The following is a 144,179-nucleotide window of genomic DNA, read 5'->3' on the forward strand; positions in this document are numbered from 1 at the left end:
GGCTGGTGGGAGAATCTGGCTCACTCCATCAGCTCCATGAGGAACTTTTAAAAATGTAGTCTCTCATCTGCAATCTGAAGTGATGTAGCCCAACCTACCTCTTTGCACTCTGCCACGTCATTACCATTCTCATTCTGCTGCATTTCACTTATTTCATTTTAACTGAATTTATTGGACGGTTGAAATTACCTGTACCTATGGGCAAATTGGTCCTTCAACTTACCAGGAAAGGCTTGTGGGGTGCTAGCAGCCTGGAACCAGCCAGGGCAATAACTTGTGGCCAGTGGCAATGACAATGGCATAAGGCAGATTTCGGAAAATTCCTCTGTCTGACAGGCTTTGCCCTTGTGTCAACAATTGTATTGAAACGGTTGCTCATGTCTTATTTTATTGTAGTTTCTACACAGAATCTCGTAACAAATTTTTAAGCCCCCTGTTGGTTAATTGACTGAAAGTCTCAGATTCTTTTAGCGTTTCCTATTTATTGAACCATTGTTCGTCCCATATATTGGAGACGGTGGCAGTTTTTAAAGTTTGTTTTAAAAGCCCGCCAAACGGTTAATTAGATGGCAGTATCAACAAACAGCGCTATTTGATGTAACTGTCTTTTAACTGTTCCATAAAGGGCACTTTTTAAGATCTCCATTCCTTTTGTACCCTTTTTGTATTATGCTTTTATGCCAATAAAGGAATGATGATGATGATGATGACAATGGCATAAGTTCATTCATCTTCTCCTCCATTGCTACCAGCCAGGTTAGGACGAGTTCAGACCTGATTTTACCTTTGTCTATATTTGGAGCCCCAATAATGAACTGTGAGTAGTGACCTTCAAAAATTGTTTGGTAATAACTAAGTTCCAAATTAGTGATAGCCCTGTTAGTAAAATACATTTTCTTATATTATTTTTCTATCCTAGACTTCACATGCAACCTGCATTGACTGTTACAAAAATTATGTTATTGGTTAAATGTAGATATGTGTATATACTGTGTTGTGACCACTAAGAAGGCCCTATCTGCTGAAACAAGTATGGTCTTGGTGGTTTTAATAGTGCAACAAACTGAGTTGTCTTGTGTAATTCCGTATATGTATGTAATTTACCTTTTGAGGCTTAACTTTTTAAAGCGTGATTGCACTTAATAATAAATATATATTTATATTATTTTAATTGTTACAGTTGGTGTTATACATTTTGTTTTATCGTTTTAACAAGTATTTTTTTCCAGTTGTATCATCTATACTTGCATTATTAAATCACATCTTTCCATAATTTCCTAATATTAAATGGAAGATGAGTTGTTGTTGGATGGCAAAAGATATAAATAAATACTGAACATAAAAAGTGTCCACATACGCTTGATTTTTTGCTAATCTAATCTGATGTGTTAAGTTTTTCCAACAGTCCTATATTTCACAAATAATCACAGCATAAACCAATTGCAATTTTTATTGTAGATTTCCAGTGTTGAGATATAATGGATCTTGCTCCTAATAAAAAAGCTCCAGGGCTATTTTAACAGACCAATCTACCCTTGGTAAGACTGTTCTGATGTTCTGTGAGTGGGCATTATGGCCATTAGTGATCAGGACTGTTTTGTTTTGTTTTGTTTTAAGTGAAAAGCAGCCCCTTTTGCAACATCTAGCTTTTGTGACAGTAAGGTTTCTTTAAAAAAACAAAAACAAAAAAACCTCCTGAGTTCTGAAACTTGAAGGAGAATTTGCTCCAACAATTTTCCTTGATTAAAACCATGCATTCTTGTAAATGGAATAAAAGTTCAGAAATAATGGAGGGAAACTGACCTGAGGCTTATCTCCCTCTGGCCCTTGCAATGACAGACCTGGAAACTCAGTGTGTGTGTTGAGTGGAAATGAGCTGATTTAATTCCTAACTGGTAGAAAAGGAGGACTAGACATATTAAATAGTTAGGTTCTTTGGAACCATAGATACTGGGTAAAAGATAACAGTTCAAGTCCTCAAAGGCTCCATGCTACATCATTCCTCCAGCCACTGAAGATGGTCATGGGAACATCCTTTTAAAAAAATAAATAAATCCATTTTTAGTGTCCTGTGCTGATCACCAAAGTTTCATATTTATAGAATAGATTTTTTCTACTGCCTTTGGTTAGCTCAGCTGCACTTTTCCAGCACAGCCAATGTATATTTTATTAATTCTAATTTGAATGTTAAATGTCATATTTTGATGCACTATGCAGTGAATAGTGCTATAAAATGTTAAATATTATACACACCTACATCTAATACTATTCTATGAGGTTTTGGTGTCATAAATGTTTCTAATTTTATTAGGTAAGTTATATTCAAACTGTGCTTAATTGCCATTTTGGTGAGTAATACAAGTTTTGGTATTTGGGAATATCTGCTTAAGTTCTAAGGCTAAATGCAAGATTCAAGTTCTAAAGGGCATTTTGAGCAGCCAACAAACTAAAATAATAAGAACAGCATAATAATGTTTGTTTCTATAAACAGAATAATTTATCCAAATATGCACTGCAGGCAAATGACTTTTATTTGATCTTTAACAACCCAGCCACAAGTGTGTTTACTCAGGAGAAAATACCAATGAGTGCAGTAGAACAGATGTAAATATGGTTAGGATCTGGCTGTAAATCAATCTGATTTGATTATATATCCTTCATTAGATTTGACAGAACTTGCAATCATTTCATACTCTTTGTAACAACCAGATTACTTGGGTACTTTGACATACTTGTAACTTACGGTTTAGATCCTACCACGCAATAGCAGAAGTTCTGTTTAATACAGTTCTGTTTGAGCAAGACATTGTGCAACACCTACTGTAAGATCAAGCGTTGTTGTTTTTTATTTCCTAGCAGTGTTGCTGTGTACAAAAATCAAATGGCAAAAGGCTATTTAATGTAGTCATTATAGTCCAATTTGGAGTATCTATATGATTTGACCAAAGAAGGTCATTATCAGGGGAGGGGTTGCTGAGATATACACTGCACAAGTGGAAATGCAAAATGGTACACAGTCAAGCTCATGCAAGGGCTATTTGCGATGACCTTCTTATTTTTCAGTTTGTGCAAGAGATCCTGCACGATCAAATACTTTCCATGGGGATCCAACCCAAGACCGTAGTAATGAAGAAGCAGAAATATAAGCTGTGTGAGCCGATGTAAGTAATTGCAAAGGGATGCATGTTAGTTCAAAATATCCTAACTTTACGTATGCTTCACTGATGGCTGTGACCCCCAGCAGAGAGATCTCAGGAATAATAGTTGATAGGTCATGAAAACACCAGTGTGCAGCAGCAATGGAAAATGCAAATCCCATATACAATAGTAATCCACAACCTTCTTTAGTCTGTGGGCTTTTAAAATAAATTTTCATAAGAGTGAGTGTGCACCACCACAAAATGGCTGCCATTAAAGGGTGAAGCCAACAACATAATGGATACCATGGAGGCTGAGGTCAATGATCAAATGTTGGGAGGTTTGAAGCTAAGGGTTTTGTGAAAGAGATGTTTTAGGAAAGAAGGAAGTGGCCACCAGGAATCACAGTGCTGGGCACTATGATGTCCACAGGTGCCACACTGGAGAACACTGATATACAATGAGGTTGAAAATAAAAATGACATTATCATAATGCCATTATAAATTTGGTATGGTTATATTTGGAGTATTGTTCTGATTGCCTCGTTTCCCAACAGCTATCATACAGTCATAAAACATTCAGAAACCATAACTAAAATAATCAAGTGATTGGAGCATATTCTCTATGAGGAATAGCGACAGCACTTGGGGATTTGTAATTTATGAAAAATATGTCAGGGGGTGACATGATAGAACAGAAGTTTCCCTATTTTATTGAGCCTGTGGGCACTTCTGTAATTTTGAGAACTAGGTAGTGAGTGCCACAACAAAATGACTCCCATATGTGTTACGCCAATTAAAGAGGTCTCCCTTTATTGGGTGAAATTAGCAGGAGACTGGTAGAGCTTTGCAAGAGGTTGGCGTGGGGAATCTTTGAACCAAATTTTATGTGGATGAGCTCATCAGTGGAAGAGGTTCCCAATAAAGAGGCTTTTTATGAAGTTTAAGGGTTTTATTAAAAATAGTCAAATTCCTTTGCACATACACACACAATTCCCAATACCCACAGAACTCAGAAAGCAAAGGTAGAAGGGGGTGGACCCAAGAATTAAAGGTTCCCAGGGGAAATTATATTTACCTTCCGGGGAGCGAGGGTCCAGATAGAGGCAGGTGTGTGGAGACAAGAAACAACGAGAGCTACTCGCAAGGAAAGGAAAACGATACACACAAGTACCATGGCTGACATTTTGGATCAAGGAAAATGCTAGCAATTTGCCATGGCAAAAGGGGATATATTTATACCCAGGAGAGGAGCTGGAGGCTTGGCAACTGGCAATGTCTGGAGATGGCATGTCATTGCCAGTGGACAAAGGTTTGATTGCTCTAGATTGGATTAGGAGTTGAAAGGAAAATAGCCAGGAGATGAGGCAGATCAGAAGCAATACCCAGGTACTTTTTGCTAAGTACCTTAGAGCAGTGGCTATAGAATTGGAGATGAAGGTGAGGCTTGGAAAAGGTCTGGCAGGGTGAGTCAGAGGGATTGACTAGCAATTTGGTGAGATTATGTGTGTTCATCCTGATTCTCTGAATGGAGTTGTGTCCTGAGGAGATTTAGCTAGGTGTGTCTTATCTGCTTCAGGAGAGCTAAAGAAATGCTAAAGAGGTCTGGCCTTTTGTCTCTTGGTGTTTCCAGGAACGCCAGATGTTCTTCCCAAGGGTAAACATGGTAAACTGCCTGAACTTGCCCAGTCGGCTGCCATAGCATGGCACAAACAAGATGGATGCCAGGAGACCCCTTTTTGTCACTGGTCAGACAGCAGTGTTCCATCTTTGCACACTGTCTCCAATCCTGAACACCTTGCTGGTTGTACCATGGTAGCCTAGGGCTGTAAGCATACCACAACATCGATGGCTTCTGTTAGAAACAAGTGGCTGGACCAGAGAGACCCATTGGTCTGGTCCAGCCAGGCTCTTCCTATGCTCTTAGGTTCATGTAAGACAAAAAGCATGCTGCTTGATGAAATGCAAGCATTCCTTATTGAATGAGAAAGACGGGAGTTGTGTTTAGTTCTGGCTCAAACCTTGTCTCCAGTTGTCACAGCTGTTGATTGGACTTTCTATTAACTTTGACTCTCTGCAGTGCTATCCATTTTCCATATATGAGAATGCTGTAGAAAACCCAGGCACCCAGTCATTCATGCAACTAAAATGCTTGTACCTAAGAACATTTGACCTTAAATAATTTAGGACCAAACCATTACTATGTCTGAGAACTTTTCTTCATTATATCCCCCTCTTTCCTCAAATATCACAGACTAGCATAAATAGGGTTAGTCCACTTGATTATTTTAGCAATCCTTCGAGATTAGAGATAGTCACATGTCCAATGACATTTCCTGTGTGCTTCACCACTGATAAAGACTAGGGATGCATGAACACCTGCCCATTTGGCATACACCGTTTGGTGGTTGCGAACAGATACCTGATTTTTCGACAATCAGTTCTATACTTCAGCAATCTGTGGGTATTTGGCAGGTGTGTGTGTGTGTAAAGTGCCTTCAAGTTGCAGCTGACTTATGGCGACCCCTTTTTGGGGGTTTTCATGGCAAGAGACTAACAGAGGTGGTTTGCCAGTGCCTTCCTCTGCACAGCAACCCTGGACTTCCTTGGTGGTCTCCCATCCAAATACTAACCAGGGCTGACCCTGCTTAGCTTCTGAGATCTGACGAGATCAGGCTAGCCTGGGCCATCCTTACTACCCATGCAGTATAGTGCAATTTGGCTTTCCCCCCCATACACATTCTCACTTAGCCCAATTGAGTTCTGTCCCCACCCCCATCCACGCTGCGTAACTGCTTTGCTCAGCTGGCAGTTGTTTAAATAGAGAATTAGATCACACACTAATCCTAAAAGTTAGTAATCAATAAATGCTGTGTTTGAGTAAATTCCTATCTTTTGGTGTAGAAATTTGCACAATGCAGGAAATTCATAACTACCTCCCCCCCCACACACCCAGTGACCGCTACTCCATGCCCAGAAGATGGCCAAGATGTCCTCCCTCTCATAAACTGTCTAATGTCATAGAATCAGCATTGCTGACAGATGGCCATCTAGCCTCTGCTTAAAAACCTCCAGGGAAGGAGAGCTTACCACCTCCCGAGGAAGTCTGTTCCACTAAGGAACCACTCTAACTGTTAGAAAATTCTTCCTAATGTCTAGATGGAAACTCTTTTGATTTAATTTCAATCCGTTGGTTCTGGTCCAACCTTCTGGGGCAACAGAAAACAACTCGGCAGTCGGCACCATCCTCTATATGACAGCCCTTCAAGTACTTGAAGATGGTTATCATATCCCCTCTCAGTTTTACTTCCCCTCTTTTTATAGACAAAATTGGCTCTGTTACCTGTTTACTGAACTAATTAAGCTTCTGCACTGAATCATTTTAAACTATGTATAAGCTACATTGCCTCCCTAAATAGCTTCTTTCATTCCATTGAAGTATTTACGTGAATACATGAATGGACATTGTGGTGGAGGGGAGCAGCCTTTTAAATTCCTCTCTTGGAGTGTGTTACATTTTCTATAATGTTTACTGTACTACTTCAATGTTTTGATGCACCATTAAACTAGAATTTAATAGCCAAAGGTAAGTGGTAAAAAAATGGTAAACAAGAATTCAGTAGGCATCCCACCCCCATAAAAATACTGGCTGCAATCCATTACTAGATAATACACATCAGATGCATTGTCCAGCTGCCTTTTTGACTCTGGTTGTTTCACAATAAACATCTGAACCAATGGCCAATTTTTAAAATACTGACACTGATTTTAAAAACACTGTGGTAATTCAGTACTGGAAAGCTGGTAGCAAAACCCTGATTCCTCCATTATACATCTTTTGCTGAGTTGTAGAAAGATGAGGTCAGTCAATATGTGGTGGTGAAAAGTGCCCTCAAGTCACAACCAACCTATGGCAACCTTGTAGAGTTTTCAAGGCAAGAGACGTTCAGAGGTGGTTTGCCATTGCCTTTCTCTGCAGAGCAACTCCTTGGTGGTCTCACATCCAAATACTAACCAGGGCTGACCCTGCTTAGCTTCCGAGATCTGATGAGATCAGGCTAGCCTGGGCCATCCAAGTCACAGTTCCTTTTATAAGAGGACACACTGCCAAATACGAAAGCTTTGGAGTGATAATGATTTCCGCTGATTTCTCCCTCCCTCTTCAGTCTTTCACTTTCAACCCTATTCTGATCCTGAGGGCCCACTCACCATCCCCAGAACAAAATTTTGTGGAGCTTAGTGGGCTACAGCTAGGGTTGTTAGTTTTTAAACTAGTCCTTCTAGAGGATCCTGTAATATTAGCTTGATTTGCATACAATGATCAGATGATGTTATTTCATTTCATGCCATGCCAAGTTAAATCAATGTGTATTTCCACTGACTAAGCCTCTGTTAAAAAGACAGGACAACCCCCCTCTAGTTGGCAACTTTAACCACAGCAGGAAGGGAATGTGAGAAAAACCCACTCTATGAAATCTGCAAATGGTTGGCTACATGCTGGTCCCTGCAATCTGTCAAAGCTAAGCTGTGAGAAACAGCTTTCTTTCACAGAACTGGAAATAATTGCAGTGGAAATTTCAAAGAAATCTTTGCCTACATTATGACTATATTGACCGTAAGATCCCATTTGCCTTTTTTGCTGCCCCATCAAACTGCTGACTCATGTTCTGTGTTTGGTCTACTAAGACTCCAAGACCCTTTTCACACACACTACTGCTAAGACAAGTCTCCCCCATCCCATAATTATGCATTTGATTTGTCCTACCTAAGTGCAGAACTTCACATTTATCTCTGTTGAAATGCATTTTATTAGTTTTAGCCCAATTCTCCAGCCTGTCAAGATCATCCTGTATCCTGGCTCTGTCCTCTACCGTATTTGCTACCCCGCCCTCCCAATTTAGTATCATCTGCAAATTTAATAACTTCCCCTCTATTCCTTCATCCAAATCATTTATAAAGACGTTGAACAACACAGGGCCCAGGACAGATCCCTGAAGCACTCCACTAGTCATTACTCTCCAAGTGGATATGGAACCATTAACTAGCACTCTTTGGGTGTGATCTGTCAACCAGTTACAGATCCACCTAACAGTAACAGGATCTAGATCACATTTTCCCAATTTGTCAACAAGAATGTTATGGGGAACCTTATCAAGATCTTACTGAAATCAAGATGAACTATGTCTACTGCATTCCCCTGATCCAGCAAGGTAGTAACTTTCTCAAAAAAGGAGATAAGATTAGTCTGACATGACTTGTTCTTGAGAAATCCATGCTGGCTCTTAGTAATCAGATCCATCCTTTCTAAATGCTCAAGGACTGACTGATGATTTGTTCGAAAACTTTTCCTGGTAGACATCAAGCTGATGGGTCGGTAGTTACCCGGGTATTCCTTTTTCCCCTTCTTGAAGATGGGGACAACATTTGCCCACCTCCAGTCTTCTGGCACCTCACCTGTTCTCCAAGAATTCTCAAAAATTGAATTCTCAAGATGAGAGTGTGTGAATGGGATTTGAACCCAGGTCTCCTTGGTTCCTAGTCCAACACAGGAACTGTCACTCTGGCTCTACCTGACTAAAAACCTATCATGATCATGTGTTACAACTCAATCAACATAGAAGGATGGTAATGCTGCACCAAAATAACCCTCATGTTTCAATGGTAAATTAAAAGGTGATAAAACCAAGATTTGTAATTCAATCTCTTCTACAAAACTTCAGAGCAATTATCAGACCAAGACAGAGTAATCCTCAGAAGGTCTACTCAGAAGTAAGTCCTATGTTATGCAACAGGGCCTATTTCCAGGAAAGTGTACTTAAGGTTGCAACCCAAGGCTAGTATGCTGCGACTGTTTACCTGAGAGTAAGTTCCATTGAACAAAGTGAACTTACTTCTGAGAAAACATGCATAGGATTGCATTCTGAATAACCTTGTCTGGCAATATCAATCATTAAAGCTTTGGCAATCAGTTCTTAAGGGGGGAAATATGTGTTGGATATTTTCTAAATATTTGATTTTCCTCCACTGCGTATTTCACCACAGGGAAATTACTACAGACTTAAGTCTGTCAACAGACTGTCTGATTTGGACAGCTATCCACAATGTAAGTCATTTACACTGAAGCAATTAGATTATAAAGCCACATATAAAATTATATTTCATATTCCACAGGATAAACAGAGTGTTTGCAGGATTTGTTTACACTTGCTTTTATAAGCCACCTTGAGCCTCCATGGATAAATAAATCATACCTAAGACCCCAGTTACCTGTAATGGGAATATTCTCTGATTCTTTATCTGTCCTCTTCCTAACTGGTATTCTTTAAAGTTCTCTTTCTTTATGAACAGCACCATCTACTGTTATTTCAGTTGCACAAGGAACAGAACTTGATTTTTTTAGGATTTTTGCTAGCTTTGTTGCTATCATCAGTTCTGAACAGCAACTGAAACTTGGCTGACTGTCTACATTCTTGTAATCCTGCTACCATGGTTGGAGACACATTTCCACCTTGCTGCATTTTTTGGGAGTAGAATGCACACGGATGTGACTCTACAACTTTGTACTTGAAGGAAGAAGAAGGAGGAGGAGGAAAAAGAATTTTTATTAAAAACATAGCTTAATAAAAGAATAGAACTAGAGTGAGTTATTCAATATGCAATAGGGAAGGGTGAATCTATTCAGAAGATTCATTCCACTTCATCCGAATGTATGTTTTCAGGCTCTGGGTTGAACACATGAAGCTGCCTTCTACTGAATCAGACCCTTGGTCCATCAAAGTCAATATTGTCTACTCAGACTGGCAGCGGCTCTCCAGGGTCTCAGGCAGAGGTCTTTCACATCACCTACTTGCCTAGTCCCTACTGGAGATGCCTAGTCCCACATCACCTACTGGAGATGCTGGGGATTGAACCTAGGACCTTCTGCATGCCAAGCAGATGCTCTACCACTGAGCCACAGCCCCTTTTAGAGACTATGAAACACAAAGACTACCACTACCAAAAAAAAAAAAAAAAAAAAAAAACCTAACAAACACCGCCACACCTTTTTGTAGGATATCCTTAACCCCAAAATATACTGAAATTTGACGTGGGGTAAAAATATGCCCAATACAAACTGTGTTTTTTTTTGCAAACTTGGTGAAATACTGTTTGGGGGCAGGAATAGGAAAGGTATCTTCCGATTTGGAAAAGGATTTTTTTTTTAAATCTACAGCAGATATACAGACTACTGGATATGCAGTCCAGTTTTATGCATGTTTATTATGCACTGTGTTCAATGTGCATTCCATCTGGGATACTATACACAGGACTGCAGTGTCAGTCTGCAAAATCCAAGACTGCTTCCCACTCAGTCAAGCTACTTTGTTCACTTTTTTCTAAACTTCCTATTGTATATGGTTACAATGCATATTTTAAAAATATTATAATTTATGATAGATTAGAATATAACAGTGATCCCCAGGGTGGTACCTAGAGATGTGAGGGCCCAGGAAAAAATAGAAAAATTCAGGGGGGGGGACTTCCCCCCCAGATGTTTCTGAGGCCTTTTTTTGTTCAATTTATCAAATGGAAAAATTAGAAAATGTGGGGGAACACTGAAAATAAACTTCTATGAGATGTCTGCTATTTTAGAATGAGAAAAATGCTTCTCCAAGCAATTTTTTTGCAAACTCAAAATATAAACCATGAAAACATCTGAAGACTTTTTCAGTTTTTGCAATGGAAAAAAATGGGAAATGTTGAGAAGCGCTGAAAAAAAAAACCTCATGTGAAATATTTTCTTTATTTGGATGAGAAAGACCTTCCTGAACAAAGCATTTAACTTAATATAAACGCATAGCATGAAAAAGTCAGAGGATTTTTCTCAGCTTTTCCAGTGGAAATTTGGGAAATTTGGAGGAACAATGAAAAAACCGGTACTGTAGACATGTACAATATTTTCAACCTTTTTTGTTTAAATTTAGTAATTTTGGCAACAATTAATAAGCTATAATATGTTTAATGATAATAAATTATTTAAATGTTCAATGTTTTCACAAAATTAATATTCAAACATGCTGGCAGTTGTGACTCTATGAGACTTTCTGTCCAGATAATATAATCCCTTTGCATGTTATTACAAAATGACTACAACATTTGTTTTCTACCTTCAACTTTTATTTTTATTTTATTTTCTTACCTCTCAGGTGTTGACATGTAAGACTGCACATGGCAAGCAGATGTAACAGATGTAAAGGATCTAAGTGACAGCCAGGTGATTGGTGGTGTCACATGACAGCTCAATGACTGAGCAGAAAAACTGGCTTGTACTGGACTGAGCTAGATGGTCCTGGAGACAAGGCAGCCAACAGTTGATTGGCTGGGAGACTATGCCAGATATGTATATAGGTGTGTCATATATGTATTGGGTTGTGGGTTGTGAGAAGTAGATGCTTTGCGTAGCATTTTGTCACTGTATAATAAAATAGCACTTTTATACTACGTGCTGACTCTGCTGTATTTACTCGCTGCTGTGGTGTCTGATACTTCTTCAAAACACCAACAGGGCTATGGGCCCAGAATGACTGCGCTAGGTGCTGGAGGTTCTGAACAGAGGTTTATCTGTGGAACAAGTGCCGTGGACTGCAGTGGGAGCGAGTGAATGTCTGAGGTGAATTCAGACGGAGCAGAGGAAAAGGCAAGCCTATCTGCTGGCAGTGAATTGTCGGGAGCAGAGGAGGAGGCGAGCCTATCTGCTGGCAGTGAGTTGTCGGGGGCGAAGGAGGAGAGTGATACAGAGCTTGAGGTGCCGGGTGCTGACGACATGGCACAGGCGGCTACAGCGTTGCTTGTGGACAAGCTCACCTCCACCAACTATGAGGTCTGGGCATTGCGAATGCAGCACTATCTCAAGAGAGAGGCGTTGTGGAATTATGTAGCTGACCCCCCAGACCCAGAAACAGCTCAAGACGTAATTAAAGATGAGAAGGCACTAGCGACCATAGTGCTGAGCGTGGCAGACGACCAGCTTGTTTATATTACGGGAGCTTTGAAGGCGAAAACAGCTTGGAATTCCCTTAAACAAGTTTATGTACAAAAGACAGCTGGCTCTTTGATGGCTATCACCCGAAGGATGTATCGGACGGTTTTGAAAAGTGGAGAGCCAGTGAGATTGCACATGAACTCTTTAGCAGAGTGCTTCCAAATGCTGGAACAGAGGGGGAAAGCTGTGTTGGAGGAAGACAAGGTCTTCATACTATTAAGCTCTCTGTCAGAGGATTACAATATGTTAATCACTTCTTTGGAGTCTCTGGACACAGGCCAGCTGACGTGGGAGTACGCGGCTGGGCGTTTGTTGGAGTTTGAACGGAGATTGATTGCGTCGGCATCTGGGAAGCCTGCCCGGTCCGAGGGAGGAAAAGATAACAGAGAAAAGTTTGCAAAAAAAAAAGCACCTGTCGTTGGATTTACAACATGTGGCTTTAAATGTAAGAAGATGCTTTTTGTGTGGTCAGAAAGGGCATTTAAAACGCGACTGCCCTGACGTCAAGAAAAAGAGTTGAGGGGAGCAGTCATCAGCAGGCGCAGCCAGAAGCCAGACAGCATCATTAGTGAGGACAGAGACTAATGACTCTACTGGCATGTGGATCCTAGACTCTGGAGCTTCACAAACAATTTGCCAAAGTAAGGAGCTATTACAGGAAGCACACAGTTCAAGCCTGAAGCATGTAAGCTTGGCTGATGGAAGCAACGCAGATGTGGTGTGTGAGGGAAGTGTGAGGTTCCCTGCACTGGACTCTGTCTTTAAAAAGGTGCTTTGTGTGCCCACTATTGAAACAAACTTGCTAAGTGTCTGTGCATTAGATAATGCAGGGTTTACTGTGACTTTTGCTGAAAAATCATGCCAGATAGCAAAGAATGGAGAGGTGCTTCTGAGAGGAAAGCTATGCCATAATGTATATGTGGTGGAGAATGTTCATGTGAAGGCTAAGACAGTACTTAATCAAAGCTTGCATGACAGCTGCATTCATTTATTGCATAGACGTCTGGCTCATTCTGGATATGAGGCAATAAATAAAACACTATCTCTACTGGGTAAAGAGAAAGTGAAAAAGTGTGAAAGGTTTCTAGACTGTGAGGTCTGTAAGTGTGTCAAATCTAAAGCCTACCCAGTGGCTAGACACAGTGATAGAAGGTCTGAAAGAGCTCTAAAGTTATGTCACAGCGATGTCATAGGTCCTTTTAGAGAGAGCCATTCAGGGAACCGGTACGCATTAATTTTAACAGATGATCACAGCAGATTCACCTGGGTGTTTCCCATCAAAAAGAAATCAGATGTGTTTGAGACCTTCAAGTACTGGGCTAGAAGAGTACAGAAGCAGCTTGGTCAAGAGCTAAGTGCTTTACAGACAGACTTTGGGGGCGAGTACATGTCCAATGCATTTGCCAAGTGGTTGCAGCAACAAGGTGTGCAACACAGGGTGGCTAATGTTTCAACCCCTCAGGAAAATGGTATTGCAGAAAGGCATGGTGGGATGTTGCAAACAAAAATGTATGCCATGCTGCGAGATGCAGAACTGCCTATGACTTTCTGGGCTGAAGCTTTAAAGGCAGCTTGTTATATTTCTAATCGGATCTGGACCAGATCCATAGATGATATCCCATACAGGGCACTGTACAAAAAGGACCCGAGTCTGAACTATCTCAGAGTGTTTGGGGTGAAAGCCTGGGTAAATGTGCCTTTAAACCAGAGAAGGAAAGGAGGAGCTAGAGCCAAAAAGCTCACTTTCCTAGGGTATCAAACAGGCATGAAAGCCTACAGGTTTGCCAATGAACACAATTGTCTGAGTTACAGCAGATCAGCCAATTTCTGTGAAAATAGTAATTGGGATAAGATCCATGGGCAACAGGTGTCTCAGCAGATACTTCCTTTGTCTGACAGCTCTCATGATGAGAATGAGGTGGAACTGGAGGGATCTCCTAGTAGGGCCTCATCAGAGAGTGAACAAGGTGGAAGGTCTGTGCCTAGAGTGTCAAGCAGGAGCAACAAGGGAGTTCCTCCTGTAAGATATGGTTTTGAAACAAATGATGTTAACCATGTGTATGTGAAGGAGCCACAAAGTTACCAGGAGGTGTTGTCGCTAGAAGGGAAAGAAAAGGAGGGTTGGCTTGAAGCCATGAAGTCAGAGTATGACTCTCTCCAGGATAACAAGGTATTTTCCCTGACTCACCTGCCTGATCAAAGGAAAGCAATTGGGTGCAGGTGGCTATACAAAGTCAAATATCTGCCTAATGGGAAAATCCTTAGGAAGGCCAGGTTAGTGGCCAAGGGTTATTCTCAGAGGGAGGGACAGGATTTTGACGAGGTGTTTGCCCCAACTGTAAAATCAGAGTCTTTAAAAGCTGCACTGTGCAAGACTGCAAGGGACAGTATGCAGGTGCATCATTTTGATTTTACTACTGCCTACCTGAATGCAAATCTGAGTGAGGAATTATATATGGAACAAATTCCTGGGTTTGAAAGCAAAGATGAGCTGGGAGTGCTGAGACTGCATAAGGCCATCTATGGTTTAAAACAAAGTGCTCGGGCATGGTCACAATGTCTTAGCAAGGCCTTAATTAAACTAGGTTTCAAGCAAGGAGTGGCAGATCCTTGCATGTTCACTAAATGCGTGGGTGACACGGAATGTGTGCTGGTGGTTTATGTGGACGATATCTGCCTGATGTTCCACACAGAGGAACAATTGCAGTGGTTCAAACAGGCTGCTGGGAGTGTGTTCAAAATGAAGCATTTGGGGAATATTCAAAACTATCTGGGGGTTGAAATAACCAGAGACTCAGAGGGGTGTTTTGAATTAAACCAAACCAAGAAAATTGAACAGCTTCTAAAGAAATTTGGAATGGCAGAAGCCAAGTGCACTGATACCCCCATGACAACAGGGTATGCCCGGGAGGTGGATGACAAAGAGTTCCACAACAAGGTGCTATATCAGTCCCTGGTGGGGTCATTGCTATACTTGTCTTGTTGGACTAGACCTGATATTTGTATGGCTGTACATTTATTGTGTCAAAGGTGTGCTTGTCCTTATGAAAAAGACTGGATAGCAGCAAAGAGAGTGCTGCGGTATCTAAAGGGCACTTCTTCAGCTAAATTAAAACTCAAAGCTGATGAGGAGGAGCCAGTCACTGTTTACAGTGATGCTAGTTGGGGAGACAGGGAAGACGGGAAATCCACTACAGGGTATGCAGTGTATCTGCATGGGGCCCTCATCATGTGGAAGTCTTTGAAACAAACTCACGTCTCCACTAGTACGTGTGAAGCTGAATACTCAGCCATTAGTGACTGTGAGATACAGTTGGAGTGGCTACAACAACTGGTTAAAGATTTAAACCTGCAATGGAGTCTGCCTGTAAGGGTATTTTGTGATAATACAGCAGCGCAGCAGTTGGCAGGAGACCTGGGCATCAGAACTAGGAGTAAACATATAACAATAAGATACAACAATGTCAGGGAAGCGGTGAACAATGGGTTTATAAAACTGGAACATTGTGCTTCAAGTGACAACATTGCTGATGTTTTTACCAAATGTTTACCAGTGGAGAAATTTGTGAAATTTCGGGATTCATTGGGGCTTGCAATGTCAGTCTAGGAGGAGTGTTGACATGTAAGACTGCACATGGCAAGCAGATGTAACAGATGTAAAGGATCTAAGTGACAGCCAGGTGATTGGTGGTGTCACATGACAGCTCAATGACTGAGCAGAAAAACTGGCTTGTACTGGACTGAGCTAGATGGTCCTGGAGACAAGGCAGCCAACAGTTGATTGGCTGGGAGACTATGCCAGATATGTATATAGGTGTGTCATATATGTATTGGGTTGTGGGTTGTGAGAAGTAGATGCTTTGCGTAGCATTTTGTCACTGTATAATAAAATAGCACTTTTATACTACGTGCTGACTCTGCTGTATTTACTCGCTGCTGTGGTGTCTGATACTTCTTCAAAACACCAACATCAGGTAGCAAAAATTAAATATGCATATGCTACGGTATAGCATAGGGCGCAGAAATTTCCAACTTTTTCTCAAGTACTGGGTACATTTTCAGTTCTTCTTATTGAAAATAAAGATGTGTATACTTTTACATTCCACAAATAACACCTCATTCCTGAGCCTTGCGGTGGCCGGGGACAGCGTAGCCGAGGCAATGTCATGGCACCTTCAAAGAGGTTTTCCGGCTGCCGCAAGACTTAAAAAGCCTTTTTCAAAGTTTAAAAAAGAAAATGGAGCTTTCCCCCCATAGAAAACAGTGATGCTGCACCAGGAAAAACCTGGCACAGCAATGCCATTGGTCAACAGAACGTTCTTGGGCTGGAGGGGCTTTGGAAGCTGACTGTCATCAGCTCCACACTTGGGAACGCACACCACCCCCCATGCTGGCGCCACATTTCTCTTCCGGGATTTAGGTCCTGGAGAGACTGCGGTGTCAGAGGTGTGGCATGCAGCTCTGTGGCGTCCAGGCGCCAACGGAACTGACCCCGCCGCCAGCGTAAGTGCCTCTTATTCTGTGATAAGAGACCAATTAGACTGGCAGCGGGGTCACTCCGCCTCCAGACCACTTTCAGCCCCCCTCCTCAGGAATGGGCTGTAAGACAAGTAGTACAATTTTATATATTAAGTTATAAATGATGCATATGTTGTTCAATCAGTAAAAGTAGATTAGGATTGATAGGAAAGTAAGTATTGCATATTTCATATAGGAAAATGAGCATTGCATATATATTCTATTTTCTCCAACATTTCAATTTTTCCCAGGGGAAAAACGGTTTTTTTCTTGTGGCTTCAACAATTTCCAGAAATTCTACATTTCTGTTGGTTCCATGTGCCCACTTCCTTCTCCTTCTTTATGTATTCCATGTGCCCACTTCCTTCTCCCACAAAGCAAAGAGCCAATCCACTACACTGGAGCAGGGGGGTGCTTCAGAAGAAGCCAGGAAGCATCAACTTTATGTCTTCATAAGACACCCATTTGGAAACAGGTGCCTCTAACATAAGAAGGTGATTGGTTTGGAACCACTTAACGTTCTGATGAATAGTTTTGTCAGGACCCAGACCCTGTACCGACCATGGCAGCCATTTTGCTACGTTGCCCACTACCCGTTATCAAACTGCCAGATGTTCACACAGGTTCAACAAGAGGAGGGAAAAAGACTATCGTGTGAGGCGGATACAAGAGAAAGTGATGTGCCCCCCACGAGTCCATGAGGGCTCCCTACCATGCGAGTGGGCCTGACCCAGTGGATGGCACCACACAACTGGGGAAAGGTGAAGATAGAGGGGCAGATAAAGGTATGTTGGCTGTTCGGTTGGAAGAAGAGAAGGAAGCACAGAGAGGGGAGAGACTATGGGGCTTTCAGGAAAATGAAAGAAAAAAAGTGGGGGAGGAAAATGAGATGTCCTCTGCAAGTCCATGTGGGTTCCTGCTTATGTTTTATGTATCTGCCATAAGTTACCCCAGTTTGATTGTGGCAGACTCTCCAGATGACAAGGAGTCCCTCTGGCCCTGAGATCTCTGAGGTGCAGGCCCCTCTGATCATCCCATAGACAGACCCTGTGATCCTGCCACAGCAACCACTTGTGGACCTTCCCCCAGTAAGCCAACAGACCAGGAACCACCTGGAAAGTCCAGCACCCCGTTGGCACCTTCTGATGACCTGTAGCCACTGCAGCAGCCCTGCCAAAGTCCTGCATCCACAGAGGTCCCCCCAAAACATCAGGATCAGAAATGAAGGAGGACCAAGGCAGAGGCAGGGAACCGATGAAAGTACATACAATTTGCAACCTAGGGTCTGCCTCTTTTCATTCTCTTATAGGAAGGAAATAAGTTGCAGTAGTTCTAGACAGGAGCTTTAATCAGGCCATCAGAAAGGGAGGAGATCCTAGCTTCTTATATAAGACTGCAGATGCTTTGAAGCTTGGCTGGTTCAACAGCTCTTGTTAGATTTGCTGTTGTTACTTTGGCTTCTGCCTGTCTCCATACCCTGCCTTGTACCTGCCTTGATTCTCTCCTGTCTCCCTGCTCTCCTTGAATCCTGACAGCTGTCAGCTTGCCAGCTAGCCTCACAAAGACTGCAACCTGTTGGTTAAAAAACAGGACAATATACACACACTGCATTTTACTGTACAAGTCACAAAGGGAACCCAAGAGCACAGCTGTGAAACAGCAGTATCATTTACATTGTAATGGCTAATAAGGATACAATAACGATACTGCTGCCTGGAAGAGTCAGTATAGATTTTTTTGCTAATAATTATATCCTGCTTAGAAGTCTCATGAAAAAGACCTAGGAAAAGATTCATATTGATACAGCTGATTTCCTCAATAATTTTCAAGTAGCAACAGTAGATAGGCAATATAAAAGGAGAATGTTTCAGCAGATTCAGTTCCTATGCATGGGAAACCATCTGTAATACTACACATACTTGCCTTGAGAATAAGTATCACTGAACTCAGGACTTACTTCAGAGTCAACCTGCAAAGGCTCCAGCTGCACTATTGTGCTTCTAAGCACACTTATTTGGGATTATGTTTACTGAATTCAATGGGAATTACTTCAGGATAAATGTGCATGGGATTAAATATGACGCGCCATTATACCAACTAGGGGTCTACTTAGACAAGGAGCAGCTCTTCACAAAGAAAGATCTTTCTGAACACTTGCTATTTCAGGTTTTTCAAACATGAGATGCTAAGGATTGAAGTAAGAAACTTTTGTACATAAAGCATGTGCTCCAGTACTGACCCACATCCCTTCCCTTGAATTAGTCTGTAAATAGTGAACAAATATGAAGCAGAAAACTGAAAATAAAGTTGCAAACTAAAGGTTGCAGGAAGAGCAAGTGTAAAGAGAAATTTTAAACTGAATGCTTGTTTACAAAATTGCAGATAAAATGTTGGTTCTTAAGAAGTATAAGTGCAATGTTCTCAGATGCAGATCTTTCCCACTCCCTCCTTTCCCACAGCAACTGTTTGAGAACTCGGAAAAGCTGCTGGAGATCATATTACCCACAGGGACAAAGTGCAGTGTAACTGGGGATATGCAGTGAGGAATGGGAACCGAGCAAAACTGCCTCATCTTCCTCTTTACCCAGAGTTATTGCTTTTGGCCCCCAGAGAGTTAGTTGTTGCAAGACTGAGGTGAGGCCAATTTCACCATCCTCCTCCTCCTCACTTCACCCTCCTAGACTTCATGATATTTGTTGTCCATGTAGACCATATAAATTCCATAATCAGCTTTTGGGAGGTCTTAGGGAGTAGCTAGACGAAGAGGAAAGTCAAAAAGATCTGTGTCCATGAGTACTGCCTCCTCTAATTTCATAGGATTCAACCCAGGGTTTTTTCTTGCTATAGAAAGTATTTAAGGACAGTTGACAATGACTTCAGTTTTGTTCTAGCATTATCCCTGTATCTAATAGAAAAGTGGCTGGCCCCTTTGGGGATGACAAAAGCTGAAAAACCAACCACTCAGAGACAAGCTGGGGGTTTCTACTCAGGGGCCTCTCCAGGTGTGCTGAGAAAAAATATTACTTTGTAAAAACCAAACACTTTTTTTTTAAAGCCACCTTATGAGCACTGAGATATTCCAGAAGATATGAAATTGTTGAGAACAGCTGAGTATCAGTTAACAGGATAAAAGGGGAAGGGAAGAAATCAGCCACTCAAACCTTTGAGAGAATCCAGAGAGGAGAGGTTTTGAGGAATAACCCCCCAGCATGCTGCTTCTATTATGACATTTATCATTTCCCTGCCTAGGATCCAGGCCTTTATTTTACTCTCCTCCCTATGCAGTTTGTAACTATGAGTTGTTGTACAGAATAATCCTTAAATGACACTGCTTTGACATCTTAATGTAGCTGAGCCACAGTTTTCCACAGCTAGACAGGTTTACTGGTCTTGGGGTGGGGGTAATGACAACCATGATTTATTTTATAAAAAGCTGAGGTATTAAACTCATATGTTCATCTATACTCATGTCAGATTTAGCAATTGTGATCCACAATTCATTCATTGTGATACTATGGAAGGCCTAAAGATTTCTTGTCAAATCCAGTGTTTCAGTCAGGGACCATGGATAGTTCATATTCTTTGCCATTAAAGAACTGCTGTCATGCTGAGAAGAAGAGTAGCTGTTATCCTTTGATTGTATGGAAGCTCGGCTCGGTCTCAAATACCTGTGATAAGGATAACAGGAATGTTGTGTATGCATTTAGTAGGGTAGTAAGCAAGAGGAGGTTTAGGAGCTTGAGTTCCGCATGAAGGATCCTAAACCCTGCTCGCCCTATTGGCTAAGCAAACGGATCCTAAGCCAGCATGTCCCATTGGTCACCGAGAGGGTATTTCCCCCCCATCACGGATCAGGGGGGGAGTGGCTACAGGCGGCCAGGGGGGCATATAAGCAGGGCACGTTCAGTGTGTAAGTTAGTTCTGTGCTGAAATCAAATAAAGCTGTGTTGTTGAACTCTGTCTCTGATCTCGTGAATCCTTCCCACGTGGACTTAACAAGGAATAACTATGTTTTATAACTATGAAGCCTGCCTTGTTTATAATCTCAAGAATAACAACAAAAGTACAGCCGCAATAGAACCCTAAAGCCTCTATTATTTCAGAAGCAAACCAATAGTAACTAATAGTAAACTGCAAGTATCCCCCAAAACTTTTTTTTGTAACCAGTTATAAATACATGGAGAGCCACCTCCTCATAGTTTAATGGAAATCAGATTCCATTTCAAAAATAAGTTTTAAATAGGGTTTCCAGTCTCCAGGGGTGGCTGGAGATATCCCACTATTACAACTGATCGCCAGGTGACAGAGATCAGTTTCCCTGGAGAAAATGGCCACTTTGGCAATTGGACTCTATGGCATTGAAATTCCTCCCTTCTCCAAACCCTGTCCTCCTCAGGCTCTGCCCCCCAAATCTCCAGGTATTTCCTAACCTGGAGCTGGCAACACTAGTTTTAAAGGTATGCTGCATTTTTTATTTGTGGGTATGAGTATGCTTGCATTCACCTCCGGAGAGCATCTTATACTACTTTTGGGGGACAAAACAAAAACAGTATAACTATAATTCTTAATGGAAGCAGATTTCATATTCCTACTACGGTTATACTGGAAAAGATTGGTTTTTTTTTAGTTACATCAGAAAATGTTGGCATGAACTTAAATATCATGTGTTTTCATTATGTTATATTTAATCTTATTAAGAAGAAGAGGAGCTGGTTTTTTATATGCCAACTTTCTCTACCACTTCAGGCAGAATCAAACCAATTTACAATCACCTTCCCCTTCCCACAATAGTCACCCTGTGAGGTAGGTGAGGCTGAGAGTGTGACTAGCCCAAGGTCACTCAGCTGGCTTCATGTGGAAAAGTAGGGGAAACAAATTCAGTTCACCAGATTAGCCTCCGCCACTCATGTTATATATTTCTATATAATAGTTATCACCTTGGGGTAGGAAAGACTATGATCTATCAAAAAAACCCAAAAAAAACCCACCACACCGAATGAAGTCAAAACACCTTGAATAGTAGTCTTGCCAACCTCCAGGTGGGGCCTGGAGATCTCCCAGAATCACAACAGACAAAACAGGCCAGTTCCCCAGGAGAAAATGACTTCTTTTGAGGGTGGACTCTATGGAATTATATCCTGTGGCGGTCCCTCCTTTCCCCAAACCCCAACCTCTCCAGGTTCCACTTGTCAAATCTCCAGGAATTTCCCAGATGGGAGTTGGCAACCCTACATCAGACAGCAATGTATATTGTGTAATAAGCATTTTAGGAGAAGAGATGGTTTAAGTGTCTCCAAGCTTATGTAAAGAGCCAGCATGGTGTAGTGGTTAAGAGCGGTGGACTCTGATCTGGAGAACTGGATTCCCCACTCCTCCACATGAGTGGCGGAGGCTAATCTGGTGAACTGGATTGGTTTCCCCATTCCTACGCATGAAGCCAGCTGGGAGACCGTGGGCTAGTCACAGCTCTCTTAGAGCTCTCTCAGCCCCACCTACCTCACAGGGTGTCTGCTGAAGGGAAGGTGATTGTAAGCCGGTTAGATTCTGCTTTAAGTGGTAGAGAAAATCAGCAGCATATAAAAACCAACTTCTTCTAAATGCAAAGCAAAAAAAAAAAAAGCCAGTCTTAGAAAGCTTTGCTTGCAGACCTGATGAGATAATGAGTCTATACACATTCCCTCAAAAGTGAGTTCCATAACGTTCAATGAGCCTTACACCCAGGTGAGGTCACATGCGGGTGCATTTTAGGTTATTGTTCCATGCATACTTAGGCTACAACCCTGAAAACATATTCCTGTTGAATACAATGGGAGCAACTTCTGATGAGGATTGCCCCCTCGTTGGGAGTAAACCCCGTCGAAGAATGCGGATCTTACTTCCGTATATGCATACACGGATGAAGATTGCAAGACTCTTGCAGTTTTGCGCTACTTTCCACAAGTTCCTGGGAACATCCGAGGCAACACGAGCCGCTTGTTCAACCACGAGGGAGGCCGGGGGCGCCGTCTTCACAGGTGTCAACCAGGTCGTGTATTCCCGCCAAATCTTTACAGCGGCTCACGTTACGAGCAACGGACGGACGCGTTCAACCCCCGCGCATGCGCTTAGCTCGCTATCTTCCGGGTTGTGGAGTCGCCCTGAACCATAGAGAGCGAGAGGGAAAGAAGGGTACGGGTGAGCGAACGGCGCGCGCTGCGACGCCAACGGTCTTTCGCGTCGGTTAGGCAAGTTCGCCCATTGAACCGAGCTACTAAATCTTGCTTTTGCCAGTCTTTTCTGTACGATGTGGCTGATTTGGGCGCTTGCATAATATATATGTTTTGCAAAAACGGAACAAACCCCGCTTGGGAAGAGAAGCGATGCCTCTCGAAGTGCGAAAAGGGTCCCTGCGGGGTTTAAAAACTTCGCTGCCGAAGCATCTCCGGAAAGTCGATTTGAAGTATTTGCGGTTGGGGGGTGACTGTGCCAACAAGTATTTTCAGGTAAACTTCCTCTCATCGCTCTTTCTCTCTTTCACAAACGCCAGTGCCCATGTGTATTCCCCCCCTTCCTCTCCCTAAGCAAACAGTTGTAAATGCGAAACGGGCCAAGTGAGCACTAGTCCCAGTGCAGAAAAGTTGGTACCAAAAGTGGCCCTTTCTGTGCAGTCGGCTGCCTGATAGGATTGGCATTTGGTGGTGGGAACGAGCAAGTTTCCACGCTTCTGCACACTGAATGGAAGACTAACCTTTCTCTTCGTCACAAATTGACTTGCTGTTTTGTTATGCTTGCTGCAGGCAGTTTTGTGTAACTGGGAAGCTTGCAAACAACAACAGAAATGAGCAGCCTTTGGCCCACAACAAAATCGAAAACCCATGCCATCCCTTTTATTAAGACAAACCATGATAATACGTGCTCAGTGTGCCGTGTTGTCTTTTGGTTGGTTTTGAGGAAAGGTATTATGTTACATGGCTTTTGATTTCGGAAAACTTGCATACTTCTAGCCCAACAAGGGCTTGTTAGTAGTGTTTACTGCTTATTTGCCTAGTCAAAAAGGGCAAGAGTCCAGTAGCACCTAAAAGACTAACAAAAATATTTTCTGGTAGGGTACGAGCTTTCGTGAGCCACAGCTCACTTCTTCAGATACAGCTAGAATGTGAATCCATCGGTCTTTAAGTAGAGGAACAGTATGTAAATGTCAATAGCAGGCTTGATTGGATTAGGTGTGATATGCAGAAGAGTCTGTGATGTCCAGGGGAGAGATGGGTGTGGAGAAATCAGCATTGGTAATGGGCCATGAATGCAAGGTCTTTATTCAGCCCAGGTAAATGCATTGACTTTAGTTTGAATATCAACTGTAATTCAGCAGTTTCTCTTTCCAATCTCCCTTTAAAATTCCTTTGTAAGAGAACTGCTACTCTTAAATCTGCAACAGAATGTCCTGGAAGGTTGAAATGTTCACCCACTGGTTTTTGAATACTGTGGTTTCTGATGTCAGACTTATGTCCATTTAATCTTTGTCTAAGAGACTGACCTGTTTGTCCAATGTAGATTGTGGAAGGGCATTGCTGGCATGTGATGGCATAAATCACATTAGAAGATGAGCAGGAATATGAACCTGAGATAGTATGGCTGACATTGGTGGGTCCAGAGATGATGTTCCTAGAATCTATATGAGGGCAAAGTTGGCACCTTGGTTTGTTGCAGGCCTTGGTGCCAGAGTCCATGTTCTTGTTAAGTAGTTTATCATCATGGGTGAGAAGTTGTTTTAGGTTAGCCGGCTGTCTGTAAGCAAGAAAGGGACATCCCCCCAGTGCTTCAGCGAGGGAAGTGTCACAATCCAACATTGGTTGTAGGTCCTTAATAATACGTTGGACTGGTTTTAGTTGGGAGCTATAAGTGACAACCAGAGGTGTTCTGTTGTCATTCTCTCTGGGCTTATCTTGTAGTAAGTTGTGCTGGGTATCATTCTGGCCTTCTCAATCATCTTTTGCACCATATCTGCAGGATATTGTAGTTGCAAAAATGTTTGCTGTAGGTCTCTCAAGTGTGTATCTCTGTCTGAAGGATTGGAGCAGATGCGACTATAGCGTAGGGCTTGGCTATAGACAATGGATTGTCTGATATGGTTGGGATGGTGGCTGGACACATGTAGATACGATCTGTCGGTTTGCCGATCTGTCGGTTTCTGGTACAATGTGGTGCTTGTGTGTCCCCCATGGATCCGTACTGTGGTGTCTAGGAAGTTGATTTCTTGTTCGGAATAATTCATAGTTAGATTGATGGTGGGGTGGAAGTCGTTGAAAGCCTGGTGAAATCTTTCAAGGGCTTCTTTGCCGTGAGTCCAGACAAAGAAAATGTCATCAATGAACCTCAAGTAAAGGAGAGGTGCCAGTGGGTATGAGTTCAGAAAACGTTGTTCTAGATCTGCCATGAAAATGTTGGCATATTGTGGAGCCATGCGAGTGCCCATGGCAGTGCCATTGATTTGAAGGTATAAGTCCTTACCAAACCGGAAGTAGTGAGTGAGAACAAATCTGCAGAGTTGTGTAGCCAGATCTGCAGTGTTGTTGTCAGGGATGGTATTTCTAATGGCTTGTAGCCCGTCGTCATGGGGGATGTTGGTGTATAGAGACTCCACATCCATGGTGACTAGAATGCTGTTTTCTGGGAGACAGTTGATGGACTGCAGTTTCCTTAGGAAGTCTGTGGTGTCTCGGACATAGCTGGGGGTATTAATGACATATGGTCTCAGAAGGGAGTCCATATATCCTGATACTCCTACGGTGATGGTTCCAATGCTCGAAACAATGGGGCGTCCAGGGTTGCCAGATTTATGTATCTTAGGCAGGAGGTAGAAAGTGCCTGCTCGAGGTTCCTGAGGTGAATCTATATCAATTCGTTCCTGTATATGTTTTGGTAATTTCTTCATGCTTATTTGCCTGTTTACCTTAACCTTCCTCCAAGGATCTCATGGTGGTACACATGGTCCTGTTCTCCTCCATGGATGTCCTCACAACCGTCCCCTGTAAGGAAGGTTCAGCTGACAGTGAATGGCCCAGTGAGCTGCGTTGCAGAATGGGGATTTGAACCCAGGTCTCATAGATTCTAGTCTGACAGTCTGTTATACTACCTTGTCTTTCTGTTGTCCAAGGAGTGTGAAATTGTCTGATACCTATCAATTGCTGTTGTTTTTTAGTGGCAGCCCTATTTGAAGCCATTTAAACTGTTAAAAAACCCCTTTTCTTTAAAGTGAAGTTTGTGCTTTGGGGGATTTTAAACGCACTGTCTTGATACTCATTAAAATTTGTATAAGGTTAAGTTACTTGAATAAAAATGGTATTTTAAAGTTACTGTTCTCTTGGCGAGATGCTCCCCCCCCCCCACTTGCAGCTTGAATCTAAACATTCTTACTTGGAAGCAAATCTACCACAGTTCAGCCTCAATCAAAAATATGTGATGAAGTCAGATTTATCAGTCTTGTTTTATTTCTATGGGACTATATTTGAAGGATTTTTTAAAACATTATTTTTATTATTTACACCTGTAGAAGACAAGAAAGTTTTTTTAATGGACGGTGGTATTTTAATTAAGCATTAAGCTATAAGCATTAACAACATTGTGATAACCATTTCCAGTCTGATGATTTACAGCCCATTCCTAAAGAGGGCGGGCGAATGCCCATAGGAGCTAGCATGACCCCTACACCAGTGTCCATGCCACTTGCACTGTGCAACTTACCCCCCGCCCCGGACCACGGTGTTAGCATGGCTCTCAGACGCTGGTATGGCCTTCTGCCAGCATTTCCCTGGCTTATCTCCCCGTGCCAAAATCCTACAGGGCATTCCGGGGGCATGCCCGGGGCAAAGCTGCATTTAGGCAGCTTCCTAACCCCATTTGGGCTTAATATGCCGCCTCTGGCCGCCATGGAACCACCCCCACCCCCACTCAGGATTGCAGTTAATGGAATATTTAGAAAAATCAGTATTCTCTCTGATTTATGAATAAGCAGTTATTTTTTAGAACAGGAAGGATCACATCACAGTGTAGTTTTTGTCTTTTATTTCATCAACATAAAATTTGGTTTCCTTTCTACCAGTTTTCTGTTGTCTGCCACAGCAAGGAAAACATATGTTGCTGGAGTGTGATGAGGAAGAGTTGTATTCTCTGCTTGTTGTATAAACACAGTTCCTGTAATATGCTGGGCTGAGTGTGCAAACTTTTTCATATAAACTGCAACATGAGAGACCAATCTTCTCAGCATGTTTGCTTTTATTTGATGTCAATGAACTTAATTTTAAAGCCTTCTCATCAGCAGCACTTGGAGACATACGCTGAGAATTACATTGTTTTGTTTTCTGTAAAGACGTGCTCTGCAGGGAAAGCATGCAATTCATGGTATGCTTGCATACCATAAAACCAAAGATGATGTGGAAATAAATCTTGAATTAGAGTGGAGTCCTAACCCTGGCTTCAGTAATTGTTCTTGATGATTAGTGCACTCAGAGTCAGTGCCACAAAGGAAAAATGAGAATGAGGTGGATGCCAGAAACGTACTGAAGTGAAATAAGTTTTGATCCAATCTTACTGAAAACGCATACACCTTACTGGGTCCATTTTTAAATGTCAACTATAATAGATGTAATTTTATTACCCAGGTTTGAAGGGGTTTTTGCAGATCACAAATGCATTTTGCGTGCATTTATTTATATCCTGCTTTTCTCCCCAGCGGGGACCCAGAGGTACTCAGGACATCGTTCTCCTCTCCTCCTTTTTTTCACAACAACCCTGTGAGGTATTTTAGGTTGAGAACATATGTCTGGCCCAAGATCACTCAGGGAGCTTCCATGGTAGAAGTGAGGATTTGAACCTGGGTCTTCCAGGAGCCTTGACTGCCAATCTATCTGTTACTCCATGCAGGCTCTCAAATGGCACAATGAAGACAGCCATGGTTGAGGACAAGACTCACGTAAGCTAGAGAAGCACTCCTGAACACCCTTCAGTCTGAATTGTTGACATGGGGTATATTAAATGTTGAAAAGATCTGACAAAATCAGATGCCTTTCATTCACTCCCCTTCTTTTAGGATAGACTAGTGTATGAAGATTGTATTAGTAACCCATGAATGGCCAATAGACAGTATTCTGCAAAGTTGTGTGGCTTTATTTTCTCTATTTCCTCAGTTTGTGTATCTGAAACAGGCATATGTATGTTTTGTTTTCTCTGTTAGTCTAACGATAACTACCGTATTTTTCGCTCCATAAGACGCACTTTTTTCCTCCTCAAAAGTGAGTGGAAATGTCAGTGCGTCTTATGGAGCGAATGCAGCGGTAGCGGGGTGCCGAGCCGGGTCGCCGGGCCGGCTGGGATGCCGCCAGCCAGCTGGGGGGGTGGGAGGCCCCTCCCAGCCCCCCAGCGCAGCGGTAGCGGGGCGCCGAGCCGGGACGCCGGGGCCGGCTGGAATGCCGCCAGCCAGCTGGGGGTGGGTGGGAGGCCCCTCCCAGCCCCCCAGCGCAGCGGTAGAGGGGCACGGAGCCGGGACGCCCAGGGAACCGGCTTGAATGCCGCCAGCCAGCTCCAAGCCGCCCAGTGCAGCGGCAGCGGGGCACCAAGCAGGGCAGCCCCGGGAGCCGGCTCGGCTGCTGCCAGCCAGCTGGGGGGTGGGAGGCACCTCCCAGCCGCCCAGCGCAGCGGCAGTGGGGCGCGGAGTCGGGCAGCCCCGGGAGCCGGCTTGAACGGCGCCAGCCAGCTGGGGAGGTGGGAGGGGCCTCCCACCCCCCCCCCCAGCTGGCTGGCAGCACCCGAGCCGGCTCCCGGGGCTGCCCGGCTCTGCGCCCCACTGCCACTACGCTGGGTGGCTGGGAGCCCCGGGAGCTGGCTTGAATGCAGCCAGCCAGCTGGGGTGGGTGGGAAACCCCTCCCAGCCGCCCAGCGCAGCGGCAGCGGGGCGCGGAGTCGGGCAGCCCCGGGAGCCGGCTTAAATGGCGCCAGCCAGCTGGGGAGGTGGGAGGGCCTCCCGCCCCCCCAACTGGCTGGCAGCACCCAAGCCGGCTCCCGGGGCTGCCCGGCTCTGCGCCACGCTGCCACTACGCTGGGTGGCTGGGAGCCCCGGGAGCCGGCTTGAATGCAGCCAGCCAGCTGGGGTGGGTGGGAAGCCCCTCCCAGCCGCCTAGCGCAGCGGCAGAGGGGGGGCAAAGCAGGGCAGCCCCGGGAGCCGGCTTAAATGGCGCCAGCCAGCTGGGGAAATGGGAGGGCCTCCCACCCCCCCAGCTGGCTGGCAGCACCCGAGCCGGCTCCCGGGGCTGCCCGGCTCTGCGCCCCATTGCCACTATGCTGGGTGGCTGGGAGTCCCGGGAGCCGGCTTGAACGCAGCCAGCCAGCTGGGGTGGGTGGGAAACCCCTCCCAGCCGCCCAGCGCAGCGGCAGCGGGGCGCAGAATCAGGCAGCCCCGGGAGCCGGCTTGAACGGCGTCCCCAGCTTGCTGGCAGCAGCCGAGCCGGCTCCCGGGGCTGCCCGGCTCTGCGCCCCGCCAGCTGGGGAGATGGGAGGGGCCTCCCAGCCGCCCAGCGCAGCGGCAGCGGGGCGCAGAGCCGGGCAGCCCCAGGAGCCGGCTCGGCTGCTGCCAGCCAGCTGGGGACGCCGTTCAAGCCGGCTCCCGGGGCTGCCTGACTCCGCGCCCCGCTGCCGCTGCGCCTCACACCCACCCCAGCTGGCTGGCTGCGTTCAAGCTGGCTCCCAGGGCTGCCCAGCTCTGCGCCCCTCTGCCGCTGCGCTGGGCAGCTGGGAGGGGTTTCCCACCCACCCCAGCTGGCTGGCTGCATTCAAGCCGGCTCCCGGGACTCCCAGCCACCCAGCGTAGTGGCAGTGGGGCGCAGAGCCGGGCAGCCCCGGGAGCCGGCTCGGGTGCTGCCAGCCAGCTGGGGGGGTGGGAGGCCCTCCCATTTCCCCAGCTGGCTGGCGCCATTTAAGCCGGCTCCCGGGGCTGCCCTGCTTTGCCCCCCCTCTGCCGCTGCGCTAGGCGGCTGGGAGGGGCTTCCCACCCACCCCAGCTGGCTGGCTGCATTCAAGCCGGCTCCCGGGGCTCCCAGCCACCCAGCGTAGTGGCAGTGGGACGCAGAGCCGGGCAGCCCCGGGAGCCGGCTCGGGTGCTGCCAGCCAGCTGGGGGGGTGGGAGGCCCTCCCATTTCCCCAGCTGGCTGGCGCCATTTAAGCCGGCTCCCGGGGCTGCCCTGCTTTGCCCCTCTCTGCCGCTGCGCTAGGCGGCTGGGAGGGGCTTCCCACCCACCCCAGCTGGCTGGCTGCATTCAAGCCGGCTCCCGGGGCTCCCAGCCACCCAGCGTAGTGGCAGCGTGGCGCAGAGCCAGGCAGCCCCGGGAGCCGGCTTGGACACCTCTGTGCTGCCATCCCAGGCAGCGAGGAGTTTAAAGACCCCCCCGCCCGGCTTCCAGGGACTGGAAGCCGGGCAGGGGGATCTTTAAACTCCTCTGTGCTGCCTGGGATTGCAGCGCAGAAGAGTTTAAAGAAACCCCCTCCTGGCTTCCAGGGAGTCCCTGGAAACCCGGCGGGGGGGTCTTTAAACTCCTCTGAGCTGCCTGGGATGGCAGCGCAGAGCACTTTCAAGACCCCCCCGCCGGGCTTCCAGGGAGTCCCTGGAAGCAGGGCGGGGGGATCTTTAAACTCCTCTGTGCTGCCTGGGATGGCAGCGCAGAGGAGTTTAAAGACCCCCCGCCGGGCTTCCAGGGAGTCTCTAGAAGCCGGGCGGGGGTGGGGGAGGTCTTGGAAAGTGCTCTGCGCGGCCCTGCCCACCTCCCAGCTGGCCGTCGGCGCGGGGAACGCAAGCTCGCGCCATCCCGACGCACCCTCCATAAGACAAGTTTTAGAGGAGGAAAACAAGATTTTTTCTTGTTTTCCTCCTCTAAAAACTAGGTGCGTCTTATGGAGCGATGCGTCCTATGGAGCGAAAAATACGGTACATACCTAGCTCACAGTTAGAGTTCTTAGAAACAGGCAAAATACTTGTAGGAAGTATTTCAATAACGATGGCTGTATGTTTGTATTCCACTTCCCACCCCCACTGTCTGACTCATGTTTCCTTTAAGGATTTACCCTTCTGGTTTCTTGCACTGTTACTAAAACCATTTTGATACAGTAATCTAATCAGCCACTGAATCCTGCTATTAAAATAAATAATGGAGGCAGAGGGGAAGAAAAGTGGTTGAAGCTAGTAAGGATTACTGCCATAATCTGTTTGTATAAAAAAGAGTGTTCCATGTCTTACTGTGTCAGTGTAAAATATATGTTCAATATTCTATTTGATTGTAATGGATAATTTCCTTAGAGGAAACGTGCCTTATTGTGAGGAAAAAACTTTACACAGCTGAAACCTGCTGCCTGGAAGGAAAAAAATAACAGGTGACTGTAAAAACTGGCACAAAAAACATAGCTAACAAGGAAACTATCTCTTGCTAATTTGACCGAAGCATTTAGGGCATCTGCAAATGTGCCAGGAACTGTTCTGGAGGATCCACATCTGCCATTTTACCTGGAAACAGATTTGAAATACATTAAAATCACAGTGGTTGCGCTGCATGTTTACTGTTGTCCAAGGGAGGTTATTATATTGGCTAAGCTCAAAATAGGGAAATATGTCCTAGGAGTACTAGCAGAGATGCTGGAGGGGTTGTAACCTGAGGCAGTTTAATACACAGTGCTATTACTTACACCTGATTGGTCTCCTGCCATGCATAACGTGTACATTTTTCTGTGTATTTAAGCAGCTTCTCTGTCTTGGCATGAGAGAGGTAAAACATTATGCTAGTATAATACTAAGTCCAGAATAAAAAGAGAAATTATTTTCTTGGCATCAAATTGTGAATTTTAAATTTGGTATTTTGGCCAAGGATACAAGGTGTGTGTACCCTTTCCCACACATACGAGCATGCGTGTTATTTTTCTTATACATACATTTGCACACACGCTTAGCTGCATATGCACCTTTTTTGAAGTGCTTACATGTAAATTATTTTTCCTGTGCAAGTGTACAAGCAACCTGACAAGACCACATACACATTCACGTTTTGACTCACACTCCCCTTTTCCTCAGTTATAAGGAAGAACCTGCTGTTGGAAACAGAAGAGATGGACCACTTGTTTCTACTTTTGTTTCCCCTAGACTTGAGCGAAATTGGCTTAATGTTATATTATCTTCAGAAACAGATACGGTGTGCAATTTTAGGCTGTTACCACCAATGTGTATGTTTAGGACAATCTGCTACCAGATTGTCCTAAACACTAATGTGATGCTATTGTTACAGGCACATTGAAAGGCAATACAGATGGATGTGCTGGTAAATATGTCAAGCGCTATTTATAATGAATTTTATTATAGCGGTTTCTGACTCATTAATTAGATTTATTTTCCTTCATTTCCAGGGAGCAGTTGTTATTTCCTATCCATTAACTAGACTTGGAGATGGAAAAGCGTTCTTCAAAATTGTACTTCAAGGTATTTAAGTATATGGTTCTCAGTTTTGCTCATTATACTTGTCATTCATTGAAGGCATAAAAATGGGGGTGGAGAAGAGAATTAATAGGTAAAAGACAGGAAATAAGGAACTGCAGCAGAGTTCGAAGAACATTACTGCAGTTCTAATAATGGCAGAAAAGTTATATTTGAAGATGCTACATGACAATCTGAACTCAGATAAGTATGCAGGTCTTGTCAAATTTAACTTACTCATATTAAAAATCAGGAACTTGTATTGGCTAGACACAAATCTTGTCTTTTAGTTTTCTCCTGCAAGAGAGAGTTGGAAATGCAAACTACATTAATCAGCTGCAAGCTTTATTTATACCTTGTGTGTGTAAAGTGCTGTCATGTTGCAGCTGACTTATGGTGATCCCTGATGGGGTTTTTTAAGGCAAGAGACTAACAGAGGTGGTTTGCTAGTGCCTTCCTCCTCATAGCAACCCTGGTATTCCTTGGCGGTCTCCCATCCAAACACTAACCAGGGCTGACCCTGCTTAGCTTCTGAGATTCGATGAGATCAGGCTATACCATGCTGTCTTCCCTTATATATCTATATCTAATATATACAGAGATATATATAGATATATATAACCTATTCCCAAATCTATGACTCAGAATTAGTGTTCCCTTACACTCAGATAACTTTTACAGGATCACTGAATTGCTCTTGCTTTTCTTTCTAGAATCAGAAAACTCATGTAACAGGACTGACACCATCAATGTTTTACTGTTCGGGAAATTGGCAGAGGACTGTGAAAAAGTGGTACATCAAGGGGTAAATATTTTTATACCTCCCATTATTGAAAGGGTTTTATGGGGGTAAGGAAGTCTGTTCTACCAGTCTAATTAACCAATGTATACTGTTGCTTTTTGATTGAGGGGAGGCTCAATTACATGTGATATGGTTACTTTCCCTGAAGTATAAATTGGACTAGTTGTTGGGGCTGGGATGATAGGGAACTGGTGTAACACTTCCCCCTGGGTAAAATTGTTAAAATGTATTTAAAATCCCCTTCCTCCAGGATGCATTAAAGACAAGTAAGGGGGAAAAGATCTGCTCATATTCTGTCTGCTTTTTCCTTACTATGGGTGAAGCACTTTCAGTACAGGGAACAGCATGGGGAAGAGTTAAGCCCCTCTTTCCCCTAGTGCACATGACCCTGCCCATATCTGCTGCTATTTGCAAAAGAGATCAGAGAGCCCTCTGGGTCACATGTTGTTTAGTCTTTGGGTGGGATGCTGAGTCCTGTTTCTCTGCAGCAGACTACATGAGCACGTCTTCCCGTTTTTGTTTAAAGCTGTGTTACAGTGCTTCTTTCCCGTAATAAGATATTACTGTAGAATGGCTGCCAAGTTGTTTTTGAACAATAGCAGAACACTAGTTGTAAAATGTAAAGAAAAGTTAATTTAAAATAGCACTTTTCTTTTATTATGTAAATGAACCAGATGAACATCTCCTTTTTTTATTTTACATTTTCCGTTCTGGAGAATCCAGGAATCTCACGATGACTCTCAACAAACATAATAATAAAAAGCCCTAAAAATTAAATCAGAAACATGAAATCAACAGTAATTTATCAGTAATAATTAAGAATAGAAAAGCAAAAAAAATGAGTAATAAGTAAAACAAAAGCACCATAAGGTATCATAGCAACTTATATCGAAGTTGGGCAGGGAAGGACAGAAGACAACATGGCAGGGGGGGGGGTAGGTGGAGATGGGATGGGAGTAGTGGAGGAAAAGAGGTGGAAGGAGGGGGGAAAGGAGGAGGAAACGGGGAGCAGCCCTACCTCAGGGGGAATTTTTCATCCCGTACAAGTTGCTTGCAGTCATTCCCCTGCTTGTAGATACTAACCTTCATCAAAAGCATAGGAAAATGAAAATGTATTTGCTTAGTATTAGAGTATTCAAGAGAGTTGTTGCCAGCCAGTGTCTGAACATCTATCTTTAGAGATGGATCTAATAGGATCCTCTGGCTGCAAGTCTGCTTCTTCAGAGCGAAAGCCAGCTGTGTCATACAAGGCTGACTCCTTAATCTCTGTCTGCATTATCAATCAGTAGCACCCATCCTCAGTTTATTGGCTTTCATCCAGCCCATTACTGCCTTCCACACTTCTACTACCTCCCCTGATCTGCTGAAAGGGAAAAATAGGGTTATGCATCATAGGTGTACTGAAAGCACTGTAGTCCAAATATTTTACCTAACATTCCCAGCATTTTCATGGTGCTGTTAAGTGTCATGGAAGACAAGACAAAACTTTGTCTGGCCCATAGCAAAAATACCAAGAGATAGAGCAGTAGTCCCCCAGCACCACCTCCTGGTACCAGCCCACTAGATAGGGATGTAAACACACTAGTGCAGTGCCTCTGATATCCTTCTCAGTCTGTCATTCAAGAAGAATGTTCTCTTCAGTGACGTCAGAAGCTACTGTGAGGCGAACAGGGCTGCATTCCACCTGTTTGTAACAGCAAAAGTTTTCATGAAGGTGACCAAGGCAATTTTTGGTTCCAAAACCAGGTTGGGACGCAGACTGAAACAGATGTAGATAAATTGTCTCATCCAAGGGGAGTCTGGTTGCATGGATGTCACCTGTTTAAGCACCTTATCCAGCAGTGTAATATTGGCAACCAGTCAATAGCCGTTAACGTGATTGGGGTCCAGGGAAGGCTTCCCCAGGTGGGGCCTCACACTCTCTTGAAGGCATTTTGAACTGCTGCCTCCTTCATGGAAATATGAACTAATCCCTAGACTCAACCAGTCAATCCATTACAGCTAGATGTAATAAACCAGGATAGGCAAGAGTGAAATATAGAAGTAGTAGCAGGGACCTTTCCGAGTATGTTATAAACATTTTTTTCCTTCCATGGTGCTAGATTGCCAGTACAAACGATAATTGGAAGACATATGGATGGGACAGATCAATCATGATAAAACCAAAAGTAGACTGATTGAGAGTATGATAGGAGCAGGGGTCAACAAAAATGGTTGGTAGGTCACCAGTGGTGGCCATGAATTTAACTTTAGTAATTGAGTTTGGTTTAATGGTTAACATTTCGGACTAATACTGGATTCAAATCGCCACATTGCTATAAGCCTCCAAAGGGGGCCAATTACTGTTGCTGTGAGGGTTGATGGGTGTGAGGCAGTTGGCCCAAACTGTGCCCCAAGCCCTTGGAGAAAGGGTAGAATAAAAATGAAATAAATAACTGGACACTCAGTACAATATGAGGTCTCTTTCACTGTGTGCCAGCTGCAGAAGACCAACACTGTCTCACCCAGAAGAGCCTGGAGATAGATCACAATGGATAGCCATGCTGGTCTGTCTGTAGCAGTAGAAAAGAGCAAGAGTCCAGTAGCACCTTAAAGACTAACAAAATTTCTGGAAGAGTATGAGTTTCCTGACACACGAAAGCCCATACCCTGCCAGAAATTTGTTAGTCTTTAAGGTGCTCCTGGACTCTTGCTCTTTTCTACTGTTACAGAACAGCATGGATAATTGAAGACATTTCTATTCACATCATCTTTGTGCTTCTTTTAGCACAACTGTATTGTCATACCAATCCACTTGCTATGAATGTTTAGCAAGTGGCTGAGAATGAATTTTAACTACGTTTCGATTTGACATGGACATGAGATTCCATATCAGATTAATGTAAACCGTCAAACTAAATTTATTTTGAATGTGTTCGTAATTGTTTGGTTTCATATGGGTAACAATGCAATAAATGGAAATTCAACATACATTTTACTTCCTCTGTTGGCTTGGTGCTGATTTCATGGTCCAAAAGATATATGTGATCAGTTTGCCCTTGTCAGTGTGATGTATGTTGTTGTGTCAAATCAGTATGAAACCAAGAAGGCTAGATGTTGGCTGGATAGCTAATTTGTTGGATACCTATTTTAACTGAGACTGTAATATTTTAGGCAGATGAAAGCTATAAATGAGGTAAGAAATAGGGATGTTATTTTTAAATTTAAAGCTTTAAATGGAAAAATCTATATATGTCCTCATGCTAAACATTCAAGTTTTTCTTTTTTTAATAAATATTTTTATTGGTTTTTAATAGTAAATGGGATACAGAAGGAAAAAAGGGTAATGGGGTGAAAAAAAGAGAAAAATATATATATACATATTTAAATAAATACGGTACATAGATATTATACAGCGTTAATATATTTAGTAGTACTGCCCCTTTGTAAAGTGTCATAGTACCTTACATTATTAACTGATTAAGTTTGATCTCAAGTATGAATCTGCTAAGTCTCATAAGGTTATATTATTATTTTTGGTTTTTATGTATTCATAGAAGGATTTCCATTTGTCTCTATTTTGTTGTTGAGTATCTTTCTGTAATGTTTCAGTTAACTGTGCCATTGTTATGTACTCGTATGCTTTATCAATCCAAATCTCGATTTGTGGTATTCTATTTGTTTTCCATAGAGCTGCTAAAACTACTCTTGCAGCTGTAATTAAGTATTTTAGCATATCTTGTTGATCTTTGTCAATGTTATCCGGAGTTTTATTCAATAGATATAGTTTAGGATCATATATTATCTTTTGGTCGATAATGCCTTCTACGTTCTTATGTATTTTCTTCCAATATTTCTGGACCGATTTACATGTCCACCAACAATGATAGAAAGTGCCTCTGACTTTGTGGCATTTCCAACATAAGCCAGATGTCGAGCTGTTCATATTTTGAATATCATTCGGCGTCAGGTACCATCTATGTAGCATTTTCAACCAATTTTCATGAATCCCTTGGCATAAGGTGAATTTAAGGTTTCTACGAAATAGCTGTTCCCACTCATCGATTGTTATGACTTCATTCAGGTTTTCCATCCATTTAATTTGGCATGACTTTACTTGTTTGTCTTCATGTCATATGTCACCAAGAGCTTATAGATTTTACCTAGTAAGTGTTGGGGTGCTTTGCTTATCATCTGTTCAAATTCTGTCTTTGGCTTCAATGCTCCCCTAATTATGCAGTCTTCCTTGAATCTTGAAATTAGTTGGTGATAAGTTAACCATGGCATCTGCTGAAAGTCATCTTGTATTTCCGATAATGTTTTAATTGTGCCATCTATTTTCACCAGGTCTTGATATTGTATTGTCCCATATTTTTTTCTGTCCATTACCGTACCAAAAGCATTAAAGTGTGCTATCAATAATGATCTGTTAGAGCTTAATCTTGGTTTAAGTTTCTGCCAAGTAGTCACCATGTTTTCTACAGTTGGGTGACCCTTTACTTCTTCTAGATTTTTCTTCCAGTTTTTCCCCCATAGTAAGCGATGTGCTCCACAGTGCAATCCGGCAAGTTCCAATTTGATACTTCTTTTATTGGTCTGCATAATCCAATCCTTGATCCATACCAGGGTTGCCGCTCAGTGATAAATTGCCAAGTTTGGAAGTGCCATGCCTCCTCTTTTCTTGTCGTCCGTCATAATTTTGAATTTTATTCGGGGGCGTTTCTTGTCCCAAATAAATCTATTGATTTTTCGTTGCCAGAATGCTGGTACTTTATCCGAGATTTTAATAGGTATTGCTTGAAATAAAAAAATTAGTCTTGGGAGTACGTTCATTTTAACAATGGCTATTCTACCTAGCCAAGAGGCTTTTAGTCTCGCCCAGGTTTGGAGATCGCCTTCAATTTTGTTCCATACTATTTAGTAGTTGTGTGTAAATAGATCTTGATTATCTTTTGGGAATGTTATTCCTAGATACTTTATTGGTTTAGTTGATATTGTGCATCCTGAAAGGGCAATTATATTTGATTCTTCTTCTTTGGTTGTATGCTCCAGAAAGATTTTGGTTTTAACTTTATTCATTTTATAGTCTGTCAGCTCTCCGTATCTTTGAATATCGTTCATAAGTTCTTTAATACTTAATTCTGGTTTTGCAATTGTAAACAGCACATCATCTGCGTATGCTTTTATTTTCAATTCTTCTTCTTGTACTTGTAAACCAATTATTTTCTGATTTTTTCTGATTTTATTAGCTAATATTTCCAATGTTAGATTGAATAACAACGGTGATAGAGGACAGCCTTGTCTAGTTCCTTTCTCTATTTTTATCTCTTTTGTTAACAACCCATTTATTAATAATTTGGCCTGTTGATCCGTGTATATGCTAGAAATCCAATGAGATAGGTTGCCTTCGTTGCTTATACTATGAATTACTTGTCTTATAAATTTCCATGAGACGTTATCAAAGGCTTTTTCTGCATCTAACACATATAAATGCTAGTTTTTCTTTTCTATGTTTTACCACATTGTTCTTTTGCATTGATCAGGAACCTAATATTATCTACCATGTGTCGTTTAGGTATAAATCCTGTCTGATCCGAATTGATCAAAGTATCAATGTTGCTTAACAGTCTCTGTGCTATTATTGTAGTGAATATTTTATAATCTGTATTAAGAAGAGATATTGGCCTATATGAAGCAGGTAACATTGGGTCTGATCCTTCTTTTGGAATGAGTGTTATGTAAGCATCTTTCCACGTATCTGGGACCTTGTCTTTCTTGCATATGCCATTCATTACCTTTGCTAGTATTGGCGCGATTTCTTCTACGAATGATTTGTAATACATCACTGTAAGCCCATCAAGTCCAGGAGTCTTCCCGCTCTTTACCTTCCTAATTGCCTGTTGTACCTCTTCTACTGTAATATCTTGATTCAAGAGAGTTATATTATCCTCAGAAAGTTGGTTAAGGTGGTTCTGTTGAATATAATTTGTTATGTCCTCCGTCTGTTCGTTCTGTAATTTTTTCTTATAAAGTTCTTTGAAATATTCTAAGAAGCATTGTATTATTTCATCTTCTTTATGTGTTATCTTCCCGTTTATTTTTGTTGAGGTTATAGCTCTTTTCTGTTTTCTATTTTAATCATAGACGCCAGGTATTTACCTGGTTTGTTAGCATATGCAAAGTGTTTTTGCTTTACAAATTTTATTTTTTTTGCCATTTCTTCAGTGTAGAGTAGGTCAATTTCATGTCTGATCCTTTTAATCTCTTTCAGAACTTTCTTACTATTTGTTTGTTGATGAGTTTTTTCGAGCCGTGCAACATTATTCTGGAGCTCCGTCAAAGCTTTTTCTCGTTCTTTTTTACTTTTTAAATTTATAGATATAAAAATGCCCCTCATATAAGCTTTTGAACATTCCCAAATCGTAGTTAAACTCATACCTGGAGTTTTGTTTCTCTGTAGAAATTCCTTAAGTTCTGTACGACACGCATTTAGATCTGTCTTTTTGCTGAGGAGTGTATCACTTAGTCTCCACGTGAATGTTGTTGTCATCTTTTTTCGCCAAGTTTGTACTAACTTGTTTGAGGAAGGTTGTATTTCCTGCTACTTGCATGTTTCTGCTCAGAGTTCTTTAGCTGCTGCCAGTTGAAGTTTAACATTCCGAGTCTGATATATCATTAGGTTGACATAAGTTCTACTCGCTGTGCTTCTATAACATATGAGAGGGAAAAATACCGGGTTTTGACTGTCAGTACAAACATGGCATGGAAACTTGGGGAAATCATAGCTTCCTAAAATGTGTACGCGTGGTCAAAAGGTGTATATTTATTCCATGCACTATGTGATACACATAATATATCTGATGACTTTTTAGCATGTGATATGACCATCTGTGTAAGGTCACTGTATTTTCCATTCTTTTGAGATAAATGAAATGCAGGTGCTTTGGTTACAGACTTGAGGAGTACATGACATATTGACCATACCATATTGGTGATTCATCCCAAAATACTTAAAGAAATAGTAATGATGTGGTTTGCTGGAAAATCTCGAATCAGAAAATTTTGTGGAAACTTCCTGTAACCTAGATAGATTGGGATCTGATTTAGCATGCTTGTTTGACTTGTGGTTAGGAAAATGCCCCATGTTAATTTTACCTGCTGCAAAAAATCTATGAGGTTTTCCCAGTGGTCAGAAGTGGTTGATTTGAAGCAATCTGGGGATGATTAAAAATATGCTAGATGGGGTTTATGATTCAAGAATATGGGATGGGGGTGAGACAGAAGGAGATTGAATAGCCTGTGTGTGGAAAACTTTCCTGGGTGTGAATTTTTGTGAAGACCACTATTGCAGCATAATATTGGGCATGCACATTGAATTGAGGAAGTATAAGTCATCTGCCTCAATCAATACAGTGTGAAAATGCCTTTGTAATTTGTAAAATTTGTAAAATTAAAGAACTCTTTAATTCGACAGTTAAGACACTACAAATTTACTTGTGCTTTATAAAACTTGGAAACTGTTCATCAAGCCTGCCACTGTACTTTCTGTGCCAGTAAAGACATTTAATGCTCCCTAACAATTTAGATTCCATGGCATTTTTGTGGAAATTTAATCAGGGCACATTTATCTTTTGTAGATTAATTAACAGTTTGTACCCTTCCTGATAAATAGAAAAGTGGTGGAACAAAGCCTGAAGCCTCAATTAAGAGATCACAGAGATCAGGACTAAGGAGCTTGAACTGCAGTCTACAGCCCTTGAGCCAGCAAACTTCAAACAACCACTGTGAGCCCGTATCAAAGTGTTCATGCAACTCCTGTGACCTTGGCTTTTATTATACTTAGAGAGAGAGAGAGAGTGTGTGTGTGTGTGTGTGTGTGTGTATTATTAAAAATTTGTGATAAGATAGAGGGTGGCCAGTCATAGGTCTGAAAAAAGTATATTTTTTATTTGGCCATTTTAAAATGCAAAATAGTGGCCCATTGCCAATTAATTTTGAACAAACCGCACACACACACACAGTTAAATAGCAATTGGATATAAGGAAGCAAGGGTTTGCTAACTAGACAAACTATAAGACACAAAGAGCATATAGATACTTTTTATTATGGGAGTGATTTTTGCCATTCATAATGTAATGCCAAAATGATCATTGTTATGAATTTTGCTTAAATAATAAGGAAACAATAGTTCTAGGCATCTCCTTCAAGACACTAATATGACTATTGGACCTAGCATAGGAAACGTTAGCTTGTGAGTTCCGTGTTGCACGTCTCTTATGTTAGCCCTGCTCAGATATTTGTCTGTCGCCTTCTATCACTGCTTTCTGCCAGTGGCTGAAGACTTGTTTCTTCTGGCACTCCCTCAGTGACCCCTCCTTCCTGCCTTATATTTTAATTGCAGCTTTTGTGTTTTGTGTATGTATTTTTAGTTCTTTAGTTCATTGATTTTATGATATACTTTTTAAATGCTCTATTTTTAATTGTTAACTGCCTTGGTTACCATGATTGGTCAGAAAGGTAGGACATAAATTCTGTACAATAAATATGTCAATAAAGCAAACAGTGATGTAGCTACTGTCCACAGTAAAATTAAATTTATTAGTCTGCCCCTTTTAACTCCCTTCTGTCTGAACAAGACTGAAATTTCTTCCAAGTAAATTGGGAACATAAGAGAGCCCAGTCAGCTGTATGATTCCCTAACCCTTAGTCAGCAGCTGAGCTCCAGAATCATTTGTGCATCTAGTAATCTCATAAAGTGCTGAAACAGGAATAATATATCCTAGAGCAGAGCTCCTTTGGTTTCTGGCTTATTTCACATCCCCCCCCCCCCAGAAATGACATGAACTTGAGTCTGCAACAGTAGAAACCATATCACACAAAGAAAATTCATCCTAGTCTTTGCAGAACATCTCAGCTTGGGAAATTATGGCTGAGTTTGGTTCCAGTTTAGGAAACAGATGTAATACTGTCCATAGATACCTAAAGCCTGTATATTCTTGAGTTTCATATTAAAAAATACAACCAAGGTCCAGTTATTTTAGCATATTTTTTATTGAGAAAGAAGTATGATAGAACAGTGACATAAGTAACTACTCGGAGTATTTCCCTGCCTATTATAGGCGAAATATAATTTATCATCATGCCCTGGTAATTCTCTGCCTATTAAGTCTTGTTTTCATTTGTTTTTACACTTTTGGGGGGTAATAATTGGATCTGTCTGTATCACTTAAGTTTGCAGTCTTGTTTCTACAGAAAACATTAAGGTTGGGGATTTTAAATCAGTTAGAGAAGTATTGTCAGAGACTCCTGAAGTAGCAGGAAGGGCAATCATAGTGCAGTCTTTTGCTAAAAACTGTCGGCTTTAATCAGAAACCTCCTTTATTTGTTGTAATCAAATAAACACATGAACAAAAAGGCATACGGTAAAAGCTAATGGGAATGCTGTTGGTACAAGATTGAATGCAAAGGAGGAGGAGGCTTTGAGGGTAAAGTGCTTTTCAGTAAGAGCACACATCCATCTGAAGGTACTTGGAGGGCACAATCAAAACTGAGATGGTGCTTTAATATTCAGGCAATGCTGGGATTAACTTAAGTAAAGGAGCCTTTGACTTCCATTGCAATTCCCTGTGTGCAGTTTCATTTTCTCAGCGATCTTGCTTAGTTTCCCTGCCTGTCAGTAAGGTAGTCTATCAACGCCGTTATTTATTTTTTAAACACTCCTTACTTCCATGGGAGTTTCCAATCTAGCAAGGTGATGGATGCTAGAGAATTTGGCCAGTTTTTTTTTTTAATCCTTTATTTCTTTTTGACCTGTCTCTTACTGGTCAGTTGCTGACATCTGTGATGCTTGATGGCAAAGAATTGAATGCTTTTGCTAGATAATCTTCTGTGCTGCCTAAGATTGGAATGCTTGCTCTGGATTTAAGATACTCAAGTGTCTAGCACAGTGTTCAGCTCTGTGAGGGGCTGGGGCAGGGCTGGCATCGATATACCCTGAGGTGCTGCTGAGGACCAGGGCTCCTGACAGGGTACACTGACCCCCCCACCCAGACAGCCTTTCCATCTATCTGTGTGCCCTTCCATAACCATTCACTTACAATCACTACCACCCATGTTTCCAGCTCCCCAACATTGTTGGGAAGTGTATGGAAGTGGTACACCTGGTGTTCATAACAGCAGTGCTACCAAAAGCATGAATTCAGGACAAAGCAGTAAGAAAATTAAATTTGCTTATTGAAATCAGTGGGAATTATATGTTCCGGTAATTTCCAAAGGATTTGCATGTGGCTGTCATTGTCCAGATTGAATCTGTCTCCTTCAGCCTCAAAAGCACAATTTTAGAGTGATCACAGAAATCACTTCTCTTATGGAGCATGTGTGGTGTAGTGGTTAAGAGTGTTGGACTAACATCTGGAACTCCCAGGTTTAAATCCTCACTCATGCCAAGGAAGCTTGCTGGATTACCTTGGGCCATTTGTACTTCCTCAGCCTAATCTACTTTACAGGATTGTTGTGAGGATAAAATGAAAGAGAGGAGAATGATGTAAGCTGCTTTGGGTCCCCATTGGGAAGAAAGGGAGGGTATAAATGAGTTAAATAAATAAATTATGGGCTGTCATTTTTTCTTCAAAACTCACAAAATACAGGATTTCTTTTTCTTGTCTGGTTTCTTATTTCTTCTGTCAAGCTAGTAGTAAGCACATCAGAGTTTTGCACGTGGGACTATTACATGCAAGTATTATTCTATTATTGCCTCAAATTTGACATTTAGAAAGCTATTTAAATATCCTATAATGGAAAGTGCCATCACAAAAGTCATTCTCCATAAAATAACATATTTTGGTTTCATGCTACTTCTGGCTGTTGACCAAATACGCTATTTGTGAACGAACAAACAGGTTGCAGAATCTTTCTTGATTTATATATGTATGTTGAAGAAGGGACCTTTTAGATTTGCCTTTCCTAGCCATCTCAGATTTTCTTTATAACCATTATGTATAAATGACCAACCTTGTTCAGTAACCATTGTTTGCCAGTGTCAAGGTCTTTGAATTTTTCTTCTCACTAATTTTGTTTTGTTAGGAATAGCTGTTGGTTTGGGGTGGCTTTTGCCTAAATCTGCAGTAATAAAAATACTTTGCTCACCATATATTAGCTAAAAGTGTTTCTGTGTATTTTTGGATAGTAACTTTTACCTATGTGAAACTTCTGCTCTTTATCATAGGCTTTGTATTGGTTGCTGCGCACATAATCTTTAGCTACTGTTTGTTATGTAAAGATGGGCAAACTACAACCCACTCTGTCCTTTCCCTCCCCAATCAGCTGGAAAAATATGTTGTCGGTTGCTTCCCAGTGCAGGGCTGTAGTGGTTGCTCCTGGTCTCTGATCAGCACGCTATTTAATATGTACTGGTGGTTCAAAAGTATTAGTGTATTTTCTGGCGTATAAGACTACTTTTTAACCCAGGAAAATCTTCTCAAAAGTCTGGGGTCGTCTTATACACCGGGTGTCATCTTATACGCCGGATGCTGAATTCCGAGCCGGACTGGAGAATCTGCCTGGGGAGCCGCCTCCTCTCTGTCCATATCCGGCAGAGGAGGGAGGGGAGGCGAGCCCGGCGAGAGCGCTCACTGCCCAGCTCGGAGTCGGAGCCAGGCGCGCCGGGGTGCACGGAGGGAAGTGCTCGGCTGTGCTCCAGCAGCAGCGCAAGGCAGGCATGCGGCTGGCTGGCCGGCTGGCCAGGGCTGGGGTGGCCACTCTCTTCTCCCGGCACAGGGTGTTTTGGCTGCCGTCTAGCACACCCAACATGCCCCCTTTCCTCCCCGGCCTCCGCTTTAGCTTCTGTCTTTATGGGCTTCCCTCCCCTCCAAACCCTCCTTTAGCCCTGCCCTCCACGGGCCGTCGGCTCAGTCCTCCCCTCGCCTTTAGCCTCGCCTTTCTCGAGGGCCCTTACTCTCGCCCCCGTCCCCCTCTTCTTCCCCGCTCCCTTCCCCTTGCCGACTCCCCGAGAGCCACGTCCCGCCGCTCCGGGTCGGCACACACTCTTCCATGCCGGGAGGTCGGCCCCCAGCCTCCTCCTGTTCCTCCCGCCAGCCCCGCCTCCCGGCGCGCTGCCAGCTCGTCCAGCCGCCCCCGCCCCCTCTTTCTCCCGCCCCGGTAAGTGGTGTTGTTTCCCCGGGGGTTGAGCCGCCCCAGGAAGACTGGGGGTGGCCGCGGGGTTGGGGCGCAGTCCTGAGGGCCGGCCCCGGGCTGCGGACTCGGGACAATCCCAAACTCTATATTTTAACTGTAAAAATGGGGGGTCGTCTTATACGCCCAGTCGTCTTGTACGCCGGAAAATACGGTATGTTGAAATCTGTTTATCCTAAAATCTGAAACATCAGCAGTTGTTAATCATGTTAAAACTGCCAATTACAACCATTTTAAAGCAATGTTCTTGATTTCAGCTATTTATGGTTGAGAGTACTACAAGGCTTTGATCCGGCCAAAGCTTTGCACCCATTTATTTCAAGAATGATATATTTAGTAGATGAAAAGGGCAAGAGTCCAGTAGCACCTTAAAGACTAACAAAAATATTTTCTAGTAGGGTATGAGCTTTCTGAAGAAGTGAGCTGTGGCTCACGAAAGCTCATACCCTACCAGAAAATATTTTTGTTAGTCTTTAAGGTGCTGCTGGACTCTTGCCCTTTTCTACTACTGCAGACAGACTAACACAGCTACCCACTGTGAATTATCTTTAGTAGATGAGTTAAGCATGTAAGTACATCTTTGCTATTAAAATCAAAAGGACGTAACTTTGGTTGCTTCATGTTTCTATTTTTTTAGGAGCTTTGGGTGTTGAGCGAGGATTTGTCATTGTACCAAATGTTTCTTGACAAGTTTCCTCATGAAACATTTTTCCCCCCTGTCCATAGGAAAGATAAATTATTAGGAACTGTTAATACCGGGAAGTGGCATAACTGATAGCATGATAATTAATAATACATTTTTCTTTCTAATAGGACACCATGGTGGTAGCTGGATTCAACGTGGCAAAATCTGCCAGTGAAGATGACAGGCATTGCTGCCAGCTGGAAATGGCTGATGAGGCTGGGTCATCTATTTATGTATGTGATGGTTCCCCCACCCGTGCTAGAGATAGTAGTTGAAATACAAAACATAATCAAATGGTACATGAATGTGTTAGCAGTGATGTTTTCAGCCAGGATGCAGATGTATTAGCCGTTAGTCCTCATATGTGTTAGCAGTGATGTCTTCAGCCAGGATGCAGAGCATGCAGCTAGTTCTATATACCTGAGGGACACCTGGATTTGTTTTTCTTATTTTCAAACATGTCATATAGAAAACCATTTTTTAACTTGAGTGGATTAACAAAGCAGAATGGGTGAGGGGAGTCTAAAGTCCACTAGGCATATACATGTTTAATCCTGGCTTCACATACTGTTATGTGCTTTTTAGGTAGTTTAAAGTTATACAGCTAGTTCCTTTAACATAGAACATACAAAAGTCTATCCCTATAGATGGATTCATGAAGCCATTTCGGGAGCAGGTTCTTTTATTTGTTTAGGTAACCAGTGAATCATAAAATATACATAAGTGGAGAAAATTATTTCTTTTAGCTTTTTGTTATCATTGAAAATGTTCAAATGCCCCTTCTGCAAATTATGTAGCCAATAAAGAGCAACCGGAAGGATATGTACAAGCTGTTTGCTGTACAAATCTTACTTTTTTAATGGACGCAATCATGTTAAATAGTTGGGCATACTCTATAAACTTTTAGTAGTGTTGAGTGTCTAACTATGATCTGGGAGACCAAGGTTCAAATCCCCATTCTGCCATCAAAGCTTGCTGGATCACCTTGGGCTGGTTGTTGCAGGCCTAAGATAGGGAGCCTTACCTGTGGTTTCCCTATAAATCTCATGAGTAAAGCATAAAAGTAAAGTAAAGGTTTATAGAGGCTTATTTCTCTGAACAGAATTGTTGATATAGTAAATAAAGTAGAGTAAAGGTCATGATGTTATTGAGTTGCTGGCTAAGACTATTCTCAGTATTCTGAGATAAATAAGCTACAACCATGACCACTGGTCTGAGAGAATAAAAGCCAGAACCAAACAGGCAAAAGGGAGGGAGTAACTGGAGGACAGCTGAAGCTGTCTGGCCTTGCTCTCTCCATCTTGAAAGATGTAAAACCTAAGAAGATTGAAGGGAGACAACTCTGGTTGTCAGGCTTCACTCTCTTACCATCTCTTGCACACAGATTTACAGTCTTCTTGCCTAAAGCTAGAAATCCCTTTTGAAAGGGAATTCAGTTCAGCAATTCTGGTTCTCATAAAGGCTAGAATCTGAAGTGAAATGCTGGCAGGCTGCTCCATGACAAAGCTGGAGACCTTAGAACTCCTAGCACTCTACCTTAGAGATGGGAGTCTAAGTGTATTTGGTATATTGAGCCTCACCATAATTGGTATATTGAGCCTCAATTGATCCTAGCAAGGATTAATGGAACCTCAAAGAAGATCTGTCTGATCCTGTTCTGGCTTTCCAAATGCTGGCAAGCATGAGGATTGTAGATCCTATATAGATCCTATATAGATAATTCCCTAGATCTGTTCAGAAGTCTTTTTCTAAATAACAGGAGGGCTTCAGAACTTTCTCAGGCCAGAGATATTCCTGAAAAGAAAGGAAGATCTGTTTTCTGTGGTAATGCACAAGGCACATATAATTCAGTGCTTACATAAAACATATACAGAACCTATTAGGCTTATTTATGGAGACTCTTAACCAAGTAAACATATTCTCTGAAATTGGCAAAGCCAGAGAATAACTGAGTCTTCCATAGAACATTAATACAGCCTTAAGCTTACACATAATGAATTACCGTATTTTTCGCTCCATAAAACACACTTTTTTCCTCCTCAAAAGTGAGGGGAAATGTCTGTGCGTCTTATGGAGCAAATGTGTGTGAATCTGGCCCCGGGGAGAAGGGCAAAGCTGCCTAGGCAGCGCAGAGCAGTTTAACCTCCCCCCGCGCTTCCCGGTTCCGAGGTTCAGCTGTTAAGCGGGGCCCCCCCAACAGCTGAGCCTCGGGACCGGGAAGCGCGTGGGGGTGCGGAGGTTAAACTGCTCTGCGCTGCCTGCCCAGGCAGAGCAGTTTAACCTCCCCCTGCGCTTCCCGGTCCCGAGGTTCAGCTGTTGGGCTGTTGGGGACCGCCCAACAGCTGAGCCTCGGGACCGGGAACCGCGAGGGGGTGCGGAGGTTAAACTGCTCTGCGCTGCCTGGGCAGGCAGCGCAGAGCAGTTTAAACCCCCACCGCCCCCCTTCCCGGGACTCCCAACAGCTGAGCTTCGGACCGGGAAGCGCGGGGGGAGGGGGGAGGTTAAACTGCTCTTCGCTGCCTAGGCAGGCAGCGCAGAGCAGTTTAAATACCCCCCGCCCGGCTTCCAGGGAGTTCCTGGAAGCCAGGCGGGGGGGTCTTTAAAGTGCTCTGTGCTGCCTGGGATGGCGGAGCGGAGGAGTTTAAAGAGCCCCCCCCCCCCGCCGGGCTTCCAGGGAGTCCCTAGAAGCCGGGCGGGGGGGTCTTGAAAGTGCTCTGTGCTGCCTGGGATGGCAGCGTGGAGAACTTTCAAGACCCCCTGCCCGGCTTCCAGGGACTCTGCTTTAAAGCCTCCTCTAAAAACTTGTTTTCCTCCTCTAAAAACTAGGTGCATCTTATGGTCGGGTGCGTCTTATGGAGTGAAAAATACGGTATACATAACATATAAGCTCTGCATTGCTGACTGTAAAAATACACACATACTTTCAGCATGTATGTAGCATTCCTGATCTTAACAATCATCAGAAGTCCATAAACATAGAATAGATTAAATATGAAGCTTATGGAATTCTATCCTCTATACACAGCATTGGGTAAAGATAAAACATACTGAAACATATAAATATCCTGAACATAAATTCAGTTCCCATGAAGTTAAGATGATTTACAGATGACATGGCAAGATAAAAGCATGTCTTGTCCTGAAATATTGCTATGATACCTGGAATGATTTTAAGATGTTTTTACTAATCATATCTTCTTTCCCATTATATTAATCATGTTTTGATAGGGAGTCTATAATGATTATACAGTAACCATGTTTTTACAAGATTCTGTAACTGTAGTATACTAAATGAAATAGAGATACAAGTTGAAAGGTTTAAACTCTCATAGAAAGAAATATTATGAAACATAGAAATTGCTTATAAAGATTGTTTGAAACTGCTTGCATATATCATAATGTATTTTATGACGTTTTGAGAGTGAAATATTCACATGCATATATATATTATGTGAAATAAATGTTATTTAAAGGAAGTTCATTGTTTATAAATTTTCTGGCACACTTCAATAGAAAGCCTACAGTAGTAGGAATTATCATTGACTTCTGTCTGTGAGAGCTCGCTGAATAAGATAACTTCATTTCTTAGTAAATGATACATTCTAAGAGTGTAGACCCCTTAACGACATGAGCCGTGACATGGTCACTGTCTCTCACCCTATCCTGCCTCACAGCATTGGTGTGAGAATAAAATAGAGGGGGGAGGGAGGAAAGTACTTCTTAGAGGAAGGACAGAACAGAAATGTACTAAATACATAAATTCTAGTTTTGGGTCTATCCCTGTAAAAATACTGGCATAAGAAGTCTGAATCTGGCATACTGTATTTATGGTCCTCTGTTCTGCTTTTCTACCTAGATTTGTCCTAAGTCACCACGTACAGCAGCTGCTTCAGAAACAGCCATAGTAAGTTCACATTTGGGGGGGGGGGGCTTGAAAATATGCAGGATCTTACCAGGATCAAAGCCGGAAATATGTTTTGCAGCATTTTCAGAATAGGTAGAAGAGATAGATATTGTTCAGATTATGCTTTTTTTCTTAGAAGTAAAACCCAGTGACCTTACTCTCAGGTTCATAGTACTGAAGCCTGAATTCTCCATTGGATAGCCTCTGCAGGAGAACACCCATTCCAAAAGAAACAAGGAAGAAAACAGGCAACCTTAATTAATGAGCAAATTAAAACATGCAAGCTTGGGCCACACATAGAATTTTCATGGGTACAAGGAGCTGGGCAGTTTGGCCACTTCTCCCTTGGGAAAAAACATTCCAAAATGCTGTCCTTGGGGAATGGGAAACTACCAGAATAGCTTGGGGCAGGAAATCAGAAGTCTCCCCAAGAAAAGGAGGTATAGGCAAAAATCACCCATCATACTTGTGGAAATTCTAGGTGAGATCCAAGCTACAACATATTTCCTTACTTTTCAATAAAGACCCAGGAATTTTCTGTGACATTTTCTTGATATTTGTAAAGACGTTTTATGTCATATGTAAACAAATCCTCTTTAGGCAGTATCACCAAATCAAACAAAACTCAACTGTGGGGTCAGAAATGTTGGCAATTTATTGTTGGAGGTGTTCTTGGCTCCTGTTAGGCCAGCCAGCAGAACAAGGTAAAGCAAGAAATAATTACATTGCCTGTGGCACCTTCTGCTCATTGCTGGAGAGAGTACAAATGTTCATGTCCTGGCAGCCTTTCCAAACTTTTATTAAAATGAATCTGCTGTATCAGGAGAGGGGAACGATGCTAAATTTTTGACATGCATCAAGCATTTGGCAAGATTCTTTACTGACTAGGCCCAGATTGAAATTCCAGTATCTCAGAAATCAATTGGCATAGATTTTCTTTCACATTGTTTATATTGGAGAGGTGTGTTTTCTCTGCCTGTGCAAGCAGGTTATACTTTCTATTATAACCGTAGAATTTCCTGCAAATGGAGATGTTCCCAAAGCAAATAAAAGGCTGTCTGCCAAGTAATAGTTGCATCCAGTGGACAAAATGGCAATGCATTGTCACCCCTTGTTTGGAAAAAGTATAATATGACTCAGTGGCTAGTAGGAAAGAAAAGTATTTTGTGACACTACCAATGTATTACTCAAACAATATGTATTTGGTATTTCAGAAGGGGGTCAAGGTTGTTAAAAGTTGGAAAACTTTAGGCAAAGTGAATATTACAATCTGATGTTTCTATAAAAGTAGTTTTATCATGCAATCACTTTCTGTTGTGTCTTGCTAGTCTGTTGCCCCAAAGTACACATATACTCCTCTGAATCAGCTGAAAGGTGGTACTGTTGTCAACCTGTATGGTGTTGTGAAATTCTTCAAACCTCCATATGTGAGCAGAGGAACTGGTAGGTATTACTTTACATAGAAAATTAAAAGTAGTTGAATGAAAAGTGCTAGGATTCATTGAAACCGATATGGGCATAAATTAGGCTGCTATACACTGGTGATTTATGTAGCATCTGCTAGTTGCTGAGATTCTTTCAGAGGGTGCTAAACTAGACAGACCTGGAGGGAGAAGGTAGTTTGTAAGCATAAGTGCTTTACTTTCTATCTAAAAGAAGACAGTTGGAGTATGAAAGTAATGTGAAGTTTTCAAAAGATATTTATGCTTTTGACAGATTTTAGGGCCAGCACAGACCTAGTAATGATCAAATGTCTTTGCAGACATAACTGTGGTTAGTTCCCAAAATCAAAAGATTTCATACACAAAAGATGGTGGAGAAGAAAGAAGTTTGCAAGCTTTTAGTGGAGGATTCCGATCTCTATGGATAGGAAATTAGGCAGCCTAAGATGGTCCTTGGTAGGGAATTAGGCAGATTAAGGTGGTCCTTGGTGGAAAGATTTCCATAGTTGGGGTCAGCCATGGAAAACATCTTTGTGTGTGGTTGGTCTTTGATACTGTAGTGAGAAATCCAGCACTTCAGAACATTTGTAGTGATACAGTTTTTTGTGTGTTGCTGTTACAGTGAATAAGTATCTTGTATTTGTTATAAAATGTGTCTAGGTTAAAACATGATTATTCAAATCCAAGGTAAAGCAGTGTGTGTAGTAGTAGTTCTCAAAAAATAGGTTAGGACTCACAAATGGCTTGTGAGACCAGGAAGGAGGAAGAGGAGTTGGTTTGGATATCTAAGAGCTCAATCTTGAAGGACGGGGAGTAGAACCACAGTGGCCAGGAGCTTCGAAGCAACAATGCCTCCTCAGAGGCTTCCTGGCCGCTGTGGAGTCAAAAAAAGCATTTTTAAAATAAAGAAAAAAAGGGGAAATGCCCCATAGCACAAAGCAAGGTTGTACCACCCAAAAAGATGGCACAGCCCCACTGTCACTCAAAGGGGTGTTCCCAGGACAAAAGGCCTGTGGGAGCTGCCTAAAGGCAGCTCCATCCCGGGAATTCCCCCACATTCCAGCGCGGGATGCACTAGCGGCAGGGGCCAGCAGTGCCTGGATGCCAATGTGCTTGCACCCGTGCCAGTGTAGATGCCACCTTGGCACCTGCACCGGCACGGGGTCACACCGGCTCCTAAGCTTCACCCCCCCCTTTAGGAATGGGCTGCCCATTTTTTCTAGTAGTAGAGGCAGAAGAGCTATTGATTAATACAACTTGGTCTCCTGTTCTATGGAATTTCACCAATCTACATTTAATTTAAGCTACTGTTTACTTTGAATGAAATTGTCTCTTTTTGTTACATTCATGTGCAACTGCAATCAGCTAGGATCCTCTTAAGGGATCTGCAAGGATTGGAAACTGAAAAATCTAAAAAGAATAGCTTTGTCTTATGAGGACATGGCAGGTCTCACCTCCATATTCCTGCTATTCTCTTTCTAAAGGCACTTAACTCTAAAGTTTGTAGAATGTCAAACTTGGATGAACAAAGTTAAACAGCATAAATAAATGCATCTGAAACAGCATACAATTGTGACACATTACTTTAATACTGACTAATATTTTTTCATCCTTTCTGTACAGCTTTTATAACAATATATGGTATTGGATGTATTAGTTTCTTATGGTTTAGTGTCCTTTGATGCTGAGCTATATGCTCGGGCTATAGAATGGAGAAAAATGCATTCTGTGCTACATTTTTAAGCCCTTAATTTTAATAGGGATCTTTGTTCTCTTGGAAGAGCTGTACCAAGCTGAAAAGATTATCATTTTCCATCCTTCGATATATTGCTGTAGGTGTGTTACTGAAGGTTTAAAATTTTATTTCTTGTGAGGCAGATATCCTCCTCTTACTTGTTCCTCGTAGCTAAAAAAAAAGATGGCTAAAAGTAAAAGGGTGCAGCCAATGAATCGCGTGGAGAAAAGGTCCAGCAGACAGCCTGCTATTAAGATACAAGGTCTTCACAGTTGATGATGGAAAATGTAATCCATGAAATGGCAATTTGATCCAAGCTGGGCTCTTAGCACAGTAGTAGCTGTGGCTCCTGGTGTTCCTGTTTCTCCTTTACTATGTCTGCAGTGTTAAACCTGGCAGGCTGTTTCAACCCATGTGAAAGTATTCAGATATTCAAATAATTTTGTAATGGATTGCAACTTACTGCTTCTGCTATGCCTGGTCATGATTTTTGACATTCTGAAATATTATAGCGGCATGATTCGATTATTTCAGAATGTCATAGATTTGCAGCACTGTTTCATGATCAACTAAAGTACCTTACCCCAAGCCCTTTTATAGACCAGCAGGTACCTGTCTGTCTTCTCTATGAATTTTCCTGGTAAAGGGTAGTGCCCCGCTCTCATTAGGCAATGCATTTAATTTCTGTTACGTGCTGTTACTAACACAAGATGCCATTCATATTGTCCAATTTCTGTTTCTCCACATTGAGAAATGTGACTGGTAAAGAATCAAACTGTGAAACTGGGATAAAGTATAAATACTTCTCCACATCAACATGTGGCCCTCATTTTCTTTCAAAGTTCTTGTATGTCTGGTGTAGATCTCATTGCCGCTAGACAATCTTGAATGAGAATTGGGCAGCTGTTCATAGTTAAGGCTTGTCATTTCTCTTATCTGTCCTAAAAATGAACCAAATTTTCTTTTCTTTGTTCCCCAAAATTTTGTCTGGTGATACGACCACCAAATAGGATTTGTGAGCCATTGATTGTTGCTTTCTCCATTTGTCACATATCCTTTTGATTCTTCTTAACTCATTTTTCCCCCTAAGCTAGCAAGCCCCAACTGCTAAACTCAGACAGAATTCCCCCTCCATCATTTTAGTTCTCTTTTTCTTCTGCTTCTCCAGCTTTTGAGATGTGGCAACCAGAAACATATTTGTTGTAAATGTGGATGCACCATAAAACTTGTATTTGGTTCCTTCGTACATAATTCCTCAAATTTAATTTTGCCTTTTATTTCTATTGCTTTCATATACTGGCCTGATGTTTGTTGTTTTTGAATTTATTTAATTCATTTATACCCCATTTATGTCCCCAGTGGAGACTCAAAACGGATGACATTGTTCTACATTTTATTCTCACAACAGCCCTGTGCAGTAGTTTAGGCTGAGAGAGTGTGACTGGCCTGAGATCACAGCAGGCTTCTGTGGCAGAGAGGGATTTGAACTTGTTTCTCCCAAATCCTAGTCTGCCACACTCACCACTACTACACCATGCTGGCTGTCTTGTTAACTTTTCCAGTATTTTTATGTTCCCTGTTTCAGATGCCTTTGTGAATACTTTCCTCTAGGTTGGAGTGAATGCTATCTGTTCAGAAATCTTGATTTGGACGGTTTTTATTGCTGCCCTTTATGTTGCCTTGCCAACTTCTCTCTATCTCTCAGACCTAGAATTACTTAAGGCGACCAAGGGAGCTAATGGAAGAGGTAACATTTGAACCAGGCTTCCTGATCAATGTCTTACCCACTGTACTGCACACTTTAAAAAAAAGCAGCTTCTGAAGATCGACAATGCTACTCAACAACTAGGTTTTGTGGAGAACGACTTTAGAAATAGCTATGAATGGTGATAGGCCAGCGATCACTTGGCCGGCATCCTCTGCAAAATCACAAATTCAAATGCTCCTTATCTGTACTTTGTGAACTATTCAAAATAAGAGGGCATTAGCGAAATAATCAGGAAGCTATGACATAGAATAAATACAATTAGGGTTCCAGCCTTCTCCTGTAGTTTGGTAGAAACTCACATACATATAAAAAAACACAAATTTTGATTGGTATGTTCTTGGGATATAGGTTACAGTCTGTAGTGGTAAGGCTCACAAACTGAGAATCGAACACACATTTTGAAATTGGTGTAGCGGAACTAATAAAGTTATGTGATTGGTGTGGTTATCTGCAATGTGTAGCTGGAGCAACAGCCAGAAAAAAACTCACTTTATTTAATGAATACAATTCTTACATGAAATTCATGCCACAATATTAACATTGAATTGGCTGATAAAGTGAAAGATTTTCCTGCCTGGGGACAAATTATAGAAGAGACAATTATAGTGAATAGGAGAGACAGTTATAGTGAAAAGCTATTACTAGCAAAACGATTCCTTGCTACCTTAATCTTGCTTATTGTACAGGATGTCTAGCCGTTCATAGCCTTCTGATAGTTGAAATTAAAAATCAAAGAGTTCCTAAACAAGCAAAGGGTTAAATCTTGTTTTTCTTGTGATGCACAATTTACAAGCATTAAAGTATTAAACATCTGTCTAGCCAGATGCTAATGGTAGTTTCTTAATGTTTTTGATGCATTTTGAAGTGGCTTCAGGCTTGTCCCAAATTTCTGTTTGTAATTTCATAATTTCAGTTGTTAGCTTAATTTTCAGTATTTGCATGCGGTTCAACATCTTGGATAGTGGGACTAGGAATAGGTTCGACGTTACAGAAGTGTGTGTGTATACAGTGAGGGGGGGAAAGTATTTGATCCCCTGCTGAATTTGCCCGTTTGCCCTCTGATGAAGAAATGACCAGTCCATAATTTTAATGATAGGTTTATTGTAGCTGTGAGAGACAGAATAACAACAGGAAAAACCCAGAAACCCAGAAGACAGAAGTCAGAGCTTGATGTGCATTATAATGAGTGAAATAAGTATTTGATCCCTTTGCAGAAGATGACTTAGTACTTGGTGGCAAAACCCTTGGTGGCAATTACAGAGGTCAGATGTTTCTTGTGTGCAAACCTGGTGGCCACCTACATCTCAGGAGGCATTTTGTCCCACTCCTCTTTGCAGATCCTCTCCAAGTCAGTAAGATTTCGAGGCTGATGTGTAGCCACTCGAACCTTCAGCTCCTTGCACAGATTTTCGATGGGATTAAGGTCTGGAGACTGGCTAGGCCACTCCAGGACCTTAATGTGCTTCTTCATGAGCCACTCCTTTGTTGCCTTGGCCGTGTTTTTTGGGTCATTGTCATGCTGGAATACCCATCCTCGACACATTTTCAATGCCCTGGCTGAGGGAAGGAGGTGCTCAGCCAAGATTTGACTATACATGGTCCCGTCCATCGTCCCTTCGATGCGGTGAAGGTGTCCTGTCCCCTTAGCAGAAAAACACCCCCAAAGCATAATATGTCCCCCTCCATGTTTGACAGTGGGGATGGTGTTCTTGGGGTCGTAGGCAGCATTCCTCCTCCTCCAAACACGACGAGTTGAGTTCGATTTGCCAAAGAGCTCGATTTTGGTCTCATCTGACCACAACACTTTCACCCAGTTCTCCTCTGGGTCATTCAGATGTTCATTGGCAAACTGCAGACGGGCCTGTACATGTGCTGTCTTGAGCAAGGAGACCTTGCGGGCTCTGCAAGATCTCAGTCCTTCACGGCGTAGTGTGTTACCAACTGTTTTCATGGTGACTATGGTCCCAGCTGCCCTGAGATCATTGACAAGTTCCCCCCATGTAGTTCTGGGCTGCTTCATCACCGTTCTCATGATCATTGCAACTCCACGAGATGAGATCTTGCATGGAGCCCCAGACCGAGGGAGGTTGACAGTTAGGGTTAGGGCTGTCACCTTCTCACCAAGCTGCTTGGCAATAGTCTTGTAGCCCAGTCCAGCCTTGTGCAGGTCCCTGACATCCTTGGACAGCTCTTTGGTCTTGGTCATGGTGGCTAGTTTGGAATCTGATGGATTGATTGCTTCTGTCGACAGCAGAACCCTAACCCTAACCCTAATCTGGCTGGTTGATAGGGGATCAAATACTTATTTCACTGTCGAAGGCTTTCACGGTCAGAGTTCATTGGTTCTTGTAGGTTATTTTCTTTCCTGACGTTTCGCCAGCAGCTGTGGCAGGCATCTTCTCTGAGAAGATGCCTGCCACAGCTGCTGGCGAAACGTCAGGAAAGAAAATACCAAGACCACGGTCACACAGCTTGGATAACCTACAAGAACTTATTTCACTCATTATAATGCACATCAATCTCTGACTTTTGTCTTCTGGGTTTCTGGGGCTGCACCAGGAAAAACATGGCACAGCAACGCTGTTCCTGGAGGGGGAGTTCCCAGCCGGGAGGGGCTGTGGAAGCTGACTAATGTCAGCTCCACCCCCGGAATGCCCCCCCCATGCCTGCGCCGCCTGTCTCTTCCAGATTTATGTCCCGGAGACACTGCGCTGCCAGGGGAGCGGTGTGCAGCTCCGCAGCGCTCAAGCGCCGACAGAACTGCCTCCACCGCCAGCGTAAGTACCTCTTATCACGGAATAAGAGGCACTTACACTGGCGGTGGGGTCACGCTGCCTCCTAAGCCCAATCACCCCCAACCTCAGGAATGAACCCTTAACCATTCATCCCCTTTTACCAATTTTTTGTTCTCTTTCTAAACAACTCATATGTTAAGTGATTCCAAGAGCTTACAGATTCGTTCATTTTGATGCTTTCACCCACACATTTAATACCTAAAAACACTAGTGGAGAGTAATTGATTTGTAGTACCTGTATAGTGTTAAAACTTTCCTTCATTGATTCGAATTTTTGCATCTTGCCTGAAAATTTAGCCCATACAAAGATTAAAACATATGAATGCTTCTGCTCCCCACGCCACATCACAACATAACATTTAGGGAAGGTTGTACACACCTTTGAGTGGGCTTTTTTTAGATGGAACATTTGTGCAAATCACATTGATGTTTTAGATTTACAGTGAGATGCATGTGAGTTTATACTTCTTCATGACACTATGTAGGACTCAAACTGATGGGACCTACATACATATTTTGCCTTAGTTCGCAGTAATTTGGTGTATATTGGAATAATTATAAAATATGCATAGTGCTTTCTTCACTAGCTTTCTTCACTGCCACAATAAGTTAAATAGCAAGACCCTTTTGATCTAAGGAATGAGATGAATGTATTAAAATTGTAAGATAATATTCCTGTTATTCAAAATCTTGAGGCTGGTTCTGTAAAGCAGCAGTTGGGATTTCACAAAAATAGGAATTCATGGAACTTTTTATTTGCTTTCATGTTGCTTAGCAATAGAGACAATTGATTTTCAGTGTTGTGCCTCAACACCATAGGCTAAAATCTGAATGTTAGGAAGAGTTCCCAACCTGTGTGTTTAAAGGTATAATTCTGGAGATATGTGGTTGGATCCACACTAGTGTTTCTGCAGATGAGGCCCTTGCATTCCACAGGCGCAAGGACTTGGGCCAAGCCATTCACTACCCACATACTATAAAGAACAAGGTACCATAGATTGGTAGTACTGTTTGTATTTTTAAATACCAGGTTCTAAGTAATTCTTTGTTGAACTGATATTTTTTTTCCTTAAGCAGTGTCTGTGTGCAGTGGAAGTATTTTATACTGTCTGTATAGCTTGTTTGAACTGAGATAACTTTGTACTGATGCACAGCTGCAAATTTTAGCTACCACCTTTTTTGCCTAGTTTTGAAAAGTGATTGAATTTCAGTTTGCATTTTCTTAGATCCTGTATAACTTGCCAATGTGCAATTTCTTGACCTTATTTCATTAAAGGGAGCTTGACAATATATGAGCTTAAAACCAGCTGTCAGACGTTGATGCTATAATTTATTTTCCTATCTATTCCTTATACCTGCTCTCTGGCAAATTTCTGTACTTTGATGTTGTTTGCAGAAGATAGCTGATAATTTTCAAAGTCAAACTAATTTAGAGTATCATGATTATTAGGCTAATTTTCTCGGGACTGTTCCTGTGAGAACAATATATTTTAACCCACTATTTTTATCTTTAGAAAATAGCTTGTTTGCCATTCTGTTTTCAGGTTACAAATTCAGTTGAGCTTCTGATGTTAATACCAGTTGCTTTTTAATCATTTAGTTTTCTTCAAAATGCGGAAAGTACCATCAATAAAGGGTAACACACACACACAAGTCACCTATATAGCTGTTTTTCAACTGTGGCCCCCATCTGCAGGTAGCTAAATTTACAAATAGGGGGCATACTTACCCAAAATAAACACTGGGAGATTCTCCAGCCACAGAAGACTCTAGGAGACACTTTGGGCTTCAAGCAGCTTCCAGATGTGACTGCTGGGCTTAAAGGAAGGGGAAAATAAAAGGTGGGGAGAGAAAGATAGGGGTATTGTCTGAGGGAGGGGGAGAGAAAGAAAGAAGGGGATTGAAGGAGGGGGAGAGAAGGAAAGAAAGGGGATTTGTCTGAGGGAAGAGAAGGAGAGGTCCAAATTGAGAAGGGGTGGGGGGAAAGAGAAGTGGACATTGAGAAGGGCTGGGGGTAAGAGAGGGGCAGATTAACATACAAGGAGTGAAGGGAGAAAGGGAGGTAAGAGATTTGCTAGAAAAGGGGGCGGGGAGAAAAGCAAAACTGACATAAAAGGGGTAAGGGGAGATTGATAAGAGGTGGGAACAGAAGGAGAGATGGCAGAACTTTGACAGAGAAGGGGGTGAGGGAAAGAAGCAAAGTAGGGGAATGTCCCCTCCCTGCAGGTTTCTTGCAGGTCTCCACTATATATCTAATTCTAAGTCTGACCACTGCTTGCAGATACTTAAATCAACAGATAGGGGGGCAGACTGACTCCCTAACAGGTTTTTCTGCAGACATGGGGAACCCCCTAGGTTGGGAGCCTCGCTGGTCCTAGAATTGGTGGCAGCACTGATGGAGGGGGAGATGGGATTCCCCCCACCCACACAGGTTTCGATGGCCCCCACTTGGTTCTGTCAATAAAAGGCAGGGGGAGAGGCAATGCCCTTTCCAAGCGTATTTTAGCCTTTGAGGGAGGACTGAATGGGTCCACGCCTGGCTAGGGTTGCAAGCTCCAGGTTGGGAAATTCCTGCAGATTTTTGTGGTGGAGTCTGAGGAGGGCAGGGTTTGGTGAAGGGAGAAGCCTCAGCTGGATATGCCATAGAGTCCACCCTCCAAAGCAGCCATTTTCTCCAGGAGGACAGATTTCTGTCATCTGGAGATCAGTTGTAATTCTTGGAGCTCTACTGGTCCTACATGGAGATTGGCAAACCTAGTTCTGGTAGCAACCTTTGGTTGACTTGATATCACCTGACTTGTATGACTCAATTAAGTTGTTTGCTTGCTACTGTTGAACAGCAGCCACCCAATGAATGCCAGTGCTGTGTAGCAGTTAGAGCTTCAGAGTAGGATCTGGGAAACCCCGGTTCAGATCTCCATGTTGCTGTGGAAGCTCACTGGGTGATTTTGGACCAGTCACATACTTTCAGTCTAACCTACCTCTAAATGGAATATGTGACACTTGTCCAAAATCCATAGTGGATTTTACTTAGATAGACCTCTGCTGCTTATTTGTGAAATCCATAAATAAAGTTGTACTTCACATATTTGTTGCATTTGTAGTAAGTAGTTATGGCTGTTGTGCAGCTGCTGTTCCTCAGAATATACACAAGTCATGTGACTGATATTCTTGATGGATTAGTTAACTTTTCTTTATATCCAGATATGATTAATTTATGATGTGACTTCCTAACTGCTATGAGAAAAGGCAGTGAAAATACAGTCTGTGTTTTCATGTCAAACAATAGTGGGGAATTCCAACATCTAACAATTAGACATATAGGTACATATATGCCTTAGCCATAGCAAAGCTTGCACAGAAAGACCGGACAGAGACATATATGATAGCTTTGTTCTCAGAGGGACAAAGGGCATCTTCAAGATGGGTGTTTCCTTTTCCTCTTAGCTTGGGAGGCAGGAATTAATATTTAAATTTTTCCTTGGCTTCTGAGGGTAAACGCCCCCTATAGCCAGTTCTATTTCCTGCCTTGATCGGGAGAGCAGCCTTTCGCAGCTCTCAGCTACAAGGAATAAAAAATACAAGCCTTTCTTACTATTCTTATCTAAATATTCTTGTCTAACCTACTTATCTTTCTTACCTATTCTTATTCTTCTATTCTGTCCTATTAACATAGGGGAGATAGGAGATATATATTTTTTCTTTTAATACTAACAGGATCCTTCCCGCCAAAACAAAATGGCGGATCGGCAAGAGGACAATTATATTGCCTCAGCCGATTTGGATCCGAGCCTGCTAACGGCCATGCCTCATCCATCTGAGGCAATCGAACCCTCTACCAGTCAACAAGTTGACTCGAGGGTTAAAACATAAAGGGCACCACAAACGGCGGAGGCAAGCGCAAAAGGGCCGTCTCGGCCGGTAATAAACGCGCCAAACGCCTCATTGACGCCGCCCGATCTACAGCTGCGCCGTAATGAAGCGGACAAAAGTACGTTTGGCAGGCGGCTCGGAGACTTCAGCGGCACTAGTCGCTCCCTCCATGAAGCGTTCACGGGCAGAACGTCAAGGCTGGTGGCTCGCCATTAGCCTTTGCCGCTCTGACTAGAGGCGCAGAGGCTGCAGCGGCACTGCTCGCCCCCCGCCCCCCACTGACGCTCCGGGGACAGGAACAGGAGGCTCGCGGCTCGCTTTTGCCTCCTGATGCTTCGTCCATAGGCGACTCGTCTTTTCTTCATGGACAAGAAGCTACAGCGGAGACACCGGCCATCTGTAGGATCCCCCATTACAAGAGGGTGGGTTAGCCTTTCTGAGAACAGAAAGCCTTCTCCTCGCTCATCAGGGACGCCTTCACAGAAGGCTTACGAGCAGCTAAACCCCTTCCCATGCTATTTTACCCCCAGCCTTTTACAGCCCAGGGAACACAAATGACCCAGATCTATTCCAACATGGGAGCCCAGCTACACCAGGCTAATGTTGGCAATGAGGCTAGTACTTCTTATGGGGATGACAGATGGCCCACTAAAGTGGCCCTAAAAGGGCATGCACGACACATGCACAACACACCTGATAAAGTTGTGCCAGTACCAGAGTATTTCTTATCCCTCATGAAGTCAGAATGGGAGAAACCCATGGCTTCCAAACAATGGCCTATACTCTCAAAAAAGTTTTACAACCTAGATCAGAGCACCTCAGAAATCCTCAAAGCTCCCCTGGTGGAAGCACCGGTCACTGCACTACATACGTCAGATCTAGTTACTGAGGAAGGGCAGGCCATGATCAGGGATCCTGCTGACAAAGGCAGAGTTAGCCTGCAAAAAATCACACGAGGCTTCTGCACTGGCAATTAAAGCCTCAGTGACATCAGCACTGGTATCCAGAGTAGCAATCATCTGGGCCAGAAAATTAACACAGCTTATTCCCCAGGAGGAAAAGCAGGCCTGTGAAGTATCCAGACATTTACGAGCAGTATCCTTCCTGGCTGATTCAACATTAGACACCATGACATATGCAGCTAGAGCCATGGCCACCACAGCGACTGCTAGGAGAGCACTTTGGCTCCGACCATGGCAAGTGGAGCACCGATCTAAATCGGTCTTAATGGGTTACCCCTATCAAGGGATACGATTGTTCGGAGACAAATTGGACCTCACATTAGTCGAGACAAAGGACAAAAAGCCTTACCGAAGAGCCTACACAAAGAATCCAAGAATTTTTCAAATTCCACACCATTTCGATCCTACCATACACTTCAAAGGTATAGACCAGACCAACGTAGAAACAATTGGAATCAGAACCGTAACTCCTTTCGGAGAGGAGGAAGGTTCACCAGAGGTGCAAAATTTTCCACATTTCAGGGCGACAAAGGGAATAAACCCGGTCACTAAACAAAACAGTGACGCCACACTGCAGCCTGTGGGAGGAAGGCTCAATCTGTTTCAGCCACAATGGTCAACCTCCCAGCCGGACCAGTGGGTACTAAACATAATAACACAGGGATACAAAATAGAATTTTCCCGCATTCCACCAAACAGACTGGTGACATCATCAACATCCAAAAACAAGGACAAACTTCAGAGAACATCAGCAGCCATCCAACACCTGATGGAAATCAATGCAATAGAAACAGTGCCTCTATCGGAACATTCATTGGGAATCTATTCAGTATTCTTTACTGTTCCCAAGAAAGATGGAGGGCCATCCTAGACTTGAAGTTTCTGAACAGATTTATCCCACTGAGACATTTCAGAATGGAGACACTGAAGTCAGTTACAGAGGCATTACAACCAATGGATTTTCTAACGTTCATAGACCTCACCGAGGCATACTTACACATACTCATACGCCCACAACATCGGCGCTTCTTGAGATTCCTATACCAGTTCAGGGCCCTCCCCTTCGGGTTAACATCTGCCCCAAGGGTATTTACCAAAGTCTTAGTCACTCTGGTGGCGAACCTGCGCAGAAAGGGAATAAGAATACATCCTTATCTAGATGACATACTGGTGTGTGCAGACTCAGAACAGCAAAGCGTACAGCATACAAGTCTAGTAATTGAAACATTGACAACACACGGATTCATAATCAATTACAAAAAGAGCAAGTTGATTCCTTCCCAATGACTGACACACCTAGGGGTGGATATAGACACAAGACAAAACATGCTATTTCTCACAGGAGAAAAAGTCAAACTCAGATCCTCACTAGCAAGAAAAACCTACGCTGCACGGTCATCCAAACTCATGTCACTTGCAAAACTTCACGGTCATATGGTGACTTGCATTTCTACTATTCAATGGGTACGTCTCCATGCGAGGCCCCTACAATGGCTCCTCAGGCCTTACCAAAGGGACATTCAAAAGAAAGAGACCTAAACATTCTCCTCTCCAAGGAAGCCAAAAACAGCCTGCAATGGTGGTCAGACCAAAGCAACCTATTAAAAGGTCTCAGATTCATTTACCCTGTTCCGGAGCAGATCTGCACAGATGCTTGCACGACAGGGTGGGGGGGGGCAACATTCCAAGAACACATAGCCCAGGGCACCTGGACCCCCCAGGAACAAAAGTTACACATAAACGCTCTCGAAATCAGAGCGGTATGCAAAGCCCTTTAGAGCTTCAGACAACAAGTTCAAGGGAAAGACATTAATCAGGACAGACAATGTGGCCGTGAAGGCACATTTAAACAAGCAGGGGGGATCCAGTTCATCAATACTTCACAAGGAAGTAATGCCAATTTTACAGTGGGCGGAGTCCAGTCTAACATCACTTACGGCAGAACATATACAGGGAACCGCCAATGTGCAGGCAGATTGGCTCAGCAGGGAGACAATCAATGAAGCGGAATGGTCGCTGCATCCAGACATATTCCACTTAATCACACAGAAATTTGGAACGCCAATAGTGGACCTATTTGCCACCAACACAAACCACCAGCTACCGTGTTACTATTCAAGGTACACACAAGGGGGCGGAACAAACGGACGCACTAACAGCGAACTGGCCCAAGGGAATGTTATACGCCTTCCCACCCCTCCCACTCATCCCAAGAGTGCTGAGGAGGATAAGAACTTTGAAGGCACACATATTGTTCATAGCCCCGTATTGGCCCAGACGCCCATGGTTCCCTACATTAATACATATGTCAAACAACAACCTCTGGAGGCTCCCAGACAGGCCAGATCTACTGATACAGGGCCCAGTTTGCCATCCCAACCCAGGATGATACAAAATGACCGTATGGGTATTGAACGCAGAAGACTGCATAAATTAGGGTATACTGAAGACATAGTCAACACTATCCAGGCCGCACGCAGACCTTCCACACAGAGAATCTATAATTCAACCTGGAAAGCTTTCACTAGGTGGTGCAGACTCAAAAACATCAATCCACTCAAACCCCGCACACTGGGTATTCTGACCTTTCTTCAGGAGGGTCACAGACTCGGTTTGGCTACTTCAACGCTAAAAAGGCAGCTAGCTTCCATAGCCACTATAGTCCCACGAGTGGCAGGTTATAGATTAACCAGACATCCCCACATAAAATCCTTTCTTAGGGGTTTGGCTCTTACAGCTCCACCTGTTAAGAGCAGGTTTCCCACCTGGAGCCTACATACAGTGCTAACAGCTCTCACGAAACCCCCATTCGAACCGCTTACGAAGGTCTGTTTAAAATGGTTGAGAATGAAAGTCCTCTTTCTAACAGCTATAACATCAGCATGCAGAATCTCAGAGATAGGGGCACTATCAACTCACCCAGGTCTCATCATTTTCCACAAGGACAAAGTGGTTCTCAGACATGATCATTCCTTCATTCCTAAATGCAACACTAAATTTCATAGAGAACAGGACATCGTCCTACCGTCATTCTGTCCCAATCCAAGGTCACCTATAGAGAAGACATGGCACTCACTAGATATATGTAGAGCACTTCATGAATACATATCCAGAACTGAAAGTATCAGAACATCTGAGTCACTATTTATTAATATTTCCCAACCAAAGCAGGGAAAACCCATGTCGAAAGCGTCAATCAGCCGCACCATCTCCTCGTGTATAAGGAAAGCAAACTACCAGTACCAGGAGGCATAACTGCCCATTCGGTTAGAAGCATGGCCACCTCAACAGCCTTTGATAGTCAGGCCCCTTTAGAGGAAATTTGCAAGGCGGCCACATGGTCGTCTGTGTCTACCTTCGTAAGACACTAAAATTGAACCTTTACTCATCCGCAGACGTCGCATTCGGCGGACGAGTACTGCAAAACATTTTAAAGGATGTCTAACCCTCTTGGGGCGGGGATTGCTCTGGTATGTCCCATCTTGAAGATGCCCTTTGTCCCTCTGAGCCGAGAAAGAGCCTTGGCTACTTACCGTGAAGGCTTCTTCTGCTCAGAGTGACGAAGGGCATCTTGCCCTCTCAGACGTCCATCACATGTTGTATCTAGTTTATCAGTTGTTTACGGTCAAAATCGTCTACTTAAGAATTGCAGTTCATTAAAAGAATAGTTCTTTCTTCTACCTTTTACTACTTACAAAGACCAGAGGGATACTGGTTAAAGTTCAATGACATATATGCTGTTTGTTAACAATTTTTTCCACTAATCTTATAAGGCTTGTAAAGTTTTTAAACTGGCTATAGGGGGCGTTTACCCTCAGAAGCCAAGGAAAAATTTAAATATTAATTCCTGCCTCCCGAGCTAAGAGGAAAAGGAAACACCCATCTTGAAGATGCCCTTCGTCCCTCTGAGCAGAAGAAGCCTTCACGGTAAGTAGCCAAGGCTCTTTCTACCAATAAAAATTTCCCGGGTACTTGTACCCTGGATTTTTTTTGTTTGTTGATTTTTAAGGTGGTGTTGCACTTGAGTTTTGTCTACTCCTACAGACTAACAGAGATACCCACCTGAAATGTGTTGATCTTAGCATATTTTATCTTATTTGTGCACTCAGTGTTTCTTTATGCCTTTGTAGCTTCTTAAAGCCCATACTTCTGCTATCTTCACACACTAACTGCTGAAACTCTAAGGGCTGATTCTCTGATCCTCTCTGTCTTTAGAATGATTGTTCCCAAGGTGAGCAGTTGTTCAAATGTGTCCATGCCATTTGCTGAAAGCAGAATCTGTCAGTGATCAATATTGACATATAATTTGTGACATTGATTTGTTTGTGTGGGTTCTGCCCAGTGAAAGGGCCAGATATACCATTGGGTTGGAGGCTACCAGTTGTACTACACAGATTTTCTGATCAGTTGCATTTCTCAGGAACATTAGTGTTCTGCTGAGATTTGTATTTATTTTCCTCTGTTAGTATAAAGACTTCAGGGTAAAAGGACTTCAGGGAAAGCAAAATAAATATGTCAATCCATGCTTCCTGGAATAATTGTATGTTTTCACAACTTTTTTTGTCTTTTACAGATTATTGTTCAGTGGTAACAATTGTGGACCAGTCTGACACTAAGTTGGTTTGCATGCTTTTTAATGCAAACAGAGATGCTCTTCCAAAAATCTACAAAAATGGTGACATTGTTCGATTTCATAGAATAAAGGTAAGCTTAGTATAGTTATTGGTGCTTGTGGAGTGTGTGCTGAGCTGCAGTGTGGTGCAACCAACCAAGCAGGGCATTGACCACATTGAGTGATCCAGAGTTCCTCATGCATATAGGGCTCCCATTGTTATTTGTAAAAGAAGGTAGGTGAGTAGATGTTTTTCCATCTCATTGTCACTAGTGAAAAAAATCTCAGAACCCTTGTAGACCAGTTGATTTGGGTTGAATCCTCCTTAATAGCACTTCCAAATCCAGTACCTTTTAAAGTACACTGAAATGTTTGTCCAGGCTTGCTTAGGAATGGAAATGAAATGAAAGCACAAGCTGTATGCTTTCTGAGATCCGCATAGCTGAATTTAACTTTTAAACAAATATATATTCTTTAAAGCACAATTAATAAACAAGGAGTGTTGTGGCACCCTAAAGACAAAGAAAAAATTATTCCAGCATAAGCTTTTGTGGCCTAGAGCCTACTTCTTCAGGTGCAGATGTTTTATGTAGGAAAATCCACTCCTTGCATCTGAAGAGCTGAACTAGTCTGAAAGCTTATGTTGGAGTAAACTTTTTTTATTTAAGGTGCCACATGGCATACAAAGTAAGCTACCAAAAACCACAGTAGTCCGCAAGAGCCTAACTGAACTGGGGACCATGGGTGTCAGGCCTTTGCCTTTTAGCTGGAGTAAAGGCTCTTGACATGAGTTAGGCCAGGTTCTGGCTACACGTCAATTCCTTGGTTCTCATGCCTATGAACGTCTGTGTACAGTTTCGCTCATCCTGTTTTCTTCAGCTGTGGTAATGTTTAGTCTATTTTCCTGAGAACCGCTTATCTCGGGGTTGCCTACAATGTTTACCTTTTCAGTCCGTAGTGTCTTAAGCATGTAACCTGCCTGTGTTCACCATTACTAGCCTTATCTGCCTGTAGGCAGTCAGTCCTTTAATCTGTTTTATTGCTCCTAATAAAGTATTACTACTTCAGAGCTACCTGCCTGGATGAGTTTGCTTGTGGGATGCTAGGGACAGACGCCTGATCCTGACATTGGGGGCGTGGGCTGCACCATTTCCCCAAACCAAAATAGTCTGTAGGCAGAGTGGGTTCCTGCTGACTCTTAAAATGCTTTTCCCCCTTCAGCTGCTGTGTGGTTGCAGAAAAAGTGAGATGGGTCCCAGACTCAGCTGGCCAGAAATCATAATGTGTAATTTGGCCCTATTTACCAAAAGCTAGTTGAAACAAAAATGCTGTTATTTTTTCTTTACGATTTAGGGAAGAAGGCAAACTCATATGCTATGGAAGCTCTTTCACACAGCCCACATAATGCACTTTCAATCCACTTTCACTGCACCTTAACGATCATTTGCCAGTTCACACAGTAGTGGATTGAAAATGTATTATTTGGGCTGTGTGAAAGTGCTGCTACTAGAGTGGCAAATTAGGAGGCCCTGCTTCTTATAGATGTCAGTGGCATCTAGATAGGTTGCTGCTTGAAGCACGGACTCTCCAGAGATCATGTAGGAACAGAAATTCACTGAGAACCCAGACCTTATATTTAAATTCAAAATGAGAAACTTGCTGTAAAAATAGCAAAGTTGATTGAAACTACCATGATTTACATTCTTCTCATCCTGGTATAATCTGCAACTGGATTTGCTTCTGATACAAGTTGCTTTAGTCAGAATACATAGCAACTGCAGAAAGGCATTCTGTTAATACTACTTTATATTCAAAATATTATATTTGCCCACAATTATCTTGTGGAAGAAAATGGGAATGATTAATATTTTATGAGAAGATCAAATTGGCTTTGTTTCTTCATATTTTGGGGAAATTCATTTTGTAACTTAATGGTAAAGAATAAGAATATGTACTACAAAGTGACTGATCAGGGAGATACGTATGCTAATGGGTTGAATTTTTTTTTAAGAACTAGTTTAATGTATTTTCGTAATCAGGGAATGGAGTGTATTTTTGGTAATGTGTGATGAGGTAATAAAAAGAAATCCCCTTGCACACTAGCCCTGAACTGGAAATAACTGTGATGGGGGTGGATAAAGGAACAGCAGAAGGAAGCTGGGGGATGTTCTCCAGTCAAACAAAAATGTTTACAGTGTAGAAATATGACTTCATAAATATATTCTGTCTTCATTGTGCCCCCCTCAAGCAAAGAAAGAGGTGTAAGAGAAATTATTTAAATTCCAAAAATATTCAAATTCAGCATCCCTCACTACCACAATGTGGCTACTCAAACATGAGAGGCAGCATCAAAGTGGGGGAGGGTAACACATGGGAAACAAGATCCTTCAGTTGGTGCCATCATTACATGGTCTTTTAAATATTTTTTTACTTCATTTACATCCTGCCTTTCTCCCCAATGGAGACCCAAAGTAGTTTACATTGCTCTAATCTCCTCCATTTCATCTTCAAAGCAACCCTGTGGGGTAGGTTAGGCTGAGAGTGTGCGACTGGCCTGAAGTCAACCAGCATGACTCCATGGCTGAGTGATCTGACACTAATCACTACAACACCACACTGGGCACTTAATTCACTTGGTAGTGGGGAGTTTACAGCAGGCAAATTTTCTTTTGCTGTGTAAGTCAGCCCAAAAATGTAGGCACCAAATCCATTTTTCAGGCTGCAGTGTTTCGTATTTTAATTACCGAAATTTTAAGTTATCGCTACCACGGAAAGCTATTACTCAACACTTCAGTTTCTTGGAATTCTGTTCAAGCGATGACTATCATCACAATAAAATAATTGCTGAAAATGCTAGGTTCTGTAATGAAATTCCTAGGTGCCAGGGCTACTTGGCATCTGGGAATCGCCGAGCTTTCATGTACAGTATTTTGATGCTTAGCCATTCAGATGCAGAAAAAACGTTAGCATAGAAACCACAAGCAAGAAAATTAATTAGCTTATTAGGAAGTACCTTATTGCAATTAGTAGATAGCCACTCTACAACAACAGACAGAGGAATAGACTCATTTCAGTACTTCAGATGTAAATTGAAACTTCACACTCCCAAAGTCAGCAATGTAGGCAATTATTGGGCCAAATTAGACATAGCAGATGTGCCCCAATCACGTAGGAAGCAGGGGAATGGGGAAGATTATGGTTAACAGCAAAAGGGATGCTTTGGTGAGAAGCACCGAACCTTCTCCTTAGCTACAGCATACATTCCCACAGTTTGCCTTCCAGATCTTTTTTCCACAACCAACATTTGATCTTGGAAATGGGCTTGGTTTGGGGGGGGAGGAAGCTGGTAGAGGGTGCCTGGAGCACCCAGCCCAGCGTGAAGCCACAGAAACTGCTCCTTCGTGCTTGGGCTGCCTCAGCTCCAGTTGACCTGGACAGTCCAATGTTTTGACTGACTGGTTGGGAAAAAGTCTGAAAAAATACCAGACACTTAAACGTACTGGGGTTTCCCCCCCCCCCCCGGGTTTTTTTTTCCTGGACAGTCAGTGAAAATACCATGCTGTGTAATGAAGCAGCTGGGCATAGGGTGATAACACCTTGTTTCTGGGCCAGACCCAGCTGCCTGGGTAACATGGTAACCCTAAACATGTATAGAGTGTGGGTGGAAGAGAAAGGTGAAATGCAGAATGGCTCCACCTTTGGTTCCTGCCCTTTTTTATTACTCAGGCACGGATGCCACGATTTAATGATCTCTGCAGTCTGTGCCTATAATTTCCTCCATTGTCCAATACAACCTGTCCTTTCCCTCTCCCTCCTCCGCTAGGCACAAAGTGGTGCTCCTGCCAGAGGGCTGGGAACTGAGCTTATGAACAGCGCATTTAAGATTCTTATAGCTGAATCAGCAAATCATTTTGTTAAATCTTTGTAAAAAAATTAAATGTAATTTATGCAGGGCAACATGGTTTACCAAAGTGTTACATGTGTTAACATAATGGGTTGTTTGTAACAAAGCATCTAGAAGCAAAGTATTTGCCATATTAAGACAAATCCCCATATTCTTTGCAATGGTATTTATTTGTTTCACTGAGAGTGTGTGGTGAGAAGAGAAATATTAACCGACTCTCCACTGGGTTTCAAAAGTATGGATTTGTCTATTTCAGTGCACTTAAAGTCATGTAAGTACTGGCTCATAGTTTTTTACCTCAGGTCTATCTTAGAATCCAATTTAGCTGTGGTCAGGGTTCAACTGGCAGGCAAATTTAGAATAGTAAAAGTTAATTAAGCTACTTAAACATTATAGTTTTAAGCTGCCTAAGTAAATTATAATTTTCCTGCTTATCAGTGCGGAATATGCTTCCCATTGTTTCAATTAATTCATGTACTTCTCAGGCAAAATTCTTTGTCTAACAGAATAGCATCTTATCCTATTATCAGGCATTATATTGCCTAAAATTAATTATGATCATGAAGCAGTATTTGAAATATGTGGTTAGAGCTAAATATTAGACAAAAAAGTACATAAATTGAAGTTTTTATAAGTGGTGGTTTTAAAATGTGCTATTAAATCTCTCATCTAGTTCAAAAGTTATGTTAGATTCAGACACTTATTTTTCCATGAGTAATTCCCCCCCCCCTTTTTTCTCTTTTCTTTCTTTGGTCATACATTTTGTAACATTAAAAGTAATCTTTGCAAAAAATGTATTACCCCAATTTTACATTATACAGAACGTAGACAGTTTTATGGGTTTTGAACAATGGAATATGTAGTCAAATCAGGACCTTTTTATAGACCAGACTTGAGGGCAGAACTCATATTAGCATGTAATTAAGTAATTTGTATTTATTAATTTAGCAAAATGAAGCCACTTGGGGATGTGAATTGAAAGGAAAGAGTGGAATGGCAGTAGAGTTCTATTTAATCCTTTTCTTTCGGAGTACTTTCAGTGCTAAAAATTGTCAGTCAGTGTGCCCCCCACCTCCCATGTGCCTTTGGTCTTACTGTAGAAAACAAAATTCTCTCCAAAAGAGCCAAAAACAGCTGTTGTCAAGGGAGAGGACAGATTTTTGGTATGAGAACATCTTAAAGAGAAAGGTTTGTTCATCTGAATGGCTTCTATGCAGTCCCACATTGGGACTGTGCAGGCGCAGGCCAGCCACAGATAAAATTTGTTAGCTTCTAGCAAATTCTAAAGAGAGTGCTCCCCCTCCCCTTGGGGCATGCAATCTCCCCGCCCCTAGGTCACATGTCCCAAGGGGGAGGGGCACTCTTCCCTCCAGTTCTCTTTCTGCCGCCACAGAGAGAGAACGTGTTAGCTAGTGCTCTAGCCATGGAATCCAAGAAAATTCCTCTTTTCAAGAACTGAACCTCTTGTGGCTCTAAAATGGCAAAGAATGATACTCACGCTGAGTGTCTTCTTTGCCTTGGTGAGGGACATATTCCCTCATCTTGCAAGAGCTGTGCTAAGTTCACCCAGAACGCCTTGAGGATGAGGTCTACTCGTCTTCTATCTCATCTCTACAAGGAATCTCTTCAACCAAGAGGCCAATCGGCTGAACCGAGTACTTCAGCGGGTAAGACTCACTCGGGTCAAGGTCCCCCCTCAAAAAAATCTAAGCGGGGGGGTCCCTCTGGGTTAATCAGCCCAGCGAAGTTTATTGCCCCGTCGTCCAAAGATGGTCGCCAAGTCAAGCCGATTGCCCCGTCGTCCAAAGATGGCCACGGCAGGGGTTCTTCGCGCCAATCTTCCCGCCCAAAGTCTCCTCGGCATCAACCGTCGTCGAGATCTCCCGAGCCTTCTCGACGCCGATCATCATCGATGTCTCCTCATCGTCGATCAGTAGCGGCGTCTTCTCGACCCCGATCACCGTCGACCTCTCCGCGATGTCGACCTGCAGCGGCGAAACTCGCCAAAGTGGCTAACCAGCCCATTCTTTTAGAGGCTCCTCCTCATCGCTCCCTGGCTGCTGTGCCGGTGCGGCCGAGCAGTAGCCAGGATGACCCTGACGGGTTTAAGCAGTACTTTCTGAATCTGTACTCAGACGTCCCTCAGGTGCGTGCGAAGTCCCCACGGCCTGCCGAGGCAGAGCCTAGGGTAGACCTGTCCGCCCCGCAGCTCGATATCGAGCAACCAACGGACATGGAGGGCGTTCAGCAGCAACCCCAAGCTCCTGCAGAGCATTTGGAGACGCCTACACACCCTTCGCAGTTGGAGCCTGGCGAACGACCTCGACTCCGGTCGCTCTCTCGCCGTCGATCCCTATCCCTGGCTCGATTCAGAGGTGTCCGACACCATTCGGCTTCGCAGAGCAGGTCGTCCTCGGGGCGTCACACACGCCACAGTAGGTCGAACCATCGGAGTCGATCAGCTAGCCGGAGCCGTTCGAGCCGTGCAAGTCGACGCAGCCGTCGGACCCGTTCGAGCCATCGAAGCCCTGACACCCATCGTAGTCGTTCAAGCCGTCGGAGCCGAGACAGCCGTTGGAGTCGAGACGACCGTCGAACCCGTGACGACCGTCAAACCCGAGACAGGCGTCGAACCCGAGACAACCGTCGGAGCCGAGACAGCAGTCGCAGCCGTGATGTTCGTCGTCCTCCCTGTTCAAGGGCGCCACCTTTCTTCCAGGAGTCGATCTCCCTCTCGTCGGAGCCGGGAGGTATCTCGAAGCCATTACCCCACTCCGACATATTCTGCCTCGTCCACGGATCATCGCCGTAGACGGACCCGCTCCCGCTCATTATTAAGGAGCCCCCATCCACGTACACATGCAGCGTCTCAATCTCCCATTGCAACGGAAGTCATCAGTCATCCAAGGCAAGAACTTTCCCTGCAAACGAGAGACGATGATTCATATGAATATGACGAGTCATATTCTCCGGATGAGAACGGAGAATCCCGTACTTCGGCCCTTTCGCCAGGGGACGCTGTGGGGGACTCCAAACCGGGTTCCCCTGTGGGGGACACTCGCCTGTACGCGGAGCAGCTAATCTGCATGGCTAAAGCCCTTAAGATTGAGTGTAAACCCGAGGACTCAGATCCCATTGATGATATCATGGATATCCTTCACAATCCAGATCTGGGCCCCATAGCTTTTCCCATTATTAAGAGCATAGGGGAGATACTTCAATCTAACTGGGCTAGACCCGCTTCAGTCTCCTCCTCTTCCAAAAGAGTGGAGAATATGTACAAAATACGTAAAGACGGAGGAGAATTCCTTTTTCAACACCCTTCCCCAAACTCAGTTATAGTGGAAGCCCTGCCAGGGAAGTATAGGTCGGGGTCACATTCCTCTCCACAAGATAAAGAGGGTCGTAAGCTCGACATTCTCGCTAGGAAAATGTATTCCTCTAGTGCGGTGAACATTCGCATCTCTAATTTCCTCGCCATCATGGCACAATACCAATATTGCCTTTGGGGTCGTATGTCAACATCTATCCTATTGATACCTGAGGATCAGCGCCCCTCAGCGCTCGCTATACAATCCGAGGGTATGTCTTTAGCGAAACAACAGCTGACGGCAGCAAGACACGTAGCGGATGCTACTAGCAAAGTAATTGCGTCATCAGTAGTCCTCCGTAGACATGCGTGGCTACGGCAGTCCGCACTTCCACATGACACTAAAGTGCGGATTGAAGACCTTCCGTTTGAAGGTACTTCATTATTTAGCGACCAGACAGACACGTTTCTGGATCGTCTTAAAAAGAATAAGACCAATGCTAAATCACTTGGGATAGCCCCACAGGCACCAGACTTCAAAAGACGGTACTTTGGCCGACAATCTGCCCAAGCGCCCCGCCTGTACCGTTTCCAAGGCCAGTTTCCACGGCCCTCCTTCCGCCCTTCATTCCCCCGTTCCCAGAATGAGAGGAAATTTCAGGGCAGACCCAGGGTAAGGAAAGGCCCTAGGGGGTCCCCAGGGCAGTTTTCAAAGAACAAACAGGCATGATTAGACGTGCCTGTAGTTTTCAGAGATCAGTTGTCACAATTTTTCCATGCGTGGTATTCCATTACCTCTGATGCCTGGGTGTTGAAAATAATAAACGTCGGTTACTTTATCGAATTTAGTAATTTGCCTCCATATAGGCCTCTGGGTCATTCTACTTCGCAGACTCCTAACCTGCTGTTGCAGGAGGTTGAATGCCTTCTCTTTAAAGGGGCCATCTCAGAAGTCCCATCTAGTGAAGTTACAATGGGATTATATTCCCGTTTTTTTCTCATAGATAAGAAGGGAGGGGGCAAACGCCCCATTTTGGACCTTCAGGACCTTAATAAGTTTATTAAGACTAAGAAATTTCAAATGTTATCAATTCCAGAGGTCCTCCCACTCTTGGCTGGTCATATGTGGTTCGCGGTTTTAGACCTACGCGATGCCTACTTCCCCATTGCCATTCATGAAGAGTGTCGCCAGTTTTTGAGGTTTGAATGTGGAGGTAGATTCTACCAATATAATGTATTGCCCTTCGGGTTGTCCACAGCCCCCAGAACCTTTACGAAGTGTCTGGCGGTGGTAGTAGCTCATCTGGCGCTTAAGGGATGTTTAATTTTCCCTTACCTAGACGACTGGCTTCTGGTGGGTACCTCCCACTCCCAGTTGTCTGCTCAGGTTGATTTAACTCTCCGAGTTCTTCATAGTTCGGGTCTGGTAGTTAATTTCAAAAAATCTAGATTGGAACCAGCACAAACTCAGACCTTTATAGGAGCCCGCCTGAAAGCTGTCCAGGCTAAAGCGTTCCTCCCAGTCGACAGGGGCCGTGCCATCCAAAAGTTGGTTTCCACATTTGCAAGAAAGCGCCTCCAGACAGCGTACTGTATCCAGCAATTGTTAGGCCTTATGGCCTCCACTACGGCCGTAGTTGAGTTCGCAAGACTCCGTATGCGGCCAATGCAAAATTAGTTTCTGCGCGCATTTCGGCTAAATGTGGACTCCCAATTTAAACAACTCTCAATCCCCCGGTATGTAATCGCCTCCCTCCAGTGGTGGCTGGACAATACCAACATCTTCTCGGGAGTTCCGTTCCTTCGCCCTTCTCCTAACAAACACCTATTTACAGATGCCTCCCTCTCAGGGTGGGGGGCCCACTGTGATGATCTCACTTCAAGGGGAATATGGTCACCTCTAGAGTCCTGGTTACATATAAACCTTTTAGAGCTTCGTGCCATCCGTCTCGCTCTATTTTCATTTACAGGGCACCTGGACGGACAACGTATCCAGATCGCTACGGACAGCTCCACTGCCCAGTATTATGTGAACAAACAGGGCGGCACAGGGTCCGTTTCGCTCTCCAGGGAAGCCAGCAAAATCTGGGAATGGGCTATAGCTCACCGGGCTATATTAGTAGCGATTCATATCGCAGGGGTGACCAACACCCTAGCAGACACACTGAGCCGTCTCCCCAACCAGAATCACGAGCTCACCTTATCGGGGCCCTGCCTAGATCATATTTTCCAGTAATGGGGACATCCACAAGTGGATCTTTTTGCGACTCACCTCAACACGGTGTGCCGCAAGTTCTGTTCGAGGGCAGGAGTTGGACCAGGATCCATGGGGGATGCGTTCCAGTTGATTTGGAACAGAGCTCTTTTTTATCTCTTTCCCCATTCCCCCTCCTTCACAAGACCATAGCCAAATTGAGTGCAGACAACTCGGATGCTATTGTGATCGCTCCATTCTGGCCCAGGAGGTTGTGGTTCGCAGTGCTAATGTCGCTTGCGCAACAGAACTACGTCCTTCTACCGAAAGATCCCTCCCACTTCCCCCCAGACCTACAACTGGCGGCTTGGAGGGTACATCCCAGGGTCAGTGGTCTGACAGGGTAGCCAAGGTCTTGTTACACTCATTGAAAGGGTCCACTAGACGCTCATATGATGCAAAATGGGGCCGCTTTTCAGTCTGGGCTCAGACCAAAAATGTTTCTCCTGTTTCCTGCCCCCTGTCAGTAGTGTTTGAGTTTTTGCTGTCACTTAAGGATGATGGTTTATCAAACTCTTTCTATTAAAGTTTATTTAGCCGCAATTTCGGCTTTTCATCCTAATATTGACTCCTTCTCAGTTTTTTCCCATCCCCTTTCGAAAAAGTTTTTGAGAGGCCTCACTAATTTATATCTTCCGGTTGCTCACCCGATCCCTCAGTGGAGTCTCTCTCTGGTTCTAACACAACTTATGAAACTTCCCTTTGAACCAATGGCCACCTGCCATTTGTCACTGTTGTCCTTTAAAGCAGCCTTTTTAGTAGCAATTACGTCGGTAAAAAGAGTGGGTGACTTGTCAGCACTGTCTTGCTCACCTCCCTACACTAAATTGCATACGGATAGAGTAGTGCTTAGACCTCAAATCTCCTTTTTGCCTAAGGTCGTCTCAGCCTTCCACCTTGCCCAGGACATTGTCCTTCCTGTTTTCGTCCCCAAACCCTCTTCGGAGGCGGAGAGGGCCTTACACTTCCTAGATGTCAGAAGAGCCCTCCTTTTTTACATCAAGAGGTCCCAACCTTTCCGTAAAGATGACAAGCTGTTTGTTTGTTTTGGAGGGCATAGAGTAGGTCACCGGGCATCCCCGCAAATTCTTTCAAGGTGGATCACGGCTACCATCAAACTATCCTATGAGCTTGCTCGTCAGGAATGTCCTCCCATGATTAAAGCACATTCTACTAGGGCATATGCGACTTCCGTAGCCTTCGCATCGAGGATAGATCTCCGGGACATCTGCAGAGCTGCCACCTGGTCCACTCCCTCGACGTTCATGAGACACTATGCTGTGGATGTGGATGCAGCGAGAGAGGCAGCTGTGGGATGTGCTGTGTTGCACTTATTATTCCGGTGATTGTCCCACACCCACCATCCTGGTAAGCGAGCTCGTTACTCTCCCAATGTGGGACTGCATAGAAGCCATTCAGATGAAAAACAGAGTTTCACTTACCTGTAACTGTTGTTCATCTAATGGTACTTCTATGCAGTAACACATTCCCTCCCTCCTTCCCCGCTGTGGGACCGTTAGGCTAGTCCTGGTTATGGTTCCGTGGCGGCCGGATTGGAGAACTGGAGGGAAGAGTGCCCCCTCCCCCTTGGGACATGTGACCTAGGGGCGGGGAGATTGCATGCCCCAAGGGGAGGGGGAGCACTCTCTTTAGAATTTGCTAGAAGCTAACAAATCTTATCCGTGGCTGGCCTGCGCCTGCGCAGTCCCAATGTGTTACTGCATAGAAGTACCATCAGATGAACAACGGTTACAGGTAAGTGAAACTCTGTTTTTATCTGCCTTCCACATAGGGTTGCCAACTTCCACATCTCCTGCTATCACAACTGATTTCCAGCCGATAGAGATCAGTTCACCTGGAGAAAATGGCTGCTTTGGCAACTGGACTCTATGGCATTGAAGTCTCTCCCCTCCTCAAACCCCACCCTCCTCAGGCTCTGCCCCAAAAACCTCCCGCCGTTGGCTAAGTGGGACTTGGCAACCCTACTTCCACATGTTCTGGCCTCCTTTTCAAACCACAGCCCAGTGTGACTGCATTCTATAAAAAATGAAGTGTCACAAAAAAGAATAGCAGAACTATTTTGGAGTTTTGTGGTTCAGAATTAGTTATCAAAGCACAGAGTAAACCAGCTTTTCTATGTATCCTTGAACTTTTTATACTGGTATCTCCAGATATAAGATGTTGTAATGCTGTGGAGTTAGGTAATTAGAACACTTTTGGCTAGACAATGAGAAATGAAACATTTGTTGGAAAGAGAGGTTCGAAATTCCACCTTGAAAGTGGCAATATAAATGAAACCGTATTGTCACAAAAAATAGATAAAGCTAATGAAACAAGACTTTCCTTCTCCTTGTGTCATTTATACTGTTGAACTGTAATAGAATATATTGCTGAAGTCAGCTGAAGAACCAAAGGCTATCCATTTATCACAACTTGAAGTTATTTGTTAAAGATATTTGCTTACTGCATTAGGGACTGGTAGTTGCGAAGAGTTTGTTTACAAAGAAATTAATTTTAAATTGTTATGTACTCCAAAGTAATACTTTTAAAAAAAGAAAATGGTAACAAATTTAAATTTACCAATTAGGTCTTTCTTAGAACAATGCAAGGTGGACTACTGTGAGGAGTCAGAGGATAATTAAAGGCAGTTTTCCCAATAGTGCAAAGCTTCATTGAATGTATCCTCCCCTCCCCACCCCAATATTCTGATCCCTTTATGAGTTCAGTTGATGCATGAATGCCTTCAATGTTACACATTTGGCAAGCAGTGAGATTGTTCAGCCCTCATAAGACTGGTTTGGGATTTTTATTTATCTGTTTTAACCAATATTTTTGTCACGCCTAAAGTCTTCTTGAGTATGTGGAACCCTCTGCTTTGAGAAGACCCATCTCATACCTTCTTGATAGGCACAGGGTCATCATCTTCACAGTTGGAAAGAGTAATGGGAGGAACCAGACTTACTTTTCAGACTTCAGGGTTTCATGTATTCACGAACATATTTTATAAGTATTGCTACACAAAACCTGATCCTAACCTCTTTTCACAGTTTCTTGTAATTTTATTAATGCTTTAACAAAAGTGTGGTTATCAGGATAACCATGGTTGTCATCACAACAAAAAGCTAACCAATAACCCTACCCTAGCTTCTCCCCCACATTCTCATAATTCCATTGTTGCATACAAAGCTCCATTTAATTGAATTTTGGAGCCAGTGTAGGAAGCAACTGTTTAAGAAATCAATTAATCTGCCAGTATTGAATAGTATAAATGGAAGTTTACATATAAAAAAGACATGACAAGAGCTTTATGCATTTATTTTTGTCATTCAATAGAAAATATTCTGATGCCAGATTATGATATTTGCACATATATCAATGCACACTGAAAGCTGCAATGATAAAATCATTGTCCAAAATATTAAATGTTAATATAAAGTTTTCGTGTGCAATGGTGACCTGGTATCTGATATCTTTTAAGCCCTGGTTTATGGTCTGTTTAAACAGCCTTTAATGCTCAGGAGAGCATGAGCAGAAGGATTTTTCTTCCTCATAATTTTCCCCCATTTATGAATGGCATAGAATCGAGTTCAAGTGATAGTAATTTTGTTTGCTTTTTATTATTCATTTGTTTATACGTGACTTTCTCCCCACTTTCTCCCAACACAGCTTACATGGTTATTCTCCCCTCCTCAGCAGTGCTGCTGAGAGGTGTGTTAGGCTGAAGGAGAATGACTGGCTGAAGGTCACTCAGTTAGCTTCTGTGGCAGAGTGAAGATTCAATCCTGGGTCTCCCAAATTCTAGTCCAGCTCTTTAACTAGCATAGCATGCTGGTTCATTCATTTTGTCATTTATTATAATTTGTAATTCTTTATATGTTTGTCATGTTCTTGAACAGTGTTCATTGGCATTTGTAGATGAATACTAAAAACAATTAACCTATTTTTCCTTATAGTGTAACCATTTTCTTAATTTTGTCTAGGTCCGAGAGTTCAGTGGACAGATGCAAGGAATTACTAATAATGGCTTTGCAGCGCTTACTTTTGACAGCACAGTAGGAGCACCAGTGGTTCCCCGAACCACTACCACATTATTCACGTTTACTGATGAAGACAAGAAAACAGTGGAAGACTTGCGCATTTGGGTGGCAAGAAATTTTTCGAACTCTGCACCAGCAGCAAATTTATCTAGTATCCAGCCACAAATGTTTTTTGACCTCACTTGTCATCTAGTTGGGAAAGCAAAAGTAGATGGATCTTCCTATCTCCTTAAGGTTTGCTTATTTTTCATGAATATTTTAATTCAAGTATTCTGATGCATTGGTACTGAGGCATGATGTCCTTTTTAGTAGAAATCAGGATTCTCTGCTCACCTGCTTCTTCAGTCTTGCAGAGAAGAACACAAATCTTAATTCTGCTTTCTGAGCCTAGGGAATCTTGTATTGTTACTGTGAAAATTCATATTTTGTGATTCTGCAGATTCTGCATGTATGTAGTGCTTTTTGCATATTCCAAGCTCAGGTCTAGGAAGTAGGTTAGATTTTTTGGTAAGGAATACAGTGGCAAACAAGAATAATGTGAATGTAAAGATTGGATGTGTATGGTCAGTGGCAAATGGCTGAGACAAACATACTAAAAAGCTGTGTGGGATTGTAGTTACACTCTACTAGAAGCTTTTTTTAGCCCTGGCAAGTATTTAGATGGGAGACCTCCAAAGAATACCAGGGGTGTGATGCGGAGGCAGGCAAATGGGAAGCTACCCTGAACTTCTCTGCCATAAGTCAGCTGTGACTTGACAGAGAAAAAGAAAGTTGCTGATAGGCCTTAGTTATACTCTTCTGTTAGCTGTTTACATACATCTTTTGCATATGATTGTTTGCTTGTGGAATTCAAGTTCCCTAAATGTCTGTCTTTCTGAACGCTCAGCACAAGAGTGATCATATAGCTTTAAAAACATTATCTTCTGCAGTTGTGTCACAAATGTTGGTACAGGCTGCTTGTACACATATATCTTCCTGTCTTTTAAAGTAAACATTGGATCATCATTTTCCTGGAGAAGGCATCCTTTTTCTAGAATATTTTCTGTAGAAGAGTTTTCTTTGCTATTTCTTCAGCTTGCTCTTTGTTAATTATGGATAAATGTCCAGGGAGATCTACATTCCAGTAAACAAACAAAATGCAAAGTCTCCTGCTGTAGAGTAGCAGTTTCTGAAAAGTAATTCATAACATCAATTTGCTGAAAAGGAATGTCTTTTTCATGGATTAGTAATACATATGAGCATGTGTGTGTGCGTTTGTCTCCAGATGTTTCAGAGTCATCTCTAATGAGCACAGGTTCACTGTTTTAAAACTGTGATGAGCATTTAACTAATTTCCACCTCTGTATTTCTGCATGGCAGCAATTATCATTAGCCATACTTTAATAGACATGTAGCAAATGCTGCTTGATTACTTTATTGAAGCAGCAGTGATTATTCCTATTCAGGTTGTTATTTAATACTACATGAGAGGGAACTCTCTTTAAGCTACCTATTGAACCATTTTTTTGCAATGATCCTGCTGAAATGCAAATTATGAGTAAATAAATGGATGTACAACAAACAAAATCCTCACATGAAATAAGTGTGACTATAATATTAATACCTTTTCACTGTTTGCTGTCAAACAAGCCAGGATCTATTATTGTGTGGTCCTTGTATTAGTTTAAAGATGTTAGGAGGATGCTGACAAATAATTTTGTTTCATCTGCAGTACTAACTTTTCTTTGATTTTCTATTAAGTTTTACTAGATAGGCAGGAGTATATATGATGCTGAACATCATTCAGCTGCAAGCAGATTCAATAAAGGAAAAGAATAATACTGAACTGGCTTCTTATTAACAGCAGTGTCAGACATTACTTTTTCTACACTAGCAACCTAAATATTTGATGAGGAAAGGGGACCTGACACTCTTGCAGATAGCTGTTCTGATTCATGTCGCATATACAACTTTCACTTGTTTTTAGAGATTCCCTCTTAGCAACTGTTGACAGAGAAGCCTAAACGAGTTCTTAAGCTTCTAAAATGTAAAAAAAGCAGACGAGGGGTATGTTACAAGTGTGATTAAAAGTGAGATGAGAGCCAGTGCATGGATAATATTCCCTGAGTGTCCCTTAAAACATCATGCTGAGTCAAGCTACTAGCCCATCCATCTCACTACTGTCGATACCAACTGACAGTGTCTCTCCCAGGATCTTAGTGCCAGGTCTTTCCCCAGCCCTACTAAAATCTGCTGTGCCTTATTCCAAGAGCACCTTTTAAACTATTTTTTTAGAAACAATTTGTTGGGTCTGCAAGGTAATTGCTAAGAGGCATTCTCAATTTCCAATATAAACATAGATGCTTCTTTATGGATTCATTCTGTTCTGGAAGATTGGCAAGATGCATCATAGCAAACTTGTTTTTCATTCTGTGTGAGGCATTTTTGTCAGTGATGATCTTTTCACACATGTGTGTTTTCATCATCATTGGCTGCACCTTCAAATTATAACTAGTGTATAAACAGCATTCAGTGGTTTCATACGTGAGCATATGAGGCTGTTTGAACCTATCTATATCTGTATTGTCTGTCCTGACTTGGCAGAAACTCTCCAGCATTTCAGGCAGACAAAGGTCTTTCCTGCTGTCTAATGTGCAAGGGACTGACTTGAAGAACTTCTGCTTGCAAAGCATGTCATTCTACCACCTAGTGACAGCCCCTCCTAATCTTTCCTATACCACATTCCTGTTTCTCATGTATCAAAGTCAATTGAGAAGGCTTTCAGTGGAGGCACTGCAAAGTATTTGCCAGGCATTCTACACAATCAGAAATATCACAAAGTATATCCCACCCAAGGACTGGACTACCTCAGTGAGGAGACATTCACATGTTCCCCACATATAAAATGTCTGTGAATGGAAAAATAACATGTTAACCCAAAGCTGTGCTAGAATGTTTCTTATCTGCTGGTTTTTCAGTGAGTAGAGACTCTTTAATCTGGAAGTGCTTGGAGTAATGTAGTTCTATAGTACTGTAGTCAAGCTGTGCTATGTGTTGTGTGGCTTACAGTGAGGGGAAAAAGTATTTGATTCCCTGCTGAATTTGCCTGTTTGCCCTCTGACGAACAAATGACCAGTCCATAATTTTAATGGTAGGTCTATTGTAGCTGTGAGAGACAGAATAACAACAGGAAAAACCCCAGAAACCCAGAAGACAAAAGTCAGAGATTGATGTGCATTATAATGAGTGAAATAAGTATTTGATCTCTTTGCAAAAGATGACTTAGTACTTGGTGGCAAAACCCTTGTTGGCAATTACAGAGGTCAGACGTTTCTTGTAGGTGGCCACCAGGTTTGCACACATCTCAGGAGGTATTTTGTCCCACTCCTCTTTGCAGATCCTCTCCAAGTCAGTAAGATTTCGAGGCTGATGTGTAGCTACTCGAACCTTCAGCTCTCCACAGATTTTTGATGGGATTAAGGTCTGGAGACTGGCTAGGCCACTCCAGGACCTTAATGTGCTTTTTCTTGAGCCACTGTTGCCTTGGCCGTGTTTTTTGGGTCATTGTCATGCTGGAATACCCATCCTCAACCCATTTTCAATGCCCTGGCTGAGGGAAGGAGGTGCTCAGCCAAGATTTGACGATACATGGTCCCGTCCATCATCCCTTCGATGCAGTGAAGGTGTCCTGTCCCCTTAGCAGAAAAACACCCCCAAAGCATAATATGTCCCCCTCCATGTTTGATGGTGGGGATGGTGTTCTTGGGGTCGTAGGCAGCATTCCTCCTCCTCCAAACACGGCGAGTTGAGTTGATGCCAAAGAGCTCGATTTTGGTCTCATCTGACCACAACACTTTCACCCAGTTATCCTCTGGGTCATTCAGATGTGCATTGGCAAACTGCAGACGGGCCTGTACATGTGCTGACTTGAGCAAGGGGACCTTGCAGGCTCTGCAAGATCTCAGTCCTTCACGGCGTAGTGTGTTACCAACTGTTTTCATGGTGACTATGGTCCCAGCTGCCCTGAGATCATTGACAAGTTCCCCCCGTGTAGTTCTGGGCTGCTTCATCACCGTTCTCATGATCATTGCAACTCCACGAGATGAGATCTTGCATGGAGCCCCAGACCGAGGGAGGTTGACAGTTAGGGTTAGGGTTGTCACCTTCTCACCAAGCTGCTTGGCAATAGACTTGTAGCCCAGTCCAGCCTTGTGCAGGTCTGCAATCTTGTCCCTGACATCCTTGGACAGCTCTTTGGTCTTGGTCATGGTGGCTAGTTTGGAATCTGATGGATTGATTGCTTCTGTCGACAGCAGAACCCTAATCCTAATCTGGCTGGTTGATAGGGGATCAAATACTTATTTCACTCATTATAATGCACATCAATCTCTGACTTTTGTCTTCTGGGTTTCTGGGGTTTTTCCTATTATTCTGTCTCACAGCTACAGTAAACCTACCATTAAAATTATGGACTGGTCATTTCTTCGTCAGAGGGCAAACGAGCAAATTTAGCAGGTGATCAAATACTTTTTCCCCTCACTGTAGCTAGCTGTGATGAATAATCAAGTAGTGAATTATCTGGTGGTATCCATACGAATGGGAAGTGTCCCTCCAAGAAGAAACAGGAAAACAGTCATGGCTACTGTCAACCTCTTTTCTGCACATTACCTTGAAACAGAAGAGAGGCATGCAAGAGCTGGCTTTGTACAACACTCAATTCGTTTGTGAGTTGCACAGAAACCATTAGAGAGATTGTGCCTTTTTCGTTCTGCTTAAAGTAGGAAAGACCTAAAGAAATATTAGGTACTAAACCAGATTGCAGATGCAGGGGGAAATGGAAATTTTATTTAACAACTTTTTCAGATAATGTGCCCATTAGAAGGAACTGAGGGGATAAAACTTCTATAGGCAATATTAACTGTAAGCACCAAATATTTTGGTGCATGTTACATCAGATGCTCATAACGCAGAGACTGTTGGCAATCGCAGTGGGATGCAGAGAATCCTGCATACATTTGATCCATGTATGAAGTTTTGGCATTAGACTATTGAATGTTATCGTCATGTTACTGGCCATTTTCAGTGGCATCTTTTTCTGTATTTTGGGACATTTATTAGATATGTGCATGGTTATCCACCTTCCCGTGTGTTTGTTTAGTCTCCTCATCTTGGGCGTTCACTGTAATTTTTACATTTGCCAATTTCAGTAAAGCGTGAATATGAGTTACATCATCCTGCTCTTAAAACCAAAAGAATAAAACATGCAAAACAGAAAATCCCACTAATTACTATATTGGTAATGGTCTATTAAGTTACTGTCATGTTTTATACTATTTGTATTTAGCAGGTGTTTTCTGTTCAAGTGTACATAAATGACCATTAGCGGGTTTATATAAAAATAGGAGAGCAAGCAAGCAGCTGGCAGGTGTTCAGTAACTGTTACCATTAAATAAAAAAAAAAAAAGGCCATTAACGCATGGGCAAGATGTCACCGGTTAATCTCTCTCTTATATCTCACACTATTTTAATCTGGGATCATAAAAGTAAACACACGTCCATCTCCCATCCCACACTATGTGCACCGCACAATGCTCCAAGCGTTTGGGACATGGGATAACGTGGGATATTCGGCGAGTGCTCCATCGCTACCGACGTCATTACATCACAGTCACTTGATTGTGCGTGCTTGGCGTCTTCCTTTTTTTTCTTCTCCCCCCTAGAATGATATGCCGGTATACCAACGCAACTCACTTCAGGACGTTAGTTTTTCTCCTGCCCTCCTGCTCTGCAGCAAAAAGCAGAGCTCTCCGGCCTGCAGCTCCACCATCTCAGTTTTTGAGGCGGCAGGAGGCTCGGGGCAGCCGCGGCTAGAGCAGGGAACACTGAGTCCGCCGGCCAGCTGAACGGCGGCTCGGCGGGAGCCGCGAGAGACTAGCAGACACTTGGGCCGTCTCGTCAGGCTTAGCTGCATCACCCCCTCGCTTTCCTGGCCAGGGGAGGGGTGGTTTTGAGCCCCTGAGGGGAGTGAGCCTGTGAGGGAGAGGCGCGGCCTCGGCACAGGGCGTACACGGGGCCTGATGTCAGCGGGTGGCTGATCTACCGGAGGAGCCCCCCTCCTCTCTTTGGCGGGGAATTTCATACACCCCTCTTTAGGGCGGCCAGGCGCTAATAAAAAAAAAATCACTCCCGGTTGTGTTTGGCCGGGTGATTATCACACACACGCACACGCTGGCACGCACGCACACACGCAGTCTTGGGCGGCAAGGACTAATGGAATATCTACCCGGAAGCGCACGCATGACGAAACAACCGGATTTATCTCAATTGTGATCTGTATTTCGCGATAAGATGGGTCTTGGAAAACACGCAAGTAAATCACGCTTGTGGTAGATTTGATCCGCAGAGCGGGGACAGCGTGCGTGTGACCACTGGAAAACCGCTACATTGGGGGGGAGAAGCAGTCCAAATTGGTCATGCGTTAACGGCCAAAAAATTAAATCTATGGGAACCAACAGCAATAAATACTATGTGTATCAGAGGCAATGGGGGGGGGCGAGCACAAAGCTTAATCTATTAATTTTCAGTTCACAAACAAGCTGAACGCAATCTGATTAAAACCTTATTTTCCATGGCCCAGTTATGTTACAGTGTTAGATATTCCTATCATATTTTGTTTGAACCAGTAAATTGAAATTTTGTATAGCTCAGGTACGAAGGGGTTTTTTTAAACTTTGAAACACAACTTATTTAAAACAGGCCTTATCAATGGTGAACCAGGAGATAAATGTTTTAGAAGTATTTAAAAAGATTCTCCATGGTCTAATTACCACTGTATTGAATTTCATACAGGGTGGGATCTGAAGGGGCATGCATTTGCTTCCATTCCGTATTGGGATGCTCCAGAGCTCCACAAAGCCCGTAAAGAAAACTCCCTAGAGTAGCTCAAGGGTCTGTGGTTGGAACTGAAAATATAAAATATTTTAAAAATACACACACATCTAAGCCCTTTAGATCTGTAGGTTGTATCCTACCAGCTGCCAGCCCAGAGCCCTGTACTGCCCTTTCACCAGTGGGCCCTTTAGACCCCTGATGCTAAAGGTCACAGGATTCTATGTAGAAAACGGCCCACACTGTTGAGTGGACTGAAACATTATTTGTAACAGTCTTACACCAGCATTCTGGGAGACAGGGGAGGGGGCATGGCTTAGTGGGAGAGCATCTGCTTGGCATGCAGAAAGTCCCAAATTCAGTACCTGGCATAAAAAGGCCAGGTAGGAGATGACATGAAAGACCTCCACCTGAGACCCCAGTAAGCCGCTGCCAGTCTAACAGCCCATTCCTGACCTGGGAGGGTGAAAGGCCTTAGGAGGTGAGGAAGGGCCCATGCTGGCACCTGCACTGCTTGCACGAGTGCCCAGGTCACTTGTGCTGCTGCGCCTGGCACGGATGCCGGTGTTGGGGCGTGGATGCCGGCCTCCCAGTGCTGCCGCGGCAACACAGCCCCAGGACGCCAGCACGGCCTCCTGCCGGAATCAGTGCGTCATTGTTCCAGGGGGTGTCCTGGGGACGGAACCTCCCCTTCAGGCCAGGAATGCCTCCTTTGCCCTTATTTGCATTTATGCCACCTTTTTAGGTGGCATAGCCCCATGGAACAATATAGAGCAGTTCCATGGGGCTTGCAAGTAAGGGCAGCTCCCCGGCTTCAGTGGGGGGGGGGGCTGAATCCTCCTTTGGAGGCAACACTGCTGCCCTGCCTCTAACCACCAGTGCTGCCCCTCCCCTCAGGAATGGGCTGTTTGTAGATAATACTGAGCCTTATGGACCAATGACCTGATTGAGGATGAGGTAGCTTCACATGTTCAATTGGTCAAATTAAATAGCAGTAGTGCTCTGATTTCTACTTCTAACCTGACATGGTTTAATAAACAATTACTGGCATTCTCAGAAAAGTAGTAGAACAAAAGTACCGGGGGGGGGGGGGGGGAGAAAGCCCAATTCGTATTAGCAGGCTTTTGTATGCTTTCTAGCAGTACATTGGGCTAAAAGTTATTTAGAAATAGAGAAATATCATTAAAGAATATTTGTCTTAAAGTTATTTTTTGTTAAATGTATCTCATGCCATAATCCTAAGCACATTTATTTGCAAATAAGACCCATTAACTTCAGTCAAATCTGCTTCAAAGTAAACATGCCTGTATCTAGAACAAGGGTCCCCAATGTGGTTCCCACCAACACCTTTTCAGGCACCTGCCAAGTGTTTTTAGGAATGGGGGGCTAGGTGTGGCTTATGGCTGGTAAGGCTTCTGATTAATCATTGGAGATTTGATTGGCTGTGCAGATTTAAAAAAAAATGTTTTGGAAGCAGCTGCCACTGCAGTACAAGGATCTCCACTGTATTACTAAAGTTAAGCTGTGGCAATCATTTTGTGGCTGGCTTCACCTCCTGCGGCAGCCATTTTTGTGACTGTGCCCACCATGCCATTCCAAATGGTGCCACAAACTCAAAAGGATTGGGGTCCCTTGATCTAGAATATTAAAATTGTACTATTTTTATATTGCCACTTTGGAGAAATATAATTAACTTTGTTTCCTGGTAGGTGTGGGATGGTACCAAATGTCCTTTCCCATCTTTGAAAGTGCTCGTCAAAGAAGATGATCTCGAAGGAGATAGAGTTCTCATCAATCAACTGAAAAATCTGACTGTGGATGTTATCGTATATGATAACCATGTACAGTTAGCAAAATCACTGAAGGTAATGGAAAACCTGAGCAATTTGTTTTTTTTGTTTCTTTTTTTGCTTTTCTATTTGTGGGCTCTCAAACACTAGCTCATGTCTACATTTATTGAAATCATATGCTTCCCCATGATTAGCCTACTCAAACCTCGCAGCGAGCCATACATCCCACAAAACAAATGAAAAAGACTAATTGCATTAATTTTCTATGTATAAGTTGCCCACCTAATTAAGCAGCTTCGTTCTCAATTTTGTGGTGCTGTGTACTTGTAAACATACGCAAAACCAAAAGATGTCTTCTGTGATTGTAAATGATTTCTTGTAAATGGGATAAACTCTAGTTTAATTTGTAATCTCCATTAGAAGCAATAATTCTATGTTCTGCAGAAGGCCATCTCCTTTGAAAGCTGCTATTAGTGACTGCCGCATTGTGGAAGCCGTACCCTTTCTTTCTACAACATTGGTAATTCTTATAGGACAAGAGAGCACAGTATAACAAAATGTTTTATCCTGACCATATAGTGCCATCTTGCTTCCAGATAAAGTATATAAAAAGATAACTAGGAAAGATTTTTGACCAAGAAAGGGACCAGTAGCTCTTAAATGGGTATATACTAAGCCATATTAAAGCTAAAGTTCACTGTAAAGTTGGATTACATTGGTGGATCAAAAGATAGCACTCTGAGGTTCATAAATTTTAATGATACGTAATAGACAACTACACACACTAAGTCTGTTCTTCCCCAATAGAATAAGTTAATTAGTGGGTTAAACTGTGTTTTACTATAGTGAGATTGCCTTGGGTTGCTCTGGAGCTTCTCATATAATTTTGAAATAAATATATATTATATGCCAGTGGTTGCCACTCTGTGGCTCACAGAGAGCAACATTCATAATTACCATCAACCAAAAGAACCACAAGACAGCTATATGCCCTGTGCACCACCCTACCAAGCACAAACATACATAAATTCCCCTACCCACCCCCCATGGAGGAGAGAACTATTAATATCAATATATTTAATTCTGAATGTGGCAAAATCTTTGGATAATTAAACCCAGAGACTGGAATCTTCCTATAAACCTGAGAAAAGCCCCAAGTTTGCAGAAAAATCTGAAATCTTAAAAAAAGAAGAAGAAAAAAGCAACGGGGGGGGGGGGGGTTAAGCCCCCCAAATAATAGAAGCATCACCTGCAGCTTTAAAAAAAGCAAATTCCCTCAAGGCCATTGCTAGCTGACCACAGTAGTGTTGCCAGCTTTCCAGCCTTGATTTTTGTCAGTACATCACAGGGGAGGGGGCTGGGGGGGGGGCTCATCAGGGCCATGCCCAGTGGTAACCACCATGGCTTACATGACTGACTCAGGCCTGGCTGCTAGTTAGTATCCAACAGCAGCCACCACACGAAAGGTATAGTGGTTACAGTTTTAGACTAGGATCTGGAGGACTACGGGTCAGATCCCCACTCTGCTGTGGAAGTTCACTGGATGACTTTGGACCAGTTACACATTCTCTGCCTAACGTTGCTCACAGAATGATTGTGAGGGTAAAATGGAGGAAAGGAGAATGGTGGAAATTGCTTTGGGGTCCCCATTGTGGAGAAAAGTGGGGTACAGATGAAGTAAATAAATAATAAATATACCTGTAAATGGGGGGGGGGGGCAGATAAAAGGTTGGTAGGTTAGTATGTGGGAAGGAAAAAAAGAAGCAAGGAAAGATGGGGATATGGGGATTGCCAGGAGGAGGAAAAGAGAAAACCCTGTGGGTAGTAGGGATACAGGTAAATGATATCCCACCTGCAAGTTGTTGCATATTCCTTACTACACAACTGGGCCTGGCCCATCAGCCAACACAGAGTTTTGTTAAGGAGAGGCTGCTGGGGGGGGGGGCGGGAGGGAAAGGAAGGAAGGAAAGATGAAGACAAGGGGAAGATAAAAGTAGGTAAGTTGGTGGATGGTAGGAAGGAGACAAGGAAGCAGAAAAAGGGGGAGCAGCTGTGGGGGCTTTTAGGGAAGAGAAAGAAGAAATAGTTGGGGGTGAGATGTCCCTCGCAAGTCCTTGTTAGGGCCTCAGCTTGTTAAATGTGTACTTTATAAATTACCAGAGAACCTCTGAGCTTGTAGGATAGTTTCTCCCTGCCATTGTTAGCCTACCCTTATATGTCTGGAGTTAGGGAAAAGGCTTGCAAGTCAGTCTTATGACATAGAATAGTGTGCAAGCTTTTTAGTTCTTCAGAACTCTTTGTTAGGCTGAATGTTAACAAAAAATGCATGCTTTCCTCTATTAAACCATCTGGGTGCTGTGGTGAGAACACAGTAGCTTCAGAGAAGGTTGGGGGTTGTTGGAGAGGACAGGCCTTTTATTTCCATCCCTGATATGAGGCTCATAGCTTACCAGTCATTTAGACCTTCCAGCAGTGCAAACCACCTGCCATTCACAAGGCCCACCTAGCAAAAGCCTTGCTCACTTTTGTGAAACATACAGCAAGGTGCCACATTGGAACAATGCTCAGAAGAGCCACAGGTGGCATTTCAAAGAGCTACATGTGGCTTCCAAGCCACTGATTATTACTGCTGTATGCAAAGAGCTTTACAGACCTACCATCAAATTAGCAAGTTGTTAAAACTGTCAAGTTTGACCTTACCATGATCAGTTTTGACCTATTTCAAAGTATTCTGAATTGCTGCCGGTTGGAGTCCCTCCTTTCTTCTGGTATATTGCATAATGTTTATCTATTTTAAAGATTGAGGCTGCTTTCCATCATTCCTTGAGGCAGTTTTACAATAGATCAAAACAATGTGTCCTCCCTGACATGTCTGCTGTCCCAGAGCAAGTTGGAAGTTGAACCAGAGATCCTTTTGATAGGGAAGGTGCAAGATTGCAGCAGCTGCTCATTCTCTGGGCAATGACTGAGGCTAAATTAATTTCCCCCTACTGTGGTGCTCTTCCTGGGTGGGAAGGGATGCAGCGTCCTAGTGACCTTCAATAGCCTGGCTACTGATAAGCATTGGAACCACAAGGCAACTGACAGTTGAAACAGAAGGGTAGGAGATAAAGTCTACCTGTATCTTCTCATTTTTAGCCAATGTCTGCCGCCAGACTGATCTTTTATCCATAGTTTTCTTCCTGAGAAGAAGGGTAATCAGCCACTAGCCCTTGGATATCTGGTTGGTTGTAGAGGCCTTGGTGACCTTCTGCTTGCATCTGCTAACCTAAGGCAATTTCTGTCTTATATTATTCAACGTAAATGCTTTCTGTGTACAGATTTTCCTTATGAATATGTAAGATGTTTGTTCCTTTTAAGGGATCACTTTGACCCTGGCTATATGTCACACTGACCACATGAGAGCTCTACCTATGTGTTAGGAATTTCAAATTGTCCACTAGCAGAGAGTTGAAAAGCATGGAAATCCTATGCAGTAGAAGAAAAGCTGGCTGCCTTTCTCCAGCTATTATTTATTTCCTCTTAATGTCTCTTCTTAGCTCATTTTCCTTGGGGTGGGGGGGGATAAACAGTCAGTCAGCGGCTTCCCAGGCTGCAAAAGCATACCTTAGCTTTTTAGCACTGAATGTTTTTTTAGCATTGAAGGTTGCAAAGAATTTCTTAACTTCAGTACACTTTTTTTTCTTGAACAAGGGCCATTGCTGAAGGGGGTGATTTTAGTGATAAGCGTGTAGACGCAATCAAGTACTCCATTTTTCACATAAATCTCTTCTCTGCCTTTGAAACTGCTTCAGGATTGTGTTGTCATGTAAATTGCTGATCAAATGCTAGGATATCCTTTTCTGTATCATCATGTTCCATTTTACAGTAATAGGTAGGGTTTGAAATCGATGGCTTAATGTACAAATATACTTTTCGTGCTATCTTGATACCAAGAAATTGGTTTCAAACTCTGTAGGTAAACTGAATGTTTAATTTTACATTTAAAATGATATTTATTTGAAAATACAACAGTGAACAAGAAAGCATAAAGTAGCAAAAGATTATGGGGGATGTTGGGTGATGGTGGGATGTGATTATCTGTTGTTGTTTTTAGTATCAAATTGTATTGCAGGATTTAGGCCACAAACAATTTGTCTTGTGTACTGTAATGAATGTAATGCAAAACTTTAATTTTACTGAATTACTTGTTACTGATATTATCACCACCAATGCGTATAAAGTAAATTATGTCAACCTTTTATTCTCTGCTGATAAATGAGGCTATTTACTTTGTGGTGTTGTATGTAGCTTTACACCCTAACTTGCTGTATGGCTTGTTTCTATAGCTATGATATTTTTATGCTGTTTTTATGACTTTACCGGATTTTATTTTGGGAGCTGCCTCAAGGCAGGGTTCTGGAGAGATGGCATATGAGTTTTCTGAATAAATAAAAATAGTGTTCTTAACATTAAATAATGGAAACTTCAGCTTCTATTTTTAAAAAAATATATAACCTCACTTCATCACATTTCTGTGACCAAATTATACTCCTGCCCAAATAAATTCTTCATGTCAAATTTCATTGTGATTGGACAAATGATTCTGGTTCTGTAGTAAGTAGAAAGTTAGGGCTTTATAATAACAGAACACTGAAAAAACCAGAATCCCTTAAACTGCAGAGCTGCCTTCATGGTTCCATAATGTATTCTACAATAGTGTTAAGAGATGTGGGAGATAAGGAGCATTCATGTGGCAATTGTGCAGTCTTTTAGAGATCGTTTATGTAGCCGTACTTCTAAAAATATTTGCTTCACTGAACGCAAGCTACTGTAATTTACGTTTTATGAAAAGCACCATGATTTTTAATACCATACTTACTGGTTACTAAAAACTAACTGTCAAGACATACCACAGAAATAAAGCAACTGGAGCTATAACTAAAGCCTGTAAAGCTAATCTAAAATGTAAGTTGAAGTGTATTGGTTATATATACTTTCAAGACATGATTGGAATGTATTGGATTATATTTTTAACATGGTTCTACTGTAAGTAAAATCTGTGATATGTATCTATGGATGATGATGGGATGTAATACATGCATACCAATAATGTGTATTTTACAAGTTTGGGGGGCATGAGGAATCAGGAAAGCAAGAACATGAACATCCTATCCCACTCTCCCTTCAGGATTATCTCAACTCTTGGGGGCTGAAACAGATTACGTTTCTCTGCCTTCTTTTTTCTTAACTTTTCCCCAACTACTTTCAGCATTTCCCAGAACAAAATATCAACTAAACTGACCAAGGCAGTTTCAGTACCAAACCTAGGCTGGAAGCCCGACTGATAAAATCCCATTTCACCCAGAAAGTCATAACCAGTTGCATATTACCTGCAATTGGTTGGTTATTGAGTGAAGCTGCCTCCTCATGGGCACTTTTCCATTCTTCATGATCAACCAGGCTGGGTCCTTTTCCAGCGAATGTGAGCTCACTTGGTGGTTCCCTTGGTATGTTCATTTAGGAATTCACTGATCAGTTAGGGGGTATGCTAACATGGAGACAATACCCATCAAACACAGCAAGTTGTAATTGAGCTTTCTTTCCAGTTAGTGTTTGTTTTGCTGCCATGTGCACTGGTTTTGCTTCTGACCTTCCAAAGAACAATATGAATATTTGGCTAGAACTAGTGGGGTGCAGTGGTTGAAGTTCACCAGCAAAGAGGGGTTTACTTCCTGTTGCCTGTCTCAATGCATGGTGGGAACTCACTTGATTTGGAAGGTCTGAGATAATAGGAGTTATCTTTTCCGTATAGTAACAGTATAATTTTTGCAGGAGTAAAGGAGTATTGTCAGTCCATAGGCTTGGATCCTAAGGCTTCTGATTACTCAGCATCCTTTTCAGTTGTAGGGGTGGTCCTCTATTGCAGAGCATGTTTCTTCAACGCTAAGAACTGCTACTCATGCAACACCAGTATCCCTGAATAAGCAAGAAGGCACCTCACGCCAGAGGAAAATGTTCTACAATAAGGACCGCCTCCTCAGCAGGTGATGAGGGGGCACTGATATGGTAGGATCTGAGCCATAGTTTTCCCTGTGTAGCATGGGATAAGATGAATTCTGACCACAGGTATTTGAGTATACTACACTCTTTGAAGTACTCTGATGGGATAGGGGAAGATAGGTGGAAGATGATCAGAGATCTGTTCTTAAGATAGTAGCATGGTGCTGAAGCAGACCACCACTTCAGTTTGCATGTGGGGGATGTAATTTTTTAGTATACTCCCATGTAAGGGGGGGAAAATAAAGGGCAAAGGTTCTAGCCCAGACCATGGCCAACTGTACTAGTTTTCTACTTCCCCAGTGTCTTATCAGTAGAAGGATGTTAAAAATGTAATAATCCACCTGTACCCTGAAGTGACACGGGCCATTATACCAATTTATTCTGCTGTATGTGTAGACCAAGCCATTCTTAGAAGCATAATCTCTTCTGCCTCTTCCCAACCTGAGTGCCTCTATCTTGCTTACTTGTGTGAGATGCCTTGCAGCTTCATTTGAAGGACTGGAGTTGAGGTTCATTTGTATGTGTGTTTATCTGAGACACTATCTGAGAGTGTTTCCTAAATGTATGAGTCACAGGACATGATTACCGTGTATATAAATATGTTCCTTATTCCCCATACTATCTCTAGCATTTGCTGGAGGTTCTCCCCCTCCCCAAAGATTGCTGTATTATTACTGGTGTAAGATACCAGAAAGACATGTGCTTTAATTCTAGAAATTATCTTCCGCATGTCTCCCAGTCTCAGAGTGATTGGTGTGTACGTTATGCTAGAGTTTTGCAAAAGAAAAGGGAAACAAAATCAGAATATGTTCTGTTTGAGCACAGCATTCAAGAATGACAAATACCCCTACAGAATTCAACGTGTAAAAACAGCTTGCCTGCAAGCATTTCCACAAGCATTGGTGGAAGAGGTGTAGGATATATTTTTTCATTCTGTTCTTTGGATCCAACCTACAATTTTTATGGATTTTTAAGTATCACTGAATATATATACAGACATTTAAATTTTCAGTGCACAATTCTGCACAGTAACAATGTACAATGCTGCCATCCCAAGGAAAATATTGATACTGCACTGCTAACTTAATTTACATTGTGATATTATTGTTGTTGGAAGGGGTTTTTTTATTGTATCGCATCTGCTTTTATCCACTTAGAGATAAATGAGTCGTGGCAAAACTACTTGTGCAACTTGGGCTACAGAGAGGGAAATGTAAGTTTTCCCCATGTAGCAATAATATTTTTCTGCTAATCTCCTTTAATTCTCCTATAACTTATGCTTATTTAGTCAGAAGTTAGTCCCACCAGTTCAGTGACACTTGCTTGGGTAGGATTGCAGCCTTGATTTTATGAAACCTCATTTTTAAGATTACTGATTCCCTACATTTAGTAGGGTTTTTAAAACTTTTAATGTGCTATAAAGGCATCCGGGCCAACAATAAATCTATTTAGATTTCTTGTTCCCTGCCTTTTTACTAAATCAATAGTGTTCAAAGCACCTGTCTGAAGTGAGTGGGATCTTTCTAGTTTTTTTAAAAAATAATATTTTAATACTTTCTAGTATTAAAAAACAATTTGACCTCTTGTTAATTGTATGTTCTGATTTTTTTAAAGGTTGGAAACTTCATCAGAATGTACAGTTTGCATGCAAAAACCCAAAACCCTGAAGGCAAGCCTGAAGTTTCATATGTACAGTTCCATCTTCATGGGGGCACCGGCTATGGCCGCGGAATTACCATCCTGCCAGAAAACCACACAGATGTCAAAGAACTAAAGGCGTCAGTAAATAATTGAGACAGCTGTCATTGGATAATACAGATTGTGTGTTTGTGTGTAGTACTAATTTTACTCCCTAATGGAATGGCTGTAGTTGTCTTAAGAGTTCTCAGAGCATGAAATCTTGTGATTTTGAGGCACATTTCCCACATATTTCTCCACTCTCCAAAACAAAACAAAAAAAGAGTTAAGTATGAAGTTTACCAAGGAGCCCCATGGTGCAGAGTGGTAAGCTGCAGTACCTCAGTCCAAGCTGTGCTCACGACCTGAATTCGATCCCAGTGGAAGTTGGCTTCAGGTAGCCGGCTCAAGGTTGACTCAGCCTTCCATCCTTCTGAGGTCAGTAAAATGAGTACCCAGCTTACTGGGGGTAAAGGGAAGATGACTGGGGAAGGCACTGGCAAACCACCCCATAAACAAAGTCTGCCTAGTAAACGTCGGGATGTGACGTCACCCCATGGGTCAGGAATGACCTGGTGCTTGCACAGGGGAACTTTACCTTTTACCTTTATGAAGTGACAGTGGCTAAAGTTAGAGCTGGTGCATCATAGCAACTGAAAGACTAAACTGCGATTTAAGAAGCCTTTGGTAGGAATCATGCCTTCTGCTATAACAAGCTGATCCCAGGTTTCCTCTGCCTCTTTGTAGTAAGAAGTACTCCAAAAGAGTCCAGGAAACATTGCCTTTGCATTGGCGGAGAACACCCATTCAGAACCAGCTGCCTCTTATCATAGGAGGACATGTGGTTTAAAATCTTCCATCATTTTGTGATTGGCCTGCAGCTATTTTGCAGCCAAAGTGGCAGCCATTTGGTGGTGATGCCCACAGCCCCTTCTCAGGATTCCAAAATGCAACATTGATGCAAAGTGAGCCATTAACATCCATTGCAGAAATCCAGAATATAGTGCCTCATCTTGCCAGAAATCTCCTATGTTAAGACAATATGGCTTATTCTAGGACATCTCCCAACATCCCCTTGTTTCAAACTCCCCAGCTCCTTAGCGGTCACTGGGCATTTCAGTTCCAAAGTCTGATAAGCTTTGAATTATGACAGTTTAGAATTTGGGGGTAAGGTTGGCACTGCAGCTTGACCAGAGTTTGTTTCTAATAAAGGTTGTTCCATCCATCACACAGATGCACAAATTGGAATGAATTAATCTGTTCCTATAATAGTCTGAAAGGACACAAGCCTGAGCTTTCTTGTTTCTTCCTGTTTCTTTGTTAATTTCATTTCAAACCGTTATTTTCCCCATCTCTCAGATTCCTGGACACTGTGGATTTGAGAGAACATGCAGGTTCAGAAAGCCCTTCATCTCAGGAAACTGAAGACTCATATCTTACATGTAAGAATAAAAACCAATATTTATATCAAAACAGTGATAAGCAGAAAAGCCATCTGTAATTAATGTTCATGGATGTCACTTTTCAAGCATAGGATTTCTTTCAGGTTTTGTTCTAGTTTGTTTCAGTTTATCATTTTAAGTCAAAATATTTAAAATTCAGAATGTTACATTTGTACCTTTTTGTTTCATGAATTTCTGCTCATACAAAAATGTTATCAAAGAGATGGAAATTAATTTCCTTTTCTCTTCTTCCAAGTAGGATCCTGCGTAGAGGGATACCAACAGTTATCGGTTACAGGTAAGATTCTCAGATGTGTTGCTAATTTGCATAGATAAACATGCATTAAATCATTTCTATCTGAAGGCCTGTCTCCTCACATACTGCCCAGCCCACCCAACATATGTGGTGATCTTTCCTTCCCACTTTGCTTACTTTGTTTACAGTGTACAAATCGTTCATTGGTATTTTATTGTTTTCCAGTGCTAACTGATCACCAGCATTTGGATGTGACAACAGTGAATACTATTTTGAATAGCAGAGTTCCTCAACAATATCGCGTCAGAGCGAAGCTGAAAAGATTTGAACCCAACAAGCTCCATCAGTCTGTGAAACTTCTTTGTCCTCAGTGTAATTCATTGTAAGTTCTAGGATACATCTCATTATAAGCTGTTCATTCTATTTTGGAGGCATTGTGGATAGACCCTGTTTGAAGCTCCATTGGAGTTTTGTATCACTTGCAGCTTTGGATATATGATAAATAACTGTTCATTTTAGGTCTTCCGTGCAGGCACACGTTGGGGCTGTGCATCTGCAGGTCTGTTACTGGGGTTTTTTTCTTCAGCAGCACCAGGGGGCTCAGCATGTTGGTGCCATTACGTCCATTCCCACCAAAACGGTTACATGTGCTGCTGCTGCTGCACTCCTTCCTCTAAGTTCCTTCTTCACTGTTATCGGAGCAGGTTGTCTCAGAAGCTACCTCTTAGTTCTTTGTAGCTTTTTCTCAGGAAAGTGTTCTCCGTTTGTCTTTTTTCAGTCACGTTGGCGTCCACTTCCCCATCCATCCCCTTAAGTGCAGTGGTGCTGGGACACAAAGCAAAGGCTCAGAAAAGCCTGTTTAAAAAATGCACCGGGTGTAGTGCTAAACTCCTGCAAACTGATGAACACACTCTGTGCCTGCTCTGTCTTGGAGAGGGGCTAGTGTTTTGACATGCAAAGCCTGTCAAAAGTTTACACCCATTGTGAGAAGTGATAGGGCTTTCAAGCTCAAGACTGCTCTTTGAGAAAAGGTGCTCCAAGCACCCAACCCGTAGTCGGATCTGGCACCAGGTCCAAACACTGCCAAAGCCATCCTCAGGATCCAAGCAATTGCCCTATGGCTCGGAACAGAGAAAACATAGACCCAAATCCTCTTCTCCACTGCCCCACTGTTCATCAGAACTGTTGTCGAAGTGTTCCCGGCCTAAAGAAAAACGCAGAGAAACATAGATAGGACTTGGTCATAGCAACCTTCAGAACTGATTCAAATTTCATCTCGGAAGCAAGCAGAGGAGGTCCTGCCACCTCCTAGAACACTTTCTCCTCATCTCACCTCGCCCTGCCACTCTTTTTTGGAGGTGGAGATAGTCTTCAAAGGAGAAAGAGCAACAAGTCGGTACAGGCTCCATCGATACACGCTCACCAACCAAGGCAGTGGCCACCATATCCCCCACCATTTTACCTGTCACCAGCCTACTTGGCAGAATGGGTGGGGGGATTATTATGATCAGACCTCACAGTGGGCATTACTGCTATTCTTCTCTATCAACAATTTCTAACAGACCCCCCCTCCTCTTCCCACATTGGAGGGAGAAGAGATAGAGGAGCTACCCTCTGGAACTGATATCGGATCTGACATTGCCTCAGATCTGAGCCCGGATGACAGAGTCAGCACTGCATCAACCATATCCCCAACAGAAGACCTAAAGATGTACTGGAAACAGTCTCTCGCTCTCCCTCTCTCTCTCTCCCTCTCTCTCTCTCCATTGTTCTTGTCCGTACACACATTCCTCATCACTGATGAGCTCCCTGCCAGGAGTTGGCAGATCTACCATTCTGTACTGGTTGACAAAGAGGGTCGGAAATTGGACACCCTCCTACCATGCTGGCAGCTCTCCTCATACCTCCGACAGCTCAGGAGGAACTGTGGGGAAGAGGCACAGCAGCAGTGGTACATGTGACCATTTTTGCAATCACAGATGTCACAGCACCGATGCGCTGCACTCCCCTAATGGTACAGCTGAAGAAAAAACCTCCGGTAACAGGCTTGCACATGCATGGTCCCAAACGTCCTCCGAAACATCCTGTCATTAACAAGCCTTGTTCAGGTCTGAGGGCCATGACTTCCTTTATAGAGTCAATCCATCTCATGTTGGGTCTTCCTCTTTTCTTGCTGCCTTCGGCTTTTCCTAGCAGTTGTATTAAGAACATTAAATCCTAGCAAAGAGGATTGATTTTTTACAGTATTTTTTTACCACATATACTTGCTCAAAAGTGACTCTGGGGTGATCACTGTGTGCTCAGTGGAGCTCAGTCTAATCTATAATTAAATTGTTTGGGTTTAATATGGCCCATATGTACTGGTATTTTATACTATGAAGGCCTTTAATTGCTGCAGCATGCATTTGGCAGTTACCTTAGGTATGTATGTATTTGTAAACTTCTGTATCTGGAATAATTTGTAATCTCCTTTATAAAGGTGCTGCATTTCAGCTCATTGTATGCTTTTGAACAGGCCAGTAATCTTTATGCTGTAATTGTTTTCAGGCAAGAAGTTCCAGATGTGACTGAGTTTGATGCACTTTTACAAGCTTCAGCTACACGTCCAAATCCGGATTTACAAAATATACCCTTCTGTGAATCTGTTGTGTGGGATTTAGAAAACCAGGGATGTCGATATGTAGCAGTTCACTTTGTAACTCGGTATGAACTACTTCAAGAGCCAGAAGACAGTTTGATTATGATTGAAGGTTAGCTAATTAAACTATACATAATGTATGTATTAGTCCAAGAGTCATTGTTGGCTAGTAACCTATCTTCAGCTGATTCCAGTAAGCCAGCTTCACAAGAGAGAATGTCCTATATAAGTGTCCTATATTGAAACCCTTGTGCTCTGGTCGAGGTGTTTCAGTGTGCAGCCACTGTATGCTTGCACTTTGCAAACAAAGGCCACTATTTGTTTTTGTTTTTTGTTTTAGATGAAACACACCTCAAATACAGTGGAATAGCAAGAAAGTAGGAAGCCACTGTACACATGCTGTTCCATGTTTGCACTAAAGCTTTCAAGAGGCTTTGAATTATGCCCAATATTTCTCTGGGTATTTTTTGTTGTTGTTGTTATTATAGAATCTAGTAATAAGCATGCATATGCAAGGCAATGGGCTTTGCAGAGTCTGCTGCAAAATAATTAGTGGGCGTATATGGGGCAATACAAAAGGAAAGATTTAGGAAATGCCTTGCTCAGGCTTGGATATTCTTTGATTATTTAAAGGTTGGGGGAATCTGAGGAGAAGTGTGGTAAATGCAAATGTACTGAATCTTATATCAGAAATGTTATTTTTTAGCTGTGTCTGTGTACAATCTAGTTTTGATTGTATTTTTATTTGGAGTCCATATTATACTCTCTGTATTGTTCTGGCTGGGGAAAAATACAGCACTAGAATGTCTCTGCTACTGGCAAGACACTTTTAACTTTGTCATCCTCTGGATGTCAGTGTTTTCACATATGTAAAAATATCTCTTCGAGAAAGTGGTAGACGAGGCATTCACTGTTGAGCAATAATAGTAACATAGCTAACTTTGAAGCACTTCCTTCCCCCCACCCATCACTAGTGATTAATCCATTGTACATTTTGCCAGCTGCAGATAGAATCATTTGATTTGGTGCCACATATCATGTCTCATTTGGGCACAAGCCTCATTAAAATGAAGGGCCGTTTCCCAAGGATATGTGTTGTGAAGCTCCCATTTATTTGATGAACTTTGTAGGAAGGGGAGCTTCATAGTAGACCATGCCCATTGTCTGTTTACTTCTGGTTTGGTTAGGTTTTTAATAGTTAATCCCATATGTCATTTCTGTACAAATGTACATTCTGGGGTATAGTTAACAGGGCATATGCTACAGCAGCTTTGCTGAAGATAAGCCTGGCTGGAGTGTAATCAGTGCTTGTGTGAGAGACTGCTTGAAAAGACCACATGTATATATTGCATTGGGACCAGTGAAACAGCAGTGCCATACATAATTTTTGTAACATATTTCATTTTGCTTGGGGGAAAAAGCTTTCCCAAGTTCTGTATATCCCACAAGCTTTAAGCTGCAGATCCCTGAAAGTTTACGCAATTTATGCTAGTTCAAAGAAAAAATGCTGTACTGGGCTAACACCAGTATCAGCTGTTGGATGATGCCTAAACAGTGGCCTAAAAGAACTTGTGTTTACTAAAATGGTATGTTAGAAGTTAAATGTATCTTGTACATAATAAACAAATGTGAAAAACTCATCCTTTGCCATGCTGCAGTTCCCTAGTTTCTGCACCAATGTGCCTGGAACATCTGAGATAATAGGTTCAAATGCTTCTTTTAGCCATGAAGATCCTTAGGTGGCCTTGAACAAATCAATGGCAGCAATCCATAAGCAATTTTAGGTCTGTTCTGTGAGGCAGTAGATTCCCACCAACCATTTTTTTTAATGGAAACCACAAACATCAGTTTGCAAGGCCTAAGTAAGGCTGCCAGTGATAGGATGTTTTGGAGGCCATTAATTCATAGGATCTCCATAAGTTGGAAGCAGTTTGACAGCACGTAATACACATTTTTGCCTGCCCCTTCCTTTGTTATGTGGGAACAACAAATGCTACAACAAATGAGAGGTTCCTCATATCCTTGTCTAGCCCAAACATCCTCTGGTTCTTCCAGGCATATCAGCAACAGAGAGGAGGTGAGAAGGACATGGGAGGTTTGCACAGACCTGTCGTTTCTCAAATGGGCCTAACATGATGCTTATACATGGGAAGGGAAAGGAGGATAAAGAGGATGGTGCTCTGCTATGCCCAAAAGGAGATCATTCCACATGCCAGCAAGGATTAAGTCAGTTGTCTTCAACATTAATAGTAATACTGGGATGGATCCAACCATCCTCCAAGGTGCCTTCCTCCAACTTAAGTGGCTCTTAGAACCAGAGCCTCTTGGTTCCTCCTTAGGCTGGAGATAGGCTTCAAACTTTGAAGAGTGGAGCTATAGGGTCTGCCCCAATATTTCATGGGTCAGAAACCTTGTCCTTTTAGGTAAATAACAGCAGATACAAAAACTGAGCTCCTGTTACATTGGCAACTTACTAGTCTTGGAAATAGTCCATAAAGCATGTTTAACATTCTGGCTGGTTTAGGAAGCATAGTGAGTCACTTAAGTTTTGTATATCTGTCCCCATATTCTAATGCATGGTGGATGCCCACTTCCATGTAATACATATGCAATTGTGCAAAGAGCTAAAATGAGTAAGAATGATAAGTGAAGAGGTAAAGTATTAAAAGCACTTATAACATTTTTTTCTTTTTTTCTTTTTCTTTTCAATAGGAGGGACCTTAACAGAAATCTTAAGGCTTTCCAAAAAATTCAAAGGGATTATACCTGTGAGATCGTTAGAAGAGAACCTTGTGTTACTGGACCTTTCGGCACCATTTTTTTGGCAAGGGAATATTCAATACTATGGGTAATTTAAAAAAAAACTTAAAGTATATTAATGTTACTATATACATGTAAAGCAACCTTGTTTCAATTGCTCAGATTCCAAAGTTGAAGCCTTTGATCAACAGTTAGATCTTTGAGAAGAACATTCCCTGTAGCAGGTACTGAAATTATATGAGTCAGGAAGATAAGACTATAGTCCGAATATGAATCAAATTGAATCCACTTCTAGCTGTACAGGACCTAAAAGAAATATTGTGTTTCTCCATTTCACTTTATTTTTTATCTTTATATTGTTATTTCTATAACAATACTTTTATCTTTATATTGTTATCTCTAAAGTGCCATTAAGTAACAGTCAGCTGTTACTTAATGGCACTTTACACACACACAATCAGTAAAGGCACTAAAATGGTATTGTTTCCTGTATTGAACGAAATGTCTCTGTATATATTTTTTAATGCAGCAGGGAAAGGTTTCACTTCTTTTCCTCTGACAACGCTCATTTTATGTTGTTTTGTTCCAAATCTCAGGTGTCAGCGCTGTTCAAACCCAAAGGCAGTGCCAAGTCTGTATGCCCTTGCTCAACAGCAAAATGCAACATGGGAGCCCGCTACAATAGCAAAAGGTCAGATGATCCTATTCTTCCCTGCAATAACTAATAAATAATAGTAATAATAAAATAATAGAGCCAGTGTGGTGTAGTGGTTAGAGTGTCAGAGTAAGTTCTGGAAGAACCAGGTTCAAATCCCCATTCTGCCACGGAAGTTTGCTGGGGGACCTTGGGCCAGTCACAGACTTTCTCAGCTTAATCTTCCTAGTAGGGTGGTTAGGATAAAATAGAGGAGGAGAATTATGTAAGCCACCTTGGGTCACCATTGGAAAGAAAGATGAAGTATAAATTACGTAATAACATTGCACTTTTATTCCTATGTCTCAAGTGGTAAATTAACAAGCTAAATAATTATGCTGGAATGTAGTAGTAGTATGTACACATACGAACAAAGTCTGCTGTAGCTGAGGCTTCTCAAAACGTCGTCCTGGAGTGCAGTGTTAGCTCTTTTCAGGCCGCCAGCCCTGGGCCTGTGCCTGTTAACTGCTTTTTTGTTCTGCGCAGAGCATATTGAACAACTATTCTGACAGCTATAGAATAAAATTGGAGTTTGGCACACACAAAATGTGCTCATTCCAGTACAGTGGCATGTCCAAAGCACTGTGTCTGCAGAGACTTCCTGTCTGTACAGAGATGCATAACATATATGGCATATTGACCACAGTTTCCAGTTTGAGCACACAGAGCATGTACTTCTTCGAAGAAGGGAACAGGAAGGTTTCTGTGTATTTAAATCTAAACAACATGAAATTCGTATAAATTAAGTGCCCAGGCTAGTCTGATCTCGTCAGATATTGGAAGCTAAGCAGTGTCAGCCCTGGTTAGTACTTGGATGGGAGACCTCCAAGGAATACCAGTGTTGTTATGCAGAGACAGGCAATGGCAAACCACCTCTGTTAGTCTCTTGCCTTGAAAACCTTACTGGATTGCCATAAGTCAGCTGCGACTTGACAGCAAAAAAAAAGAGTATAAATTTGTATAATAAACTTCTGGGTCATGAGACATTTAGGAAATATTATTATGTAACAATTAGATTTTATAGAAGTACAGGATTATCCCCCCACCCTCAAAAACTTGTCACTTTTTGAATGGGGATGATAGTTGTGTGTGAAGTATAAAGTAGTATGCGTGTGTATAGGTAAGCAAACTTTCCAGAAAGAATGAAGCATATCTCTGCACTCGCTTGCTTTTGTGTTATAAGTGTACTTCTTAACTTCTGGAAGTGAAGTACGGTCTAATCTATTTGGTCATGTACAATTAAGCAAGAGAATTGATTTTGGTGGTCAATTTATGAAATTATTCAGAACGTTATTACAAATTCTAATTACAGTTGTTTGTCTTTAAGAGAACAGAATTTGAGAGGAAAGAAAAGCCCTGTTTGACTTCAAGCACAGGATTTGTTCATCTTCATGGCTTCTGTGCAGGCAAACATGGGACTGCCAATCATGGGGTAAAGAGCTTAAAAGCTTTACTTCTAGCACTTTCTACAGTGCTGGGAGCAGACCCTCCCCCCTCAGCTTGAGTTGGCTCTTCATGCCTAAACCAACACATGACTAGTGGTAGGGAGCACTCCTTCCCCCAATCCTTCCTTCACTGCCATGGATGTAGGACGTGCTGAAGCTTCTGTCATCTCCTCTGAGGCAGATTTCTGCCTCTGATAAGAGTTTTTTTTCTTCACGGAGAATGTTTGGTCTTCTAGCCTATTCATTGGTCTTACTTATGGGTCTTTTTTTCCCAATACTATGTCCAAGCAGTTTCACAAAATATTGTCCATTCTCCACCCTCCTGTGTCTCCCTTGATCCCACTGTGTTCATCCTTGGTTCTGCCTTCGTTAATGCATAAACCATTTGAACCCATGGCCATGTGTGAATTGTCATTCCTTTAGTTTAAGATAACCTTTCTTGTAGCCATAACCTTGACCCACAGAGTTGGAGAGCTAAGGGCCCTAAGGTCGGATCCCCCTTTCATTAAATTTCATGAAGATAAGGTGGTGCTTAAGCCAAGCCTAGTGTTCCTCCCTAAAGTGATGTCTGCTTTTCACTTTCTGCAGGATGTTACCCTACCAATATTTTTCCCTTCCCCCTCTTCAGAGGCAGAACATGCTCTCCCTTCGCTAGATGTCAGGCAGGCTTTACTTTTTTATTTACAAAGAACAAAGGACTTCTGTCAATATCTGCATTTATGTATCTGCTCCTCTGGCTTCAATAAGGGTCAAGTTCCTTAATCACAAACACTATCCCATTGGGTAGTATTGACCATCAAGCATGCATATGGCAGGACTGAGAGTCTGTGCCCCTTCACAGTGAAGGCACGTCTCCCCAGGGTGCAGACATCATCAGCTGCAGTTCTGGACAAGGGCTCTGCTACTGAAGTTTGCAAGGTAGTGACTTGTACCATGCCATCCTCTTTCATGAAGCACTGCTCGATAGATGTTGATGACAAGAGTGAGGCAACTGTGGGGCAAGCAATGTTGCAGGCATTATTCTGCTAACCAGCCCACACCCTTCTCTGAGAAATCAGGTGAGCTAGCTATTCTCCCATGTGGGACTGCACAGAAATCATGAAGTTGAAAACAGGGTTGCACTTACCTGTAATTGTTGTTCATAGAGTGATCTTCTGTGCTGGCACACATCCCTTTCTCCTTTCCCCTCTGTGAGGCTTTTCCCACAGACCTCTCACTGGGCTCCGTGGCAGCGAAGGGTGGACTGAGGGAAGGAGCACTCCCCACCCTTGTCAGGTGTTGGTTTAGACAGGAAGAGCCAACTTGAGCCAAGGAGCAGGGGAGCACTGTAGAAAGCACTAGAAGGAAAGCTTTTAAGCTCTTTGCCTCTGCAGCTGGCCTTCATGTATACACAGTCCCATTTGTACCTGCACAGAAGACCACTTGATGAACAATGGTTACAGGTAAGTGCAAGTCTGTATATGATTTCCCTGTTATACTATGATGGATATGGTGTTTGCATACGTGTTGAGGAAGACATACCTGCACATTGGAATCCATCCCTTATACCTGTAGGAAATTGCTGGGTTTAAGGTGCTTTTCTTGGTAATACCTCAAGACTCTGGGATGTGTAACTTGTTTTTAGAAGCTTTGTTGCTCTCATATACTGAGTAGTCTATAAACACACAGTCTATTTTCTTCCAATCTAGTTTTAGGCATTGTCCTCCTTCAGTATGTTTTCGTGATGAAGTTTACGCTGGATGATGGAACAGGAGCACTAGATGCATACCTCGTTGATAATGTAAGAGATTAAGCTATTATACTACTACACTGTGCAGCCTTAGTATCAATGTAGATATCTGCAGCGATATTGTTTCAGGCAAAGAGGACAAGACTGTATTGATGCAGAAATTATCAGTGCTACGTGTCACTGAAAAATGCGCTGATTAACTGCTTGTAAAACTGGATAAAAATGCATATTGTGTTGAACCTTGAATTGGAATTAAGATTTCAGTAGAATGGTTGCATTCATACCAAATCCCTAGTATCAGTCAGTTCCTCCAAGACTGATGTTTATATGCTTTGGCTCATAACCAGACTGCACTGTATTTGTCTCAGAAGCACATGGGTATCCTCAGTCGCTGTTCATGCTCCTGTCTGTGCTCAGATCTAGCTTCCTCCTTGTTTTTGCTATTTGGATGCAATACTACTGAAGGTTCAAGGTTGTTAACTTGAAACTTTAAGGAGTATTAATTTAAACTTTGTGAAAATATGCCATGAGGAAGGTAGATCTGAACTGGATACCCTGAAACTTTGTAGGGGAGACCAATGTACAGTGCATTACAGTAGTCTAGTTGTATTAAGGTAAGGGGCCATTTTTAGAGCTAGGCTGAGTTGGAGGAAAGCCTTTTTCAACTGCATTCACTTGCTTCTCCAGTAATAATGTTTGGTCCTAATAGCCCAGACTAGCCTGATCTTGCCAGAGCTTGGAAGTTAAGCAGGGTTGGTACTTGGATGGGAGATTACCAAGGAAGACTGGGGTTGCTATGCAGAGGAAGGCAATGGCAAACTACCCCTGCTCATCTCTTGCCTTGAAACCCCAATGAGGTGGAATTTCATGGAGCTGTCATGAGTCAGTTGTGACTTGAGGCTCCAACTGAGCCAGCAAGGGTCAGCTGAACCCCACTGGAAGTGGGGAGCATAAAGCTATTCAAGCTCTGCCTTCCCAACCAGCATTGCTTCTGTCTTTCCACCATTTGGTTTCAATTTGTTCACTTTTAGCCATTCTACCACAGCCTCCAGGCAGTGGTTTAGGACCTTTACTGCAGTACCAGGAGATTTGGATAAGGATATATATTAAAGTTATCTTTGCATATAGAAATGTCGCAGAGGATGCACTAATACCAAATACCGAAAATATTTAAATAAATAACGCTAACTGGTGTCAAAAATGTCTTATATTTTAATTCTGAGGTGATCATTTTATGAGTGGTCTATAGTGCAGCCATGAGATAACATATAAACCTCAGGGTGTGCATTAGAACTTGATCTAGATTTTGTCTACACAAAGATTGGGTATTTCACACAACCTTTATTGGCATAAACATCAAGAAAACAATTACAAAAACGTCAGGAGTCAAGAGAAAATCTCCTCCTAGTAACATAGTAGAGAATTTCGCTACCGATTCAATGATATTCCTGTTCTTTGTTACAACAAGTTTACAAATTTTACAATGATCAGATAGCCCTCAAGAGATTGCAGACTAGACTTTAAGTGAATGGTACGAAGATCCTTATAAAACTTGCCGTAAAGTAGGACATGTTCGTTATCCTCAAACTTGTTCATCCCACAAGGACACAATCTCTCTGTGTATGGGATTTTCTGAAATCTCCCATATAACACCATAGAAGGATGAACATTAAAACGAAACAACATAAATGCCCTACGAAGGGACGGTTCAATCAAACAGGAAAAGTATTCCGGAAAGGAGGGACCATAAGGAATACCCCAGAGCACGGGAGAGCAACGGCCAGAAGCAAGGCTTTTCAGTTCTTGTAACTCCACATCGATAAGTCTTTGTTTGATCAACGCAAAGGCACTATTTTCAGAGAGCAGGACCAAATTATTAATATTAAGACAAATGACTGAAATTTTCTTATCAATGAGGGCCAGCCAATCAGAAATATGGTACTCAGCGAGCATAAGGTAAATAAGGCTATGAGGGTCACAACTAAAATGAAGACGTAGCCAAAATTTAATCGTTATCATCCAGGCCTTAGTTACTAGACGTCTCTGGTTCAACTCCAAGCATATGGCCGCATAAGATACGCAGGCTAAAAGCCCGAAATTTTTTCTCAAGAACTTTTCTTGAACCCGTTCAAGCAGTGCATTGAAAGCAGAGATCCAGATTGGCTCACCATATAGTAATCTAGCGCAGATTTTTAAATTAAACACTTTAAGTACAGCAGGAATAAATTGGGTTTCCTTTGGTAAAAAAGAAACGAGAAATTGCAAGAGCTGTACCATTTATAGCTTTTTCCGTTTCCCTAACATGAGTGGCCCAACTAAAATTATGCTGAAAATGGATGCCAAGATATTTAAAGCATTTAACTTGTTCAATGGATTTACCTTGGAAGGTCCATTTAGTGGGCTTCCAATTTTTCCTAAAAACCATAATTTTAGATTTTTCAAAATTTAGGGAGATTGGGTATTTGTATCTAAACAATGAATGTTAGTAAACTTACACTGGTGTGGGTTTTTTTCAGCTCTACCAGATTAAATTTACACTGTGTTCTCTAAAAGTGGAGATAGTTTTTAAAATGTACGGACGTTGCTAAATGTGTAATTATCTGCCTTGGAATTTGAATTAGTGTGGCTTGTAATGCTTGTATTACAAATCAACTGTCATTTCTCTGAGATGGTTCTTCCAAAAGCCTCAGTTAATTTGCTCTAACACTGAAACTTGTGGGAGGCATGGTTTATTTCTCAGTTTCATCATTTTAAGTTCCGTTTAAAAATGAAAATTTTTAGAAAATGCCTGTTGGGTAGTTAAAAAATCTGAATTACTTTTCCTTTCTTCTTTAGAAAACTTTTTTCCAGATTCCAGCTTCTGAAATCCTGACCAGTAATGTTTATCAAAGGAATATGGAAAGGATTATGAACAAACTTCACCCCACAGGAAGAAATCAAGGTGAGGCATTTATTTGGGACAGTGGTTTAGAAACAGATACGTAAATGTCATTAGTTTAGATAGCTATACTCTATGCTTACTGTTTTACTACTATAAGACAACCTAGGCCTAAAGGATGGCAAAGGGCAACAAATGTTCATGTATTCCAGCTATACCACTCAATCTACACTGACTTCTGTTTTAAAAAGCATCATATTGTGCAGCAATAGTTTGAGAGAACTTGGTACAAAGGGTAGTATATCTTTAGACCAAATTTTTACACCAACTAATTTCAGCCCATGAGAAAATTGGCCACTAGTAGATATTTTCTGGCCATTAACAGCCTATTTCTGTATCTGTGTGTACAACAGAATGACTTTGTAGAATACCAAGTTGGTACAATTGATTTATTCTGCTTTAGCCTACAGGTGGAAATACAACTTTAGAATATTCTTCCATCTTCTATCTACCTATATAAATAAAAATGTAAATGTTCGTTTGTTCAAAATCTTAAATCTCCAAAAGTTCTTCCCCGATTGCTTTGAAATTTTGACACAACGTTGCATTTGAATACGCGCATGTTTTTATATACCTGTGACAGGTAAAAACCTGCTTATTTTACCTGTGATAGGTAAAAACATGCTTTTTTTGAAAAACAGCGCCATCTGTTGGCCGTTAAAGCAACACACGCTATACTAAATAGCCTCCCCTTTTGGTGTACTCATCTTCCTTTACCATAACATTCCTGGCTACAGGCCTGCATCTCCATAATATAATTAAATAGCAGAAATATATTGGAAGAATTCAATGTTGTTTCATCCATCATACACAGGATCAAGGCTGGAGATGGGCAAACTCCCTGTCTCTCCTTGGATTCAAGTCAACCTCATGCAGATCATGAATCTAAGAGCCAAATTATGAATGTCCTTTCCTCCCAGTTCAATGGTGCTCACTCTCTCAAGTACATTCACTGGTTTTGCACTTTCACTTACTTTCATATTTAGGAGAAGCTAAGGCAGATCAAGGAAAGGGAAACATTTGGGTTTCCTATCAAAGTCAAGCCTTGATTATCTTTTCCTCCATATTCCTCCCTTTCCCATATTCCAGCAGGATCTCTCTAATATTCATGCATTAAAGGGCAAGCAAAGGAAAGGGTGGCTATCAGATTTCTTGCCAGAAAGAAAAGCTCCCATCTCCTGTGCATAATGTGCACACATGAAAAGGACTGCTTTAGAGTTATTTATCAGAAGAGCTCTTAAGTAAGTGTTAGCTGTCCTTGTAATACTCGAGTGTGGCACAGCTGAGTTTCAAGCTAGAATGTCATATGATCAGTGGCATCTCTATTTGTTGGACCTACATATAAAATTAGCTGCCATGAACCTGTATTTAATTATTTGATTCTAATACACTCCATCTCACCATGAGCTTTCATGGACTTCACAAAAACAGTTTGCAGAATCACAGAGTTGGAAGGTACCACCAGGGTCATCGTCCAACCCCCTGCACAATGCAGGAAATTCACAACTACCTCCCCGCCCCCACATCCCCAGTGACCGTTGTGTACAAAGGTCTTGCCATCTTGTTGCGGGGGCTAATGTGGTTGGGATGCTCTCAGACTAGACCAAAAATCCACAAACATTATGCTTGACGTCAAGTCCTAGCTAGCTAGCTAGATTTTATTCCTCGGTTTACTTGCATGAGACCAGAGAAGTGGCAAACTGCAACTAGGAAATCTTGACAGGACCTTTCAAAGGTGAAGATGTCCTTATTCCTCGCATTCCTATGATTCCAACGGATATGCCATTTCAGTTTAAGAGATTGCAATTCCCAATTCGATTGGTGTTTGCAATCACCATCAACAAAGCTCAGAGCCAATCTTAGAATTGTGCGGTTTAGATCTAGACACGGATTGCTTCTCACATGGACAATTATATGTTGCGTGTTCTAGAGTCGGCAAACCAGACAATCTCTATATCTGCATAGACAATGGAACCCCAAAAAATATTGTATATTCACAAGCATTGTGAAATTAAACATATTAGAAACGTGCACTTTCTCTTTTCTTTCTTTTCCATTTCACCAGACTGGGCCACAGCAACTCGTGGCCGGGTACCGCTAGTTTAAAATAAAAAGCATTGCCAGCAGAAAGTTAGCACATTAAGGAGAAAAGATCTAGCCCAGCCCTCTGTTAACTGTGCTTATTTTGTGTTTGTAGAAAGCATTAAAAATGTCACCTTCATTCCAAAGTCAGCCATCCACTTTAGCAGCTCAGTACTGTCTCTTCATTTTGCTACATGTGTAGATCAGGCCTGAGAGGGTGACAGTCATACATGATCTCTTAAGTCAAGGTTTCAAGTGTCTTCCAGAATTGGTGAAGAGAGAAGTGGTTGGTAGGCTGACGTACAGATTATAGGTGACAGCTATCTGGCATAATATAGGGGGGCAGATACTGACCAGTTGCTTATGTTTTGTCCAAAAACCCAAGAGCTTTTCAGAGGCATATCAGAGTTGCCCATCCTTCCCGCCTTTCCCCAACATTCAACAGTTTCATTCCTGTATTATGACTATAGGAGAACTGGAAGCCCCAGGATCAATTGGCCCTTCCAATTGAAACAGTGAAACAGTGTTGAAGTTATGGGGTTAACCATATCTGTTTTGAGGGATGCCTTAAAGGGGGCACAGAGCTTCTGTGCAGCCTCCTTATTGTACCTGATCTGATTATTAAAGCAAATCTTGGAAGGCTGAGGCCCATGAAGGAGGGTGCAGTCTACCATTTGCACATACTAATAACCGTACTGGTAGATTCATCAGTATTGTTTAGATACTTTTAATTACTTTTATCAAGGACATGGCAGTGAGCTGCTTTGTACAGTGAGCGAGGCTTTAGCTAAGAACCTGGCATTTTAGCAACTCTAAAAGATTGTCCTCAAACAAAGTCACAGATGGTATGACTTGCTGTCCTTTCTGATTTCTTAGAAATGCTAACCTTTCTGTAACCTCACGAAAAGATTTATAAAGCCTGAATACGTTTGTGCTTCCCCCATTAGCGGTTGGTCTAGTTTGCTGCCAAAGTACTTGGAAGGTGTTTTTGTCTGTACAGAAGTGTGACTGTCTATTTTTCCCCTTGAATTAAAGCTCTTGGAGGTTTGCTGGCAAAAGCTAACTTCTGTGTTCCTTCATGGTGCTGTTGAGCCAGATTCACTGTGGAAAAAATGAGGTGGGAAGGTTAATAGTAATAGTAAATGATTTATTAGTCACTGCTCTAAGTAACATCTGAAGCAAGTTTACAGTAAAATAACAAAATCAAGATGAAGATCCACACTTGACAAATCATTAGTAGTAAAGGTCAGCCTTTTTAAAACAGCAGTTTAAAGTAACAGAGGCAGCCTAAAATAAATGAACTTGCCCATCATACAATAAAAGCAGCAATAATAACAGAGAGCAGGGCTTGCGATAATGGCTCCTAATTGCCAGGCAAGGTGGTATGGGAGAAGGTGGTCCCCTGGCCCCAGACCATTTAGGTAAGAACTAGCACTCTGAAATAGGCCCAGCAACTGAATTGGGCAGGCACTGTTTTGTTTTGTTTTTAATTACTGGTGGAAGATGATCTCTGTAACAAGTACTAGTTAGTAACCTGGTTGCAATATTTTGCACTAATTGCAGTTTCCAGATTGTTTTCAAAGACAACTTGATGTAGAGAACATTTCAGTAATGTCAAGATACTATCGGGGCATATTGCCTAAAGCCAAATCATAGCTCTCAATAAAAAAAAACCCACAGCCAGCTCATCAACCATTGGTGGTAAAAGGCACTACACACTGCAGAAGAGACCAGAACCTCCAACTCTTAATGCAGATCCGAGAATAGGCCAAGCTGTGAACCCACTCCTTAACAGGGAGTGCAGTACTATTCAGAACAGGCTGTCTCCGCAGTCATTGTCCATCATTGACCAAGAGGATCCTGCAGTCTTGTCTGTACAGAATCTGTGTTTTGGTCCTCATTCAGGCCATTAACTGTCACCAAGTACCCATTTGTGATGTCCATTTATCAGCCTGATTCTGTTGTTTAGGAAAAATAGAGATAGGTTTCATCAATATACTGATGGCACTTCATTCCATATTTCCACTGTCTTCTAGTGGTTTCACTTAGGTGTTATACTGCATGGAGCGGGGGGGGGGGGACATTGTGGAATCCCATAATAAGATGCCATGGGGTAGAGCTGCTGTCCGCCAGGACCGATCGGGATGCTTTGTTGGGATCACACCTCCATCATAGAACTGCAAGAAGCAGATCTAATAGAATCTGACAAATATTAGGATTAATGGCTTCTGTGGCTAATTTGAAAAAAAATCTTTTCTAGTAAACTGGAACATTGATTATATTCTTCATAGTTTCTGTGTGACTCTGATTAGCATTGTGCATGTTCAGAGTTTTGATTTGGAAAATTCTAGTACTAGAAATTCTTTTCCGTCTTCCCAAAGTGTGAGACCCGCTGTCTTGAAACCACAGCAGGAGTCTGTATCCACTCACAAACACGTGACCCTGTTGGCCTGGAGGATAATTCCAGAGCATCACCCTGGTAGCAGTATTTTGATTATATCACAAGTTTTCTTGCTGATCATACATGTTTTTCTGTAGTTGTGAGCTCATACCAGATTCACCTGTTGGTCAGCTCTGATTGCATAAGGGTTTTCTTTTATCTTTGACAGTTAATTAAAACAGTTACTGGAGCATTAGATTTATTACCTTTTAATAGAGATCAAAAGTTTGGCCTTCTAATTTTGCTAGAAAAGATGAGCACATTATCAGATGTAATTTTAGATGTTCCCATTTGATTATTTCATCAATAGTTAGGAATCAATCATTTATCTAGATGATGATCACATGTTTAAGTTAGAAAAGAGTGAGCATAGGATTTGCTACTTTTCTGTATAAATGCATTGATGTGATAAACCAGATTTTTTCTGGATGGAACTCTCTGAAAGGATTCGGTGAGATTTCTGTTTGTGTGTGCGACTTGGATTTATAGAAAAATGCTTAAAAGCGGTTTAAGACAATAATCTGAAATCTGCTTTTCTGTAAATTTTCCTTACTCTGATATGGTTGAGAAATGTTAGGAGATTGATCATTTGGGCCCTTGTTCTTGCAATAGCTATAGGAGTAATTTTACATGCTTGTATTTTCTGAAGTCTAATAAAGAGAATGATTTCTTTTTTTCAGTAAAAGAGAGAAACTCTAAAGGTTTTCTGCCTAGTTTGCTGGTAATAGTTAAAAAAAAGAACTCACAGTTAATTCATTCCCACTGTCAAAAAATAAAGGATGCAAACAACTTTTAATCTGATAGATCCTCAAGATATCTTGGGTTAATAGTTTAAAATTAGAGAGTTAATTAGTCCAGACTCTCTGGATGCAAGAGCATATTATTTTGTTACACTCCTAAATGCTAGAATACTGTCTACCAGATGGACCTATCAGAACAAGGGGAAGTGCTTTCACCATTTCAGTGCAAGAAGGAGACCCAATTTATCTAACATAAGAACATAAGCAAAGCCATGCTGGATCAGACCAAGACCCATCAAGTCACACAGTGGCCATCCAGGTGCCTCTAGGAAGGCCAGAAACAAGGCGACTGCAGCAGCACCTAATATAATAGGCATGCTCCTATGATCCTGGAGAGAATAGGTATGCATCATGACTATTCATTTTGACTAGTAGCCATGGATAGCCCTATCCTCCATGAACATGTCCACTCCCTTCTTAAAGCCTTCCAAGTTGGCAGCCATCACCACATCCTGGGGCAGGGAGTTGACTTCCACCTGCCATTTATAACCCTAGAAGTAAAAGAGGGGTCTGTTGACTTCCATCTGTTGACTTCCACCTGCCCAATTATAACCCCAGAGGTAAAAGAGGGGTCTGGTTAAACAGGATAGAGTTTGACATCAGGCATATCAGGATAGGGCCTTTGGTCTACCTACTCTCACTTCCTTCTCATTGATCTTCAAACAAATCTCGTTGCTGACTAGCTTTCTACAATATGTGCACCTTTACTCTAACTTTCTTTTTGATGTTAAAAATTACTTTGAGCTGTAATTTCTTTTTGTTATTAGGATGTTGTGCCATGAGTCTATCCCTTCTAGGGCCATTTGTGCCCTTGCGTGCTTCAGATGTGTGTTATATATCACTGCATCTGTGTCTTTCCTCATCATACCAGTTGGATCATTTGAATTTGAGCTTAACGTTTGCAGTTCTCTGTGATGCTTTGATTGTGCTTACCATTTTCAGCTACAGAATATGGAAACACACGTTAAAATTGATAAACTTTGATTTATAGATGACTTGCCGTGGTTGGAATGCTTCATCAAATCGTATTATGTCAGGGATGAAACAGAAGAACAACTTTCTTATCAGATTTTTGACACCATGATTGCTGAAGATGTGTGATACATCGAGCTGCTTCAAACATTGAAGGCCTGTGTGCTTATTACTCTCCTTTAAATTTGTGAGCAATGTGGACCACTGAATGCCATGTGTGCTTTTATATGAGATGTATAAATGGAACGTTGCTTGTGTCACCATGTTAATATGGTATGTACAGTTTGTCCCTAACAGATTCTTATGTATTCATTTAAAATTTTGTAATTTGATAGTGTACAGTCAGTTATAGTTTTTGTAACCAAATAACTTACTAGCTCACTAGTAAATGTAGTATATGCTGGTGTTGATGTTCAAAGCTGAACAGAAAAGCTTCAGAGATGTTATTTTGGGGCTTTTTTATATTAACAGAGCAAACAATGCAAGTACTTGGATAATTTTGCAGTTTATAAGCTGAATCCATTGAGAACCTGGTTGATACTCTGCCATACAAGGAGTTTTTTTTGATGCTGGAAGAGCTGGGGCTCCTCAGATGTACCATACATCTGTGACTAAGGACTGCCAAAGTGAGCCCTGCCCCCAAAACCTGGTGCAGTGGGTAGAATTTTATACTGCTGTCTTTCCGTTTCCCCTATAAGTTAACCATACAATGTTCCCCCTGTATAATGGAACAGAACATTGTTCCAGCTGTTGCAATGCATAAGCTGTATATGCTGATAGCCACAGGCTTATTATACAAGAGCACAGTTACTTTTCCTTGGCTTCTTTTGTTTTATCTTTACCTAATGGTGAGTTGCTGTCTCTCTTCTTTTATACAAATAGGAAAAATGTCCGAAGCGATGCTTGCAACCCCCTGTTTATGAGACTAATCTTCATCATATGTATAGCTGCACACACTGGAACAATGGTATTTCAGTCAGATGGACTTGTATGATCTAAACATTCAGGCTCTAAAATTAGGGGTGACTAAATAATAATACTGGTTCCAAATATCTTTCAGATAAGCACTCTATCTGATTGTACTTTTAACAACATGTTTGCTTATCGTACCATGTTACTCCTGATTCAGGAAGGTAAATTTGGGGTTGAATTATGTTCCTGCTGATCTTCTTTTCTCTTTGGTATAATCTGATTTGGTGGCCAGGCCAGTAAGTTGCTATACTAATTGACTCCCAGAGTGAAACACTGAGGCTTTTTTACTGGTAGTATTTTTGTTGGGTTCCATGCTAGACTTGAGTTCAAAACTTTTTCACCCAATAAGGAAGACTCTTTTGATGAAATCCATTTCATACTTACAATTGCAACAATAAAACCTGGCCAAAATATTCAACATTGTGCTTGTCTTTATATTTATTTTAATGCAGATTATATTGATTCTTGGATGTAGGAGTAAATTCTTCCTCCAGTCTGTGGTAGTCTAACAGTTACACTGAGCTATGGAACCTTTCCCTTGCAGTGCTTTATCAGTCTTTCTGAGGGCAAAATAGCAGCAGATAGCTTAACTGCTAAAAGAGAATGGCTTTCTCTAATTTAGTGGGTGTTGTTGCTTCCCAGAAGAACATATGACTCTGGCAATAATTTGGAAGGCAGCCTGTTGCGTTATACTGATAAGTGCAAAATTAAAAATTTAAATTGTTGTGCCTGTAGTCCGTCCCTATTGCAAATTAATGCCATTTATTTCAACACTTAATACTGAGGGGGGGCACAATTCACTGCCCCACAGTGTGTCCTTTTAACACCATTGAACCCTACCAGTGCAGAGAGCTCCATTTTCTCTGAGCTAAAGTAACATCAAAGAAAATGGGGCATACCTTGTTTGCATGGAGCATTATCTGTTGCATATGCAATGGGATCACTAGAGTTCTAGTGCACTGTAAATAGTGATTTGTGCAGATTTTTTGAAAGGTTCATTTCCAGACATTTGTAGTATACATGGTATCATGTTTGTAGTATGCATGGTAACACAGCAGTCACACCTTTTCAAGAAAGTGCTGGTTGCACTGTAAATGTATGTGCATATGACTTTTAAGTAATCTTGGAAATCAAGAGTAAATAACCTTAAAGCAATCATGCTCTACGTTTTACTCACCAGACTCAGTTCAATGAACTCAATTCAGTTTTGTAAGGCATTGATTTTCATAAGCAAGATCTGTCAGTATGATGGTGCATGTCAGGCTTGGATAGAGTATTTAATGTTGTAAAGATATAAATTCAATAAATACTTTTCATTTTTACTCTTGGGATTTAATTTCCATCTTTTCCATGTGCTTGCTGATGTTTATCCCAGGTTTGCAATATCCTGATTGCTCATGATGAGTAAGGGCCAAAGCCAAACTAGATGTGGCAGCATCCATGACTCGGATGCTGCAGCCATTTTAAAGCAATTTTAAAATGCTGCGATACCCCAATCCTGATCAGGCCTGCAGCCTGATCAGGCCTGAGGTGCTCTTGTGGAAACCCCATGGGTCTTTTAAAGTGCCAAAACAGCTCTGTGTGTGTGTATGTGGCCCCTTTGGCACCTGACAAGGCATGAGTGTGTGTGTAGGGGGGCAAGAGCACCTCCGCCTGCCACTCTGCAGACCCAATCAGGGCTGGACCCATGGACACCGTCACATCTGGTTTGGCCTTAAGAGCTACCTCAGGATGAGGTTGGGAGGGGAAAGGGGTAGATGTGAAATGGAAGAAAGTTCATTCTTTTTCTCTCAAGCCATTGACCAGCAATTGATTGCCAAGACAGGTATGTTTCCAAACTTACTGATAAGACCTCTCTTCCATTAATCCCCATATCATTGTGGGAAACAGTTGGCCAACCCCTCTCCCAGTAGTACATTAAACTTTTATACCCACAGTATATTTTTCCTGGATTAAAATAGGTATTTGTATGACAACACACATGACCTGCGGCATGCTTTTCCTGACATATTTATGAATACCTATTTTAGTGAAATAACATGTAAAGCATCTCCAGTTCTCTTTAAAATATTACTTCTACTGGTTACATGAGAGATAAATGTGTTAGTTAAGCTTGGAACAAAAAAGATATTTCTGCTGCACTAATAAGGCTTGAAGTTCTCAGTTTCACACAGAGGACATCACTGACAGTATTCCACTTTCTGGGACCAGATGCTTTGGCCTCTTAGAGAATCTTATATTGAAGAGAACTTCTTCAATATACTTCTAAGTACCTTTTCTAAAGACCCTGGATAATATGGCTGGAGGCTCATCCAAGTTTTTCAAGTAGAGAGAGAGAGGTCACCACTTGATTCAATGAGACTTGGCCAGTTTTCAGAAGTGTCATCTGGGCATTAATCTTAAGTAAAAGGAGAGCACGTCAGCTAACTTTATGACACTAACCAGAGCAAAGTATTACAATCAAAGAAATGACAAAACAGAAGGATCAGATTGACTTAATCACCTTATCAGCCACTTCTGTGCTGTCATGATCATATGGAGCTGCCATTGATCCAGCTAGCTCAGCATTGTCAGCTGTGACTGGCTGTGGCTATCCAGGGTTATCAGGCAAAAAAGCGTCTTTCTCCACACCTGCTACCCAAGGTCCTTTAGCTGAAAATGCTGCATGAAAACGATACGTTCTACCATTGAGCCAGTCAGCCTGCAAGATTACCCTGTCGAGGAACTGAGGATGTTTTCCCTCCCCATAAAACCTAGTAATGTCCAACTCTACCTCTTGGCAGTTGCCAAAATGCAATGATCAAATTTGTGAATGAGGGAAGCTAAGAAGTGTGTGTATTTATTTTAAAGATATATAGAAGGAGAAACAAATGAGCCTCATTTATTTTGTTTTTTACAAAAGCAATGCATGGGAATGAATAAGAAAGCACATTTGTATTTGTTTTTGTATTGCTTTACCAATGCAGTAGGACTATTTTACATTGGATTCATCGGTCAAAGCAACTCAGAAAGGCTACAAGGGAGAAGAAGAAGAAGAGTTGGTTTTTATACCCTGCTTTTTTCTATCGAAAGGAGTCTCAAAGCAGCTTACAATCACCTTCCCTCCTCCCCTCCCCCCACAACAGGCACCTTGTGAGGTAGATGAGGCTGAGAGAGTTCTGAGAGAACTGTGACTAGCCCAGGGTCACCCAGCAGGCTGCATGTGGAGTAGTGGGGAGTTGAACCCGGTTCTCCAGATTAGAGTCTGCCACTCTTAACCACTACATCACCACAGAGGGCACATCAGTATATCTCCCAGGATCAGCACAGAATAGGCAAGACACAATCGCATGTACAAAATGACTCTTACACACTAAAGCTTACCACAAAAGAGCTTCGTAATAAGGAAACAAGTATTTCTCAATCTTTTGAGCTACCAATGCCAGAATGCTCTTCTGGCAGCAATTAACTTATCCTCAAAGCAAAGAAGATAAGCAAATCTTGTTTTGCGTGTAAACTCATTAGACGGATCTGTGGTATAGCTTTCCCTTGGATTCTATATATCAGTGGAAGATCTCGACTGCTGCCAGTACACCAGCACAAGGGTTGAGGCTCCGTGTACACTTGGAGTCAAAACCCAGTTTTAGTACATTGTGTAAAACAGCCACAGTGCAACAAAATGAACATTAGTTGGCTGGAAGTTTCTGAAGCAAAACACCGACATCAAAAAATATGTAGACAATTTACAGCATGCTGATAAAATGTTACATTTTGTTGTTCAAGGAGCTACATCCCTCTGTGCCAGTAAAAGTGCCAGCAAGTTTCAAGATGCCCAGTTATCTGTCAGAATAACATTAGATGAGTCAAATTAATAAAAATTATTATTTTTATTTATTTACATCTCGCCTTCCCCCGGCAATGCCGGGCGCAGGGTGGCTCACATCATGATTAAGATGCATACAATAAAATACTTCATACAATATGATAAGAATACAGTTAATTATAGCAACACTGAAATTTTACTCAATAGCCAATTCAAGGTGCCAAAAATTGCAGCACGCTGAACAGCAGGAGTGAGAGAACAATTCTTAAAATGTAAGCGGGATAACAATGTTGATTCAAAGGCTGAGCTATCATGAGAGAGCCTTTGAGCATCAGAAGCAGATTTAAAGGAGGTTATGAGAAGTCCAGCAGAACTGCAAGGCATTTTATTTTTGATGGGCTTTCAGATGCCTAAAAATGCATTATGGAAATGCTTAAAGGGCACATTCTTTCTTTTAATAGTGGCACATAATTTCACCTAGTGGTAGTTGGCTTTAATGGGATTTAGAAGTTTTCATCAACAGGAGAATTTACCATTTAGGTCTAATCCCATAAATAATCCACCTTTCTTACAGGTGCAAGAAAAAACTTCAAATACTAAATCAAGCCTCCAGAAACTAGGAGGGGGAAAATCCCTATTGACGATCTGGCCCTAATGTGTTTGTGAGACACAAAGTAAAGCAAATACCCATAGCCTTGTTCCATGATGCTTTGCCTTAATTTCACAGCAGTGGTGAAACACTGTTGAGGATATATTGCAAGGAGATGCTTATTTATAGGCACAGACACTGGCAAATATAATTTGTGTGTTTATTGATGATCCCCCCCCCAAGAGACCATCATGTAAAAACAAAAACAAAAAAAAAGGAAGGATTATCTCTGGTCTTCATTCTCTAGAAGTCCTTGTCCTATTATCCTCATAATTTTGACTCTGGCAGGATGCGAAGCTTTTTAACTTTCAAAAAGGATTTCACTACATTCATAACATTATACTGGTTTGTTCTAGGTACTTGTTTTTAAAGTTAAATTGGCATGTTCATGTCAATTGTCATGCAAACAGCTAGCAGGGCTGCCTCAACACAACCACAAAAGCTAACTAGGCAACTCAAGTCAAGAGGTACTTACTCCCATTGCAGCAGTTCCCACTAGGTCTGCTTGCTCTTTGGTCAGGTGAAGTAGAGGAAACCTAATGACCTGCAACCATGGAGGCAAATACAGGTGGACTGCTAGAAAGTACAGTCCTGAACTTCTTTCTGTAAATTGTCAAACAAACATAACTTAGCCCTGGTAACTTGCATTTGTCCAACAGCTTTCACTTGTGTGCCACAGATAGGATTGATACCTGTCGCAGAGAAGGACCATCCAGAGGTGTCTTGCATGGGTTATCACAAATCATTTTAGAAAGTTAACTAAAGTTGGCATTTGTCTGGTTTCCTTAGCTAGTGAAATGACACCTCATTTGTTCTTTCTATATTTCTGATTATGTATCAATACAAAATACAATGGTTAGGTTCAGGTCTCTGATGCTGACTGATGAGGTGAACATGTATCTTTGCACAGACAGATGTGTCAAAATAGCATGAATACCCAAGGTAGTCTTGGTTAAGTATTTTTTTCTGGCAGCATGTGTTTCTTTCTTGTTACTGAGGGTTTTTTGCTGAGTTAAGAAATGAAGGAAAGATGAAAAGCCACTGAGGAAACAAATCATTTAGGCAAATGATTGATTTTTTATTTATTTTTAGAACTGGTCACACTTTTGAATTCTTGTTTGTTTCTCACAAGCTTTTTGGCTGGAAGGGACATTTGTTGTTAAGTGCTTGGCTAGATTAACAACAAACTGGACTGCATTAATGGTTTTCTACACCCATTAGTGGAATATACAGCGGTGGCTGAGGTTAAGTGACTGTTGAAATACCATCAATTACAAACTGCTTCTGATTATTTAACATCCCTCTTTAATCTGAATAGTGCTTGGAAGATTTTTAAAGTACATATTGCCAATTCTGATGCACCAAATTTCTTCTTTTCCCCCCAATAAAAACCTGGTTTGAGATCCCTGAAATGGTAACTAGTGGTTTGTTTGTCTGGTAGGGTCTTGTCACTTCTGATGTCCCCATAGGCCAGGACATTTGTCTCTTCTGATGTCCTAAAGACCCAGCACTTTAACTGGCCAAATTAAGACTTGAATAAGGCCTTCGGTAGTCTTGCTACACTCAGCACAACTCAACTATCTTTAGGGCCATGAAGCAAATATCCCTAATGGGCAATGACAATTCTGTAGCATGCGTGATGTTAACTCTAATAAACCTGTAGGCACATCAGAGTTCCTCATTCAATTTCTTTGGAGTTTTGTTGGCCTAAGAAAGGTACAACCCAATCAGACAACTGGGATTATAGAAGTAAGAATATATTCTGCCCTTCATGTTGATGTTAACATATTTATATCTCAATCCCTACCCATGCTCAAAGTGACAAAACAGGTAGCATTATAAAAACAATACAATGGAAGTTCTCAATGATAAGAACAAAAAACAGCAAGAAATAACATTTGTCTAGACTTCTGCTGAAGTGATCTGCTACTGAGGAAGGAAGCAGGTAAATGCCAAAAGAAGCCATTTTGCCTGTACTTTCTCTTTTTGACAGTCTTCTTGGTCATATCCTCCAAGGCAATAATGATACTGTTGCTGCTGAATTCAAAATTGGATTTCTGAGGATAATGTAAAGGTTCTTGCTTGATATATTGGATGACTTTGAGCACAATACTGAAGGGAGGGAATCAGCATAGGAGCCGTCGTGACCCCGCGCTGGCGTACGTGCCCATTTATCAGGGGATAAGGAACATTTATGCTGGCACAGGGCATTCACGCCGGCCCCTGGATTCCATGCTGCTGCACAGGGCTCCGTTGCTGGTGCTGCCTCCTGGCAGCGTTCCAGCAGCACAAATCCCTGCGCTGGCATCCCAGGAGGAATTCCCGGGGCGGGGCTGCCTTTAGGCAGCATCTTAACCCCTTTTGCTCTGGGAATGCCCCCTCAAGTTGCAGCGTTGCTACACTACCTTTTTTGGTTGCAGAGCCTCAGTGTTTTCTATAGGGACCTTTTCCCTATTTTTCATTTTAAAATGCTTTTATTTTCTCCACAGCGGCCGGGAAGCCTCTGGAGGAATGGGCTGTTTATGGGGAAGGTCAATATTTTGTAAGGTTGAAGGGTGCACATCCCTAAATTGCAAACACATTCTCATGAAACAGAGGAATCTGGTGAAGGGGTAGGAAATCAAAGACCCTGTTGAGAGTGGAATTCTGGTGGGCTTTGTGGCAGCCCAAGTCACTGAAGTCTTCATCAGTCAAAATCAGCACCTTTTGATTGATGCAAAGGCAGGAAGAACCACTGTAGATGCTGCTGTATAATATATGCTGTGCATCCTGCCATCCATCAGTATTGGAAATAAATGTCATTAGGTATTTAGCAAAAGCAGCTGTCCATGTTCAAAGAAAGGAGCCAGATGCTGTAAATAAATAGGTGGGGCAATTGTCTTCATGATCTGTTTTGCAGCTTCCTTGAAGCAGTCATGAAAACCTTCCCACAATTCCAATAGAATCTAATTTTCATATTTTTTTTAATTACATGATAAAATCTGTACATTTTGTTCATAAAGATCATGCATGCGAATCAGTAAAACGAACCAGCTTCATTGGATTTTAATGAGGCCTAATTTAGAACAATTACGATGAACATCTTGAAGGGCTTTCAGATAATTTCCATTTCTGAAATGAATTGTCCATTGAAGAATTCATTAGCAAGGCACAGATGTCCGTCTCATAGCAAATGCAAAGGAGAGCTGTGGATTGTTGGGGGGTTCAATTTAGTGATTTTGAATGACAGAGAGAGCTTTCAAACAAATGCGTAAAATTGTGCACTGTTTTCCATAACTCGAAGATGTAAGTGATTACACCTCAGATCACATAAATACAATGATACTAATATATCCAAAATCCCATCTAGAGGCCTGTGTGCACTCAAGCACACATTAAGAGCTGTTGTGCAAACAGGGGAAGATGGGCTGTCCTGTGCATGTTGGTGGGAGGTATCCAGTCCATGTACACAGCCTTTCTGCACAAGGTCCCTCTGTTGGAATTACATGTGAAGTGCACTGTGGTGGAGATAAATGGAATCGTCCTGTGTATACTACATTGCAAATCTTGGAGGCCGCACTGCAAACAAACATGTGGTGTATGTTTCTACATGTAACATTTTAAACAAATTAAAATCAGAAATTCAGCATGCTAACATTAATAATGAATTTCTGCTAAGGATTTTGTTTTAAAGCTTGACCTTGGGGTTTTATGTATTTAATATAGATTGGTAAAAGTCCGACATTTGTACTTGTGCTTGTTTCCCCTAAGATCAATTGCATTTTATTGCTGGACACAACTGTGTGTTGTACTATTAGTAAAAACAGTGCAAGGCATGAAAAACCACTGGCAATATATTTATGGTCAAGTTTTGGAGACAATATTAGGATGGGGGAGGAGGAGATGAAGAAAGGCAGGCTGTCCAGTCTGTGGGTATGTATTGAGTGCTTTTCCTGCATTTCCAGCTTTATTCAATTATGACAATTCATTCTTCTTGTTGGTTTTATCCCCAAATATTACAAATTGGCATAGTGCTCTGAAAGTATGACATATTCAGTTTTGTGAACTATTGTTAACTGCCCTAAAGTCTGCTTCCTCTGTGAATGGAGAACATATTCCAGCAGCTCAAAACCAAACTCTGTTAAATTTTTACAGGTTATAATCCATAAATCTTCCGTATAAGTGGCTTGAGAGTCCCTTCTTGCCAACATTTCTGAGTTGTTTCACACCAAAGCTGTATTTCATTGCCTTACTGAAAATCACTGATGCCTTCAGAATTACTATGTTCAAATATTAGCACAGAATGATAAAAACCTCTTTGGTGTGACTGAGCATCTCGTCTGCTTTGGAAAATATACAGTTTGAGCAACTGTTAATAGAGGAATATGTTAATCTCAAACAGCTAAAAGAACTCAAGAGACTTCTAATTATTAACATTGATTCTTCATTTTTAATGCCATCCCAAATGGTTGATTGTAGAGATTTTAGCCTTCAAAAAAAAAAAACTTTCCATGTGCATAACCCCAAATGCATCCAGCCGCTGAATCTACAGAGAGGTGTCCATAAGCACAGCATTTATTAATGCCTACTGCTCTCACCCAGGCAGTTAATATATGTGCAGAAACACTTTTCCTTACACGTCTTACCCCTCGCTGGATAGGAATGAAGTATTTCAAGGTTATTCATTCAGTTGTGTGTTTTTTTCTTGAATTCACTTCTTGTGGCCAGGATGCTGCTGCTTTCAATCATATTTTATTTTTAATATATTTTTCATGTTTGAAAAATAACTGACATCAATAAATGGCACCCATGGGTGCATGAAACCATTTTAATTTAAAAGGTGTTGTATTTGTGCTGAGAGAGCCAGTGTGGTGTAGTGGTTAAGGTGTCAGACTAGGACCTGAGAAAACCAGGTTCAAAGCCCCACTCACGCCATGGAAGCTTGCTGGGTGACCTTGGGCCAGTCACACATTTTCAGCCCCAACCCTGGCTAGAATTTGGATAGGAGAAATCCAAGTAATACCAGGGTCATGACATGGGGGCAGGCAATGGCAAACCACCTCCAAATGTCTCTTGCTTTGAAAACCCCATGGGGTCACCATAAGTCAGCTATGACTTGATGGCAAAAAACACACACAAAACGTGATGAAGAGAATACTAAAAACAAGCACTTGAGAGATGGTAATGGGAGATCAGTTGTAATAGCAGGACATCTCCAACTAGTACCTGGAGGTTGGCAACCCTATTCAAACCTCACTCCCTGTGTGCTACAGTCCTGGTCTGAATTGTCCACTGTGAGCATGAGAATTGAACCACAAGCACAGAATTCTCTGGTGTGCTGCAAGGGGCGGAGCAAATGCAAGGAAAGCATTAATTAAACCCTGAGGTACCACTACATGGAATTGAAATGTTCCATTCTCGTCGAACTAGGCCTCCCTTGACTTGTCTAAAGTTTGTGATAAACTTGTATAATTTGTGACTTTCTCCCTTCTGATCTGCATGCTACAATCTAATTTGCATGCTACAATCATATTCCTGTGTTTCAGGAAACAGTCCATTTTTGTTCGTTTGTTTTGAGGGTTTTTTTGCGGGGGGGTCCCATTTTCTAAGCGCACACAACCAATGTGTTGCAATAAATCAGAATAATCAGATAGAGAAGAACATATTTTTTCAAGGGAACTATTCGCTATTTTTTAAATTTCATTTATACCCTGCCCTTCTCTCTAGTGGGACCTGAAACAGCTTACAACATTCTCCTCTCCTCCATTTTATCCTCACAACAACCCTGTGAGGTAAGTAAGGCTGAAAAGGTTTGACTGGCCCAAGGTTGCCCAGAAAGCTTCCATGGCAGTGTGGGGAAATCAAACCTGGATCTCCTGGATCCTAGTCTGCATGGCTTGTATGTTCCTGTAGTCCAGTGGTGGTTATGGGAAACAGGATCAATGACACTCACTCTGACAGGTAGGGTTGCCAGGTCCCTCTTTGCCACCGGCGGGAGGTTTTTGGGGCGGAGCCTGAGGAGGGTGCGATTTGGTGAGGGGAGGGACTTCAATGCCATAGAGTCCAATTGCCAAAGCGGCCATTTTCTCCAGGGGAACTGATCTCTATCAGCTGGAGTTCAGTTGTAATAGCAGGATATCTCCAGCTAGTACCTGGAGGTTGGCAACTCTACTGACAGGCAACTATTCAATATAAGATACTTGCCTTCTGTTGCCCCTTGTATAAACGGATGTAAACAAATATTTTATTTCTCGGCAACTTATTCTTCCTGCTATGATGTCAGAGCACCTGTCTAAACTGTTTGTAAAACCCTCTTTGAAGCTCAATTACCTTTTCCGTTCAGCATCTTGAGCATTGAAGAAAAACATCAGAAATTGTTAGCACTAAAAGGATTTTCAAGCTGGAGGCAAGCCTCTTTTTCTTTCTACTTTTCCCTAGGCACCCAAAAAAAAAAATCCAATTTATTATCTACATACAAATAACTTTTATATAGCTTTACAATTTAAAGCCTTTACTGACTGATAAAAATGTGTTATGGCCTTCTGGAACAGATTCATGTTTAGTATTTTCAACTGTAAAATAATATTTATGTACAATTCATGACATGGTGTTTTTCTGCAAGTGTTGCTGCAGTTCTTTAGACTTTATGACAAATGTTTTGTAACAATTTTTATTATTATTATTCACTTGTTGTAATGCTTCTTCACCAAGCATTTTTTTAAAGCGTGTCTACAAACCAATATATTTTGCCCTTCCATGGAGAAATGGTCTGAAATGCTTACTGGTAATACTGTTGCTTTTACAGTCATCCCAAATATGCTAACAAACTTGTTTGTCTGAGACAATTTGTAGGATAAAATAGCGTAGTGGTTTTACTGAAATTGTTAGTCACTGGTATGATAACAAGATGATGTATCTCACACATGAAGCTGCAACTGGAAACGATGGTCAGGAACTGGAGTTAGGGAAAGTAATGCTGTATATTCCCAGCATAATACTTCTGTGAGCCAGCGTGGTATAGTGTTCAAAGAGCAGCGGTCTCTAATCCCCACTCCTTCACATGAAGCCTGCTGGGTGACCTTGGGCTAGTCACAGTTCTCTCCGAACTCTCTCAGCTCCACCTACCTCACTGAGCCACAGCCCCTCCCCCCTCCTCTTTCTCCTTCTTTGCTTAACTGGGAGCTGCTGCTATACTGCCCAAGGCCAGAGGTGGGCAGCTATCAGGACTCAGGGCTCCTGGCAGGACCCACTGCTGCTGACTCCACACCCCACTCACTTGCTAGCGCTTCACCACCCATGCTTCCAGCTGCATGCACAGCCAGTACCATCAGAGAAAGGGCTGCAGGCAGCTGTGAGCAGGAAGGTGGGATGGATCACAAGCAGGCAGAGGAAGGTCACACAGGCAGGTAGGAGGAATGCAAGTGGATGGGACAGAAGAAGGGCACAAGCAGTAGGGTTGCCAGCTCCAGGTTGGGAAATACCTGGAGATTTTTGGGGCGGAGCATGAAGAAGGCAGGGTTTGGGAAGGGGCTTAAATGCCATAGAGTCCAATGGCCAGAGTGGCCATTTTCTCCAGGTGAATTGATCTCTATTGGCTGGAGAGCAGTTGTAATAGCAGGAGATCTCTAGCTAGTACCTGGAGGTTGGCAACCCTAACAAGCAGCGGGACAAGTTATGGGCAGAGGAGGGGAAGTCCTGTGAACTGTCTCTACCCATGGGCCCCCCAAACCAGGAACCAGCCCTGATTCTGCCCACGTTAGAACTGTTCAATCAACCCTGAATTCTCATATATGGGTCTTTTACTGAATTTCTTGTTCTTCATATATGGATAGCAGTTAGAAAACTGACAGTTGAGAACTGACAGTTGAAGGAGTAGGGTTAACAGACAGAGATGGAGTCAGCAGAGTGAGCTGCAAGCTGTCTGTAGAGGATTCTCCTCTGGAGTGAGAAGAATACGCTTTGATTTAGGATCAAGCAGGATCCATAAACAGTTATTAAGGGAAATAGCTCTAAGGGTGAGAGGGTGAAGCCTAAGCATTTAACATAAAATAGAGTGATCCTAGGCCACAAAAAGGAGAAAACTGGGAAATTCTGTGTATATTCCCTAACTTCTTCAATTTAAGAACTACTGTTTGAAGATGCTTATGGAGCAGTTTTGGGGTACCATCAGCATAGGATTTATTTAGTTTTAATTTTTGTATTATATTGTGTATGTTTACATGATGTTAGCCACCCAAAAATGGCGTCTAGTCATTCTGACTAAAGAAAACCTCCACATTCAGAGGTGGCAAATCTCTGAATACCAGTATCAAGGGGCAACATCAAGGGAAGGCGTTGGCCTCTATGCCCTGTTTGTTAGCTCTCCAGGGCAGCTAGCTGGGCATTGTGTGAATCAGGATTTTGGATTCAATGGACCAACTGGATATGAGCTATCAAGGCATTTTTTATGTTCTTTTCCCCATTATACAATAGTTGTGAACATATGCAATTCGAGGGTTTAGTATGAGTATTCCCAATGGATAATCTGGAAACCCTGATATTACCTGATTCTGTCTCACTAAGGGAAAATCCATGCATTCCTGTCTCAGGTTAAAAAAAAATCCTCACATAGTGACTTTACCATTTCATTTTCCATGGGGCAGGCATAATTTGCCACCCATATAAGGAATCACTGAAGTTACCATACAAAAGAGCACCTATCAAAACTAACATTTTGTTTGCCAATTTTAGATGGGATTCAAATAATATCACTCCCCCAATGGGAAAATAAAGTGTTAAAGGCTAAAACTAATTGTACCTCAGATACTAATGTGCAAATCATTGGTGAGTTTCATTGTCTAAAACAGTCGGTTTGGTTTACTTGGAATTCTTCCTTTCTCCCTCTCTTTAAAAGTGTGAGAAAATGTGATTCACTGGTCTTACTGTGGCATAAAGCATGTGCTATCTACAGCTGAGACCTTTTTTATTCATTCTCTGCTCTGCATTAAAAAGAGATTTATCTGAGTGAGACTGAGTTAATATTGATGGCTGGTTTGTATCGCTAGGCTCTGCATGCACTGGAGAATTATTGAAAATTCAGTATATCCCAAATACCACCAATAAACATTCCACCCATGTTAGGTAGCAAATAGTCTTGAAAAGCTATATTAAATTAATAATTCCACTGGTGTGGCTTATCCTGTCACAACAGTTATATGCTGGGTAAAAATTGCTTGGTGAAAGGTACAAAAGGATATGCAAAAGGGGATTGGGGAATATCAAGGGATGGCAGTTCTGCTGCATATTCAGACACCACCTCTGAGCTCTTAGTAACCAAGTCTGGGTCATAACCAGGCAATCCCACTTGTGTACCTTACCACTTATTGCAGCTTCTTGTGTTGCTAGGTCATTCTTTATCTTCTTTCAGCTAGTGACATTTTTGTTCCTTCCTAGTCAGCAAGTACAGCAACTGTAAGCATAGGAATGAGGTGGAAAATCCCATCTCCTAAAACAGAAATCATACCAAGACCAAAATAGATATGATGTTTGCAGAAGATTGTGGATCTGCTCAGTTTGAAAAGTAATTTGCTCAATTCAGATCAGGACAGTACAGGAAAGGAAAAGGGGATCTAACCTTTCAAACCCCAAAATTGACATCAGCACATCAGGATGCTGGCAATTCTCCCCACCCCACCCCCACCCCTCAATTTCCCTCCTGTTTTTCTCCTACCGCCCAGCTGAGCTGGGAACTTGGCAACCCTAAAGAGGGAATGTCATCGTATTTCCACGATGGGAGACCATCATGTTCAAGTATCCTATCAGAGCTTGGAGAAGGTGATCCCCTCCTAGCTGAGGGAAAGGTTACATGGGTACATGATGAAAAAATAGTTTTAATTTAGAAACAGTGAGAGAAGGAGCCAGACATATCACTGTGAGTGGGCTGAAGCACCTCAGGAGCACAGGATCTCTCAAGGAATCTGATTTTTAAATGATACTTTGTTTATATTATATTGATATGAATTTTTCAAATCCTCCCTAAGTCTCTGAGAAAGGTGAATTATAAATTAATAGTGAATACCATAAAAACTATACAGAAAATGTCTAAAAACTAAAAGCAGAGCAATATTTTTATTTATTTAAATCATTTCTATGCTGCATTTCCATTCTAATTCAGGGACTCCGATAGCAAATATTCCCTTTATAATAATGCTGTGATGTGGGGTAGTAAATCTTTTGCCCTGTATGGAGTGCCTCTTTTTCCATCTGTGCTCTACAGTAAATAAAGCAGATAATAGAAAAAATTATCATACGTTGCTGAGTTCTCTTGCTTCCAAACATAACCATCCCAGGAAGTACAGCTTCTAGAACTTCAATCCACTTGGACAAGTGGGGAGTATGTAACGGTTTATTGCAACCATCTTCCATATATTTTGTACTTGTTTCACATCCAAATAAGCAAAACTTCGGTTTTCTGGACTTGAGCAAACTAGCTAGCAACCACTGACAGCTGTAAATGCACAGCATGCCTTCCTTTGTCAGCATCCTTCTTGAAGAAGAGTTGGTTTTTATATGCTGACTTTCGCTACCACTTAAGAATCAAACCGGTTTACAATCTCCTTCCCTTCCCCTCCCCACAACAGACACCCTGTGAGGTAGGTGGGGCTGAGAGAGCTGTGACTAGCCCAAGGTCACCCAGCTGGCTTCGTGTGTAGGAGTGGGGAAACAAATCCAGTTCACCAGATTAGCCTCAGCCGCTTATGTGGAGGAGTGGGGAATCAAACCCAGATCTCCAGATCAGAGCCCACCACTCCAAACCACCTCTCTTAACCACTATACCATGCTGGCTCTTTAGTAAGAAGGGAAGGGAAACCATGGGAGAAGGATGGTCGAATGTGACTTAAAGTTCTGTATTCACTTCCAACAGATTGATCAGTCTGTCTGATAATTCACTGTCCTGTGCTTCTCTGAGAAGGAAATAAACATTATTTCTTAATTTCTGTTCATTATGTTCTTTCTCCTCCCTTCCTTCAGGCTCAGCTATTTATGTAAGCCACCTGCTGTGTCTTGTCTGAAAATGTTGCATATGAAAGATGGGACTATTTCTTAATCGCAAGAATTTGTTTTCAGCGCATTAAAAGTCCAGACCTGCTTGAAGGCTGTTTTCTTACTACTGTGTAGAAAGTAAGGAGAACCTCTGAAACTTCTCCTTTTCTGAGATTCCCATTGCTCTTCACTAAGCTTGCCACTTGGCCACTAGCAGCAAGAAATCCCCTTTTCCTTCAGCCCTTGATAATAAGAAATGGGAGAAATAACAGGGAAATGGTATTGATTGTGATGCTCTAGGAGTTTCCCAAAGTTTCTATAGAGATCAGGGAAAATTCCTAGAATGTGATCCAGAAGTGATATCACTTCATCCTGAAGCTAAACCCTCCTTAGGCAAAATCTCCCAGAATTTGCTGGCAAACTGCTAGCAGCCTTACTTTTTACCTATACCCTCTTGTTCCTCCATTCCAAGCCTTCTGCATTTCTTCAGTGTACCTGGCCATTCCAGTCATCTTCAGAGCTCCTCCTTTGGGTCCCCCTGCCATCTGAGGCTAGTTGTATAGCAACCTGAGAAGGGACTTCTTAGTTGTGGCATCACAACTTTGGATTCCCTCTCCAGGTAGATGTGTCTGTTTCCCACTATTATTGCCTTCTGTCAATGTGTGAAGACTTTTTTGTTTGGTTTGCTGTTCCCTCACAAACTCTTATTAGCCCTCCTCCATGTTGTGGTGTGTGTGTATACACACACTATTCTAACATTTGAAATGTTTGCTGGGTTGGGTGGAAAGAAGGCAGTACCCATCCCTACTCCATACAGGTAAACAAGGGAGAGGGATTCTGCCTATCAAACTCTGACTAGGGCTTTACATTAAGCTAAAGCCAGGCTGAAAAACCCCTGAAAAATACCTTTTGGGTATTTTTCGGGGGTGGGGAGTTACCTGCAAAAAAAAAAAAAAACCCTGATTGCTGGGCTTGGCTGAGCTCAGTGTTCATCTCTGAGCTGCATATTTTTCATGTTCTGGTTTATTAAACCCAAAAATTTTGATTGTTCAAAAAAGCTGAATCCTTATATTCGGCTTTTGGGGATTTTTCAAAAAGTTCCAGGTTTATTAAACCCGAACCTGATAAATAGCGGGGGGAAATGGTGCCAGCCCTAACTCTGACTGCTGCAAATGTCACAGACAACATGTACCCACAGTGTACTGGTTCCACCAACCTTTTCCAGCTCTTCCTAGCAATGTCTGTCACATAGGAGGAGCAGGGTAAAACATACACAATGCAGAAAAGGGGACCTGTCTTTCAGATATTGTAATAGAACATCACTATGACGTTGATGTGATGTCATGCCAATATAATCCTATGTGCAAGCACAGAAAACAGGAAGTACAACCAGATTTCTGAATGACTGCCAGCCACTTCAAGCAGTGCTACTGCTAGCCAAACCTTCACGATGTCTTCTGCCTTGCTGGATCATAGCTCCATAGAGCAGCCACAATAGAAAAAGTCAGTCAGAGTTCCAATGCAATTCCCTACAAGGGATGGATAAGACTTTGTTCAGTACACTGTCCTCCAACAGGGGAATCCTGAAGTGTGGGAATGCTCAAGTAGGGGGCGGCAGCTGGAAGAATACCGAGCTCCCACCATCTGCAAAGTAGGGATGTTGAACATCCACCAGTTTGACTCATCCAGTTTGCCAGTTGCACACGGAGAGGATATTTCAGTGGACTATTTGTCAGCCCATTTATGGCTGTTATACTGGTTGCTTCATTCGGTTGCTTCTTAACTGCAGTATCTGGCGATTTGGTGTTTTGCATATGCACTTTTCTCCACAGTCCAGTTGAGTTCTGCTCCCACACATCTTTGCTGTGCAGCTGCTCCATTCATCAGTCAATTGTTTAAATAGGCAGATAGATTAGTCACAAATCATAAAATCCGTCATAAACAAATGCTGTGCAATAAAAAAAACACCCTAGCAGTCGGTGTTTCCCTAAATAGTCTTTAATGATGCTGATCTGTTTGGATGAGCAGCATTTCTATTGTTTTACAAAACCCTGATGCAAACCTGTTTGATGGGCATTTGAATTCTTTGGTATAGAACCAAATAGACCCAGTGATTGGCTCACATCAGATCATCACAGCTAAACGTGATAAGTTTGACTGTCAAACAAGTTGGTTGCCAAATTCATGGTGCCCCTCATGCAAACTGCTTGAGACCACTTGCTGTCTGTTGCTCTGTGGAACATTCTTTCTGTACTAGCCATGTGTCACTTTTGGCTCTTTCTGGGCATCCCTCCAACAAGGGAGAGGCGGAGATGGACCTCATCCACAGAAGAGTTACAACCACCTACTAAGCTTAAAACATGAGTGATGGCTGCAATGGCCAGTGTGCATCTAATGGCTTTATTTATTTATTTGAAGAAGAGGAGTTGGTTTTTATATGCTGACTTTCTGTACCACTTAAGGAAGAATCAAACTGGCTTACAATCACCTTCTCGTCACCTCCCTACAACAGACACCCTGTGAGGTAGATCGGGCTGACAGAGTGTGACTAGCCCAAGGTCACCCAGCTTCATGTGTAGGAGCACGGAAACAAATCCAGTTCACCAGACTAGCATCAGCCGCTCATATGGAGAAGTAGGGAATCAAACCCAATTCTCCAGATCAGAGCCCACTGCTCCAAACCAAATTAGATTTTTACCCTATGTATTTATTAGATTTTTAGCCTTTGCTGAATGATGCCAATTGTCTTATTCTAGTCTGGCTGCTGCAGTGTTGCAAGCTGTTAAGCACAGCTGTTTGACCAGGACAGGTGTCATTTATCATGGGCATGCAGTGATAGAACAGCCCTCCTATGTTTCTGTGGTCTGTCAATGCAGCCTTCAACGACACAAGGGCCTTGCTAGACCAAGAGAACTGGCACCCCCATTTATCTAACTGGCATTCAGAACTCTTGTTCCTGATGCTGGTCAGTAAATGTTGGGATTGTTTCACAGCTGTTTTATCTGTTTAATACCGCTGTATTATCTGTTTCAGTGGGATTTAGTAGATAAGAATCTATGCCTGCCACCTGCTTGCTCATTACTAACGTCAGCTATATTCAGCATGGGGCTCAACCACCTCCCAGGTTGAGGGAATTCTCCACTGTTTGCACAATCGTATTCTAGCTAGGGGGAGGGGCAGACTCCTCCAGATTCATAATCCCTCTGATCACTGCTGGGATGATCAGTTATGTAGGCTACACAACACAAAGGGCAAGAGCAATCACTAGGAGGAATAGCAGAAGGGGCGGATAATGAACCTAATGGATGTGGCAAAGGGATGGTCATACAGGAAGGTTCTAAGCAAAATGATTGCTTAGGCAGCCAGTCAGCATGGGTAGCTTGACCATCCCCAGTGACTGGGCCTGATGGTTCAGAATTCAGCTGTGTGGCCACGTGGGAAAATGCTAACCTAAATTATTGGTGTCTGGGGCAGCCAATCAGAATGAGCAACTGTACCAAATGATTGCGTCTGATAGTGCAAAATATCATCTGCATACAGGATTCCTTCTAGTCTGCCTGATAATGGACCATTTGCAGGGTCTGAACCAGAAACATTTATACATGTTAGCTCTAAACAGAGAGGTTTTTTCTCTGTGTTCTTGATAGCTAATCTATCAAAAAACTAATGTTCTCCATCTGACTATATTAGAGAGAGCTTGTACTGAACACCTTGGTTGGGATGTGCAAAATGCGTGGATCTACTCCACACCCTGGGCAGGATGTGAGAAACATGATAGGAAGGGATTAGAAATGCAGAATGTTGTTTGGCTTCTGATTTTCCAACGTAAACTAGGAAGACAGTAGAGACTTGGCTTGAATGGAGAAAAAAATTATTCCATTGGCCAAAGCAAATCCTATGCCCTTTCACATTTTTATATCAAAACATATTATAGAAGATGAAGCATAGGATAAGCATAGGATGTCACCTACTCAGCAGGATGGTCCCTCACATGTCTTTACTGAAAATGTAAAGGAGCCATATGCCATGAGTTTGTTATGTGCAGTCCAGCATTTTGTTGATGGTACAAAAATGTTAAGCAATAATATTCAAAAAGGTATAGTAGGAAGGGGAGAAGTGTCAAGTGACAGTAGAGGAATAGTATCTGAGATGATTGAGGGAAAGGGTTTGCTGGAGTGATGGGGCTATTATGTTTTTTGCTGTTAACAATGAAATATCCAAGGTTACAAATTATCAACCCATTCAGCCATTGACATGAGAATAGCAGGGTGTGCCTGTCTCCATGGAAACAGATGTTTCCCGCCAGGTTTCTAGCCAGGAACCAAAACAGAAAGACCTTGAAGAGAGTGTATAATACACCCTGGAAAGATAATAAACAAGATGACCGAGTGGACTCTAAAGTTTTAGAACATATGCAGCAGGGTGTCACTTGCACACAGTTAAGTGTGGTAGAAGTGGGCATGGGTAAGATTAATTGTACAAAAGGATTTGGTGAAAAGAGGCTTTACATATATTAAGCAGACATGATTCCTACTATCAGCTGACATGATAAATCGGCTGCAAGTGGGAAATCAAGCTTTATTAAGATCAGTAAGAGCTTTGATAAGAGTCTGCCTTGGGATGAGATTTACAGAATGTGACAGAAAATGTTAGGCAAATGGAGGGGAAACAGGGCAGAAAAGATGTTATCTGCTACAACAGGGGAGGGGAAACATTGGGGAAATGTCCGCCAGCTAATAAGACCCCCCCCCACACACACACCGACACTGGCTTTCCATTCCAGGAAAGCCCTGCCAGCATGGCTGTGCTGGCAGCGGGGGGTGGCGGCGCTCAGATGCTGCCATGTTTGTCCCCCCCACCAGCTCCAAAGGAGTTTTGCCCCCCCCTTCAGGAATGGGCTGCCCATCAGAGTATCAGCCAATTGCTGCAGTTGGTTGGATATTAACTTCTCCTTTCCATATTCCGAGTGCCTCTATTTTAGATCATTGGCAGCCAGAGAGAGGGGAGCTTTTCTGTAGTCGCTGTGCGGCTTCCATGGAATTCCCTCCCTGAGATGCCACTATGAGAAGATGTGTGAAATTTCCTTGGGCCTGTTTAATCTTACACTATCATTTGAACAATGGGAAAATAGTGATCACTATCAAGGGAAGTGTGGCTTAAGCCACTCCTGAAATAAAAATCTTTCCACATGAATGTGGTCTCAGGTGATCATCTGGTTTCGGATCTTTCTATTAAGGTTAAATCAAAGTTTGTGGTCAATGCACAGATTCAGACATTCTTGGACCAGACGCTGGATTGGATCCAGCCAACTATCAGTGGAAGGTCTACAGATTTCTTTGTGTTCCTCTCCCCCTTGCAATTCCTTCCAACCCACTTGGACACACATAGTTGTAGTGAAACAGGCAAAAGAGTGAAATTGCTTCCTTTAAAAGTCTATTTATTTTTCCCATTTAAAATGCTAATAACTGCGCTGGGATGCTGGTTTTGATTAGCAAAACCAAGTGGGGTTTCAAAGCTTAAATCTCTTCTTCACTCCCTGATCTGGTCTGTGACCGTGCAAGCAATTCACCTCTTACAATCACAATCTGTTTGTACCCTCACAGGGCAGTCCGCAGCAGAGTTATACCCTTCTTAGTTCATTGAAGTGAACAGGCCTAGGAGGGTTTAACTCTGCTTGGGGCTGCACTGCAAGTTGGTGTGTGTGCGTGCGCTTCTAAATGTGGCAATCCTGTTTTTAGACTTCTGTGTACTTTTTTGATTCCTCTTTCCACTGCTCAAAAATGCAAATCGCACAGCCATCCTGAAGAACACGTGTTAAGCCAAGGTAAACCTATATGGCTTTCATGCTGCAGTCCATTATTATAAATACCAGTCCCCTTTGTTGGCTATAACCATTGGATGAATAATTCTGAAATCTCACACTCAAGGCCAGTGCTGTGAGAATTGGCAGAGCTTGCCTTCTGGTGTACCTTTCTCACACTAGCCCCACCAAGCCTTGTTGTGCTGAGTGCAATGCACTTTGAGAACTTCAATAGGCATTGAAAATGCAAAACCACACCTACACTCTCAAATGTGCCTGAACAGCATTCCTGATTGACAGGTAACATTTACTGATGACTTTGCAAGAGCAATGCATAAAATAATGACCGCACATGCCTGGTTATTATTTCTTGCATTCTCTGATGCAACAAAGTAGCATAGTTGGACTGAAGACACACACACACACACTTATAGCCCATTCCTGAGCTTTCGGCGTGTGGGGACGGTGGGAAGGAGGTGCCTCCTAAGCCCTCCCATGGCTGCCGAAAGCTCGAAAAAAGCCTTTTACAAGCTTTTTTCTTTTAAAAAGGGGCTTGTTGCTCCACTGAGAAAAGCAAGGCTGCGCCTGTTTTTTAGCAGGCGCAGCCTCATTCTTCTCCCTGCCAGTGTACCCAAGGCAAAAGGGGACAGGAGGCTGCCTACAGGAAGCCCCCCCCCCCAGAACACCCCAGGAATGCCCCCAGGATGCCGGAACACCGGCACGGACCTTTACGCTGGTGGGATGCCGTCGAAAGGCCCCGCAGGCGTCCTGGGGTGGCGCTGCCATGACTAGCATCTGGGCCTCCCAGCCAGCACGGATGCCACTTACACGGCATAAGTAGCCTGGACGCCGGCTGGGGGGGGGGCCCAACGCTGGCGCAGCCCCTTCTTTGCCTCCTGAGGACTTTCATCCTCAGAAGTCAGGAATGCACTGTTATAGAAACAGGTTTAGAAGAGGACAGCATCGTGTGTTGCAGTCATATGGGATTTATGGCCTATGTCTGGGGTACAAGGGGCCTCTGTGTCACGCACCTAGTATTTTTTTGCGGTCTCCCATCCAAATATTTGCCAGGGTCGACCTTGCTTAGCTTCTGAGTTCTGATGAGATTAGGCTAGCCTGCACTATCCAGGCCAGGACTGCAATGTTATATGTAAAAGTAATAGAATTCATGCTTGATTAGTGCAATGCAACATGAATTTTCGTTACAGAAATACACAGTCCTTGGGTTGGATCGAGGGCTAGGTCCACTACAAGGACTGTCAGCCAGAGGTGTGCTTGGGAGTTCCTTACTGGTAACTAAGGAACTCCCAAGCACACCTAGGCATACAGGGCCTAGAGTTGCCAACCTCCAGGTTGGACCTGGAGATCTCATGGAATTACAACGGATCTCCAGACTGTAGAGATCAGTTCCCCGGAAGAAAATGGCTGCTTTGGGGAGAAGAAGAGGTGGCTGTTCTTGGCAGCTCCTGAATCTGCAACTCAGAGAGGCTGGAGAAGGACTGTAATTTGCCACAGTAGCAGAAGGATGAGGCAAATAAAAGGATGTTGCTTTCTTTGTGATGGATTTGGGGGAGGGAGATGAAGCCTATAGGAGAGCGGGCTTGAGTCCCACCCCTTAGGTGAGCACCCTGGGGCATTATTTGGATGGCGAAGGGTTAAACCTCAGACCAGGCCTGGGACCTTGGTGCCTTCCTGGGACAAGCTACGGTTGCCAACCTCCAGGTACTAGCTAGAGATCTCCTGCTATTACAACTGATCTCCAGCTGATAGAGATCAGTTCACCTGGAGAAAATGGCTGCTTTGGCAATTGGACTCTATGGCATTGAAGTCCCTCCCCTGTCCAAACCCTGCCCTATTCAGGCTCTGCCTCCAAAATCTCCAGGTATTTTCCAACCCAGAGCTGGCCACCCTACCCATAAAGCTAGGGGGATAGGAAGTGGCACACTTCCCTCAAGCATCACGAAGGTGTGGCAAGAAGGAGCCTGAGCTGTATGTATGTGATGGCTCAAGTCTTGGAGCTGGGTTGGCCTCGCCCATAAATCCAAGGATGCACGAACAAGAGGAGGTCTGACTCTTCTGCAGCCCACCAATCCTCTGCACTGCAAATGGGTTTGGTATGGGGTTTGGCCTGTGGGTGTTTCAGATACCCTTTGATCAATGTAAATAAATAATTGAATGAACTAGGCCCATTTTATTTCTCAACAGAGGTGTCAGCTCTCATTCTGCATCTATCGGTAGTAGGGCAGTGGTGATGCTAACAACGAGTGATTTGCTGTATGTCCTGTCCCTTCCTGGAGCAGCAAGAGGCTTTCTTTCCTTTTCAGTTTTAGTGGGATGCTTTCCTTTGGAAGCCCCACTGAGGAAGTGAAGTGGGAAAAGATGTGTTGTTGTCATTGCAAGAGAACACAGAAGGAAATCTCTTAATAATAGGGAATAACAGGCTTCCCCTTCATTGCCTGTTAATTTGAATTGCTAGTGATTTTAATTTTCTCTTGCTGAGATTTATCTCTATGCGGTTTGTATTTTTTAAAACTTAATTTTCAATCCTTGCAATCTTGCTTTGATATTTCTTCTCTGCCCCAGAAATTAGCTTTCTGGTTGAAGGGTGGAATATAAATATTTACAACAGTGTTACTGCCAAATTTCACCAAAAGAGAAATATAGGAAAAAATTGGTGGATGATGTGTAAGCAAAAACCTAAGTAGGATTTTCACAGAACGTTGCAGAATTTCAGTAAGTTGAGTTAAGATTTTCCAGGAGATTTCTGCTCAGCTCTAGCTAAATTTACATTTTATTATATTCATTATATCTGCTTGTATATCTTGCTCCATCCTGTGGAGTTCAGGACATCTTAGATCTATTTAATCAGAATTACTGTTTTTCCCAAGGGACTCACACCAATCTCAATGGTCAAAACAGACAAAACACTCAGGAGGCTGGGACTGGGTCTTCCCCGCACGTTAAACGTGTTACTAGAAACCATGTAGGACCAAATTCAGGTAAGGGTTTATTAATTATTGGCTTCTTTACAAAATTTATAGCCCTCCTTTCTGCCCACCAGGGCCACAGAGGCCGCTCACAATTAAAAACAGATCATAAAACCAAACAGAAGCAAAATTAAAATACATACGCAAACCCACAAAAATGACGATTTTACCAATGTATGTGTGGGAAAGAGAAAAGAGATTTAATTCTGCCTCATGCAGTTTCAGAACTGACCTGAACACAAACCCCAACGTTATTGGACCGCCAAGGGGAAAACAACAACACCACAACAAGTAGCTCCTAATGGATATGAATACTTGGGGAAACCGACTTACATGCAACGAATTCTTCTTAAAAGTGCAGTTTACTTAGTATTCATTATATTGTGTAATCGACTAGGGCATTGTATTTGTTGGAGAGAATGTACTGGTTGCCTACACATGTGATCTTTGAAAACCCTTCATAATTTACAAGCATCTGAGGGAGATGCATCTTTTTTAATATTGGGCAAGACTAATATCTAGTATGCAGGGAATAATCATGATGGATTTGCTCTGACAGATTAGGTGTTCTATACAATTTTCTATCCCTCAGAAAATCAGTTCTCCAGCAGGGATAGCTCATAGGATACTAAGATGTCAGGCAATGCTGACGTTTTTGAATGCAGATATTTAATTTAGAAACAATGGCCACGTCCTCTGTTTCCATTTTAAATATCTCATAGGATTCAATACAAAGACAAAATTTGAGGGTGTTAATATGAGTTTGGGTGTCTCTAGCTATACAACCATTTGATGTTGTTGTTGTTGTTTTTGAGGGGAGGGGAGGAACCAATAACTTCAACAGCCGTCCAGATAAGGATTTCCTTGCCCAGCACGGGTCTGGGTTTTTAACATCTGCCTGTCGGAAGTAATTAATCACCAAGCCTTTAACAAAGTCAAGACTTCCATTCCTACCAACAGATTAAATGCAGACATCTTTTTTTTTTTCATTGCTAACCTCCCCCATCCCAAGGCCCCTAGGACAGAATGGCCCTCCACCTAATTTCATTTGTTGCACAGCATTCAAGCAATGCATTTCACCCCGTCTTCATAAAAACGAGATGATGGAAGATAGCTGGGGGGCTGACAGCTTCACTAGACAGCCTTGGTTTTACTAGTATATAAAATAAATGGAGAATCTCATGTGTTTGTTTGAATGGTCGCTATGCCCCTCTCCATAAAGCCTGCTTGAGATGACTTACCAAGTGAAACCATAAAAGAATATATAACACTGTAATAATTGTATTAATTAATAAACAATTATAAACCAAGCATTACAGATAGGTATAATCTTAAAACGAGTCTCATAAAACACTGCTCTGTCTAGACGTTGACTGTAAAAAAGAGTTTAAAAGATCAACCCCTTAATTAAAAGCCTGGGTAAAAGGAAATGTTTTAATCTGGTGCCTCAAGCATAGTGTGGTAGGTGCAGGATTGCCAGCCTCCAGGTGAGATCTGAAGAGCTCCCAGAATTAAAACATCACCAGATTACTGAGATCAAGTCTCCTGAAGATTTGGTTTCCAGGTAATCCTGGAAGGGGATCGGCAGGGACTTACCAGCAGCGGGGGAGGCCTTAACCAGCATCTCAGCCTCATCATGTGGTGGAAGTGACATCACCATGTCACCAGCGACACAGATATGCTCTGGTATTTGGGTAAAAACTCTATGGTAGAAGCCATTTTTACCATAGAGATTTTGCCCAAATACCAGAATGTCACACATCTGGCAATGTGATGATGTAATTTCCAGTGCAGAGTACAAAAATGAGCAAGGAAGTGCAATTCTTATCTCATTTATTGTCACAACAGCCCAGTGAAACAGCTGGTCTGAGACAAAAGTGATATGCCCAGTTATTTGCAGGGTACGGCTCCTCAGCTGGTTTCCTGTGTTCCTGGCAGCTAGAATTGCCAGCTGTGACTTAGGAAGTTCTTAAAGATTTGGAAGTGGT

At 42.4% G+C, this 144,179-nt stretch overlaps 1 protein-coding gene across 1 annotated transcript; it reads left to right on the top strand.

The window, feature by feature from the left end:
- The first annotated feature begins 23,037 nt into the window (after window positions 1-23,037).
- Window positions 23,038-117,142, top strand: POT1 (protection of telomeres 1). The gene is made up of 19 exons (XM_056847062.1): window positions 23,038-23,160; window positions 32,090-32,162; window positions 32,870-32,961; window positions 45,941-46,045; window positions 49,669-49,716; window positions 51,045-51,159; window positions 66,865-66,995; window positions 80,352-80,642; window positions 88,985-89,140; window positions 96,722-96,885; window positions 98,144-98,226; window positions 98,483-98,524; window positions 98,708-98,864; window positions 101,030-101,232; window positions 103,833-103,968; window positions 104,477-104,571; window positions 107,708-107,799; window positions 110,584-110,689; window positions 117,000-117,142. The coding sequence occupies exons 1-19, from the start codon at window positions 23,038-23,040 to the stop codon at window positions 117,107-117,109; spliced, it is 2,322 nt and encodes a 773-aa protein (XP_056703040.1). The 3' UTR covers window positions 117,110-117,142.
- The last annotated feature ends 27,037 nt before the right edge of the window (window positions 117,143-144,179 follow it).

The sequence above is a fragment of the Euleptes europaea genome, chromosome 3, assembly GCF_029931775.1.
Source record: "Euleptes europaea isolate rEulEur1 chromosome 3, rEulEur1.hap1, whole genome shotgun sequence".
In the NCBI taxonomy this organism is placed as follows: domain Eukaryota; kingdom Metazoa; phylum Chordata; class Lepidosauria; order Squamata; family Sphaerodactylidae; genus Euleptes; species Euleptes europaea.

Excerpts from the sequence above, each read along its gene's own strand:
- POT1 (XM_056847062.1), top strand. The coding sequence starts at position 23,038 with ATGCCTCTCGAAGTGCGAAAAGGGTCCCTGCGGGGTTTAAAAACTTCG. Across the intron at positions 89,141-96,721 it reads AGTTAGCAAAATCACTGAAG|GTTGGAAACTTCATCAGAAT; the intron begins GTAATGGAAAAC and ends ATTTTTTTAAAG. Across the intron at positions 110,690-116,999 it reads CCCCACAGGAAGAAATCAAG|ATGACTTGCCGTGGTTGGAA; the intron begins GTGAGGCATTTA and ends TTTGATTTATAG.